Source organism: Antechinus flavipes, chromosome 3 (genome assembly GCF_016432865.1).
Source record: "Antechinus flavipes isolate AdamAnt ecotype Samford, QLD, Australia chromosome 3, AdamAnt_v2, whole genome shotgun sequence".
Classification (NCBI taxonomy): domain Eukaryota; kingdom Metazoa; phylum Chordata; class Mammalia; order Dasyuromorphia; family Dasyuridae; genus Antechinus; species Antechinus flavipes.
In genome coordinates this window covers 75,339,508-75,483,686 of record NC_067400.1, presented here as the reverse complement: position 1 = coordinate 75,483,686, position 144,179 = coordinate 75,339,508, and the positions used below count along the sequence as shown (strand labels likewise).

The 144,179-nt window shown below is 32.4% G+C and overlaps 1 protein-coding gene across 1 annotated transcript; it reads right to left on the bottom strand.

Moving 5' to 3' along the window:
• Positions 1-31,872: 31,872 nt before the first annotated feature.
• On the bottom strand, positions 31,873-117,291 carry PTH2R (parathyroid hormone 2 receptor). The gene is made up of 10 exons (XM_051983662.1): positions 117,170-117,291; positions 114,440-114,537; positions 112,283-112,469; positions 111,052-111,205; positions 83,086-83,145; positions 70,039-70,127; positions 45,755-45,849; positions 36,386-36,524; positions 35,120-35,161; positions 31,873-33,160 (listed from the first exon to the last, which is right to left on the bottom strand). Exons 1-10 carry the CDS (start codon positions 117,245-117,247, stop codon positions 32,765-32,767), a joined length of 1,338 nt encoding a protein of 445 aa, XP_051839622.1. The 5' UTR covers positions 117,248-117,291; the 3' UTR covers positions 31,873-32,764.
• Between the last annotated feature and the right edge of the window lie 26,888 nt (positions 117,292-144,179).

Below are 144,179 nucleotides of genomic sequence, written 5' to 3'. Positions count from 1 at the left end.
CTTTTTTATGATCCCTTTCAGTATAATGTAATTTCCCTGATTATCTCTTTTTATGTTGTGAATGTATGTTTTGGCTTTGCTAGCATGCTTGCAACTCTTGATATTTTGGATTCATCTGAAATATATTCCTCCTCCTACTGGTACTCCATGCAGCTAATGTTTATATAGTACTTACTATGTGCTAGGTACTGTGGTAAGAGCTTTATAAAACTATCTGATTTGATTCTTATAATAACCCTAAGAGGTAGATGCTATTATTATTTCCATTTATAGATGAAGAAACTGAAGAGATCAGAGGTTAAATGATTTGCCCAGGATCATATAACTAGTCAGTGACTGCATTTGGATTTGTTTGTTCATATCCTTTGTTCATTTATCAATTTGGAATGACTTGTATTCTTATAAATTTGACACAATCCTTTTTATATTTTAGAAATGAGATTTTTCTCAGAAACACTGGCTAAAGATTTTTCCCAGTTTTGTACTTCCCTTTTAATCATGTTTCTATTGGTTTTGTTGGTACAATTTTTTTTTAAAATTTATTGTAATCAAAGTTACCCATTTTGCTTTTCATAATATTCTCTAGTTCTTTGGTCATAAATTCCTCCCTTTTCCAAAGATCGGATAGGCAAATTATCCCTTGTTCTCCTAATTTGTTTATGGTGTTATCCTTTATGCCCAAATCATGTATCAAAATGGATGCATTTTGACCTCATTTTGGTATAGAGGTGTAAGATGTAGGTCTATGCCAAGTTTCTGACATATTATTTTTCAGTTTTCCCAGAAATTTTTGTCAAATAGTGAATTCTTATTCCAGAAGCTGGAGTTTGGGAGTTTATCAAATACTAGATTAGTATAGGCCTTGATTATTATGCCATGTATAGTTAATCTATTCCACTGATCCACCACTATTTCTTAGTACCAAATGCTTTTGATGACTGCTGCTTTATAATATAGTTTTAGGTTTGGTAATTTTAAATCACCATCCTTTCCCCTTGATTTTCCTCCTTGATATTCTTGTCATTTTTTAACCTCTTGATGAATTTTGTTATTTTTTTCTAGTTCTACAAAATACCTTTTTTGGCAGTTTGATTGATATAGCACTGAAAAATCAAAAAAGATCAATTTAGGCAAATTAATATTTTATTATATTAGTTTGGCCTACTCATAAGCAATTGATATTTTTTTCAGTTGTTTAGATCTGATTTTATTTGTGTGAAAAGTGTTTTGTAATTGTGTTTATATAATTCTTGGGTTAAAAGCAGTCTTCTGAGAAAAGGTTCTCAGTTTTATCAGAGTTCTAAAGAAGTCCATTCCCTAAAAACCCCAAACAAACAAAAATGTTAAGAATATCTCCCTAGAACTTCCCCTGGTAAATTAGAAATAGATAATAAGAAAAGATCAATTGTTTCATGAATCATTGGTTTGTTTTGTTGTTGAAATTCCCTTTAACTATATATATGGTTAAGACCTGTTGCGTTCACATATCAAGAACTTAAATACTTAATCTATACTTAATACTTAATCTACATAACATCAAATAAAATGATTAGCATCAAGTAAAGTTATCTGAAATTACTTCCTTAATTTGATTAAAATTAAGAAAACCAAGACATATGATTCAGGTAAAAAAAACCTAAGAGTTCTGATTTTCTTGAAGGGCTTAAATCTCAAAATATCTTGCTCCTCTTTAGATCATTATGTTGTAGACAAATACTGTAGGAACTGAATACCAGTTCCTTATTTGATTATGTATTTCCTCCCTTTGTCATTTTCTTTTTTTTTTCTCTTCTATTTTGAGGGAGAAGTTTTCATTTATTTCTCTTTTATATCACTCTATTTACTTTTGCTGGTAGCAACGGACAAGGAATAGTCTACAGGTTTCATCAGAAGTTTAAAAGAAATGATAGGTCAAAGGATATGAACAGACAATTCTCAGACGAAGAAATTGAAACTATTTATAGACATATGAAAATATGCTCCAAATCATTATTAATCAGAGAAATGCAAATTAAGACAACTCTGAGATACCACTACACACCTGTCAGATTGGCTAGAATGACAGGGAAAGATAATGGGGAATGTTGGAGGGAATGTGGGAAAACAGGGACACTGATACATTGTTGGTGGAATTGTGAACACATCCAGCCATTCTGGAGAGCAATTTGGAACTATGCTCAAAAAGTTATCAAACTGTGCATACCCTTTGATCCAGCAGTGTTTCTACTGGGCTTATACCCCAAAGAGATACTAAAGAAAGGAAAGGGACCTGTATGTGCCAAAATGTTTGTGGCAGCCCTGTATGTAGTGGCTAGAAGCTGGAAAATGAAAGGATGTCCATCAATTGGAGAATGGTTGAGTAAATTGTGGTATATGAATGTTATGGAATATTATTGTTCTGTAAGGAATGACCAACAGGATGAATACAGAGAGGACTGGCAAGACTTACATGAACTGATGCTGAGTGAAATGAGCAGAACCAGGAGATCATTATATACCTCAACAACGATACTGTTTGAGGATGTATTCTGATGGAAGTGGATCTCTTTGATAAAGAGAGCCTTAATTGATCAAAGATGGACAGAAGCAGCTACACCCAAAGAAAGAACATTGGGAAATGAATATAAACTGCTTGCATTTTTGTTTTTCTTCCCGGGTTATTTATACCTTCTGAATTCAATTCTCCCTGTGCAACAAGAAAACTGTTCGGTTCTGTACACATATATTGTATCTAGGATATACTGCAACCCATTCAACATGTAAAGGACTGCTTGCCATCTGGGGGAAAGGGTGGAGGGAGGGAGGGGAAAAATCAGAACAGAAGTGAATGCAAGGGATAATGCTGTAAAAAATTACCCTGGCATGTGTTCTATCAATAAAAAGTTATTTTTTAAAAAAATAAATAAATAAAAGAAATGATAGATTTTTTTAAATTTTCAATTAATAATTTTTTTCTGAATTTTCTATTACCAAAAAATTATTTCTACACAAAATGTAAAAGCAATCCTTTTTTATTCTACATGAAACCATAGATATATAAATATGTTATTCTTATTATATAAGAAATAAAACATTACATTTAAGCAGGACAGTTTCAAAAGTAATTTTCTCTGAATTGCCTTTTGTCCCTTCTTAGGCTGACTCAATGTCTATCTTATTTTTCTTCTCTTCTCCTCCTCCTCCTGCTGCCCCTCCTTATAAAAGGGAAAAACAAAGTCCTTGAAACAAATGAGCATAATTAGACAAATATGTCTATTTTATTTAGTCACTCGGGTTTGTCACTCCTCTAACAAAAGGTGCATAGCATAGTTTTTTATAAGGTATCAGTAGACATATTTGGTCATTGAATTAGTTAAAATTCTTAAGTCTTTGCAAAGAGTTTTTCTTTATGATACTGTTTCTGTTTAAATGACTCTCTGTTCTTTCTCCATTACTCTACATCATTTTATACAACTCTTCCTAGACTGTCTTGAAGCTGTGCCTTTCATTATTTCTTTCAGTGCTGTATTCCATGCTTATATCCATAGTTGTTCAGCTATTCCCTGCATCCCCTTAGCTTCCAGTTCTGTGCTATAACAAAATAAAACAAAAATATGATGTTATAAGTACTTTGTATTTAGAGATCATTTTCTTCATTCTTTCATCTCTTTGAGGATATAGATAACCCAGAAAATAAAGCAGAAAGTGCTTATTAAAGGGTAAGCAGCAATCAATGGATTTTTGATGCTCTGCCAGGGGACAAATAGTTTCAGGTTATAGCATTTGAAGTCCTAGGGGGACAGTAGTGGAAAGTTAAGTTTTATTATCAAATGGTTATTATGTGGCAATGACTATACTAAGGAATAGAGATATAGAGGAAGATAAAAGGTAATCCCTGCTTGAAGTGCATATAAGCAATACCCAAGAGAACTGGTTTAAATCCTGTATCTATTACTTACTGATGACTTAAATGAGCTTAAGCAAATGACTGTTGAGTCTCAGTTTTTTTACCTATAATCTAAAGGAGTGAAAAAGGTAACATTTTATGTTTATTTAGAGTCTAAACCAATTATCTGTCAGCAGCATTATCTGGGAAATATTTGCTTGCAATTCCTTTTCCACTGAGCAAAGTAGCTACTACTAACAGTGGGAATTACATGACCAAAAACAGCATATGTGGATAACATTCATATAAATAAACCCTGTTTCCTCAGCAACAAGGTACCTGACTAGGGAAATAGTACATGGAAATGAAATAACAAAATTACAAGCCAAAAAAATAGTCCCATGAAATTTGATTATTAGAAATATTACTTATATGGGGAAATGAGTAAATTTAATTTTTTAGATCAGAAATTTAGATAAACTCTAACAACCTCAGCATTGGAATTCCATTTTTGTAACATACTTTATGCATTTCTAAATTCTAAATGTGATGAGAGAGAATAAATATTTGTTATGTATTTTAAAAATTTTTTAAAAAGCTTTTTATTTTCAAAACATATGCAAAAATAATTTGACCACATTGATCCTTGAATAGCCTTGTGTTTCAGATTTTCCCCTCCTTCCACCCATCCTGTCCCTTAGATGGCAAGCAATCTAAAATATGTTAAACATGTTGAAATATATGTTAAATCCAATATGTATAAACATATTTATACAGTTCTCTTAAAGCAGAAGAAAAAATCAGATTAAAAAAGAAAGTAAATGAGTAAGAAAACAAATGTAAGTGAACAACAACAAAAAGAGTGATTATGTGTGTTATCCACATTCAGTTCCCACAGTTCTCTCTGGGTGTCGATGGCTCTCTTCATCACAAGATCATTGGAAGTGGCATCAATCATCTCATTGTTGGAGAGTCAAGTTCATCAGAATTGATTGTTGTATAATATTGCTATTGCTATGTACAATCATCTCCTGGTTCTGCTTATTTCATTTAGCACCAGTTCATGTAATCTCCCCAGGCCTCTCTAAAATCATCCTCCTGATCATTCTTATAGAACAATGACATTCCATAACATTCATATACCATAACTTATTCAGCCATTCTCCAACTGATGGGCATCGACTCAGTTTCCAGTTTCTTCCTATTACAAAAAGGGCTGCCACAAACCTTTTTGCACATGTAGGTCCCTTTCCTTCCTTTAAGATATCTTTGGGATATAGGCACAATAGAAACACTGATGGATCAAAGAGTATGCACAATGATAACTTTTTGAACATAGTTCCAAATTGCTCTCCATAATGGCTGGTTCCATTCACACTTCCACCAACAATGTATTAGTATCCCAGTTTTCCCACATTCCCTCCAACATTTGTCATTAGCTTTTCCTATCATCTTAGTCAATCTGAAAGGTGTGTTATTGTATCTCAGAGTTGTCTTAATTTGCATTTCTCTGATCAATAGTGATTTAGAGTACCTTCTCATATGATTAGAAATGGTTTTAATTTCTTCATCTGAAAATTGTCTGTTTACATCCTTTGACCATTTATCAATTGGAGAGTGGCTTGAATTCTTATAAATTTAAGTAAATTCTCTATATATTTTAGAAATGAGGCCTTTACCAAACCCTTAAATGCAAAAATGATTTCCCAATTTATTGCTTCCCTTCTGATCTACTCTGCATTAATTTTGTCTGTACAAAAACTTTCTAACTTAATATAATCAAAATTATGTATCTGGTGTTCAATTATGAGTTCCAGTTCTTCTTTGGACACAAATTCCTTTGTTCTTCATAGAACTCTCCAATGTTCCTCTAATTTGCTTATAATATCATTATAATATCACTCTTTATGTATAAATCATGAACCCATTTAAATCTTATCTTGGTATTTGGTATTAGGTGTGGGTTGAGCCATAATTTCTTCCATACTAGTTTTCAGTTTTCCCAGCAGTTTTTTGTCAAATAGTGAGTTTTCTCAAAAAGCTGGGGTCTTTGGGTTTGTCAAATACTAGATTGCTATAATTATTATCTATTTTGTCTTGTGATCCTAACATATTCCACTGATAGACTACTCTATTTCTTAGCCAGTACCAAATGGTTTTGATGACCACTGCTTTATAATATAGTTTAGATCAGGCACAGCTAGGCTACCTTCATTAGCATTTTTTTCATTAGTTCCCTTGAAATTCTTGCCCTTTTATTCTTCCAGATGAACTTTATTGCTATTTTTTCTAGATCTGTAAAATAATTTCTTGGGAGTTTGATTTGTATGGCACTAAATAAGTAAATTAATTTAGGTAGTATTGTCATTTTTATTATATTTGCTTGATCTATTATGAGCACTTGATATTTTTCCAACTGATTAGATCTGACTTTATTTGTTTAGAAAATGTTTTGTAGTTGTGTTTGTGTAGTTACTGACTTTCCCTTAGCGGATAGATTCCCAGATATTTTATACTATCAACAGTTATTCTGAATAGAATTTCTTTTTGTATCTCTTGCTGCTGGACTTTGTTGGTAATATATAAAAATGCTGATGATATATGTGGATTTATTATGTAAAGTCGTGAATTATTTCTAGTAGTTTTTTAGTTGATTCTCTTGGGTTCTCTAAGTATACCATCATATCTGCAAAGAGTAATAATTTGGTTTCCTCATGACCTACTCCTTTTAATCTCTTTTTCTTCTCTTATTGCCAAAGCTGGCATTTCCAATACAATATTAAATAGTAATGGTGATAGTGGGCAACCTTGTTTCACCTCTGTTCTTATTGGGAATGGTGCCAGTTTATTCCCATTAAATATGATGCTTGCTGATGGTTTTAAATAGATGCTATTGATCATTTTAAAGAAAAGTCCATTTATTCCTATACTTGCTAGTGTTTTTAATAGGAATGGGTATTGAATTTTATCAATTTTTTTCTGCACCTATTGAGATAATCATATGATCTTTATTAGTTTGGTTATTTATATAGTTGATTATACTGATAGTTTTTCTAATATCGAAAGAGCCCTGCATCCCAAGTATAAATCCTACTTGGTCATAGTGTATTACCCTTGGGATGACTAATATTTTATTTAAGATATTTACATCAATCTTTATTAGGGATATTGGTCTACAGATTTCTTTCTCCTATAAATTAATTTACTTCTTCATCCTACCTGGTTTGGCTATCAGCACCATATCTATGTCATAAAAGGAATTTGATAGGACTCCTTCTTTCCCTATTTTTTCCAAATAGTTTATATAGTATTGGAATTCATTGTTTTTTTGAATGTTTGGTAGAATTCACATGTAAATCTATCTGGGCCTGGAGATTTTTTTCTTAGGGAGTTGATTAATAGATTGTTCTATTTTTTTTTCTAAAATGGGACTATTTAAATGATTTATTTCCTCTTCTGTTAACCTAGGAAATCTATATTTTTGTAGATAGTCTTCCGTTTCATTTAGATTATCAAATTTATTTTCATATATAGTTGAGCAAAATAACTCCTAATTATTACTCTAATTTCATTTCATTGCTGGAAAGTTCTCCCTTTTCATTTTTGAGACTAACAATTTGATTTTCTTCTTTCCTTTTTCTAATCAAATTAACTAAAGGTTTATCTATTTTGTTTGTGTTTGTTTTTTTCAGAAAAACCAACTCTTTTTAGTTATTTATTTTATTAATTATTTATTAATTTAAAGTTTTCTTATTTTTGATTTTGTTAATTTCCCTTTTGATTTTCAGAATTTCAAATTTTGTATTTAACTGAGGGTTTTTAATTTGTTCTTTTTAAAAGCTTTTTTAGTTGTAAGCTCAATTCATTTCTCTTCTCTTCTCTATTTTATGCAAATAAGCATCTAGAGCTATAAAATTTCCCTTTATAACCACTTTTGCTGTACCCCCACAAATTTTGGTATGTTGTCTCATTATTGTCATTCTCTTGGATGAAATTATTTATTGTGATTTATGATTTGCTGTTTCATCCATTCATTCTTTGGGATTAAATTATTTAATTTCCTATTAACTTTTGATCTATTTTCTCCTGGCCTTATATTGCATGTGATTTTTATTACATCATGATCTGAAAAAAAGTGCATTAACTATTTCTGCCTTTCTGCATTTGATTTTGAGGTTTTATGCCCTAATACATGGTCAGTTTTTGGATAAGTTCCTTGAACTGCTGAGAAAAAAGTAAACTCTTTTTCTGTTCCCATTCAATTTTCTCCAAAGAGCTATCATACCTAACATTTCTAAAATTTTGTTTACCTCCTTAACTTGTTTCTTATTTATTTTGTGTTTGATTTATCTAGTTCTGAGAGAGCAGGATTGAGATCCTCCACCAATAAAGTTTTCCTGTCTATTTCTTCTTGAATCTCTCTTAATTTCTTCTCTAGGAATTTGGATGCTATACCACTTGATGAATTTATGTTTAGTATTGATATTGCTTCTTTATCTATGGTACCCTTTAGTAAAATATAGTTTCCTTCCTTTTCTCTTTTAATAAGATCTATCTTTGCTTTTACATGATCTGAGTTCAGGATGTCTACCCCTGCTTTTTTACTTCACCTGAAGCTTAATAGATTCTGCTCCAGCCCTTTATCTTCACTCTGTATGTATCACTACACTTTAAATCTGTTTCTTGTAAACAACATATTGTAGGATTCTGGTTTTTAATCCAGTCTGCTATCAGCTTCCATTTTATGGGAGAGTTCATCCCATTCACAATCAAAGTTAAAATAACTAATTCTATATTTCATGCCATCTCTTCTACCCTGGGTTATGCTTTTCTCTTTCCTATCCCTCTTTCTTCCTTCCCAGTATTTTGCTTTTGATGACCACCTCCCTCAAACAAAAAGCCCCTCCCTTTTCCACACCTTTCCCCAATACTTCTTTTTTCTCTTCTATTAGTCTTTCCCTTTTCCTCCCTTTCTCTCTCACTTCCCTATAAGACAAGATGAATTTCTCTGTGAAACCTAATATGTCTGATATTCTCTGTTAGAGTCAGATCTGATGAGAGTAAGCTCATTTCTCTCCCTTTTTTCCCCTCAATTATAATAGGTTTTCTTTGCCTCTTTGTGAGATGTAATTTCCCTTATCTTACCTCCTTTTCCCTTCTTTTCCAGTACTATCCTCTTTCTATCTCTAGTTTCTTTTCTAGATTATTATAATAAAATCAAATTATATCCATATTCTCTAAGTACATCCATAAAAGAAGTATAATTTTCAAGAGTTCTTTTCTTTTTACCTTTTTTATGCTTTTCTTGACTTCTGTGTTTGTTCAGTTCTGGTGTTTTCATTAGAAATAGGTGAAATTCACCTGTATCATTGAATGTCCTGCTTTTTCCCTGAAAGATAATGCTCATTTTAGTTGGATAGCTTATTATTGGCTATAATCCAAGTTCCTTTGCCTTTTGGAATATCAGATCCCAGGCTCTTTGAACTTTTAAGGGAGAAGCTGCTAGGTCCTGGGTAATCCTAATTGTGTCTCCTCAGTATTTAAATTATTTCTTTCTGGCTGCTTGCAGTATCTTTTCCTTGGTGTGATAGTTCTAAAATTTAGCCATGATATTCCTTGGGGATTTAAATTTGGGGTCTCTTCAGAAGGTGATTGTTGGATTCTTTCAATGGCTATTTTACCTTCTGATTCTATCAGGGCAGTTTTCCTTTATGATTTCCTGTAAGATAATACCTAGGTTCTTTTTTTAATCATGGCTTTCAGGAAGTCCAATAATCCTTAGATTGTTTCTTCTAGATCTATTTTCCAGGTCAGTTGCTTTTTCCAGGAGGTATTTTATATTTTCTTCTATTTTTTTCTTTTTTTGTTTGTTTGACAGATTCTTGAAGTCTTGTTGTCATTAACTTCCATTTGTTCAATTCTAATTTTTACTGTATTATTTTCTTTATTTACCTCTTAAAGCTCCTTTTGTATTTGCCAATTGAATTGTTTTGTTCACTTCTATTTCACAAATTTTGTTTTTCAGTGAATTGGTACCTTTTTCATATCTATTTTGTAGAGCTATGCTTTTTTCATTCCTTTTTGCAACGATCTCATTTCCTTTCCTCATTTTTCTTCTAACTCTCTTTTAATATCCTTTATGTAGTCTTACAAGAAAGCCTTGTGAAATGGGCAGCAGATCATATCTCTCTTTGGGGCTTCATCTGGAGTTCCTTGCCTTCAGGAACCTCAGCATTTGGAGTCTGTTCATCTTTCTCTCCATAAAAGCTCTCTGTGGTGAGAGTTCTTTTTGGTTATTTGCTCATTTTTTTTAAGGCTTGAGATCTGCTCAATGCAAAGGAGCAAGAGCTGCTTTAGATTGTGCTGGGACAATTCTGCTGATTGACTTCTGGTACTAGGTAATCACAGTTAGGTCTGGTGTTCTTTCAGGGCTCAGTGGTTTACAATTTTCCTTTTGTAGCAAATCTGCCAAACCACCTGCATGCAACTAGGACAGAGTAGCCTAAGAGGCTCACAGAATATTCCCAGGTGCATGGAAGTTTTAGTGCTCTGACTTTCAGCCCCAGCTCTTTTCCCTGGTCTCCCTATGTTGCAGTTTGGGCTTGGAAGACTGTCCCCTGCCCGTTTGAAACAGACTGGTTCTGAAGTTCTTCCAAGGTACCTTCTTCTTTCTGAGAATGTGTTGTACTCCAAATATTTGTGAATTATTTGACTTCCAAACCAGTTTAGAACCTTAATCTGCTTTTGGTTTGAGAGAAGGTCAGATGAGATCACAGAAAGTCATGTCTGCTCTCCGCATTTTGGCTCTGTCCTGTTATGTATTTTTGGATGATACTAAGGATGTGCCTAATGTCAGAAATCATTTGTGGTCTTCCTAAGTCTAGAAACATGAAGGATGAGATTTATGTGACTGCTAGTAAAAGTTCTTTCATCCTTCTAGACCTTATTTTTCTCATCTTTAGAGAGGTTATATTGCATCTATTATGCAAGAGGTACTTTGCTAAGTGCTTTACAGATATCATTTCATTTGATCCTCACAACAATTCCATGCTGTTATTGTCTCCCTTTTTTTCCTCAGTGTCACACAACTAGTAAGTGTCCAAGGCTATATTTGAATTTAGCTCTTCCTAACTCCAAGTCCTATGCCCTATCCACTATACAATCTGCCTCATTTTGTAACATGAGTCTTTGATCTACTAGATTAACTGTGAGTCAGTCTGTCAACATATATATATATATATATATATATATATATGTATATATATATATGTATATATATACACACACACATATATATATATATAATTACAGCTTTTTATTTTCAAAACATATGCATGGATAAATTTTCAACATTGACCCTTGCAAAACCTGGTGTTCTGAATTTTTCCCTTCCTTCTTCCCATCCCCTCCCTTAGATGGCAAGTAATCAAATATATGTTAAACATGTTAAAATATATTGTCAACAGGTATTTATAAGCATTTACTATTGTTAGGCATAGTGCTAAGTCCTCAGAATACAAAAAAAAAATCAAAGTAAATTTTAAAAGCTCCTGCCTTCAAGAAACATACAATCCAAGGACAAAATAAAAACGACTAGTAAGGAGATATAGAGTAGATATAAAGTAGTCTGAAGAGAGGAAGGCACTATTTTTTGTGGTACCTGGGAAGTCCTCTGGTAGCATGTGGATATGAGATGAATGATTCTTAAAGAAAGCCAGGGAAACTAAGAGGTGGAGATGAGAAGTGGAGTGGAGATAAGGGGATAGACATGTCAAAGGAACATGGTAAGTAGAATATTGTATTAGAGGAACTGTAAGTATATACCACTATTCTATACTCTCTACTTACTCACTCTCTCTCTCTCTCTCTCTCTCTCTCTCTCTCTCTCTCTCTCTCTATATATATATATATATATATATATATATACACACACACACACACTCTATACTATACTACTATATATTATATCTTGTTTATTCTAATTACATAGCATTCTGTTTAGAGTATGAGGGGGGTAGTAAGATATAAGATTAGAAATGTAGAGGTCAGGTTATGAAGAGCCTTAAATGTCAAATAGATGGTCTTTATATTTGGTGCAGGAAGTAAAAGGAACTCTTTGACATGGTTTCATGATATGGATTAGAAAAAAAAATTAGAAAAAAGTCCACTGAGTGCACTGAAGTAGGAAGAGACTTGAGGCAGGTTTGTTAGTTAAGACTTTTTGCAAAAATCTAGGCTAGAGATAATGAAGGCCTGAAATAGATTTGTGACTCTTATGAACTCAAAGGAGTGAACATGTACAAGAGATGTGAAAATAGCATGAATAAGATTTAGTAACCAATTATTTATGTGGGGTGAGTCAAGGATGACAACAAGGTTCTAGGCTTGGTTAAATGAATAGATGGTGGTATCCTTGACCACTAGTGGGGAAGTGTGAAAGAGAGAAAGATTAGGGGAAAAGGTAATGAGTTCTGCTTTTTGGACATATTGTGTTTGAAATATGGGTTTGACATATCAGTGAGGAAGTTGGACACATATGACTAAAGTTATGATCCTATGATTGCATAAGGTGATATCCTTTCACCTGATTATAAAGGTAGGCATTTCATTCTTTCTCATTCTTGAGAATTAAATTACCTTTCTTCTGGTTTTCATCTTTTCCTGCCTCTAATGAACCTACCTCTAACAAACTTCCATCTTTCCTTACTTCTAACAAACTTCCACTGAGAGTCTAATATAGGCTTGTAAAAGATAGAAAGTAAATTCCAGTTTTCTTTGCTTTGATGTTAAAATTGATCTAGAAAACATTAGAAATATACTTTTTTCAGTTCATCTACAAATGGATCTGGAAATGTAGTTTGATATTTTTCTTTATGTAGAAAACATTAATATATTGTTACAAATCTAAGACCTAATTTAATGACCTTTGGGTGGAATTCTATTCAAGCTTTGAAAAGGCAGAGAAGAAAGCTAAATCTTAATTGCATGATCTCTGGATGTTTACTATAGACTTTCCTTCTTTGGAAGGAAAACAATTTCATTGATATCCAAAAACATGGAAATACTGAATTGTTTAAATAATTATTTTAATGGCAAAGATGGGCCTGACCTCTGAAAATCTAGACTTTGTCTTCTAAAAGTATAATTGGAAGAAGACAAGCTCAGAAAAATTAAAATATGTATCAAAAAAAGACTTAATCAACTGTATCTCCATATTACTACCTGGTTAATAACTTAAAATAACTTATCTTTATTTACTTTAAAAATTTTTAAGCATCATCATCATGTATGAATATTTCTCTCCTCCCTCTCCAAATCAACAAGTCCATCATCCTTTGCAATCAGAAAAAAAAAATAGCAGTACAGTAAAAGCCAACCAACATGTCAATTCAATAGAACATATTCCTTGTTCTCCATCTCTGCAAAAAAAAAAAAATAAATAAAAGGGATCAGATGCATTCCTCTACTATATCTTGTTTATTCTAATTACATAGCATTCCATTTAACTTTTTTTTCATTTTCTATATAATAGTCATATGTGATGTTTTAAAAGTTCAAAACCCATAATTTCTGGGTAGTCATTTTAATAAAAAAGAGGTCAGTGGCATTCTCAAATGCCAATACCCATTACAGCAGCAGACTTGAGCCTTGGAAAAGTGACTGTTTCGGGCAATCAACTCTGGTCAACAAGAAGTGAGAGAGAATATTATAAGGAAGGGCTGAATCCATTCAAATAAACTTTAATTACTTCTAAATTACTCCCAGTCTTGGGCAATTTAATCAAGTAATTTATCTCCACTCAAGCTATGTAGACTATAATGGGCTTCTTCATCTTAGAGTCTGATTGAGACTATTGAGAAGAAAGTTAACTCAATCTTCTAGGACTGAGCTCAAAAATGAGAACTTTAGAAAAAAGGGGAACACTGGATCTACCCAAATCATTAGTTATTGATAATATTTTTTTCATATTGTATATATTTTTGCTTACTTTATTTTGCATTACTTAGCTCAATCATTACATCTGCTGTATTTAAAATGATTACCCCTTCATGCAATTTTCATATAAATTTAACCAAATGACCTTCAATCTTTTAAATTATGACATTGTATAAAAAGGAACCCATCTATTTCCTTTAAATCCTTGCCATTTTGAAACATCATATTTTATCCCCATATTATCTTTTAAGATTAAATGAATCTATTTTCCATAGTTTATTAAAAAATAGGTACATATATTTAGGCATATATATTTATCTATGTGTGTGTATTATTCATATACTTACATACTTCACACCTCTATTCATTTCACTCTTTCTTTTTTGAATTTCATTAGTAAAATTCTTCTTTAGTTAGCACTGTACATAATCTAGACGAGGCTGCTTTATTAGCCAGTATAATAGCATTGCAGCATATTCTCTTTAAGAAGATCAGGTGTCCTTTTTAACCTATATCAAAATTAAGAAACTTATTTTATTTCTCAAAGAATTGACAGGTATAACTGAAAATAGTAGTTTTTGAATGAATGAATGGATTAATGGATGAATGAAAGAATGAATGCTAAGAAACCTTTTTCTGTGTTTCTGTGGTACCTTTACTTAATGTTTTAAGTAAATATGTAGTATTTCATAATTTTTATCTCTTGGATGAAGAATATAAGAGTCAGAATATACGTTTATAACTTAGTTTTTCTTTCTGTTCTTATTTTTCCCTGTCTTCTACTAATGAAAAAAGAGAAAAAGGAAAAAAGAACAGTGAAAAAGCAGGAAAAACTAGATACATTATAAAAATAAATTGATTTGTTTGCTTAATTTATTTTTGGAATTGAGACCTTTATGGATTAAGAATCATACCTATATTTTCCCACATTACCCCATTGTCCAATGCACCTTGCTCAATTTTGATGAAGCAAATGGGTTCTACTATTGTGGTTGAATGAATGGCATTAATAATAGTTGCTTCTCCTGGGAATGAAGAACAGAAAATCTTCTTCTGTACTGTTTCTTTCTTTATTGTAATATCCACTAGACTTCTACTTTTTATATTAGAATTATTATCCTTCCATGGATGCATCTTGTAATTTCTAGTTTGAATTATGCATCCCTGATTAACTGCAGGAACCATCTAAGCCATTACAAATTGCTTTTCATTCTTGTTGGGGTCACTGAGTCTCTAACTTGCCACTAAATAATCCCTATTGAGACCAAAAAAAGAAAAGAAGATGAGAAAGGATAGATGCCTTGATTGTCATCTCTCATTGAAGAGTGTATGTGCGAGAAGAGACTGGAACTGAGACTAGTGCACAGAAATACAGAATTCTCATTTATTTTCTATAGTTGCAATTCTCTGCATCACTGACATTAGATTCCTCCTCTGTACTGTTTTATCATTTGCTATTTAAACAGTTCTTTGATATGTATGTCAGACATCCCTGGAAGCTAAGGATTTTAAATATGGCCTCATAGTTGCATTTTCCCATGTGAACGGTTGTCTGCTCTTGCACAAAAGTTATATCATTAAATGTATCAGTAATATTACAGTGGAATTGAGATGCTCCAGATATGCAAGGACTGAATAAACATGTCATCCTTTCATATCTATCAGGACTTGCAGGTCATGACAATTGCTTCTCTAATATTTGTCCCTCACTAAATTATAGGATCATAAGATTATAAAGTTGAAACTTGGCGATATCCTTTTTACTTTACAGAGGAGAAAATTGTGACACAAAGAGGTACATCAGGTGTTGACTGTCACCCAGATAGTTAACATCAAATCCAGTTGCATTATATATCCAGGTTACACTATATACTCATACATCTAATTCCATTCCAACTTTAATTGTGTCTCAAACCCTGATTCATGTATCTTCATTGATTCATCTTGATTACTTTGATCTCTCCTGTCCACAAATCCCTATCTTTTCTGAAGCCCCCATCCTGAATGGATATAAGCTTTGTACTATGCTGCATAATAATTGACATATATTATTTTGAATTGTTCTCCAGTTTTGTCATAAGTGAGTATCTCATCTTTCCTACCATGCTGTAAGCTCCTTCAAGGAAGGGAATGTTTCTTACACCCCTTATAAGTTCCCTCAGTACTTGGCATTGTTATTAGACACATGATAGGATATAAAGGCACTTTTTTGAATACTGAGATTTGCATTATTACATCCATTTTGGGACCCATATTGGTTGGTTGAGAATCAGTGACGAATAGCAGGTATGACTCAGCCTTATTAAAAAAAAGGAAGCCTATCTCTGATAAATTTTGGTTGTGTGATCCTGGATAAGTGACTTATCCTTTTGTCATATCCATACTTCTCTAAGAATAGAAAACTGTACTCCAGCCAATTGGTCTTTTCCCTACTCCTTACATATAATACCCATCTTCTATTTCTGTATTTGTATAGTAGCCATCCCCTATTCTTGAAATGCATTTCTTCCTCTCTTCTCTAAGATTTAATTCAAATACCACTAGTTATATGGAGCTTTGCATCATCTGCTTCAACTATATCACCCTATACCATCCCTTCCAAACTACTTTGTATTTAACTGCTTTGTATTTATTTTCTTTTCATTTACCAAGCATATTCTTATTCTGTACTTGTCTTCTTAGAGCCCCAGATTTGGAGTTAAAAGACCTGGATAGTCAAAATGACTGGGTAGCAGTAGATACCTACTGTACCTTTCTGTGTCAGTTTCCTTTTATGTAAAGTGAAAATATCTCCAAGGTCTTATCTGGTGAGTAGGAATTATTTCATTCTTGATATGGGTATCATAAGCACATAGCACAGTGCCTAATACATAGTAGGAAATTAATAAAATTTTATTGAGTGATATATTGAAGAATTCCTTTCTCCAGCTCATTTTATAAATGAGAAAACTGAGGCAGACAGAGTAAAGTGATTTGTCCATGGTCATACAGCTAATGTTTGAGGTCAGATTTAAATTCAGGAAGTTGAGTCTTCCTGACTGCAGGATAGGTACTTACTGTCTGTACTGTACTGACAGTACAGACACTGTACCACCTAGCTTCCCCTAATGTAATCATTAATTTGGTTTAAAAAAAAGTTAATGAATTTAACTTGTGAAAAGAACACCATGTTAGTTAGTTTTTTTTTTTTTTAACAGTTTGAAGTTTAAACTTTAGAAACTTTTAACTTTTGAGATGGAGAAGAGAATTATTTTTCTGCTTTTTGATTATTCTCCATCCCTTATAGTTAATGGCTTGAAAAAAATGGTTCCTGTCCCTTACTTCTATAGACAGTAGTTCCAGTTATTCATCATCATGGAGTAAGAACTCTCAAAAGCAAAAAAAAAAGCACTTAAGAGTCAAGTTCTTACTAGAAATTATATGGGAGTTTTGTATAGATTAAAGATATTTAAATCATTTATTAAAAATTCTTCCACAATTATTTCTTTTATTCTTTTCTTTCCTAAAAGTAGTAATGATAACTGAAAGTATAGTATATTTATTTGAGTCAGTAAGAATTTAGCAAAGCCAAATCAGAGGATTTGGAGTTGAGATTATCTATTGAAAATCTCTCATTTTGTAGATAAGAAAGCTGAGGCACAGAGAAGTCAGGTGATGTGCCCATAGTTTCTAATATAATTCTTTTGACCCCGCCCCTCAAAAGTTTCTGCAAACTAGAAGAAATCATTCTAAAAATAGTTCAGTCTTTAATGACCATACTTGCTTTCTAATATATGTTGTCTGACATACTTTGCCTTCCCTAGATTGGGATCTTCCAAATGAAGAACAACATAGTCCTTTTCCCTTTCCTATAGTTTCTCAATATGTTTTCCTTATTCTTTGCCCTATTCCTAATATTAAAAAGACCACTGAGCTCACTTACCTCACACTATAGTCCTTATTTGATAATGATAGTAACCACTATTTTCTGGCATACATCTCAAAGATTTTTTTTTATTAGTACATTAGAGGATAATGTAAAAGGACCTTCCACCTTCTAGAGAATGACTTTCTTATTTTTTTTTTCTTTACAGAATCTGTTTACAGTTTTCTGATATCAGCAAGTCATCTCAGCAGGCCTTATTTTCTTATGCCAGTGAATCTCAATGTTGTTCTGATCCAATGAGTTTTGAAATACTAAGATTATTATTCATAGTAAGAATAAAATAATATGCTGTTGCTCATCCAAGAATTATTGAGAGCTTTCTGGGCTTGCTGATAAGATGTAGGTGCAGATACAAACTAAAGTGCTGAGATGATTGGTTATATTGCTCAAAGACTTGTAGTCATTATGGTGCCTTGGAATAAATACTTCAAACAACAGCATTCAGATCCCTACTTCAACTACCCAATAATGCTTTTTATCCCTGGATCAGAGACAGCCAGATGACTTGATGGATAGAATACTAGACCTGGAGTCAGGAAAACATGAATGTCTGTGTGGCCACAGTCATTTACTAGCTGTGTAAGCTAGGTAAAGTCATTTTTATTTGCCTTATCCACTGGAGAAGGAAATAGCGAGCCACTCCAATATCTTTGCCAAGAAAATCTTATGAACATCATGTGTGCTAAAGTCTATGGGATCACAGAGTCGAACATATCAATATCAATATCAATTGATATCAATATCAATATCATATAACTATCAATAACAGAAAGCTAGGAATCAACTAAATTTGTTATTATGTGAATTAGATTCTGGGATACAGGGAGATAGGAGTCATAATATTCTGGCTTTAGGAATTTACTTCAAATTTAGGGAACTAAAGAAAGATTGATTGACTAGTTTTCTGCTTTTTCTTCTCTAAAACATATGGGCAGTCATTTTTAATAGAACAGTTTCAAATCAACTAGATAAAAGATTACTAGACATATGCATGCTTTTGAAACTTATCGATAATCTCAGACTACCTTTTGATTTCATTTCCTTTTCTCAACTACCAATTTAATAATTGCTAAATGTTGCCCCTTGATTTACTAGATTTTCATATTTCTCATTCCAGGCGCTTATATATGGTTATCCTTGTATCAATATTTGATGGCTTTATAGCTTTTTTCTAAATCATCTTAATGTTATCAGTATTTTCTAACACAGTCTTGAGAATGCAGTATAACTCTTTGAGGGCAAGGGTTTTTCTTCAAGTGCCTAGGGCTTAGCAGAGTGCTTGGTATATGGTAAATACTTAATAAATGCTTGATGATGTTGAAAATCATGATGATGATGGACATGAATACTGTCCTTTAATGGCAAGCTGTTTCCTGCTTTAGGCCTATGATATTCTGTCTTGATTAGTTTCCACTAGAGTCCTTCTCAGAAACCTCATGGTAGTACAGAAGAGTGGTTAGTTCCTCAAAAAGAAGGAATGAGGAACATAAGATCTGGCCTTAGTAGAAACAGATACCTCCATAATTTGAGGACCAGCTGAGCCAAGTGCAAAAAGGCATATCATTAAATTAAATTAATGAAATGAATATTTTCATATATGGAAACTCATTTAATAATGTGCATGGATGCATATTGTGAAAATGCTAAAGAAATTACAAATCCTTCAAGTGTTAGCAGTACTTTCCATCATCACATTTAGCAGTCATGTTCTAAGTATTTTTATAGTTATTTTGGAAAAAAAAAAACAACCTGGTTATTCAAGGTTTCATAAACTTATTTCTAACTGAAAAGTGTGCTTTGAACTTTATATACATATCCTCTTATTACAGTGCTTGATTACTTCCATCTCAAATTTGAAAGATAGAAACAAGAAAGAGGGCCAGATTTGGAGTCTGATAATATGACTTAAGATTCTAAGATAGTTACTTAGGCAGTTAATAAAATAATTTATTAAGTGCTCTTACGAGTCAGGAACTGTCAATACTTGGAATACACAAAAAGCAACTCCCCCCTTGCTTTTAAGTAATTCACAATCAAATGAGGAAGAAATGCCCATGTACAAACAAAATCTATATGACCTAAAGAGGAAATAAGTAATAGAGGAGAGGTGGCTTAGGGTAAGTGGCATCTTAATGTAAATAGCACAAAAAGATGAGAGGTCTTGAATCTGAAAAGGAGAAAAGTCTGTAAGCTTAGTGGGATAGGGAAGCTAGAGGTCAACTGTATGGGCTGAAAGAGAATTGTTATCACTATTTTGGGGGTGGATGACATCAGGAAGCAAGAAATCTGATAACCCTAAAGAGAGAAATTGGACAAAGTTCACATCTTTCTAGCTCCTGAAGTGGTTGGAGGTCACTGGGCCTTCATGTTCCCATCTGAACTTTTCTTTCCCAAGAGTATGTGGTTCTGATCCACTTTCTCCCTTCCATACTTCCAACAACTCTTTTGGATTTATTTTCTGTCTTTGTCTTGGACAAGTCACTTAACCTGTAATGGCCTCTATTTCCTCATTTTAAAAGATGAGGGGATTAAACTGGTCCAGGGATTCTTATTCTAGGAAACATGGACTTTTTAATATTTCTATAACTGTAATTTAAAATAATTAGTTTCTTCTGTCATCTGATGAATTCCATTTTATGTATTTAAAAATGCTAAAAGGGATTAATAGATTTTTTAAAGAACTTCTACCAAAGGGATACATTACACCAAAAAAAGTGAAGAATCCTAGAATTTGATAATTTCTAAGATTCTGCTAGTTCTAAATCTATGATTCTATAAAATACACATGTAATAGGGATCCCACACTCTTGCTTCTCCCCACCCCCCCTGCTTTTATGGAGCCAAAAGCATGTATAATTTAAAAGGAGCTAAGAAGATGAGCATGAGGAGCCAAATTAAGGACATTGTCTTCTTTTGAGAAAATGAACATTCCTTTTCTTCTCTTGCTTGGGTGGGACTGGGACTCAGGCTATTATTGTAGGGGAAAATCTCTCACAGTTGTTTAAGAAGGTAGAGATAATTTTAAAGGAGTGTAGCAGGAAAAATGTGCTAAACAGTACTTTTTTTGTAGTGGCAAGGATCTGGAACCTGAGTGGATGCCCAGCAATTGGGGAATGGCTGAATAAGTTATAGTAATATGAATATTATGTTCTACAAGAAATGTTCAGTGGGATGATTTCAGAAAGAATTGTAGAGACTTATATGACTGATGCTAAGTGTAATGAATAGAATCAGGAGGGATTCTCCTCCTGATTGTATACAGCAACAAGAGGATTATGCAGTGATCAACTGTAATGGATTTGGCTTTTTCAACAATGAGGTGATTCAAGCCAATTTCAATAGACTTGTAATGGAAAGAGCCATCTGTATCCAGAATGATAGACTGAGTGTGGATCACATCACAATATAGTATTTTCTCTTTTTTGTTATTGTTACTTTGATTGTTTTTCCTCTTTTTAATGTGATTTTTTTGAGCAACATGATAAATATGGGAAAATATTTAGAAGAATTGCACATGTTTAACCTATATTAGATTGCTTGCTGTCTAGAGGAGTGGGGAGATGAGAAGGGAGAAAAATTTGTAACAAGACTTTGCAGGAGTGAATGTTGAAAACTATCTATGCATATATTTTAAAAATAAAAAATAAAGTAATAAAAAATATGTGCTACAAATTGCAGAAGGTTACTGGGGATAGCTCCTGAGATGGAGCCCTTTTATAGTGGGACCAACATAGACAACCAGCATTTCTGAGTGTTTCTAAAACTCCATAGGTTGAAATTCCCAGGATGTTTTGCTTGGAAAGTTTCTTGGAGCAGATGCCTTGTTTCAGTTGGAGTGCTCAGAGAATCAATGATCTCTGAGGCTTGGAGGTTTGGGTTTCAGAAGATCACTTAGCACGTAGGGAGATGTCCTTCAGTGCAATAATGTTACCTGCTTCATTCAGTCCCAATATCCTTATTAAGTTTTAGAAACTATGAAACTGACTCAATAAGATTTAAAACTGGTGACTTAAGAGTAGAATATGACCTGATTGGGTAACACACATCACTTACAGTCTAACAGAAAGGATGTAGGTCAATATGCAGGGATCAGGAATCAAAGGTGGAGTGAGGGCAATCTCTGAAGTTTCTGAGATCCTGAGGGAAATCTGGAGGTTAAACTGAAGGTTCTGATTATATTCTGATGTTTAACAACATAGCTAATTGATGGCCATCTATTCAATTTCAAATTTTTTTGCTACCCACAAAAAGAGCTGCTACAGACATTTTACTCATGTGGGTCCTTTTCTCTTTTTTACTCTACTGGATCCCAGTAGAGACACTACTAGATTAAAGAGTATTCACAGTTTGATAGCCTTTGGGGCACATTTCCAAATTGTTCTCCATAATGTTTGATCAGTTTACAACTCCACCAACAATGTAATAGTGTCTCAGTTTTCCCACATCCCCTCCAACATCTATCATTATTTTTTTCCTGTCATCTCAGTCAATCTGAGAAGTATTAAGTGTAACCTCAGAGTTGTCTAAATTTGCATTTCTCTAATCAATAGTAATTTAGAACATTTTTTCATATGATTAGAAATGGCTTTAATGTCTTTATCTGAAAATTAAGGAGACTGCTTTCTTTTCCTTCCTTCCTTTCTCCCTCCTTCCCTGTCTCACTCCTTTGTGAGAGATTCCTGAGGATAACTGAACAATAATAATATTAATAGAAAAGAAGGCTAATTGGCCTATTCCACTAACTAAAATGAAAGACAGTGATATAAAGAAACATCTGTGGTTTCAAAAAGTACATATCTTAGAGTCAGATTTGTCTTATAGCAACTCCTAAGATTTTCAGGGTGGTAAAGCTAATATAATTCCTGCATTCAGATTTCTAAAACCTCCTTTTCCCTCCACACTCTTTCTTTGTCTCTCCTCATCTGTTCTGTTTCTGTTTTGTGTATGATGTATCACGGAACTGAAAATGCCAGTTGGGGCAAACTGATATTAATGAGGACAAAGATCTGGCAATTCCATGGAGGATTTAAAAATAAAAAAGTTTGTTTTTAATATGTAACAGAACTTGGTCAATCCAGAACACTCAGCAGCCTAAGCATAATCTAAAAAATGTAAATACATGATATATTACAAGAACACTTTGGACACTGGACACAAAGATCAAATGATGAATTACCTGAACAAAAGATTATTGGACCATGTACATAATGAGCATTTGATGTATTTGGTGTGATAATAGTTCTCATGTAAATTCTTATTTAAGTACCTACTGAAATTCTATTTAAGCATCTAACTTGTAACATACATTTCCTTTTAGACATCAGCATCTCGTAAGACTAAATTCAACCTACATGAAACTAAAACTAGGGATATTTTGTTGGAGATGGGGTCCCAGGCTTCCTAGGCCAACAGGATCTTTACAGATGAGGAGAAATTTGCTTATGTGATACTTCCACAATCATTGCCTGGGTCTCAAATGTTTATTTCTTCATTTGCATAGGTTAAGTATAAAAGAAAAACATGCAACAAATTGATAGCATAATTTTATCTCTTCAATCACAGGGAATCTTTTCCTTCAATCAGAAGTGATTTTATTAATATAGAGAACATCTTTGTAAGACAATTTCTTCTCCAATGCACCTTCCTCGTAATTGATAAATTTAGAAAGAGTAGTCTGAATAATTAAGAGGTTAGATGAATCACATAGGGTCGCAAATCAGTATTTGGCAGGGACAGGATATGATCCTAGATTTTTCTGACTCAGAGGAAGGCTGGTTATTCACCAGGTGCTACTGCCTCTTCCTTCACTATGAAAAAATATGAATTAATACTCCTCTATCAAATGGGATTAGACTTAAACCATTTTTAATTATATATCCTTTTGGTAACTCCCAGAAGGAATGAAGGTCACCTACAATTATTACAATGCTGTATCTGACACAAACTTCATGGCCCTTATTCAGGGATTAGAATTGTGTTATCCATATTTAACAATACAGATTTCCCAAGAATGTGTATAAAAATTTATAATGTATACTTTCGCAATGATAAAAGAAAAAAAATAATGAACTGCCCCCTCCCAATTAGGTAAGTTTTTTTTTTTTGTTTTTATGATAGCAGTACATGCATATTATATATACATTATATCTATTTATACATATACCTATATATTCCTGTGTCTAAATACATATATGTATATGTTATATAAAGTTATTCAAATACTATATATGTATATATATTATATATACACACACTAATGATGCTATGCTTACATATATATGTACATATGCATAGTACAATATGCATTATTAGGATACAGTTATAAATATACATATGTGTACATATATATAGCATGTAATATGTATATACACATTTAATCTAAATACATATGCTAAACATACATAAAGAGAAAGAAATTCTACATATACATATACATGTATATATGTGGATGAGCAATAGAATATGGAAATAAAAATTGAATAGCCATGCCAATAAACAACAACAAAAAATGTTTTCACAGTTTTTTCCTAACTCATTCTCCATTTGATATTGATCAGAATATACTGTTTAAAAAGTCACAATAATATATCAGTTACTCTTTTTGTAATAGGAGAATAGGGAGACAAAAAGAGGGAAAAAAGAGAATATGCTCTCCAATTTCTGTTGAAATGCATGCTCTTTCTGGCTGTGTAGGTCTGTCTATTCCATTGATTAGCTTGCTTACTAATCAATAGCTGAGCTGCTTTATTGCTAAACTGAATTATTCACAAAAGGCTTTCATTGGTTGATGTATTGGTATGGACCTTTTAATATTAAAATTAACTTCAAATCAATTTTATCATGCCATCTTGAAAGTAATGCAAGGAGATGGTATTCATTTTTTGATTCTTTCCGTGGACTTCTCCTTGGTAGTGGTGGGCTAAACTTAAGAAAATAATGAAGAAACTGTTCATATGAAGATGAATATCTGCTAATAATTGACTCTCAATGGTGCAAATTAAAAATGTTTTTTTTTTTCCAGAGAACTGGTTGTTAGATATTTATCAGAACTTAGTTTCATTGATAGCAGGATGAAGAAAATAAACATCCATATAACAACTACTACGTTCCAGGTGCTATGCTAAGCACTTTACAAATATTATCTCATTTGGTAGCATACATTAATTGTTCTGATCACAAAAATCTACTAATGAAGTTAAGGAAATTATCATTTTCATTTTGGGGAGTTGGTTCATAAGAGGTTCAGAGATGTCCTAGAATTTGTCCAATACTATACAACTTATAAAGGATAAAAATGTGACTAAAATATAGAGCCTTCTTTTTGTCTATGAACACTTTTTGTCTATGCTACTGCCATGATGAGTGCACTTACCAGAAGATATTTTTGGCAAGACATGACAAGAAACAGTCTAAGACTTTTGTCATAGGGATCTGTTGTCTAAACCAAGCAACCAATCAATAAGTAATTGTGTTTACCATGTGCCAGATATTTTGTAAAGAGCTGGGGATATGAAGGAAAAATAAATGATGTATATAAATCAATATATACAAGATATATGTAGAGGAGATGGAAAAATAATCTTAGTAGAATTGGCACTTGGCTTGGGGAACTGGGAAAGACTTCTTGGGGAAAATAATGCTTATCTACTGTGACATTTGAAGCCAACCTTTATGTAGATCTCCATATAATCAAAGACTATCTCACTTCTCCATTGCTGAAATGCACAAATAGCTGTTTCTAAGGATGCTTGAATGTCTATTCCATTGATTAGCTTGAAGAGATCATTCCTGTATTAACAAAACTGCTCTATGATGTTTAATTCAGATAGAAAAGGGGGCCACTAACACTCTATAAAGATTCCTGTAGACCATATATTGCATTAGAAAATCACATTATAATATTATCTATGTTCTATTGTATTTTTATTTATTTTATTAAATATTTTTCAATTAAATTTTCTTTGATTCACCAGTTCTTATAAAGTATTGTGGGGGATAGTGGGTGACACTTTTTCTCTAAAGAGTAAATCAGGTAAGGGATAACTCTGTTGTACACATACATATACATACACACAAACATATATTACATAGTTTCTGATATGTGAAATTCAGATGAAATCTTACCTTACAACACATTAATTCCCACACTGATTCCCTGATGGTCAATTATTAAAATAGATCTTTCCTCTAAAAGACAAATAAGGCTTTCTAATGTTAGTATAGCAGGTCTTTAAGGATCTATAATTTTGGTACAGTAGGTACTTGATAGATGCAAATCACAACTCTCTTTTATATCAGCTGATTTATCTCCCAGAGTTGCTATTCTAAGAACATTCAGTGTCTGTTGACCAACCTGGTGATGAGCCTTTATATTTATATAAATATAGGTTTATTCTCAGTTAAAAAAACATATAATCTAATGTTAGCACTATAGTTTAAACTCTCTCAGCTTGATATGGCCTGCCAATTCTTGTGCTTCATTGGTATAAATAATGAAATAACAGAATAAGATTTTAGTGAAGGAAGGTAGATACATCCTAAAAGATAACTGAGTTGTCTGAAAATAAGTCCCTTGAAAATTATGGTGCCTGTATTAAGTCTGCAATAGTTATATTTCATTAAATCAGGTAGAAGTTTTTATCTTTGGTTGCTACTCTTCTTTGGTAGTGATGAGAGTTACTGCAGTTGGTCAATTATTTATAGTGAGGTCAAAGCATGTTATTTTTTAGCACCCTATCATACTGTATGGGATAGATGTATGCCTCTAAAAAGATTTTGACCTAAATATTCACATGGGAAAAACAAGGTGATTGGTTTCATAAGAAAAAGTCACATATGTTTTTCACCTGAAAAATAGATGGTAAAAAGACCAGAAGGTCAGGTAGTTCATAGATTTAAACTATTAATGATAAATTAATAATGAGTCAGAGATCAAAAAATCTCACTGTGTTCTGGATTGTTAAGCATCCTTAGAAACAGCTATTTGTGCATTTCAGCAATAGAGAAGTGAGTCTTTGATTATATGGAGATCTACATAAAGGTTGGCTTCAAATGTCACAGTAGATAAGTAATCCAAAATTCATTAAAAGGTAGATCCTTTCAGAAACATCATTAACAAAATACTAGGGCAAATGGGAAAAAAATCTGGCTAGGCTGTCTGGCAATAACATTTGAAAATTTTTATTGGGGGTAGCAGATAGGAAAAAAAAAACCAAGGCAAAATTGCAGCAAAAAGTTATCGCAATAAAATGAGTTAATCCATTTAATGCATGGAAGGAATTTAAGATTCCTTTCTGCTCCAATCATCACTAATTTTCTGATGATTTAATGACATAGTAAAGTGTATATGTGTGCAATTTTAATAGCGCTTTATATAATCCATAATTTTACTAAGGTGTTAAGGAAGAATATAAAATAATTTATCACATCACATATGTCATATGAAAATGTTGGCTACCATTTAAAGATTTTGATTCAAGCAGTATGTCTTAACAAAAAAAATGCAAAAAAAGTTTAAGCTTTTTATTATTTTTTAAAAAATGTTTAGCAATTCTAATCATAAAGGAATAAAAATGAGAACTTTTGAAAATTAAAAGATGATATGGGTAATGAATGAGAAAGCTATCTCCTTTTACAATTTCTTTTTTAAAATAACATATTGATATCTTTTAAATTATGATATTGTCTAAATTTCTCTCAATATCCCTCTCTTTCCTCTCCCAGAGAGAAAGAATTTTAAGAATGAATATTTAAGAAAGAATATTTTAATGACAAAAAATTAAAAAGGAAAAAATTATCCAATTCATTATTATATCAAAAAAAAGCTTAAAAATAAATGCAATTTTCTATACCTCTTAACCTCTTACGTTTGCAAAAATGGGCAAGATGAGGTATCTCATATCTTTTCTTTAAGGTCAAGCTTTTTCTTTGGAATTATGCAACATTCATTTTCAATAATTTTGTAGTTCTTTCCATTTACATTGTTGTAGTCATATCTATCTATTTTTTGTTCTGTTTACTTAACTCTTCAACAGTTCACATCTTTATGTGTCTCTATGCTCATCATGATCATGTTTCTTACTACATAATAAATGCCCCATCCATTACAATCACATATTACCATCTGCTTAGATATTTTCCTACCAAAGGGTAACTATTTGTTACTATAAAAAAGTACTACTACATTAATTTTGTGTTCTATGAGAACTTTCTTCTTGTCAATTATCTTCTTGTTATATATGTTTAGTGGTAGAATCTATGGCTCAAAGGTTATGGATAATTTAATAACTATATATGTACAATTACAAATTGTGTATAAATATGTACAAATTTTACAAATATGTAAAAATTGTACATTACAAAGAGGCACACTGGTCCATTGTTATGGGGTAAAGATAAACCAACAACAATGGACCAGTGTGACTCTCTGTAATTCCTCCAACTTGACCTATTTTCATTTTTTTTTAAATATCTGCAATTTACTGGGAATGAGGTAAAAACTACGGAATAGTTTGAGTTGCAATGTATCTTATTATTACTGTTTTGAAGCATTAATATGGATGATGATTAATAATTTGCAGACATTTTGAGAACCATTCATTATCTTTTGACTATTTATTTTGGGAGTGACTATCAAATTCTCTCCCCCACTCTCCCTAACAATCTGTTAATTGTCTATATGTCCTAGACAGCAAATTTTTTTGGTGAGAAAATTTAATTACAGATATTTTTCCTATTCTCTGTCTTATTTTTTCCTGTCAAAGAATAGAACTGGGCTTTGGCAAAATCTTGTTAGGGATGATGTTAATTTGTGCTACTCTTCTTTTGTTTTGACCTTTTGTGATTCTTCTCATTTTTCCTAGCCTAGCTTACCAATTACCCAACCAAAATTTTTACCATAATGCAATAATAAATTGGTCAGTCAGAGCAGGGAACTATGTTTCAATTGGGGAGAAAGTAAGAAAAGGTTCTCCCCAATTGAAACATAGTTCCCTGCTCTGACTGACCAATTTATTATGAAGGCACTGGTTTTTGTTAAGTAATTTTTTAGTTGTATTTGACTTTCCACAATCTTCTTTAGAATTTTCTTGATAGAGATACTAGAATAGTTTGCAATTTCCTTGTCCAGTTCATTTTATAGATGAGAAACTGAGACAGGGTGAAGTGGCTTCCTCAGGGTCACACAGCTAATAAGTGTCTGAGTACCATGCCTGGTACTCTATACACTGTGCCATTGAGCTGTCCCCAAAGCACTGATGGGTCATCATTATTATAATCATTAGAATTAGTGGTAGAAAGGACCTTACATATTGTGTACAGCAGTAGTGTCAAATTCAAATAGAAATGATCCTTGTAAGTAGTATATTGTTTTGGAAAACCACAAATTAACTTCAGTGGCCAGAAATTAGGAGTTACTCTTTTTATCATAGATGTTCTCTATGCATTTCATTATTTAATGTCCCATCTCCCTACACTCTACTGGTATTTATGGTAGAATTTATGATAGTTTTTTTGGGGGAATGTTTTGAAGTAATTGTTCTTGTTTTGCCACCTTAAGAAACTAGCTTTTGATAGAAGTTTATTGAAGTCATATTTACATGAATTGTGAAACATATTAATGGAGGCTTGTGAGTGACTATCTAGAAACTCAGCTCCTCAGAGTTACCCCTGCAACTCTATCACAGTGGCAGTTACTTCCTGGGGACTCAGCCTGCCAATACTAATTGAAGTCAGAGATTATTAATTAGATAATTAATTATAAACAATAAGAAAAAAGAACCCCAGAGATAATTCTATAAAAGAAGGTAAGTGACTGTTAGATCCTTGATTAAACTATTTTATCTGCTCCTAGAAGTGAGCATTCTTTTCTGAAATATATTACTAGAAAACAATACTTTCTGGGAGGAATAAGGAGAATTTGTATAATTGACTCCCAATTTGGATCACCTCTACATCACACATATGCTTCAGAATAGCTGAGGGAAACTTACTGTCTAGGGAAGCAAATTAGCAAATCATTGATACAGCATTTAGCTATCTATGGTTATTAGAATTTTTCACATTGAAGAGCTACATACAAATCCCGAAGGGAAATCCTAGATAAATAGAATTCTATTTGAGCTATCATTCCTTAGATGAAATGATACATAGTTGTTTATCTGTATTATGGCTAATTTGTTTTGGAAAGGTATAGGAGATTCAGTGCTCTTAGGAAAATAGTCATGTCACAATAAGTCATGGACATCAAAGCCTGTGGAGTAAACATCATTGTTGCTTGCCAAGCTTTGTTGGTACTATCTCCAAAAGCAGAGCAAAATTAGAAAATAGAATATGTGTGTATCAGAGAAAGCAGTCTGACCCAGACAGACAATGGGAAATTATTTTATCAGTGATGCCAGTTATTAGACTGATGCAGAATTTCAGTGATAGAATGGAATATTCATGTAAGCAAGACTTATAAAGAAAACATTCATAGCTGGGCAGCTTTGATTTACCTAAGGCAGCACATTAAGTCATTAGTATTTAGCATCTATTGCATATCCCAAAGGCAGAAAATCTGCTGCTTTAGAAAGAAACATTTCAGAACATTTAATTGGAGCTGAAATCTGAAAATTGGATATAAAAACCATACATGATGTCTTCTTATTTTCCTTCAGTGTCAATTAGTTCAAATCTGCTCATTAGAGGTTTGGAGAAAATTCCTAAGTATAATTATTCCAGGTTCAAATTAAATATAACTACCTTCTCAAAAATACTTGTTATTAAGTGCTTAAAAAAAACTCAGGCAAAATGTGATGAGAATAGCACTTGTGAAGAATATTTGGAAAGATAAAAATAAACCAACACATCTGATTTTTTTTTGCTAAAACTGATAAAACATTGGAACCTATTGACATTTCTATATAAAATTATCTAGATTAGTAAAGTTCATTTTTCATTTCTTCTAAGAAAGTTAGGCAAAGTGGATGTAGGTATGGTGGAAGAACAGAAATGCTAGAGGAATTCTAAAATTAAATTAACCTTAGTATCTAGACCAGTTTTATAAACACAAATCAGATATATTAAATGTCTGAGGAATTCTTAAATTTGGGTGTCAATTTAGGCATAATTTTAGATTCTTGCTGTTTAACCAAGGCATTTATATTCTATAAATATGTGACACCCTTATAATAAAAAACCATAAAATTTTTGTTTAAAACAAAATGGCAAAAAAAACCCTCTATTTTACACTGTTTTCATTTTGTAAAATGTTTTTCTTGAGTGTTTCATTTATCTTTAAATATTTATGACATAGGCAGATGCTACCCCCATTTTATAGATGGAAAATCTGAGGTATTGAGGACAGATGAATGACTTCATGAGACTAGATATCTAGTTATTAATGAAGTTAAATTAGAATTCTAGTTATAATACTACAGTGCATCCCACACAAATGAAATAATGAGTGTGACTCTGTGTGTGTGTGTGTATGTGTGTGTGTGTGTGTGTGTGTGTGTGTGTTAAGGGGTAAATAATATAGAAATGGCAATGTTGCCTAGAACATAACCACATAGTCAAAGAAATGGTACTATATATTAGGGCAGTTTAGCTTTGCTTTTTTTGTATTTATAGATTACTTATTATAGAGAATTGAACATTTTACTTAAACTTCTTTATTTTATCTTTGACATGCTGATACTTCTTGAAAAAGACTTGCTGTAATGTCTGGAACATAGTGAAGTGCTTAGCAAATGCTTGCTGACTTTTAATTTCTGATAGATTTTAAGTCTTCAATATAAACTCTTTATATTGGGGTGAGGAGAATACTTTCTATTTAAAAAAATTTCTTTGTGAACATCATTTAATCTAACCCTAGAGCAGGCATTTGACTTTAGGATGAAAGCAGTAATTGTGGAGAAAAGAGGTCCTAAGGGTAAATTGAGGGGACCAGCTGGAGCCTACTTAAGTTCAAATAGGACCAAATAGTACTTATCAACAAATACCACAGTGTAGTTATGTCTTGAGTTGACTGGAAAGTAAGGGAAAGCACCCTGAAATTTAATGATGAATAAAATCATCCATGGGAAAAGTCAATGCCTAACAATCTCAAGAAGGAAAAATGGAATAAATGGTGGAGCTTCAATAAAGTTAAAGAAGACATCAGAAGGGAGAGAATAAGCTTTTAATTTCTCCACATGCCATTTTACAATATTCAGTAACAGAGCAGGTTCAGGAAACATCATTGAAATAGTGCAACTGAGTACAAAGATAAATGATCATTCCCAATATGAGCTTCTAAAGTTTCATTCATTATTTGACCCACCATGTAATGGTTTTGAGTGGAGCACGAGAAATAAAGCACTGGGCTCTTGCTAGTTTGCAGAAGTGTCATGCAATAAGAAGTTATATCCTGCACCAGGTTTGTAGCAATTTTCCTTATTCTTAGAAAGAAAAGAGCTCCAATTGGCCATTAGATTTTTTTTGTTGTTGTTGTTGTTGTTTCCCCAAATCTCAGCAAACTTATTTTCTTATTTGCTCTTCATAATCTCAGATCTTTCAAATTATCTTTCTGTCCTCTTAATAGTATTATTATATAGCTCAGATGAGGGCAATGGTCAAAGTTCACCAAAGGGGTTAGCAGGGGAGATACGACAACATTTTACTTTTAAGGGGCAAAAATCAGGCAGATGCCATCTGAAATCTTTACCTTCTTGGGGTCAGCTTCAATCTGTGAAAACACGAACTTTTGATGATCTTTTCTGCCTAGGGACTGACCCAATTCAGTGAAATATTATCATACTACAGTCATGTAAATTTACATATAGGTTAAATAGATACAACATTCTTATAAACCAAGGTACAAATCAAAGATCATTTCGTGTGAAAATAAACATTTATAATTTTCATTTAATGACTTTAATGATAATTGAATTACCCTCTTAATGGTGGATAACTCTTAGGATTAATACTTTACCATCAAACTGTGAACAAATTTGGCACAGGAAAAAAAAAGTTTCCCCCTCATAATAAAACCAAATGACCTCATTAATTTCAGACACTCAGACAGCATCCTCAATTTCACCTTTGTTTTCTTCAGCATTCTTGATAGTTCCCACTGGCTTCAAACACTCCTTCAATGATATGGCATCCACCTGCTTCTCTTCATTTTCATTGGGTTCTTCATGGTTCCACTGATGGAGACAGTCCTGTTCTGAGTTGCTCCTGACATAGCCTGGTAAATTCACATGGCTATCAGGCTGTCTGTTGATATTCCTAGGAGCTTTGCCAGAGATTAGCACCAGACGGGCACTTGCCATCATCTGAGATTGGCTACTAGTACTATGAGTCACGTTGGTGAGACCAGTGCCATACCTATAGTTACCACATGGAGTTGTCCTTTTCCAGTCAACAGACAGATTCCATCTGGTCCATGTTTTCTTGATTTCAGCTTGAACCTAAAGCAAAATAATTTTATTATTATATAATTAATATATATTAATTAATTGATATATATATATATATATATATATTATGTGAATAAAAATGCAGTTTTTCTAAAAGTATTTGACCACTTTCAAGTTCTTTGCTAAAAGTGTATATGGAACCAAATAGAAATTGCTTATTGATAAGGAGAAGAAAGCATCTTCTGAAAGCAGACACAATAAGGAGCAATCTAACAAGTAAGTAATATTTGTTCAATGCTCATTATGGATAGAAGTGATAGAAATGTGAAAAAAAATTCATCATTGTTTCCTCAGGATTACTGTAAGAGGGAAGAAATGTGGAAAGGAGGAAAGTATTAAGAGTATCAACCAATGAGAAATTGGTTTCATTGGGTTAGAACTTATCCTCAGATTTTTGTTTCATCATGTTCATTCTCCAAGGAAAGAGTGATGTGGCATTCTAGAAGAGGGATACAGGGTGTACCCCATTCTTAAAATGCTCATGAAACTCAAAGATATTTGAAATAACATTTGCCATGACTTTTTCCTCCTAGGGAAAAAATGAAAAAATGAAACAGTAAACAAACACACATATACAAAGATACATATCTCAAAGACATAAAATTTCTCCCTAAAAATTCAATGAGAGTCCTTTTAATTTAATTTAATTTAAGAAAGCATGAACTTGTTCATTTCAAAACCTTGTCCATGTCCAGAATAAATAGTCAGCATCAATAGGAGCCATAGTTATATTTATTTTTTCTCCACAATGTCTTTTTCAGGGCTTACATCAGATTTGTAACAGTTTAGATCATCAGCAGAACTACCTTAAAAAATTTAGGTCATAATTTGCCACCAGTTTTTATTACTTCTAGTCAACTAAAACTACCTAACTTTTGCCCATAACCAGTTTTTAACAGGAGCAGTTAATGTAATGGGGTTTTTGCTCATCCAATTTCTTGAAAATGTGGACTAAATTTAGGCTTAAATGCGTGGAATATCAAAAAGAAAAGGTCAGTATCCTTGAGGCTAAGTTATCTAACTTGTTCTGGGAGGTTTTAAATCACTGTTTGGCAAATTTAGACACTACTTGGTACCTCTTTAATGATTTTATATACATTATCATTATTTTTGTACTTAAAGCATATCTAAAAGACCCCATGAGCAATTAGATGGCAGAGTAGTAGTGTCAGAACTGGAATCAGAAAAACATTTTTCTGAGTTCAAATCCAACCTCAGACATTTGCTAGCTGTGTTATCTTGAGCAAGTTACTTGACCCTGTTTGCCTCAGTTTCTGCATCTGTAAAATAGGCTGGAGAAGAAAATGATAAACCACTCTAGTATCTTTGCCAAAGAATGTCAAATGGATTCACAAAGAGTTGGATACAGATGAAATGACTGAACATAAAACACAACTACTCTAGTTCCCAAGAGGAAAGGGATCAAATTCCATTTAGACAAGTATGTAGTGGGCACTTAACAAATGCTTGTTGACTGGTTTTCTTCAGTGCCTAGCACTGTGTGTTGTATGAAGCAGATGCTTAATAGTGCTTGCTGAATCAAAATATTATTGAATTATACTAGGAATTGAGAAGTTTTATGACATCAGTAGAGTAGAATCATAGTTTCATGAATTGAAAATTAGAAGGAATATTAGAGAATTATCTAGTCCAATCTCATCATATTATAGATGAAGAAAATAAAATCTAAGGAGGTAAACAGATCTTTTGGGGGTTAAGCAGGTAGTCAATGTTAGATCCAAGATTCGAATCCTGAATTTGACTTGAGTAGAATGCCATGAAGAAATCTTTTCTAACAAGTTTTGTTAATTTTTATTGGACTTTGGCTTACTGGTCAAGCAGAGGAAAATGACTTCTCTTTCTCCTGTCTCTTAGCATTGGAAAAACTGTCACCTTTATAAGGTGACTTGAATGGTATCACATCCTTAACAAATGCTATTTTCAAATTACCTCTCCATTGCAGTAACAATAGATGATAGAAACAAAGAAACCCTGTAGAATGAAAAATCAGGAAGTTAGTATACTTGAGTATTCAAAGAAAGGGACAAATTATCATCTCTTTGATATATAGATATAAAAAATGTTTCACAAATTTCCAGACCATAGGAGCATAGATTTAAAACCTAAAGGGATCTTACTGGATATTTAGTCCAATTCTTTCAAAGACCTAAAGTGTTTATAGAGAGTAAATGTGAGAATTGGAATTTGAACTCAGATCATTTGACTCAAGATTTAATAGTCTTTGCATTTTACCACTCTTATTTCATTGGGTATTTATTTCTTCCTCAGTCATCTAAGTAATACAAGTAGTAGAACTTATTTCATTTCTAAATTTGTTTCCACTAATTCTAGCTATGTTATCATTGAAAGTCTACACAATATCCTTTTGTTATTTTTAGCTACCTAAAAAAGTCTAATAATGGCATCAAGTATGGTATAATGACAGAGTACTGAATCAGGATCAGTGTTGAGAGTTTCAACATACTCAACACCAACATGGAATAATGAAAAAAAAAAAAACAACATTGAACTTAGAGTAAGAAGACTTGAGAAGGAATCACAATTCTGTCACATATTTTACTTTTCTAAGTCTGTTTCCTTATATGTAAAATGGGAATGATTATACTTGTTTGAATAAACAAAGCAGTCTACTGGATAGAAATGGATAGATCTTTGACACTAATATCTTAGTGCCTCAGACAAATCTCTGTCTAAGGTAGAGTAACATTGTCCAGTTGCATTATAGGAGAGTTTTCCTACACTTATGAAATCACAGTTCTGAATCCCAACTCAATGACAACAAAATCTTAATTTGCTTACCTACCTATTTCTCAGGATCACTATAGGAATCAAATCAGGAATCAAATCAGTTAATCTGTATGAAAACTTTTTAAAACCTTATGCAGATATAAGGAGCTGTTAATTTCTGCTCCATCTGAAAATCACATCTGATAATCACATCCAATTAATTCTCCACCAAACAGATCATTATATATCCTGAATTTGTGTTTTCATTTATGTGAAAGGGCTCTTAGAGGTGATGCTCTTATGAACAAAGAATAAGCCAGCCCTGAAATGGTCAGCATAAAAAGAATAGGATTATGCTCTTACATGGTTGTGGAGTATGTACATTAGTCAAAGAGAAACAAGAAACTAGGGAAACTGGTCAAAATAAGGGCAAAACTGAGAAATTTATCATCTTTTTGTCCTTTATACCTGAAAAGAGTTAAAGAAGAGTTCACAGTGCATCCGGATTTCCCATCCTAATCCAGTGAAAGTGTGGGGCAGACACACAAACACAATATAATGGACCCCAAAGACCAAGATCAGAACAAAAGTAGACTTTGCAAGTTTTCTGAAAGAGAAAGACAAGATTTTTCTTGGAATTAATTATTGTATTTTAAAGTAAACCCTGTTTGCAGAAGAAATAATGAATCTCTGGTTTTTGTTTATTTTTTTGTTTGCTTTTTGGTCTATCTTGACTTATCCCCTTTTCAACCCAGCTATCATTGTCTCTTATTCTCCTTCCTTTTACTTCCAAATCATAAAGTGTATTGCAGTTTCATTTCCTCTAATTATTATCATTGACTTTTCCTTAATCTTGTTTTATTCCTTTAACTTAGTAGACTTTTTTCCAAGCATTAAGGGCTTGCAGTAAAAAGATTAAAATTTGGGAATTTGGGCAAATCACTTCAACTCTCTAAATAAATTTCTTTATTTGCAAAATGACTATAATGAGAATTCCAATTCACTGAATTTTCTTGAGAAAAATTCTTCGATCACAATATGAATTTTTGTGGTAATAGTCATAAAAATGAATTACTTTACATTGTCCTAAACATCCCTGATTTCTGAACTTAGGGTTAAGTGTCAGGCCAAGTATAGTCATTATAATAACCCAGCTTTCATGTAAAATATTTTTCCATTTTCATATCATTATGATACACATATGTGTATGTTTCCTGTTTGTTTTACTTTTCATCAATTGCTAAATCTCCCCCATAATTCTATGAATTCCTCATAACTATTGTTTCTCTTGGCACAATAATATTCCATTATATTCATATTCAAATCTGGTTTCAAATATTTACTAGCTGTGTGACCATGGATGCATTTAACTTCTGTTTGCATCAGTTTCATCATTTGTAAAACCATATTAATAACATCTCCTAGAGTTCTCATTAGGTTAAAATGTGATAATATTTTTAAGTGCTTTGCAAAGGTGAAAGTGCTATATAAATGATAATTCTATTTCTCCAAAAAGCTTTTTTCCTGTATAGGGGACCCATATTTATTATTATTATTATGATTATAGCTTTTTATTTACAAGACATATGCATGGGTAATTTTTCATATTGACCCTTGCAAACCTTCTGTCTCAACTTTTCCCCTCCTTTCCCTTACCTCCTCCTCTAGATGGCAGTTAGACCAAAATATGTTAATTATGTTAAAGTATATGTTAAATACAATAACTATATACATATTTATACTGTTATCTTGCTGCACCAGAAAAATTGGATTTAGAAATAAGGTAAAAATAACCTGAGAAGGAAAGCAAAAATGCAAGCAGACAAAAACAGAAGGAGTGGAAATACTATATTATGGTCTACACTCATTTCCCATAGTTCTTTCACTGGGTGTAGCTGGTTCTCTTCATTATTGAACAATTAGAACTGATTTGGTTCATCTCATTGTTGAAGAAAGCCACGTTCATCAGAATTGATCATCATATAGCATTGTTGATGAGGTGTATAATGATCTCCTGGTTCTACTCATCTTACTCAGCATCAGTTCATATAAGTCTCTCCAGGCCTTTCTGAAATCATCTTGCTGGTCATTTCTTACAGAAGAACAATAATATTCCATAACATTCATATACCACAACTTATGCAACCATTCTCCAATTGATGGGCATTCATTTTCCAGTTTCTAGCCACTAAAAAAAGAGCTGTCACAAACATTTTTGCTTATATGAGTCCCTTTCCCTTTTTTAAGATCTCTTTGGGATATAAGCCCAGAAGTAACACTGATGGATCAAAGGGTATGGACACTTTGATAACTTTTTGAGCATAGCTCCAAATTGCTCTCCAGAATGGTTGGATGCATTCAAAATTCCACCAACAATGTATCAATGGGACGCATATATTTTTAACCTTCTTGGAGTATATGTCTAACTGGGAGAATACAGAGTGTGAAAGTTTACCAGCAATTTAGTGACAGTACAATTCTAAATTACTTTCCATACTATCCTATTGCTTCACATTTTTACTGATTCTGTTGGAATTTGCACAGCTCCATCCAACACTGGTAGTTTTTGTTATCTTTGCCAATGTGCTAGTTGTGAAGTGAATTTGAATTTGAATCACCCTCTCATACTTTTTAACTATTTAGAAATGTCATATAATTGATAGCTTTCAATTCTTTGAGAACTATTTATTCATATTGTTTGATCACTTATCCTTCTGGGGGAATGAGCTCTTGGTTTTCTATATTTATTTGTGTTAGTTAACTGTATATCTTAGCCATTAAAACTGTAATAGAAACATTTGGCATGATTTTCCCCTCAAAAACAATTGCGTTTCTTATCTTAGTTGTGTTGATTGTACAAAAATCTTAAATTTCATGTAGTCAAATTCTCCTATTTTTACTCTTTTAATCTATTCCTTGTTTGGTTAAAAATTCTACCTCTGCCACAAATGTAAAAGGGATCAATCAAATTTTTCTTCTATTAAAAATATTGTGACATTTAACATCCAAGTTATATATTTAGTTGGAACCTACTGTGTAAGGTGTTCATTTAAATCTAATTTCTGCCAAATAGCTCCCTAGAAATTCTTAGTAATTTTAATAATAATGTTGAAAATATGGAATTCTTCACCAAGTCATTTATGTTTTGGAGTTTTTTGAGCATTGGGTTATTGTATGTTTCTGATAGTGTATATAATATTTCACTGATCTACTTTTCTATTTTTATAACCAGCAAAACTAATTTTTATGATCACTGATGTAGAATATAATTTGACATTTTGGAGTGCTAGTCCACTGAATTTCTATCTTCTCCCTCCATTATATCTTGTTCTTTCAAATTAATTTTATAATTTTTTTCATATCCATTTAAGGTATCCACCTGATAGTTTGATATGTCTGACACTATATATTTATTAGATTATATGGTACTGTTAGTTTTATTACACCATAGTAATGTCCATAATTATTTTCTTTTATGCTTAGGTAGAATGACTTTCAGATTTTTAAATATATTTTGAAGTTATTTTCAAAGAAGTTTCCCTTTCTATTAGCTCCTTCTGGATTTTATAATTGCTTCATAGAATTGCTATGGTTTTTATAGGTTTATTTTATAATCTGCTACTTTATTGAATCTGTTGATAGCTTCAATTAGTTTCTTTGCTGATTCTTCAGGGTTTTCTGAATACATCATAACATCATCAGCAAATAAAGATATTGTCGTGTCTTCTTTGCCTTTGTTTATGTCTTTTATTTCTTATTCTAACTTGTTTGTTCTCCTTAGCATTTCTAACACCATTTAAAATTACAGTGAAGAAAGGCGAGCATCCTTTATTTACTATTGAATTTGGGGTGGTTTTCTATTGCCGATATACTTTTTTTAGATTGTATTTTTATCATATTATAAATAACTAATTTTTGTGTTTTGATCCCAGTGAGAAAAATTTACAAAGTAAAAATTAGTAGATTAGGGGAAAAGGAATTTGTAATATTTGCCTTTATAAGCATTTGACAGGCATTGCTCTAAATCCTACATGATATACTTATACCTCAAAAGATTTCTATATGAAAAGTCCTTTTGTGGTTGTACTTTAGAGAGCTTTTTAAAAAGTATAACCGTGTTTTGTCAAAGGCTTTTTGTGAATCTATTGATATCATGAATTTTGAAAAAAAAATTAACATGGCTGTGTTCCATTTTTTTCATTTTTTAAATCATTTTTCCATTAGTATAAATCCAATTTGTTCAGAGTGAATTTTTTTATAATTGATGTTGTCTTTTTGATAGAATTTTGAAAAAATTAATTGAATATATATTTACTAAAGATCATCCTAATTTTTCTTATGCATCCCTAGTTTTCTCATCTCATCCTCATCATCCTCTTCTATTCTCTGCAAAGTATATTTCTTCTATTATTCCAAGTTCATCTTTAGAACTCTTTTCTTCAAAAGGACTCTCTGGAATAAATGTGAATATTATTTGATATTTCCTATGCTAACTATTTGAAGCTTGTTATTTTATGTCTCATCTGTAAGAAGCTTTCAACCCTCTGAATCAGAGGCTTTACTCTCTCTGTGGGATATCACCTAATTGCTGCTTCTCTAGTGCCAACTATTTTGTGGGCACTCAGTACATTTTAATTGAATTGACTACAGCAGAGAGGAATCATATTAACTTTACCCTTAGTGCCTTAGAATGTTTTTATAATACCAGTTTGAAAGAAAAAAAATTGCATTTTATTACTCTGGGGCAAGGATTTTTAACCTGGGGCTCTCATGATCCTAAAGAGTTTGGGAAACACTTTTGCATGCCCAAGAAGATGATGGGAAAAATTAATGCTTTATTTTCAACTATTGCTAACAGAAATTTAACTTCCAGTTAAGTATTTAAAAATATTATTCTGTCTTCACTTTGCATCATTTCCTTTGTTTTCTCATACTTCTCTGAATTTTTCATAACTATTATTTATTATAATTTGAATATAAAATTTATATTCAACAAAAACAATATAAATTTATTGCATTCATGCATCTTGGTTTGTTTAATAATACTTTCCACTTTAGCCTCCAAATAAAAGTAAGGTGAAAATATTAATAATTTGTGTGTCTCAGACATATCACAATCAGTCATTCATCTTCATTCATTCCTAATGGATGTTACTAAGATGGAGCTTAATGATCAAATTTTCCAGGATTAACTTTGGATCTTACTTGTTTCTACAACATCTTGGAAACAGGATGCTGACTTACTTGGCAGGCCTATCGCTACACAAATACATAACATTTGCATAGCATCCATTATCAATATAGCCAGGCTTTATAGACAGCTTTTAACAAGAAGAAATTAACATCTATGAAATGATTATACAAAATAATCAGGGAAGGGCCTAAGAGAATCACAAAATGCATGAAGTTAAATTTATTGGGTTCCTTTTGACAATGTGGATATTGTCCAAGTAAAACTTAGAAAAGGACAATTTTGCTTTCTAATATTTGAATGATTTAATGCTTTAAAACTATTGAAAAATTTTAAGATTATTTTTCCATGGCAGTTTATAAATATAAAGATGAGGATTCCAATTTTCCATTGTCTTGCCAAAAGACTGACAAGATAATTAAAAAAAAAACTTTCAAATTTTATAAATTCCTCTGATCTTAGCATAGCAACTCTAGAATAGCTGTTAATTAATTCCATTTTAGAGTCAGTTTTAAAATAATATAGTACTGTTTAAAAGAAGGAAATATTTATTTTTAGGAGTGATAATTTGTGCATTGTGTATGGCTTCTTCTTAATTTTCATGCTTTCCCAGGAGACCAGATCAATGCTTATAAAATGAAAACAGTATTTAAGTGGGAAGTATTTATTAAAATAAATTTCATCTCATGATTTAATATCATAATTTCATAATCTTATTATCAATAGATTTAATGTCATGCATTATTATTTTTAACATAACTAAGTTATATGAGAATGTGAAAACATATTTTGAAATAAGTATAATATTTGATTGAAATTTAAATTTAACTAATGTTAGCACAAAACTATCTTTTTTATGCATTTATTTTCAAAGCAAGAATTGGATCAGAATTTCAGCCTTATTATTTATAGAATGAAACCTTTCTGAATACATGGTGATAAGATTGCAGAAAGCAATTAATAGATTTTCATAGTCAATATAGAGAAAAGGGTGGGAAAAAAATCAATCTCTTCTTCATAATTACTACTCATAAGTTCACTCATACCATCTAAACATAATTATAGCAAATTCCTTATTAGAAAAAAGAGAATCCCATTTTTCAGTGCCTTAGAATTCTCAATTCATTTTTATCTGACAGTATATGCTTTGTGGCTGGCTTGTGGAGGGAGGATCAGTCATTAAATTAAGTCACAAGAGAATAATGACTATATCAATGACCCAACACAAAACAATTTTTTAAAAGGGTCATCTCAAGGAAACCTTGAAAATAGAACAGAAGAAAAGGAAGATAGTAACTCAGAGTCAAGAATATTTGCTAATTAGAAAAATTCAATTAGAAGTTAAATGAAAATATAATCACATTATATATTTGTATCAAATTGGCTGCCCCTGCCAAACCTTTAATGATGTCCCTCCTTTTCACTTCTAAGGATATCTCTTTTTCTATAAGAATTAACTCAAGGATCACCTTTTGTATGAAGCTTTTACTGATTCCCTCTGAGTGCTAGTACCCTCCCTTCCAAACTATCTCATCTTTAAATATATTGCATGTATTTGTACTTATTCTCATTATAGTTTTTCTGTATACATTTATACATTTACTTCTTGCATTTTAAATAAATTTTTTTAGAATCCAGATTATTTTATTTTTTGTATTTGGATCCTGTTAAATTGTGAGCACAGACTATCTTTTCCCTCTTTCTGTATCCTTAGTGGTTATCACAATGTTTGGCTCATGAGTACTTGAAAAATATTTACTTATTAGTGTTTATTAAATGACAAGGAATAATTTGATTTTGAAATCAGGAGCTATTAGGATGCTTCTCTCTAAAGAGATGATGAAATAGTTGTTGTAGGTTCAAACAATCAATTAACAATCATTTGTTAAGTGATTATTTTGTTTCAGACACTGTACCAAGTTCCAGTAAAAAATGAAAGTCATCCTTGAACTAAAAGAGTCTAAATTCTAATGCAAGAGAACACATACATAAATAGGCATATAAAACATGTAGATTAGATGAAAATTAACTTTGAATGGATGGCAGTAGTAACTGGAAAAAGGAGAAGGGAAGACTAGGAAAGACCATCTATCTAAGATAATATTTGAGTTGTGTTTTGAAGAAAGCCAGAAATTTAGAGGTAGAAGGAATCTTGTAGATAATGTGGTCCAAAGAGGAGAATTCTTGGATTTATAAAGATGAAGTGATTTGCTCAAGATTCTAGTAAATTGCAAGGCCAGAATTCAAACTGAGGGGCGCTATAGAGTAGTAAATTTTATTTTAAAAAGGGTATCCATATGGTAGCAAATAGTTTCTGTTTAGGAAAAGAAAGTCTTGTTCTAGTCCTAGGTTCATATGTGGGAAGGGGTAATCAAATTCTCCCCAAAAACCAGCATCCAAAACCAAATATTAGATGTAAAATTCTTTGTTTCAGCTAAAATTACATGACTGAAACTTCATTTTTGTGAATGTAAGAGAAAAAGTGTTAGAGAAAGCAGAGAAGATTGGGCATAGGTGGGCATGAGAAGGAAGATGGCAGAGTAAGCGCTGAAAAGGCAGATGTGATGCTATATATTTGCTGTCCTCTTTCTTTTATGAGATTTGGGGTATATTAATAATTTTTTTTAAATTTCCAGTGATTTTTTTTATTGCCAATGGTGTTAGCATCATATCTAAAGGGTTAGTGAAGAACAGAAATCTATTACTCACTCTATATTAGCTACTATGTGACTATCATGAGGAGGGATGATTGGTATGAAAATATTTCATTTTTTCTTTGTATTTCAGAGATGTCATGATTTTACTACCAAACAAAACATTACTCAAAAGACTGATTTCAGATACTGACCTATCTAATGATGATTAAGGGAATTTTTTTCTTTTGTGTATTTGTCCATTTAAACATTTTTTGAAAAGCTTAATATGCTGATGTCATGAAAAACTCTGCTCTAACCCCACCTAAACAGTAGTCACTGCATGATCTTGACCCTTTCCTCATTATTAAATGATGTGATTAGATAATATTGTCTTCAAGGTCTCTTCAAGTTTCATTTAGTCTGTGGAAGGAGGATAGAATTTTCATGTTCTTCTAAAGGTTTTTCATTAAATTCTCCATTAATGTGAAGATGAATCTATAGCTTTTATTTGGCTTGAAAGCTTTGATTGTGGAAGTAAATATTCAAATCCACTTCATTATCTAAGAGAGAAGAGTATAATTAACACCTTTGAAGGTTTTTTTTAAAAAAACATTTTGTGGGACTAATTAAAATGAAAGAATGAATGTATTTGTTCTACTGGATTTCCTGACCACATTTTGTGGGAGAAGAGATATGAGAAGGAATAAGTGGTCAAAGTATTTTGGGGGACTCTGAAATCATCAAAAAGAGCTGATATTGAATTTGACAATATTTGAGAAAGACCCAAGTCCAGAAAATGAGTTAGAGTTGAAGAAAAAGACACACTGGAATAGTAGAAAGGAGAGAAGTAGGTGACTTAAGGAGATGGAGGGCTGTATTTCAATAATTGAGCCATGGACTAAAATTTATATACAAATACACAAAATTGATATAAAAACAAGATGAATTATAGACTCTAATGACAATAGACAAATTTGAATTCGTTCTTAGGTGTTACTAAGATATAAAGGAATGAAATCTCTAAGTAGCTATGACTTTAAAAGGATATATTTTAAAAATAGAAGATAAAAAGGGTGGACTTAGAATAATATTATATATTAAGAAGGCATATTTAGATAAGAAAATCCAGGAACTAGAAGAGGAATGCATAATGAAGGGCATTTATGTGAAAATCACAGAAGTGTGACTATCCAAGAACTGATATTATGGTATGTGCCATAAAGTAATGATAAAGTAAAAGGATTTAAGAAAAATACTGCTTAACTATTGCAAAGTAGAATGGGCTTCTTCTGGAAATAATTGGGATTCTTGTCACCTAAATAAAGGGTAGATGACCTTTGTATTAGTGCAGGGATTCTCATTCAGTAATTATATAGGGTATTCCGGTGACTAACAGTGACCCTTCTAACTAAGATTCTAGGTCTCTAAACAAAGCAAATCCATCATAATAATTTGGGGAATGCTCGTTGTTTCTGTATTTAAGATAATACACAATTTATCTGAAGTAGATCAGTTTAAAGCATATGAAGAGAAAGAAAAGGCGCCACCTGCCAGTGGCTGCTGGAGGTCTAACTCATACCTGTAGATTGAATCTCTTCATGTGAGAAGATGATGATGATACAAGGAGATTAAGAGGCAGTTGAGTTCTCTGACCTCTCTCCTCTTGCTTCCAATTTATTTCATTCCCAATCCACAAGGAATATCTGCAAAGGCTGCTTTACTCCTTCAAGTGTTATGATTCACAGCTGTGGAGGATCTTGGAGAATTGAACTGCCCCTTCACCTAGACATGGTCCTTAATAATATTCTATGCTAGCACCAAAAATGACAATTATGTTTGTAAACATCACTTATATTTTCATAAAATATATCCAAGCTTTTCTATCAATGAAATAAGAACAGGGTAATAAACTAAACATTTCTTATAAACGTTTGTTTCTTTGATTTCTGATTTTTTTCTTACATAGAGATATCAAGACAAACCTTTGATGGATTCCTATCCCACTATTACCTGTATTGTTTTCTTGTATCATATCCCACAGCATTGGTCTCCCATATTTTAGTGGCCAGGACCCTCACAGTGTTGAGGAATAAAATAAAGTTCAGCTGAAAAACAAAATATGAGAAAAAAATCAGCTATGCTTCAATTTGTTTTGTATAAATAAATATGAACCACACTTCTGGCTACATATCCTGGGGCTCAGTCTTGAAAATCATTCATCCTAGTTGAATAAAATATCTTAGAGGTATCCATGTAATCTATTTTCAATTGCAATCTATATAGCAGGACTTAGCACATGCTACATGTCACCTTAAACACTGCATTAGGTGAGAGAGATATTTTAAAAAGAGTGAAGAACAGTATTAGAAAATGAAATTGGCTGATTAACTTAAATACTAGTATTAACTTTATTCTGACAGATCATAAACACCTACAGGAGATATTTTAAATGGAATGTATCAAGGAATTTTATAGGCAAACTTTTTAACATTATCAATCATTTATTAAGACTGAATGGTGTACTGGATTAAAAAAAATATTTTTTGACTTGGGAAGGTGAGGCCTTTTGATATATAGTTTTTGTCTTATTGTCAGTGAATCATTTAACTGTTTTTCTTTTTTTCTTTCTTTAATTATAGAACAAATTTATTTTATTTTCAGTGTATGAAACAAAACAAGCACTTTCATAACACAGCAAAATAAAAGATACCTCCATAAGTTGTAGATTAGTCACCAAGTTCTATTGGTAAGAGCAGTTTTTTTCACTAGGAAGGCCCTATACCTTAGTGAAACACTATGCTAGATATTAGAGGTGAAATAATAAAACATTTTTTCCGCAAGCAGTTTTCTATCTACTAGAGAAAAAAAATTATATATATATATATGCAGATAAGTAAATACAAATATAAAATATATGCAACAAGAAATATACATAGATTCTCTTGGAAATCATGTACACTTCAGGGAAAGAGTTATAGTCATACATGGGGAGAAGGGAGTCAATGCCTACTGTACAAAAAATATTGTCTAGCTGGTCCACCCAGAATTTCCCATGTTCCACAAGCATCTTTAGTATTTTTGACATGAGAGAACAATATGGTATAGTGAAAAGAGTTTGTATCTGAATTCTGCTTATGGAAACTTTAATTCATGTAACCACAAACAAGTTGTTTCACCTCTGATTCTGGCTCCTATTGATAAACAGTTTACTTTAATACTGATGGGTGATAGGGTGGGAAGTGAAAGAGCTGTTTCAGTGCTAGGCCTGGGCTCTGTATCTTGCCCTTTCTTTTTTTTTTTCAAAACATAATTACAATGAACAATAATAAATACCTGAAAGAATAATAGATTTCACATCTTGCAAATTTAAAGACCAATTTATTCAAGTTCTTGTCTCATCCCACAGGCTTTGCACAAATCCTCTTATGCAGAAAAAATCAGAACTTGCTGAACAATCCAAAACTGTCCATTTCTTGGTGAATTCTAAATGGCTGGCTGTCTCCTGGGAATTTGGCTGTGTGGTTAACTCAAATGAAATATTTTTCTTAGAATAATTTTCAGCATGATGTGATTTTCATGACATTCAAACTTTATTTTCTAACAATTTTTGTAATTTCTTACAATAATTCATACAGGAATATCAATACAATAAATTATCTATGGGACAAGGGGAACAAATTCTTAGCTCAGATGCTAGTAGATTAGCTTACCATGTCCCTGTATACTGCAGAGCCATACTTGCTTATTGTTATTTATCTTTTAAAACAAAAACTTCATTGTCTTATATCATTCTAAAATCCTTTATAGGCACAGTATACATAAGCAAATTTTCTAATGGAGCTATCAGGATAGTCATGTCATACCACTAAAAAAAAAAAATGATTGATTGATGATCATATTGATTCAGTACTAGAAAACTAGATCATTCCAAGAAATTAGATTTACAAGAGTCAAAAGTTATTTTAAAAAATTACTCAAAGTTTAGCAAAACTCAAAACATCAATTATTTTAGGAAAAGATTCCATATTTGACAAAAATTACTGGGAAAAACAGTAATCATTTTGCCAGAAACTAGATGTTTAGATCAACATCTTATAGAATATATAATAATAATCCCAACCTGAATATAAAAGGTTATATAATTAAAAAGAACACTTTAAGAAGGTAACTCTTGTTAACCATAACAAGTAGGTAATTTCTAGCCAAACATGCAATGTATGTGATCATTAAAAAAAAAAAAAAGAAAAGAAATTACATAAAATTAAAAAAAAAACCTTTCACATGACAGAAGTTACAGCTAAAATAAGAAAAAAATGTAGAAAAGAATATTAACAATCATGATTTATACATTTGATATCTAAGATATATATGAAACCAATAGATAAGAGGTAAATGATGTAAAAATTTTAAAGTATAATGTCTTTTGTTGTTATATCACAGTCCTTTATAATTTTTACATATAAAATACAAATACACAATTATGAGTTTGTGTGCCTATATGAACAAACACAAACACACACATATATTACTCTTTTCAAAACATTTGAAATAATGTATGATTATGTTAATATTCATTAGAATTATATATATATGTGTGTGTATATATATATATATATATAAAATATAATCAGCAAAACCAAGCAACATATTATTTTTCCCATCTGTATAATAGTTTTCTATCTGTGTAATAAAGAAGATAAGGACTCAACTTTTTTCCATGGCCTATATAGATCATTTTAATTTCACAATAGTCAATTTCATTGTTATTTTCAATTACATTGTTGGAGTACTTAAGTGGAGGCTCACTCACCTAACTGAGCCAATAGAGCATTGGATCTGGAGTCAGGAAGAGCATGAGTTCAAATCCTGCCTCAGACACTTATTAGCTATGTACCTTGGGCAAGCTACTTTCATATAATTGTGTCTGCCTTAATCCACTGGAGAAGGAAATGGCAAACCATTTCACTATCTTTGCCAAGAGAATCCCATACACAGATTTGGTGTGTAATGGTCAATGAAAAAGCAGAAATAACTGAAGAACAAGTAATTATTTCCCTAGTGTCCTCTTCACTTTGCATTAATTCATATTAATTCTAATGCTTCTCTAAACAGTTTATTTTTATCATTTATCATGGTGAAGTACTAATATTCAATTACATCCATCCATGTGTCATCATTTTTTTTTGACCATTCTCCTTCCCCCATCCTGCCCAAGTATTCGTAGGTGATGATATCTTGGTTTGTACCACTATTTAATGAGGTGGGTAGGCCATGCTCACTTCAGGATTGACTAATTATTATCAAGGCATTTGTCTTCCTCCCCAGTAGCCTTGCCCTTGAGCTACTACCCTACCTATCACTTTCTCCACTATTCTGTTTTTTTTTTTTTTTTTAATCATTAAAACATAAATTCCTTTAGGTTAGGGCTTTTTTGTATTTTTTTTTTGCTTTTATTTTTGTACTTGGGTGTATAACAACAATATCTGGACATAAAAACACTGAAACAATGTTTTCTATATCACTAATGAGTATTTTTATTGTTGTTTGAGTTCTTTGCTTTCACAAAAGTGTTGCTATGACTATTTTGGTGTATAAATGGGCTCTATTATCTGCCTTTGGTTTACCCAGGGGAAAGTATACTTCTATCAGTGGAATATTTGGACCAAAGATTTTGAATATCATATTCACTAATGTAATATTATATTCCAAGCTCTCTGCAACTTTGTAGTGGTGGCTGCTACATCTTGTGTAATGGTGACTTTAGCTTCTCAGATCTTTAATTCTTTTTTTAAACCTAGTTATTAATTGTTAAATTTAATTTTAAACTAGGATATTTATTGATTTTTGCTACAAGGTTCCTGGGAATTTTAATTGTGGAATTTCTTTCATGAAGTGACTACTGGATTTCATTTCAATTTTTCTCTTCGATTCTATGAGATATAAGCATAATTTCATTATATAATTATACCCAGATTTTCAGGGAGTCTAATGATTCTTATATTCTCTCTTTTAGCTCTTTTGTAGATCAGCTGTTTCTATAAGAAATACCTTACATGTCCTATTTTTTAGTCCTTTGACATTGTTGAATGTTTTCTTGTTATTTCATGGAATTATTAACTTTCATTTGTTTTATTCAAAGTTTCAGAGAGTCTTTCTTCAGTAAGATTATTGTAATGGGCTGAGGCTTGAGTTGATGCACTGAGGTCCCAAGCACATGAGGCTAAATAGTAATTGGACCATACTCTATTAATATATAAGCTTGGAGAAAGAATGGCCCCAGCCCACTCTTTGTGCAAGTCCTGATGTGTTGTATAGGAAATGACAATTTTGGTGGGTGGAGGCAGGGGAGTGGAAAAGGAAGGGGAAGGAGAGACTTTTGGGATTGCTATTGCGACGGTTTGCTCAGTTCGGATAGCTCTCTGTTAGCTGGCTTCCTGTTGCAGCTGCCCATATTGCTATAGCAATCTTTCTTGCCCATATTGCTATCACAATCTTTATTCACCTCTTCACTTCAATAAATATTGAAGATTTTTCCCTTAACCTGAATTCCTGACTCCGGGTGATTTTAAATACGCGGTCATTACATTTGGCGGGTGGTTCTGTTGCTGATTGTGCTCACTATTGAAAGAGTGTGGCAGTTATGGCGTTTGACTCATGGACACAGAAAATCATTGGACTTCAAAACCCTTAGAAATCATTGGATTCTCTGAGACATTAGATTGTTGTAGGACTTTAAATCCCTCAGGAATCATTGGATTTTTTGAGACATAGGACTTGAAAGCCCTCAGGAATCATTGGATTTTCTGAGAAATGATAAGACTGTTACAGGACTTCAAAATCTGCTGGAATCATTGGATTCCCTAAGATATAAAAAAACTTTTGCTGGACTTCAAAAACTTGGGGGGATCATTGGATTCCCTGATATGTGAAGCAATGGGCAATAGATTGGTTTTGGACTATCTCTTGGCTGCTGAAGAGGTGTATGTGTGACTGCTGTTCACATACTCTCCTTCTAGGACTTCTGGCAATCATTTACATCATAATGTTGATTTATATTGTTTGTTATACCTTTACTTGGATGTATAATTCATGTTTGTTACACCACATCAAGCCTGCACTGACTGTGGGGAGAGTCATCACTAATAGCCTCTGCATTGTTGCTATGTGCTATGTGCTATGTGTTCCCATGCTGATGGGTTTGTGCATAATAAGACCCTTGAGCCCAGAAACCTGCTAGCAACCCCCACTTCCCTTTGGTGCTTTTCATCTCCCTTCCTGAGATGTCAGGGGGGTCGTGATCACCTCCTTTTTGGTGCTTTTACCTCCTTTCCTGAGAAGTCAGGGAGGGTGTGATCACTTCCCCTTGGGGGCTCTGACCTCCCTGAGGAGTCAGAGATGGCATGATCACCTGTGTTCTAAAACAAAAGAAAGCGGGAGATGTAATGGGCTGAGGCTTGAGTTGATGCACTGAGGTCCCAAGCACATGAAGCTAAATAGTAATTGGACCATACTCTATTAATATATAAGCTTGGATCTGCAAACATATATTGTATCTAGGATATACTGCAACATATCCAACATATAAAGGACTGCTTGCCATCTAGGGGAGGGGGTGGAGGGAGGGAGGGAAAAAAAAATCGGAACAGAAACGAGTGTCAATATAAAGTAATTACTAAATAAAAATAAAATTAAAAAAAATAAAATTAAACAAAAGAAAACAAAATATATATATATAAGCTTGGGGAAAGAATGGCCCCTGCCCACTCTTTGTGCAAGTCCTGATGTGTTGTATAGGAAATGACAATTTTGGTGAGTGGAGGCAGGGGAGTGGAAAAGGAAGGGGAAGGAGAGACTTTTGGGATTGCTATTGCGACGGTTTGCTCAGCTTGGATCGCTCTCTGTTAGCTGGCTTCCTGTCGCAGCTGCCCATATTGCTATAGCAATCTTTCTTGCCCATATTGCTATCACAATCTTTATTCACCTCTTCACTTCAATAAATATTGAAGATTTTTCCCTTAACCTGAATTCCTGACTCCGGCTGATTTTAAATACGCAGTCATTACAGATTATATACTTCTTGTGCTCTTTCTAAGTCTTAGGTCTATTTTTTCAGTTATTTCCCCTAGCATTCTTATTTCATCTATAAAATTATCAAAAATCCCTTTTTGATAATCTGAAAATTTGATATCATTTTGATAATGATTTGATAATATCTCGATGCATTTGTTTCAGTAATTCTGGTTGCACTTGTGAATCTGTGTTTTACTTTGAAGTTTATTCTTTAGATGCTTCGGAATTAATTTCTTCATTGATGTTTGTGACTTGGATGTTCCTGTCATCATAATAACTCTCATGGTGGGATCTGGATTTTTTTTTTTGTCATTCTCCCAGAATTATTTTCAAAATAAAAACTTTAGATAGGGACAAGTACCTCCCGCTTTTGGAAGGAAATTCTGGGGCTTTCTTGGTTTTGTATTCTCTTGGATCCTCTTGCTGCTCCTTTCTCCAGACATTAAGTACTATATAGGTCTGACAGAGAATACTCTGGGAACCTACAAACTTTCAATGAATCTAAAGTGATCAACCTAGCATGCAGTCTAATTGCTCTTCTATACTTGTTTGAATTTTGCAAATTCCTGAACCTGGTTTAAGTCCAGGCCTCGAAGTATGGACTTGTCTCTCATAGAGCTCCATTAGATAGCTGCTGGTTCTGACCAAAAACAGCTGGCAGGCTTGTAGATTCAGAAGTACAGAAATATAGTTTTCCTCTTATTTTGGGCTCTCTGTCTTGGAAAATCTCTACATGATTTTGCTTGAAATTGGCAGTATCTGAGGTGTTAATGCAGGCCCAGAATCATATGTCTACTGCTTGCTTCTGTTCTTGTTCCTTACTCACTGAATAGTTTCAGGCTCATGATTGCCTCTTACCCCATTCTTTCATATCTAGACACAGATCTTCTCATAAGTCCCCATTGGACCAAGTGAACATTGAGTAATTTAAGAATTAATAAAGAATCTAAAGAATAAAAAATTAAATGGTTATCTTTTTACTTTAAAAAAAATTATTGGATTACTTGAGTAGAAGTGGTCATAATGCTTCATTCTTTTTGTCATGTCTGGGATTAAAATATAGAAACTGGTGTGTGTGTGTGGGGGAGAATGCTTTCAGAAATATCTACAAAATTCAATTTTTATAACAAAAGGCATTGAGATAAATAATTATTCCTGTTAGAATTTTTTTAAAAAATGTTTTTATCAGTAAATATTTTGATATGAATGTAGAAAAACTAGATGGAGTTCAGAGAAGTATAACAGCATAATTATCTGGATATAATACATCTTTAATCAAAGGTTGTTGAAATGAGACAATGGACCAAGCAAAACTGAAGAAATATGAATTGTTTGGAAAAGCATAAAGAAAGATAAGGATATCTTTGATTATTGATTAATTTAAAGTTGGGAAAATTTGGCTAAATATATGGAAGAAAATCTTTTTTTTTTATTTTTTAGAGCACCATTATAGTAAGACTTATTGAATATGAAAATAATATTTTGAGGATGATTGTGGGGTAGTTACCTTGTAGATAGTTAAGGAAAAGATAACTAAATATTTGTGATAGGCTTATGGGATGAGATGGATACTTTAATAGTTGTTTGATCATTTTTACTCATGTCCAACTCTTTGTGATTTGTGGTTTTCTTGGCAAAGATTTTAAATGAGTATACCATTTTCTCCTTCAGGTTATTTTCTTTATGGGGAAACTGAGTCAAACAAGATGAAGTGACTTGCCCAAAGTCACACAGCTAGTAAGTGACCGGGGCCAGATTTGAACTTGGGAAGATAAGTCTTTCTGACTCAGGCCCAGCCCTCTATCCACTGCATTTCCTAGCTGCATTAAGGTTCTTTTCAGAAAGAAAATTATGTGACTAGCTGTCAAAAATGAGCTTTAATGATCATAACTTATGTGATGTTTTCCAAATCTCAAACTGAAAATGTCCAAAACAGAACCCCTCATCATTTATCCTAATCTTCCTCTACCAATTATTCTATGTATTATCAATTTCTGTTAAGTACCACGATCTTTCCAATTTCCATTGTTATTTTCAATTCATAATAATTTTTATTTCTTTTACACAGTCGGTTATTAAATCCTTCTGTCAAAACTTCTCATGCATCCACTTTTTCTCTTTTCCTATGCCTACCATCTTAATTCAGACCTCCATTAGCATTAGCTTCCTAATTCATCTTGTTTCTTTGAGTTTCTCATTTTTTCCAGTATATCTTCTGTATAGCTACTAAAATAATCTCAAACCAAAGATCTGATCATGACCCCTTAGTATTAAAATTTCTTTTCTAGTGGCTTCTTTTTTTTTTTTTTTAACATGTTGATACAGAGCTGGATTCAATGCCTTCTTATCTTATATAGATGCTTTTTTTAAGACACAAATATTCCTCAGTAAGTCATTTAAAAACCTTCATAATCTAACTAAAATCAATGTTCCTAGACATTTCACATTACTTCCCTCCACACACTCTACAACCCATAGCAAAAATGACCTATCTGCTATTGCTTGAACTCTTATTTTCTATGTTATTGCCTTTGCATTGTTCTTATATCTGAACACATCCTACTGACATCTAGCTCTTAGAATTTTTTTCAGGTTCAAATTCAGGTTGTATGTAACTTTTAATATGATATTCTTTCTGATTTTGCCTCATCCCATCCAAGTTTTTAATACGCTTGAGTCAACAACAAGCATTTATAAAGCACTTACTGTGTGCTGGGCACTATGCTAAGTTTTCCTATTTTTATTTGCCTATTACTTAAATAGAACCCTCCCTTGAGTGATTAATTATGGTATGTCTGTAATCCTGGGTTCTTAAAAATTATACCTATGAAGCACAGGCTTTATTAATTTTCACCATATTGGAAAGTTTTCAAATGTGATACCATATTATGTCTGACTTATAAAAGCCAGTCTAAATGCTGAGAAGTTTCTAAGTAGTCTGGAATTAAATGGTGACAAATTCTTTAGCCACGGCAAATCAGGCAATAAAGAAAACAATAGCCTTTCACATGTGTGCTCTCCTGAATTTGCAGTGGCAGAATGATAGAAAAGAAACTTTCTGAATAACATCTGTACAAGATAAGAAAGCATGGTTTGGTTGAGATTTAAACCATTGGAAAGAATACCTCCATCCATAAGATCATAGAGAAGTTAAAGTATCAAAGCACTTGTATCCATTGGCATACATATCTAATAGAAAAGTATGAGGTACTAGAAGATAGCCTGCTTTTTTCCTTTTCTATTTGTATTCCAGGAGATAATAGGAAACCACTTGCATTTATGGAACATAGTTATTGAACATCATCAAACCTGAGCTTTAGAAATACTACTTTGACAGCTGAGTGGAGGAGGGATTGGTAAAGGGCAGAGACCAAAAGCAGAAAGAAAAATTTGGAGGTTATTGCAATAGTCTAGGTTAAAGCCTATGAGGGCTTAAATTGGGTTGGGGGCCATGTGAGTGAAAAGAAGTGAACATAAGAGAGACTTACAGAGATAGAATCAATAGGAAATGATTATTTATGCAAAGAACTTTTTAAACTTTAAAGTTCTATATAAATAGTCATTATTATCGAGACTAAAAAGTATCATTTCTGATTAGAGGAAGTCTATAAAGTGGGTGGATTCTTCATTCCAGTAAGTGGGATCTAATTAAATAGTTGATTCATACACTGGGACAATTGACATGTGCTCATGCATGCCATATCCTATGATGGGTCCTTCCTTGACAGAACTAGCTCTTGCTGCTCTCCCACTTTTCTAGAATTAGGTTTTTTATGTTTTTTCTCTTTTGGACTATTATTTTTTTTTATTAATGTCTCATTTTCCCAATTAGACTTTAGCTTTTTAAAAATAACATCCTGATTTATGACTAAATCTTCCTGCTATTTTACCAAATGGCCTGGCATAATATTTAATTTATGGTGTATATTTGAAAATAGTGTGTGTATATTGAATGTTTTTATTGAACATTGATTTTACCTTTTATGTGATGGCATGCTAAAAAGCAGGAAAAGCTATGATATGGTTTGTATTTTTAAAGAAATGATAATCCTTCTCCATCTCAAAGTTATTAATAAAAAGCAATTGCAATTTGTACATATTTACATAATGAGTACACTGATATATAGTTTCCTAACATGATTAATAGAGATTTAATGAAACATGCATTCAGGATTTTGTGAATCCATAATTAACCCCTTGCTTGTAGATAATAGTAACTGGTCTCCATTACCACAAGCCCCGCCCCTGGCAGTCCCTGTCTTTTCATCTACCTGAAATATTGGCTATCACATCAGTTCTAAAGAGGAAAATTTTGGAAGGAAGAGTCAGACACAGAAAAAGATATTTGTAATTTCCTAAAGGAAGTTAGATTTAGTAAAAAAAAAAAAAAACAAAACAAAACAAAACAAAACAAACAAACAAAAAAGAAAGCCAGCACATACATATGGGATTTTTTTTTCATTCTGTCTCCTGCTCCTTGTCCTCCACCCATGAACACTGCAGGCATCTTACTAGAATATATGATTGTATTTTTGTTTATAAAATAATGCTATTTGATTTTTCCTCAAATGTTACTGCTTCTTTTCAGATGAAGAGCTACCCCATTCTGCCAACAAATTTGTATGGTGACTTGTTTAAGTGGAATTGTTATTGAATTGAATTACTCTCTGCAAAATTGAGTACATGGAAAGAATCTCACAGCAACTAATATCTCTGCAAAACAGGCTTCTATGCCCTGGGCAATGTCAGTGTTTATTTTGAGCAACAATGAACATAATCAAATTCAAAAAAAAAAAAAAGATTATAGACAGTCCCTTGAAATCAAATAGGATAGGATTTAATTAACTAAGGGCTAGTTAATACATGGTTAGTTTCTTACTTTCAAGAAAAAATAAGTCACCAACCTATCAAAAACAAGTCAAACCAAAATGTATTATTGGCTACTTTTGTGCCTCTAAATGTCATGACTTCCAACATTCAGATTCTGATTATGAAAAGTTCAAAGAACAAATAAAACCCATTTCTTTCAATGTACTGCATAGGAAAGGCCTTTGGTGTATAGTTGTGAAATTAATTCTATTAATATTGTTTTTAAAAACTTCAATCTGGAAAAAAAAAGAAGGCTGGTTAAAATGTGATAGAAAAGTTCTGACCACATCCGTGTACTGAAAGAATGTAGCTAAAGATGTATCCTCTGCATATTTGGAAAATAAGATAACTTCAGATGCTTCATTAACATTCATAATATTGTACAATAAGTCTTATGTTTGAGGATGGCTATTTTTAGTTCATTTTTTTTAAAGTTACACCAAAATGTACACAGACACACAGACACAGACACACACATCTTCAATTCCGGACACATTTAGTTCATCTAAAACACATTTAATTCAGTTGCATATTTAATATATCGAGCTTTGAATGAACAACCTTCTTAATTGACTGACAACAAAATCCTGGTATCTGGATAATAGCAAATAAAAATGAATACATTAATATTTCTAACATTTAATAAACCTTAGAAAATGAGATCTACCAGAAGTTTTCTATAGATGGGATTCTGAATATGGAGTCCATGCACTTCATTATTGCTGATATTACTTTTTTTAATCATCAAAATTCTATTTTAACATAATTAGTAGCATAGTGGGTAGAATGTTGGGCCTAGAGCCAAAATGACTTGAGTTCAAATTCAGTCACAGATACTTCCTAGTTATATGACCTTAATCATTTAAACTCTTCGCCTCAGATTCCTCATCTCTAAAGTGAGGATAATATCATATACCTCCCATGATGATTGTGAGGAACAAATGAAATAATAATTGTTAAATTATTATCATAGTTATTGACACATAGTAAGTGCTACATAAATATTATCTTCCGTTTTTGTTATTGCTAATGTTACTGCCATTGCTATTACTTTGTAATCCTATGTGTTTTAGTTTATGCTTTTAAAAACATTTTTGTTGGAAGATATCTACAGCTTCACTGGATTGATGTGAAAAGGGTCTAAGACAGGAAAGGCAAAGAACTGTTTTTCTATAGCTTTGTCACTTAAGAACCAGAATATCACCAAATTTCTTCAGTAAAGTTCTTTGAGAGTCAATAAAGAGAAATCTGACTGTAAACATTAGAAAAACAAAGTAAATGAAAAATATGACATATCCTAAACATTGATTTAAAGCTGGTGGGTAGTTTATTGAATTATTCTGTCAATATGCTTATTCTGGACATTCACAGAACAGCCATAACTAATGATTTCAGCACCCTTGGCAAGCAATGCAGATTGGACTCTCAAAAACTTTTGAAATAAACAGTAATTGAGACAAATTTAGTTGAACAGGAAGAAGTAGTTACTTAAGCATTTTAGAGATGGAAATTATTAACAAAGATCTAGTAGTTTCTCACTGTAATTTACACTTTATTAAATGTTTCCCTTTCTGAACTCTATTTCTTTCTCTTAAAACTTTTTCCTCCATTCTACTGCAGCATGAAGCAATTATGTTGGAAGTCTCTGATATCCTTACACTCAAAATATGTTCCAAGTCTTCCTCTGATTGATTAGCTCTTCTCAACCTCTCCATTAAAAAATGTTCCCAGATCATCCATTTCCTTATTCCTCTCAGAATTCTACTCCTTAATTCTTCAGACTCTCTCCATCAGGTCTAGATACCTTTGTTTCTCCCTCTCTTCCTCCTTTCAACTTCCTTTGTATTGCAAGCTCCTTCATGGTAGGATATGTCTTTCTTTTTCCTTGTATTTATACCCCTAGCATTTAGAATAATACTTTGTGCATAATAAGTGTCTAATAAATGCTCAAGAAGCTATGTGGCATAGTAGATAGAATGGTGGGACTAGAATAAAAAAGATTCATATTCATGAATTTAAATCTGGTCTCCAATACTTCCTGTGTGACCCTGGACAAGCCACTTAATTTTGTTTGCTCCAGTTCCTCATCTGTAAATGGAGCTGGGGAATAAAATGGCAAACACTTTAGTATCTTTGCCAAGAAAACTCCAAAAGAGCTGCACAAAAAATGAATGAATACCCAATGCTTGTTGACTTAATTTGACTTTTCTTGACCATTAGATTCTGATCTCAATTGATTCAAACTGAATAAGTAGTTAAATTTTTGTGTCCTCCAAGTCCCAATGTTTTGGGGCAAAGCTTAGGTTGCCCTACTTTAGTAACATTTCTAATAATGAGCTGAACACAGAATGGATGAAGAAAAAGAGATAGGACTGAATTGTATATATGTAATCATGCATTAATTGAAATGATTATATACTGGTTATAATGGCCAAAACCCAGCTCTTTAAAATCAATATCCTTCTCATGATACTAAATGTTTATAGTTCATACCACATCATATCCCAAAGGAATTCAATTACAAAAACAAAAACAAAGATTGAAGAGTAATGAAAACCATTCATGGTGGAGAAAATCAGGTTAAATGTTACCATGTGTGGTAATTTCTATTTAAAATATTACTATAGATATGTATGATTAGAAAAAAAAAGATTGGGAATTCATGTGGCAAAAATAAAGACAACAAATGGACATTCCAAATTCTACACTGGTATTCCCAAGAGAAGAAAGGTGAGAGGAAGGTCTTCTCTGGATCATTCTTCTATGGAACATTTATGCCAATGCATGTACAAAAACATATAGCAGGAAAAGCCTTGGAGATGATATGATTGAAATTTATAGGAAGGAATACTCATATCAATGATATCATAGGTCTATCAAAAAGTGTGTATCTTCAAAGACATGCTGGCCTATAAATATCCTACTGTGTTTCCAATATAGCTTGAATATCTAGTAATTTCCAAATACATGTAGCTCCTTTTCTCTAAAGTTAACCGATGGAAAAAAATGCTACTGTAGCATTCAGTCCTAGGGTCAACTCTTAATCCTTTTGGACAAATTTTATCTTGGCATCCCCTCTAATAATCACCACACTGAGATTTCTCTCTTCAAAAGAAAAGAAATTTGAATCAGAAAACTGACCAATATATCAATCAAGTATGACAGCATTTCCTCTCTTCTAGCATCTTAGGTTCTACTCACTGCAATGAAGGGAAGAAAGTATATTCTCTTCATCTCTTCTTGTAGGCCTATATTGGTTATTATAATGACAGTGTGTACTTGTTTTCCCTCATAGAATGCAATCTCTTTGAGGGCACAGAAATTTGTTTTGCTTGAATTTTATCCCTTGTGCTTAGCATATAGTAAATACTTAATAAATGCTTCTTTTTATGCTTAGTCTTTTTTCCCAACACTACATCTCCTTTTTGGCTCTATGTTCTACCTCTCACTCTGGATGATAGATGACCTCTTTTTCTCTTGGTATAGAAAATTATATGGATATATACCTATCTCTTGGAAAAGAGAAACTCTTTCAAACACAGTCTCCAATTTTTGCTATCACAAGGCCTTCATTTCCCATTACAAACTCAGATCTATTGATTTGAGCAAGTAGTGTGTCCCATGCGCATCTCTTCAACACCAAATGAGGCTGGCCAGATCCATTTCTTGTCCTTCCTGTCCTTGCCTAGGCTTTGCCTTCCTATGTCTCTACCTGGTTTGTCCATGTGAAATTTAGTCCATCCTGTGTTGACCCTCCAAACTCTGATTTTTCTCTTCTGATACTGATTTCTCTTTTAAAGGTCAAGGTCAGGATTTGAAGGTCAAGATTTGTAGCTCAAGTGTGGGAACTAATAAGCATTTATGTAATGCTTTAAGGTTTGCAAGTGCTTTACAAATATCACATTGTCTGATCCTGGCTACAAGTTTAAGAAGTAGTGCTATTATTATTTCCCTTTTTTACCGATGGGGAAACTTGGGTAGATGGAGATGAAAAGACTTGCCTAGGGTCATCTAGGAAGTAAGTGTTCTCCTGATTCTGACTCTCTGACTAAGCAATATGCAGGAATTAGTTTCAGGACAAAAAGGTACCAGGATCAGAAGAATTTTCCATCTTTAGTCATTGCTAAGGCAATGATAATCTTTCCAGTTCTATATAAGGATTAGTTGAAGGTCTTGGGGCTATTCAGCTTTGAACAGAGAATACTTCTAGTACATGCCATATGAAGAGATACCATGAAAAGAGAGAGTATACCTATTCTGCTTGCTTTTTACATGATGAATATGAATTATAGAAGTTAGGGAAGTTATAGGTGGTACAGATTTTAGTTCAGCCTAAGGATACACTAATAATCAGAGCTGTGGAAAGGGGCTGACTGGGAAGGTTGCAAGTTTCCTATCAGGGAAGCTCTTCAAAGCAACTTAATTTTAAATCTGAAGCTCCAAGTGAGAAAAAAAAAACTAGTATATAACTCTATGATTCTCTGGTATATGGTTATTTTTTAAAAGAAATAAAGCAAAAGGAACCTACCTGTCAAATACCTAATTAGCTTTTTAAAAAAAAGTAGGCCTGTTATTTTTTCAGTATATGGATCCTTCAGGAAAAAACTTCATCTCCTCTGCAACTTGCAGTCTGAAAGCTTTCTTTGGGGCACTGAGAGATTGAGTGACTTGTACAAGTCCTATAGACAGTATATATTTGGGACAGGATTGGTCTCCCAAACTGGCTTCTCAATCAACTATACCATGCCATTTAAGATTCTCCATCAAATGTATTTCAATGAGCACACAATTCCCAGATAACTTGGGATTCTAGAAAAGGAGCTTCAGTTGTCTAGACTAGTTTTATAGCTACCTGTACTATTTGTGACCCTTCAGAAAAATGGGCACATCTAGGTTATAGACATTAATGACACATTTTCTTCTAGAGAAGTCCAAATAAAATTATCCTAAAGATAAAAAGACTGTAATAGAAGAGGAAGAGTTTTGCTGTTTAAAGTGTTTTCACCGAAATAAACAAATTAAATAAAAGAATAGTACATCTGATTTAATAAAGATAAACATGTTATTCCTCCATCTACAAAACTAATATAATTATTTTTAAAAGGGTTGTCAAAATTGGAGAATTGGAACATAAGATTTTTGCCAACTAGTAATGCTTAACTCCTCCTTAGTCACTGACTTGTTGGGGCAGGAGGGCTTACAAGCTCAATGAAACTATAAGATATGCCATGTAGGGTAATCTAAAATGGACAGGCCTTGGTAGAGTCATGACAAAAGATGATCCACTGAAGAAAGAAAAGGCAAACCACTCCACTTTGCCAAGAAAGTCCTACAGACAGTATCAAAATGATCAAAGATATAACACTGGAAAATGGGCCCCTCAGGTTGGAACATGTCCTGTATACTATTGGTAAACAGCAGAGGACCCACGAATAGCTCCAGTTCTAATCAAATGGTTGCGACAAAGCCCACTTGAACTGAGTTAGAAGCTCAGTTCAGTGGATGTGCTTGATGACAACAAGAAAGTATGATGCTATAAAGATCAATAATACATAGGAACTTGCAATGTAAGATCTTTGAATCAAGGCAATCTGGATGTAGTCAAACAGAAGATGAAAAGATTAAGCATTGACATCTTAGATATCAGTAAACTTAAATGGACTAAGAAGAGCTGAATTTAATTTTAAATGATTACTACATGTGCTACCATGAGCAAGAATTCCTTAGAAGAAATGGAGAAGCTCTCATAGTTAATAAAAGGGTAAAAAAACAGTACTGGGGTATAATCTCAAAAAGAATAGAATGATAACTATTTGAATTCTAGGCAAACAGTTCAATCAGTACAAGTCTGTATTCTAACCCTTGATGCTGAAGAGGTCAAAGTTGATCTGTAGAAGAACTACAGCATCTTTTAAAAACAACATCAAACCTACTTCACATCTATCAGATTGCTTAATATGACAAGAAAAAGGACAAAGGACAAATGTTGGGGGAGATGTGAGAAAATTGGGACACAAATGCATTGCTGATAAGAGTTATGAACTGATTCGGTTATCATGGAGAATGATTTGGAACTATGACCCAAATGACTAAAAAAAATATGTGCACATTTTGATGTTACAATATATTTACTGGATCTGTATTCCAGAAAGGTCAAAGGAAAAGATCATATATGTAGAAAAATATTGCAGCTGTTTAATTAGAATTTAAGGGGATACCTATCAGTTTGGGAATGGTTGAACAAGTTGTGATATATGATTGTGATTGAATATTATTGTGATAAAAGAAATAGTGAGCAAAATGCTCTCAGAAAAACTTAGAAAGACTTAATGACCTTATACAAAATGAACAGAATCAGAAAATAGTATACGTATAAGAGTATTGTGTGATGATCATCTGTGAATTTCTTTGCTGTCCTCAGCAGTACAGAGATTCAAGATAATGCCAAAGAATTTATGATGAAAAAAATGTATTCACTTTCAGAGAAAGAACTGATAGTCTGAAGTCAAATTTAATCATATGAATCTTACTTTACTTTTTTCATATTTTGGGGAGGTTTGTATTTAAATTCACAACATGATTAATATGGAAATATATTTTGCATGACTGTACATATATAATCTATAGCAAATTACTGTCTTAGGAAGGAGAAAGGGAGAGGGAAGAGAGTATTTGGAACTCAAAATTTTATTTTATTTTTTTACAACATTCATCCCTGAAAAACCCTGTATTCCAATTTTTCTCCTTCCCTTCCCCATACCCCCTGTCCTAGATAGCAAACAATCTAATAAATACTAAGCATATGTAGTACTTCTATACATATTTGCACAATTATACAGCTCTTGAAAAATCAGATCAAAAATAGGGGAAAAACGAGAGAAAACAAAAAGCAAACAAAACAACAAAAAGGTAAAAATACTATTTGTGATCCACATTCAGTCCCAATAGTCCTCCTTCTGAATGCAGATGGCTCTCTTCATCACAGGTCTTTTGGAATTGGCCTGAATCACCTCATTGTTGAAAAGAGATACATCCATAAGAATTGATTATTGCATAATCTTGTTGTTCTTGTGTACAAAGTTCTCTTGGTTCTATTCACTTTACTTAGCATTATTTCATACAAGTCACTCCAGATTTTTCTGAAATCATCTTGCTGATTGTTTCTTATAGAAAAATAACATTCCGTAACATTCATATACCATAACTTATTCAGTCCATTCTCCAAATGATGGACATCCATTCAATTTCCAATTCCTTGCCACTACAAAAAGGACGGCTACAAACATTTTTGCACATATTTTGCACAGGGGGTCTTTCCCCCTTTTAATGACCTCTTTGAGATATAGGCCTAGTAAAGTCACTGCTGGATAAAAGACCTTTTGATAAGCCCTTTGGGCATAGGAACTCAAAATTAAAAAAAAAAATCTTAAAAATTGTTTTTCCAAGTAATTGGAAAAAAAAATATGAAAAGCCAAAATAAAAATGTATGCTATGAAGATAATGCGTGCTAAAAGAAATCAAAATAAAATTCACCTTAAAAAAGAAAAGAATTAGCACCCTAAAAGACATCACATTCTTCATAGAAAATTGGAATTCTAAAGTAGAAAATCAAAAGATAACTTAAATTACATTCAAGTTTGGCCTTGTAATACAAAATGAAATAGAGAAGAGTTTAAAAGAGTTTTGTTTAAATAACTCATGTGTTATAATACACTTAATACGCTTTTTCGACAATCCAAAAGGTACTCTACATGAAATCACTAGGTTTTATTAACATGAAATCAGATTGATAATATACTTTGCAGCCAAAGATGGAAAAACTCTTTGCAGTCAGTTAAAATGAGACTTGGAGCTTACTTGATTCAGATCATGAACTTGCTATTGCAAAATTTAGACTTAAATTGAAGAAAGTAGAAGAAAGCATCAGACTGTATAGGTATCATACAGGTATGAACATGAAATGGAAGTGATGAATAGATTTAAGATCTGGTAGATAGAATGTCTGAATATCTACGGACAGAGGTTTGTGATATTGTACAGAAGACAACAACAAAAAACATTGACAAAAAAGAAGAAGAGCAAGAAAGCAGAGTCTGATGAGGGTTTACAAATATAGCTAAGGAAAGAAAGAAAGTGAAAGATCAAGGAAAACGGGAAAGATAAAGCTAACTGAATATAGAATTCCAAAGAACAACAAGGAAGGATAAGATTTTCTTAAATGAACAATCTAAAGAAATAGAAGAAAATGTTGGAGTGGGAAAGTCAAAAGATCATTTCCAGAAAATTAAAGCTTTGAAACAAAAATTTCATGCAAAATGGGTATGATAAAAGACAAAAATTCTGGGGACTTAACAGAAGCAAGAATACACAGAAAAACTGTACATGAAAGATCTTAACATCACTAATAACCATGATGGTGTGGTTATTGATCTAGAACCATACATCCTGGATAAAAAGGTTAAGTGAGTCTTAGGAAACTTGCTAAGAATAAGATCACTGGAGGTGATAGAATTCCAGGTGAGATCATTTAAATTGCAAAAGATGATGCTGTCTAAATGGTGCACTCAACATACCACCAAAGTTGGAAAATTCAACAATGACCACCAGATTTGGAAGAGATCAGTTTATATTCCAATCCTAAATAAGAACAATGCCAAAGATTGTTCAAATTGCTGAAGGGATTTTTATTTTATTCATCTAGATAGTTTATACAAAATTTCCTTTGAAAATTTGTATAGACAAATGGCAGAGGCTATTTCATTTTTATCCTTGTATAAATGGAACCTAGTACAATGCCTGTTTATTTACAAATGGTCACTTAAAAACTCTTGGTTTTAGTTTCAAGACCATTCAAAAATTCAATTTTGTGAATTGTGAATAATAATATTTGGTTCATGTATTTCACATAGTTGTTATGAGAATCAAATGAAATTATTGCATTTTACTGTAATGTTCAGGCTAGCTTTCTGGAGGATCTGGGGACCAGCCTTGATCTTAGTGCAGGCGTGCAGGAGGCGGGAGAGCCACCAGGAAAAGGGTCAAAAATGGAATGTCTCATTTGTAGTCCTCTCAGCCCTTATATAACCTATTACAATCACATCATTACAGCACACTGAATATGTGTGAACTAGAGAACCATTATATCACCATACTAAATACTAAGTATATATGTGAACTAGAGAACCATCATCTCATCAATTCCACTTGTTTCAAGTATACTTCTCTCAGAGTTCCAGCTCTCTACTTTTCACAATGGTGCTTTATAAACAGTAAGGCACTTATATAAATGTAAACAAATGTTATCTGTTTTATGACTTTTATAGAAAGAAGCTTTTCTTTGTGTCAAATGAAAGTACATTGCATCCATTCTTCCCACTTTGTGTGTGCGCTCTCGTTCTCTCTCTCTCTCTCTTTCTCTTTCTCTTTCTCTCTTTTCTTCTCTCTCTCTTCCTCTCTCTCCCCCACCTTTAAGATTTTTGACTTATAGGTTTTCTCCCCTATTCTCGCCTACAATTAAGAAATCACATGTGAAGTTATGTGAAGCATTTTCATGAAAGTCAAGTTGTGAAGGAAAACATAGATCTTCCGACCTAATGAAAAGAAAAACTCCTAAGAAGAATTAAATTAAAAAAAGAGAGAGAGAGAGAAATAGAAAATGCCTTTATCTGTATTCAGACATAATCAGATTCTTCTCTGGATATGGATAGGATTTTTCATCATAAGTCTTCAGGGTAGTATTGTTCTACTGAGAATAGCAAAATCATTCATACCTGGACATCTTAGAACATTGCTGTTACTTTGCATATATGTTTCACTTTGTTCATGGAGCCTTTCCCAGGCTTTTTCCCCTGAGAGCATTCTACTCATCATTTTCCAGGGAATGATAATATTCCATCATAAACACATTCCACAATTTAGTGAGACATTTCCCAATTGATGGGCATCCCCTCAATTTTTCTATGTTTTTTTATCCAAAAAGAGTTCCAATGAATATTTTTGTACATATAGGTCATTTACCTTTTTTGGGCCGTTTTCCCCCTCCAAATCTCCAAATTCCCTCCAAATTCATGCTTAGTAGTGTTGGTGTTAAGTCAAAGGGTATGCATGAATTTGCAGCCCTTTGGGCACCAATCATATATTTTGATCATTTATCAATTGGGGCATGGCTCTTTTTTTTTTTTTAAATAAATTTGACTCAGTTCCATCTATATATGAGAAACGAGGTCTTATCAGAGAAACCTGCTTCAATTTTTTTTTTTTTACAATTACTATTGCTAATTGTATTGTCCCTCATTCATTCTCTCTTCTTTCACTCTGCCCCTCCTCAAAAGTGTTTTTGCTTCTGACCACTCCCTCCTCCAATATGCTCTTTCTTTCATCACTCTCCTCCTTCTCATATCACATTCCTCTCCTAATTTCCTACAGATTAAGATAGATTTCTATACTGCTATTGAGTAGGTATGTTATTTCCTATTTGAGCCAATTCTGATGAGAGTAAGGCTTACTCATTCCCTCTATCCTCTTCCTCTTCCCTTCCATTGTAAAAACTTTTAAACTTGCCTCTTTTTTATGGCAGATAATTTACACTATTCTTACACTTCTTCCTTTTCTTTTCTCCCAGTACATTCTTCTCTCACTCCTTAATTTCATCATTTAAAAAAAGATATTCCATGATAACTTTCAAAGAAAGCAATTGCTTTTAAACTAACTTGATACATTAAAAGCTATCAAGATACCAATTAAGTCCTGTTTGTGAAACAAGATGGCAGCCAATAGACATTTTCAAATTGGCATATCTTTTAAAATGAATTACTATTTGAAATATGAGAAGAGATAAAAAGGTTGTAAAAGTTTTAAGTTATACTCAGATTTTTGGGACATGCTAATAAATGTCCTAAGCGAGGTTTATGGCTGTTAAAAGACCTAATTATCTTTTCCTTCTGAGGGATTCTTACTTCTCTAAACATGATTCAAAAGATGAAATAACATTGAATGTATCTTTCTCTGTCCTGCCCTCTCAATTCTATGGCTATCCTTTATTTTCCTTTCCATTTCCTATATGACATCATTCAAAAGAAAATTTCTGAAATTGTCATTGTCTGCCCTCCTTAATTAGATAGTGAATGATACTCTAGATGCCTCTTAATTGAATTAGTGTTAATATTCTGCGTAGTCATTTTTAAAACTAAGCAGATTTTTATGGACTTAAGCAAAAATTAAAGCTTTTTGGTGAGATTAACTTTTCCCCAAAGATAATTTCTTTTAATTTTTTTCTTTTCACCATTCAACTTCTATTCCCAATTTTGCTTTATATCAGTTTTGCTTTACATAATATGTTGAGTTTATGCTTAATTTTAAACTGGGAACAAAATAAAAGAAATATCTTTAAAATAATTTTTAAAAATACAATTAAACAGAGAAATCATAACAAAGGAGTGAGCCGCAGCCAAAAAAAAAAAAAAAAGAATGAAGGAATACAAAAGTATATAGTGAAAGAATACAGAAATAGATAGGTGAGGCATATATAAAAAGACAGAATACAAAAATTTACTTTAAAAATTAAATGTTTGTATTAAAAATTTAGCTTTATTTTTAAGTTAGAATCAGTAATATTGTTTCAAGAAAGTGGAGTGAAGTATAAGCCCAGTTTATCACTGTAATAATGTATCATGTCATTAAAATACCAAATGTAAAATATATTGACGTTCATACCTTTTAGTTATCCATCCTCTTAACCAAAATCCATTCACTGAGATTTTCTTAGGAAGTCTGGTTTAGTCTGATAACACTCAATATGCCTCAGCAAACACACCGGCCTTATCACAAATGTGGTCCTTTTTGTGACTGTGTCTGTTAAACTAAAGAGCTTCAGAACCCTGGATTGACTTTTGGTCTCTTAGGATTTTATTTCTGATCTGAGTCTCTCCTGTGCATTTTTATCTTCCTTATAGAAAAGACCTTGCAGAACTTTGTGCTTAATAAATATATCTTAGTGAACACTAGAGAACAAAAGTAACAACAATGAAGTACAGAAAAGCTGGGCAGTTTTGAAAACAATGTGTAGCATTTATTAGTATTTATATTTACTATAGAATATATGTGTGTGTGTGTGTGTGTGTGTGTGTATAGTTTATAGTGTTTATATAATTTTATATATAAATAGCACATAAAGATTTTCTTGAAATGGAAAGTTATTTTTTATATTGCATCCTCTCTTATGGCTCCTGTGTATATGGCAATGTTTTTTCTTCTTTTTCTCATTTTATATTTAAGGTTAAAATAAAAAAAAAATACAAGAAAAATAAAATTATACACGTGTGTGTATATATACATATATATAATGTATTTTTCTTTTCTTCTTCTTTATCTTTGATCCTATGAGCTTTTCTACTGATAAATAAAATTATATGACTCTAAGTCTCGAGGAGAACCAAGCTAGAATTTTAAAAAAGAGAGGCCCAATGTGTAATGAAGGCATTCTGAAGTTAAATTCAAATAAATAAATAAGTAGCTCCATTTAGTATGTGCTAGAATTGGGCTGTGTTGTGGAGGGGGGTTGGGGGGCTAACAAAAATATAAAAAACCAACTCTTGCCCTTCAGCATCTTACAGAATAAGGACTGAATTTGTATCAAGAAGGAATTGGTTGAATCTCAATTCTACTGTTGGCTATTTTCTAAGATCTTGGACAAATGATTCAACCTTTTTCTGTCTTAGTTTTCTTATTTATACAATGATTAAATTTGACTAAATGACATCTAAGATTGGTCCAAGCTCTATATCAATGATATCTCTCATTTTCCTTTGTATTCCCAAGTAGTACAGAGCTTGGCACCTAGTAAGTATTTAATAAATGCTTGTAGACTTGCTTTTTATCCTTTTAACATTTAAGGGGAACTGATAACTTATCCAAGATATCATCTAGTGACTTGGATAGTAGTGCTTAGTAGGCTAAATATAGGTGATGAGGGGGAATGAAATGCAGGGAATGATGATGGAGCAATTTCAAAACATACTAATCTTACCATTATATAGATATTTAACACTATATAGGATTTAACATTAAGATAAACATTTTTAATCTCTTATTAAGCCTGGGGACTAGCCACAAGGAGCAGCAAACAAAACAATGAGAACTTGTTTCAGTTTTTTTATTTGATGTTTCAGGATACTCAGGGTCTTTTCTGTGCATATCATGGAAAATAGTCCTTGAATTGGATTCTTCTCATGTAACAATTTTTATGCTAATAATATGCTCTAGAATAAAATGATTATATATCAATTTATTCTCCACCATTTGTTTTTTTAAAGTTAATTTAACTTTGTTATTAAACATTTAAAATTCATTAAACTCACCCCAATTGCTGCTAAAATAGGTGCTTGATAAATCCATTTGAAATCCCCAGCACTAAGCTCCCAACACCTGTAAAGCCAAGAGAGATGTTCTGTGAATAAGATGGCAGAGGAATAGGAGCTATTAAGTAAACATTCAAGATCTTTTAACTCTTTTCAAGATATTTCATGAGATTAGTCCTTGATGACTGATCAAGGACCAGACAGATTAATATTTTAGCTGAAGGGAAAAGAAAGATATGAAGAAAGGAAAAGGTATTAATATAGTATCTATGACATATCAGACAATGTCCAAGGTATTATTCTTGTTTTACAAATAGTGTCTCATTTGATCCCTACAACAATCCTTTGAGGTGATGCTATTATCTTTATTTTATAGTTGAATAAATTGAGGCAAACAAAAGTTAAGTAATTTGCCCAGGGTCACACAGCCTAGAAGTATTTGAGGTCAAATTTGAATTCATGTCAAGTATTCTAGTCATTGTTCTACTGCCTTACACATTAGATTTTATGATGGATAGGATCATCTTATGTCTCTTTTTGTCTCTCTACTGCTTAGCACAATGCTGGCATATAATAGGTGCTTAATAAATGTTTATTGACTGATTTGACAAAGTAATTTAGTCTAATTTTTAAAAAAAATTAAATTAGTCATTTTTCTAATAAGAAGGTCAAGTGCCTTTCCCCTTCATATTTATTGAAAAATCGGCTTTTGTCTCAATAGTCAATCATAGGTTGAAAGGACACACATATTCTGAACATGAAGTAAATGGATTTTTTTCTTCATTGTATGACTTATCAAAACTTGTTGACAGAATAATTGCCTTTTTGTTAAAATGTTAACAAAAAATTTCATGGAGTTTTCTGTGTGAGATGTAAAAAGTACAACAAAAAATAAAAAGAGGCTTTCATCTTGGAACTTTTATAGTAGAAAACTATGGAATTTCTTGTTTATATCTAAGAAAAATAAAACAAAAACATTTCATTTAATCCCCAAAAATGATACAGGGGGAGAGCAATAAACTCCCCATTGTGAAATGTAGCCTAAAAAACCCCTTTGCCAGTATCTTCTTCCCATATTACTACATTCAATTTCTAATTGTACTAGCCTTCCTATGTATGAGTAAAAACCCTTAATGAGCACATCTTTAACAAGTCAAGCAAATAACTGACAAATGCTTCATTTGTGCAATTAGATATTTTGCACACTCTATCTATTTGAACTATCTTTCTTTTAAACATTAAGTGTATTATGTTTTGGAAGCAACTTCTGAAATCAGAGTTATTTTCCCTGCTGATCAGGGAATTTTTGAGTTGTCTGATCTCATTATTGGCTGTAGCACATACAAGCAAAAGCAGGCCCATTTTAGCATTACCTTTAGGATATGTGGTTAGAGGGATAATGCCTTTTTCTCTCCCCAGCTACACCAGTTCACCATTAGCCTTTAAGTTTATTGAAGGCAGGAATTGCCTCATTTTTCATCTTTATATCTCAGCATCTTCAACAGTTTCTATTCTACAAAAAATATTTAACAAATGTTTGTAGTTCACTGAAATACAGCTATATCACCTTCTCTAGGATCAGACCCTTGGCTTCATTCTTGACTTTTTCTTTCCCCTAATTGCCCACATATTACCAAAGACAGATTTCTCTGCCTATTCCCTGGCTCTTTCCAAATCACAGATGAATATGGACTCCTTAGGTTTATTTTGGCACATAATTCATACTGACATCTCAAAAAGTAAACTATTGCTTAATATAGTGACTTCAGATAAGGAAGTCTCTATTACCCTGCAAAAGTTTTGGAAGGTATTAGCTTTGCCTAGAGAACAAGACAGCTGATGAGTCTGATCATCAAGACATTCATCTCACTGTGTATATCACTGTCATTGCTGACCTAATACATAAGTTGTCTTTGTTTGCTCTTACATACTCAGGCAGAACTAGAAGCTTATTCAAGCCTATAATCAAGTCTACTATCTCTAACTGACTTTTTCAGGATTTTCCCATGCTCTTATTATATTGAAGTTGATTTTGAACTTTTATGTTAATACATGAATTTGTTTTGCTTGATTCTGTATATTTGCTACATAGGTTTTTTTTTGTTTTGTTTTGTTTTGTTTTTTTTTTGTTTTTTTAATTTTCTTCTTCCTCCCATCTCAGATGGAAATGGGACTGAGCAAATACAATGTTTTTGTTTAGACATTTTATTAATTTAAAAAATTAAATAAAAAGAATGCTTATATGCATAAACCATTGCTGCTTTTTCTTCCTTTCATTTTGACTAAGTTGTTAATACCTAACTTAACAAGGAAAAATCTGGCATTGATAAATCTGGAATAAGAAAAAAAGAAAAGGATCATAAATAAAAGTGAGAAGGTCACTAATACCTCAAAGGATTGTCAAATACTGGTCCTCAGATCTTTGTTTTTGAATATTTCTAATGATTAATAGGGAAAATTATAGAAATTTAGAAATGCAATTGTTCTAGATATTAATATTATGAACTTAAGATGGAAATGATCTTAGGATCATTTTATCAGAATGATTTTCCCAAAGCTTTGGTCTGACCACATCATTCCCCTATAGAAAATGCCCATATTTCCCTTTTACTTCTAAGGCTCACACAAAACTTCCTCTGCTTGGCATTTAATTATGTGGGCAACTTAACCGCAGCCTAATGTTCCAACCTTATTATACCTTAACCTTGCACATTAGAGTCCAGTCACATTGGAAGTGTTTTCATATCTAGCACTCCATCTCTCTTTCTTTATACATCTGCATTGGCTGTCCCCTATCTATGGAAACCTCCTTATTTGCACTTCTTAAAAAGCTCTAGTTTCTTTTAAGACTTCATTTAAGGGCCACTTTCTTTTGCCTGAATTGTTTTCTGATTTCTTGTGCTGCTTGTGTCTTTTCTCAACATGATCTTGAATCTATATATTACATATAACTATATATGTGCATGTTGTTTATCTCAACAGAATATAAACTTCTTGGGAAATAATCATTACATTTTTATCTTTATAATCTATTACAGTACCTGATGCATACTAGATGTTTTAAGAATGCTCAAGCTGACCTTTTTTTGTTTTGTTAAGACAATCAAGATTAAGTGACTTGCCCAGGGTCACACAGCTAGTAAGTGTCAAGTGTCTGAGAACTCAAAATTTCTTCTGATTCCAGGGTCAGTACTCTATCCACAATGTTACCTAACTACTCCTTTTGTTTTCAATGAATTGAATTCATAGATGACATTTTTCTATATTATTGTTTCTAAAAAGACAATCTACAAATTGAAATATGGATAAAAATCTCCATCTGTATACTGTCTCTTATTCAGAGAAATTGTTAAGAAAATGCTAATAACAAACTCTCAAAATTCAAAATGAAATATTAATACTAATTAATAAAAATAATATTTTGATTTAACACAATAATAATGTTTATTCATTAAAATTCCTGACACATGAACTGATAGGATGAAAATTTAATCACTGAGGAAGGAATAGAAATTCTTGTTCAGCTTATAGAGGGCAGGAATCTATACCTCATATTCTTTTTACTATCTTATTTAGACATAAATCACTGGTCAATAAATAGTTTTAAATAAATAAAAGTGAGTTTATTTCTTTGGGCCACCCTTAGGATGACATGAGAAAAAGAACCCATTCTCTAGCCTAGACTTAAGTTTAATCTTACTTGAGAGAGAGAATTGCTGAACTAAAACTAGTCATGTAGGTGGAGCCAAACAATTATTTAATCACAAATTCCCCACAAGAGACCCTCTTTCTCCAGACATTATGAACAGAGCCACATGATAAAGGCCAAAATTTATAGTGCTAATACAGGGATGAGAACACTGATCCCATGTTGAAAGGATATTGCAATTGCTATAAGCTAGAAATTTTAATGGATCTGTTGAAGGAAATTGAGATATTTTTGCCTGGCAAAGAGAATATTTGTACAGATTAGGAATAATATTCAAATATTTCAAGACCTTTCATGTGGTAAAGAGATTACATATGTTATTCCTGGCCCCAGAAACCACAGCTAGAAGCAATGAGTAGAAATTACCGAAGTAAAGATTCAGGCTTAATGGGGGAGGGAGGTGTGAGAGGGGTGTGTGTGTGTGTGTGTGTGTGTGTGTGTGTGTGTGTGTGTGTGTGTGAACTCCTGATTAAAGTTATCCAAAATTGGACTTTTCTTGGGTATGGTAGAGAAGGAATTCATGTATAGATATCATTTAGTCCCTGAGCTCTTTTCTAACCTAACATTTCTGCAATATAGTAGCTTGCTAAATGTTGAAATTGAATCTCCGAGGTGTTAAAATTTTATAAATAAAACTTAAGCCATATCAATTTTACCACATCCTACCTTATATAACCAAACTGTATAATCTTTTGAGGTTAAATCAAAACCAAAACAAAACAAATTTAAATTATAGGATAAATTCACTGAACTTGTAGCAGTACTTTGATAAATCCTAAGTTATAAGTCAGAGCTGGTGTATAATAGAGAGCTCCTGTACTTAAAGGCAAGAAAGACCCAAGTGCAAATCCTGTATCTGACACATACTGGCTGTGTGATCCTGTGTACATTACTTAAACTCTCAATACCCTAGACATTCTTAAGCTGTATTTCAATATAATTGGGTTATTTTGAAATTCTATGGATTTTATGCATATAAAAATATTATTCTTTAAAGGCCATAGGTTTGCCTGATTACTACAGGAATCGATGATGCAAAAAAAAATGTTAAGGAGCCCTCTTCTAAGATACACTCAGTGTGAGGTCTTTATTATGAAACAGAGTTCTAGTATAAAAAAGCAACAAAACAAAACAAAACAAAACAAATCCCTAAAACTACAATTAATAAAAAGTGGCACAGAAGTCTCTGATCTGTCTGACAATTGGAAGACTCTCTTGGAGAGTTCATAAAATTTGGCATTTTTAATTAGAAAAGTCAGTATCTGACCTGGAAAAGCTGAATATAATGGGTGATGTACAGGATAACTCTTTAGAGAACTCTGTGGGCATGCTTTAAATGATTTGTAGCTTAGATGACACATTGATGAAAATTTCTCTTAGAGTTGATGGACAGCCAAGTACAAAAGGATTCTTTAATTTGTCCTAATATTGATATATTACCAGCTGATTTATTATGATTACTACTTAAGAAATTGTCTCATTGTTGTTCTATTCAAGCTGTCTCTCATTACCAATTCAAAAGTAGCATGGTCTTATAATGATTGGGTCAGTAGATATAATAAAAGCAGTCAAACTATGAGGGGGAAATAACTGCTTCCGATTCCATCTGAGGATCCACCCTCCATTTTTAAATGACATGTTATAAAATGTTAACCTTCCAATTTTCAATTCAGTCAGCATCATGGTATAATGGGAAAAAAGGGACAGAATTTCTCTGTTCAAATCTCTCCTTTATTTTAACCAGGGAAAAGTTACTTTTAATCTTGTTATACCCAGTATAGTCATTACTAAAACAGGGGAATTAGAAAGTGATTTGTAAACTTAAGGCAGTATATGAATGCAGATTTTTTAAAAAAAAACAATAGTTATGTTATCAGGCTAGGAAATAAAGAATATGATAAAAAGAAAGACAGCACATGCATCTGTGATCCAACTTTGGACTGAAATGTGTTTAAACTTTTAGGAATTTGGGGAGACTTTAAATGAAATTTGTATCCCATTACAGAGAGCAATGATTCAATATCTTATAATAAAAATAATTTAATATTTTGATGATATATTATAATTTATAACATCTTTCTACAGATATGTTCTTATCTCATCTTCACAAGAATATCATGAGATTATTTACAGTTGAAGAAATAGAGACCCATAGAGATTAGATGACTTTTCTAAGATCACAGTTGGTAAAATCAAGATTAGAACTCAGAATTTCCAGCATTCAAAAGAAGCGTTCTTTATGCTACTATAAAGACCACTGATATTTAAAGCTCTTCATAACCTGATATTTTCCTATCTTACTAGTCTTTTTGCATTTTACTCCTTTCACAAATCTTATGATCTAACAACAAGGCTTGTTCTCTTTTGAAAACTCATCTCCTGTCCCTGTCATTTTGTTCTGGTTTTGCACTAATACTTGGAATAGTCTCCACTTTTCTCTTTGCTTTTTAACTTCCCTGGCTTCTGTCAATACTCATCTCAATGCCTGCTTTTTGTAAGAGATTTTTCATTTCAAGTTACCTTAAATTTCTCTGTGTATTTTGTTGACCAAGGCAGTAGCATTCTGGTGCAGCAAATTATCCTGTTGAATTCATGCTATTTATTTTCTGCCCAGGTAACAAGTTGAAATTAGTCCCTGAATTTCTCCCCACCAATAATGTCATTCATTGTGCAAATCAATCTATTCAGTGTGCTAAAATAATCATTTGAATTATCATTCTGAAAACATTTTCACACCTACTAGAAACATTCACAAGAATGAAACTGGAAAAAAAAAGATTTCCAAATCTTCTGAACAGTCTTTTAAAGTTGCTCAACAAATTTTGTTAAATTGTAGGAGACAGAGAACAATTCTGCTGATATCTGAATTGATTTGACTTTCCAGTGTAATATGCATGTGGCTATTTTTCAAATGATATAAGATTGATAAAGAAAAATAAAAGTATATCTGTCTGAAATGAACATAATTTACTACTCTATAAAAGCTGCCTTCCCTGGGGCTTATATAATTATATATATTATTATATGAAGGATGTAGAAAATATAGTTCAACAATTCATTAACCACAAAAACTGCTCGGTTCCTTCTGCTTTATGTTTTTCTTCTTTATAGCAATATTTCTGAATTTTACTTTTCCTCTAAAACATAATATGTATATTCCATTAATAGTATTTTATCATTCTGATCATGCTTTTTTTTAAAAAAAAAGACTGACATTTTAAAACACTGTCTTAGTGGAATAGCAAAAAAAAATTGTATTTGAAGAGAATAAGTAACAGCCTGAAATTTAAAGTACATACAACTATAATTACCCATACAATTATAATTGTCTTTTGGTTTTTTCATTGCATAAGCTTCCAATTGTTTAAGAAAATCGTTTAATAACAATTTAGATCATTAAGAGTCAGTCTGGGCTTAGTGGATAGTTAAGTTGAAAACCCTATATAAATTCATCTTTGACTTCTATTTCTGTGTGACCATAGACATTACTGAGCTTTTCTGTCCCCTAGTGTTCCTATGAGACTATAATTTCCAAATAAATTACTGGACTATATTAAATGGAAGGAGCTTTCATGTGGCGGGAGTTCTCCACAGCAATGAAATTATATATTTGGACCAAGAGCACAAACACAATAATAAAAATACAAAAGGAACTAATTGTGTATGAGATTGCAATATGCTATAGGGAAAAAGAACTACTTGGAAATGCAGATTATTTGGGTTCTATTTTGGGTACCATTACTAAGTCTCTGAGTGACCTTGGGCAAGTAGCATAATCTTTATTGACTTAATTTTCTTCTAAAATAAAGGAGTTGGATTCACTGATTTTTAAGGTAACATCCAGTTTTAAATTTCTGTCTCTCAACTTTGTGTCATCATTATTCACAATGATTTTTAGGGAGTGGAGTCTTGGTTTTACCAATACATCTGCCAGCAAACTGGTGCACTCCATGTTTATGACATGACCCTAAAGTAAGAATAAAAGCCAAAAAAGAATGCATATTGCATTCTGCTACCTTTTTATTTGTTATAAAGCATTTTCCTTAAACGTTTTCCACATATTGCCTTCTTCTTCTCCCAAAAGATCAATTCCTTATATTAAAGAGTAGATAAAAATTAGTTTGTTGTCAGCCATTCAGACATATCTGACTGTTCATGTTCCTAATGAGCATACTGTTCATTTGGTTTTCTTGATAGAGATACTGAAATGATTTGCCATTTTCTTCTTTTTCCTTATATTTAAATTAGAGATCAAATGATTTGCCAGGATCACATAGCTAATAAATGTCAGGTTGCATTTGAACTCAGGTCTTCCTGATTCCTGCCCCAGAGCTCTGTAGACTGAACCACCTACTAGGGAAACTCTGGGTGAAGTACAAGACCCATTACCCCAGAGGGAATCTGCTAACAATGTCTCCTTCGGCTCCCCATCTCCCCTAAGGGCTCTTGGTCTTCCTGAGAAATCAGGGGGTGGTTACAACCTGTGTTGTGATTGAAACAGAATGATACCAGGTGGAAGAGTGATACCGGGTGGCAAACTACATACAATAGCAAGTTGTTATCTGGTCCCATGTGTGCAGTATATACTGAGTGCATGCCCAGTGTTTTTCTTACATAAGGGTATAAGGGTATAAAAAGGGGAAAGTCCTTGAAATAAACAGACTCCATTTTTCCACCATCCTCAGGAGTCCTGCCTCATCACTTCTCCACAAGGAAGGTATATTTTAATCACCCCGGCATGGGGGATCTAGAAAACACAGTATGTTTTGTCACCCCAACTTGGGGGCTCTAGAAAGCAAGCTACAACAACCTACTTTCCTCCTTAAAAATTAATCATCTCACTCAGAGTGCTGTGTCTTACTAATTTTTACTCATTCAGTGCTACATGGAATTGATCATTGTTATTTTTTGGGGGGAGTGTGAAAATTCTGCAAGGTTTGTGCAGTAATTTTAGTTATATCATAATATGTTTTATATCTTTGACATTTAGTATGGATCCAATATATCTTTTTAATCCATTTTTATTCAATATTTTATCCAATATATATTAAAAATTGTACTCCCAATAACATATTTTTCTTCCTCTTCAATAGCTAAACTTAAAAACTTCATTTTTAATAAAGTTGCATTCCATCAATACATTTTAAGGGAGAAAAGAACACTAATTATTATTATTTTTTTGCCTTATATCTCCCTACATAAATTATAAGCTCTATTAGGGCAGGGCTTTTGCTTTTTATCTTCATATTTCCTTTAGCATTTACCACATAGTACTCAATAAATGTTTTTGGAATTGAACTAATACATTGAAGTTTGTGTTTTTATTTTATTCTTCCTTGCTCAGAGCATATTTTTAGCATATTTGATACATGCAGTTCCGGTCTACAAATGAAATTTTTTCCCAAGTGACACATTTTTGTCCATATTTGGGGTAATAATTCAGAATTCAAGAAAAAAAAATGACCAAGATAGTTTAGATTGAAATTGATCAAGAGCATTTGATGATCTCAAACATTAGATCAAGAAAGGAGTAAATTTTTCTGTAAGAACTGAAAGATACCTTTCTCCCCATTGGAAAGTTCTGGAGAAGACTTGGAGTTTTTAAAGAAAAGTCCCCATTGGATTTTTATTACATATCTGCAGAAAATGTATTATCTAAGAAAGCTCTCAGAATGTCTCTTTGCTACTGGGTGACTAAATTTCATTAGGAGAAGAGCAATTACTAGTGCCTCAATAAGAGCTACCTTTTCCTTCTTTAGAGAATTTTTATGCTGAACAAAAATTTACTTTAATGCAAGTAAAAGGTTGCATATCTTTTAAGCAATTGAAAGCATTAAGCTTTTGGGTACAAACATCACCGTAATTCAATATTTGCTATAGCTTTTATTACCCTATGGAAAACATGGGAAAATCAACCCTAAGTGAGGAATTTTAGTTACATTTCTTGTTTTGTTTTGTTTTTTCCCTGTGGAAGTTTATTTGAGGTTTTTCAACCTGATCCTTTTAGGTAAGTGTCTTCCAAGGTTCTTTCCTCTTCTTCCTTCTATATTCTCTTATCAATATTATATATTCCCAAGGTTTTCATCAAAATTTTTATAAATGATCTTTAAATCCTTATGTCATGTCTATATTTTCATTTATCAGATTTTTTTTTTATTTGTAGCTCCATTGGTATCTCAACTCCAAATTTCTGAAAGAAAATGAATCTTTTTGCCCCACCCCCACCCCGTGCCTCCTGACTTCCTTGCTTCTGTTAACAGTACCACCATTTATTCAGTCTCCCATATTGAAACCCCAGTTCTATCTTTAACCCTCTCTTGCTTCTCTCTATTACATACAGTTATCACTAAACCTTAGTGATTCTAACTCTGCAATTCCGCTCACATCTATGTTCTGTCTTCTATTGGACCTGATAAAGAAGAGACTGATGGATTTGGAGTTGAGATTCCTGAATTGAAACCCCACTTATGACAGCAGCTGTGGAAATTTGGGCAAATAACTTACTCTCCCTGACCTGGTTTTCCTCATTTAGAACTTGAGGATGATCTTAAATATTGTACTTATCTCAGAGAGTTGTTGTAAGGACCAAATGGGATGGCATATGAAAAGAACATCACTTTGTAGTTCTGGTGTGTTAACTTAAAGAGAAAGGGATCTTCCTTGACATGAACCAAGACATTTTAGAATATGTCTCCATTGAACACTGACCCTTAATCTGGAATATTACTACCATTTAATTAGTCTTTTAAATTCCATCCTTTACACTACTTCCACAATAATTTCATTGTGTCTAGAACTTCTTATGTCATTTCTCTATCAAAATATTTCATTTATTCAATAATAATAACAGTATGTATGTGTATACACACACATACACACACGTATAGTGCCCATTATGTGCCAGACACTGTGAAAAGCACTTTATAAATATAATCTCATTTAATCCTCATGAAAACTCTTAGAGGTAACTGTTGTTATTATTGCTATTATACAGCTGAAGAAACTGAGGCAGATAAAAGTTAATTGATTTAGTGCCCAAGATCATACAGCTAGTAAGTGTCTGAGATTGGAATTGAACTCAGAATGCCTATTTCTTAAGCCCAAGCTCCTTAGTCTGGTTATTAGGTATCCCACAAGCAATGTTCTTATAGATTGTCAACCTCATCTGATATAACTTCCCCAACCATTATCACCAATACTCTTCAATTAAGATGAACTATTTACAAAGGGTTTATGACTTCTTATGACTTATGAGTAGCTGTATGCCCTTATGAATACCTTTCCCTATAATTATAATGGATATTTAGGCTTTCTTTCAGATCATTTCTCCAACCTTTTCAAATCTTACCTATTTATTTATCATGATAACTTATCTTATTTTTTATTATGTTTATAAATTAGGTGCAAGACAAAATGATACAGTATAAAATTAATGATCTTATTAGTGACAATTTTATATAAAAAGAAAATGATAATATTTAGTAGCTTTTGAGTGAACTATGTCTTCATAATCTCCTTTGTAATCTTGACATTTTGAATGGAACTTAATGAGATCATTGATTCAAAGAATGGTCATTATGGCTACTACTGGAAATTTCAAACTCTTAACTTTACCTATAACTTAAACCTCAAATGTAAACTGTATGAAGCTTGCCCTAATCCCAACCAAAAGGCAATGGCTTTCTGCTTTTGCCTCACCTAATGCTTTGGTTGCACCACTTACATTGACTTACCATTCCCCCATTAGTTTAGTTACTTGAATATGTGTTATATCTTTCTATTCCTCCCTTAGTTTTTTTACTTCAGTATGTATTCTATCTTCCTATTGAAGAGTAAGGTCCATGAGGGTAGGAATCATCTCTTATTTTAACTCTATTTCTATATCTGCATCTTTCACAAATCTCTATGTACAACTAATAACTAATAATTGAATTTAAGTTAATTAAGAAATTAGAGTTTATTTCTGAATCTAAAATTTAAATATAATATAAACATATTATATTTATATTATTATATTGTTATCACTATAGTACTTATAATTATATAACAGTTGTATTGTATATTATAATATATTTATATAAATACACTATATTTATGTAATTAGATACAATATATAGAAATGTACAGGATGTACGGATGCTAATTATACTCTGCTTTTGACATGACACTTAATGTTAAATACATTAATAACCCATCCATCTCATTTAAAACTACCATCATAGATTCTGGTCTTTTCCCTAATGACTTAGACAAAAACAGCAAAGTGCATGTACCAGATACAATTTTCTTTTCTTCTTTGACTCATAATTGCTCAGCACAGAAATAAGATGAAAAATGAACAATTCAATTTCATCCATCATTCATCCCCTAGAGGGAAATATGCTCAAATAGGGATGTAGGGAGGCATGGAAGTGGGAAGAGAGGTGCTTCACAAAGTTACCTGAAGTCAATTAAAAGCATTTTACTAAGTGACTAGCAGTCTGGTAAAGGATAGCTGATAACAGTCACAAGTACAATGGATTTTTTACTGCTTCATTGTTACCACTATTTCCAATGGTATACAATTTAGGAGGAAGATTCTCAAACTTTTTTTTTTCACTTTAGCATGGAAAGATTTAGCTTCAACTATTGTAAATTCCCTGATTAATTATTGTTGCGTCCTTATAGATCAATGCTATTAAAGTTACAAAAAGGAGCATATAGACTGAATTATTTAGGAAAATGTGTATAGAAAGGGGATGTAGGAAAGTGGTTTCAAAATTGCATGCTATATTATTCTGGAATTTATTATTGAAACTTTCAGAATATTGTTTATTTTGTTAAATTTGTAATTTAAAACTTCATGATGTGCTTTTGTTTAAAAAAAGGAAGTTTTAGAGTTGAAAAAAAATTTCAAGCATTATCTTCTCCATGTATTATAAACCTGGGAACTTTGAACTTCAGAAAAATTAACAGTTAAAAACAATATAATTAGTTTCCTTTTGATGTTATATCTATGTATATATGTATATATGCATATGTATACACACACATACAGAGATGATCAGATATTATTTAAATGCTTCCAGTTTCTCTTTACTAGCTGAATGAACTGAGGCTCAGCAATATATATGTATATATATATATATATATATATATATGTTTCTTGTAACAAGACTTTCAAATAGATCCGGTGCATATTCTGTCAAACATTTAATAGACAAGAAACATTTATGTTTCTTGTATTCATGAAGTTAGTTCCCCCATTGACAAGATCCAGATACCCTTAAGTGTTAAAAGATATATTTTTTGACAAGATTACATTTCCCCCCTCCTCCCCCTTTCTTTTTATACTTAACTTTCATCTGCTACTATTGCTCGTACCACCGTCCAGGCCACAACAAACACTGCAGGAAATCCTATAAGTAAAAACAACAATAGCAACAAAGTTGTTTATGGTAATATTGATTTTTAGACTTTTTAACCATATACAATTACCATTCAAAATAATTACTGGACTCAAATTTAAAGATGTCAGTATGCTTATGCTTTAGAAGAGTTCCTTTGGTTCTCATTATATCACTCAGAAAATTATATTGAATCTACCCACTATATGCATATGACTTGCCAGTTTCTCTAGAATTTATGAGCAACATTTGCCTTTCTTATAACTGATAACCTAAGATTGGAGCTGGTTTAATTGAAGTATGACAAGTTATAGGATCAAACTATATCTGAAAATAACTAAGAGGACCAAGGGCAAAAACATGGTAAGGTCTCAACATTTTGCTTCTAATTTTATATGAATCGGTGCCATTATTTCAAAGAAGAGCAAATGATTAAAAGCATTACAGCTTTGCCTAATATAGCAATTCTTATTTTTTGTCATTTGAGGATATTAATAACTTCTTCATAGTCTGATTGTGTCTTATATTTATGCCCCTTCAGTCTCTATAGACTTAGTTTGTATTCTCATATCTACCTATTGGCGTGTTCCTTGTAAATACTTCCATTTTTCTTTTTCAATGTGCATCAACAGATATATATTAAATACCTACTATGTATCAGGTATTGTGTTAAGTTCTAGATAGTAAATATAAGAGCAAATAATTTACATGTAAATTGTCCCAAGACATTATTCTTTAAACTCACTAAATTGTTAGAAACTCTTCAAAAAAAAAGTACCATTTTCAATTTATATTCCTTTCTGAGCTCATATAATATTCTGTAAAACCATAATGCTTACAAATTATTAAATCAGTATAGTTTCTTTAATGGAGAACATGGCCAGTATTCAGCATTAAAGAAAATCTAAATATTATATTGGGTGCCTTGTTTTAATGAATTATTTCCATAATTATAGAGAAATCTTCTCTTCCCTCTTAGCAGCTACTATCTTTCTAAAACTTGCATATTTTAAAAAAGAAGCCAAAGTCATTGAAATTTTCAACAAGATAATTATTTAGGACATATCATTACACACATTAAAAACATATACACACAGATGAATAAAAAACACACATACAAATATCCAACAAAACTTAACTAAACTTGAAAATATGGTTTTAAGTTTAAATGCTATAAAATAATCTCTCTTTGGGTTAGCAATGTTGTATAGAGCAAAGCTTTTTAAATTGTAGGTTGTGGTGCCAGATGGGGTCATATAACTGAATGTAGGGGTCATGAAATTGTGATCTGTTATCAGTAACTGTCTGATTTGTATACCTATTTTATATACCCAATATTGTGTAAAAATTTATCAGAAGAAAAGAAATCATGAGTGGAAAAAGTTTAAGAAGTCCTAGTATAGAGGAAAACAATGACCAGGAAATGGGAGACTTGCTTTCTTGTCCCATCTTTGATACCAACTAGCAATGTGATCTTGAGGAAATTGTTTCATTTGTTTCAATTTCTTCTCTCCTTAATAAAATGAGTCCAAACTAAGGTCACATGATTTTATGATTCTAATATATTAATTTGAAGAGGGAAGAGTTTTTCTTAAAATATATTTAATTTACTTTTTAATGCTTATTTCTGATTTTCTATATAAAACACTTTTGAATATTTTGTAATAGCCAACATTTAAATACTGTCTTCTGTGTCCCAGGCAATATATGAAATACTTTAAAGTTATCTCACTTGATCTTCACAACAACTCTGGGAGATAGGCGCTATAATTATCCTCATTTTATAGTTGAGAAAATTGAGGTAGACAGAGGTTAAATTGATTTGCCCAGGATCACATGGAGATTGGATTTGAACTTAGGCTTTCCTGATTCCAGGCCCAGTATCACACCAAAGCGTATTTAGCATTCATTTTTATAAGATTTTGAGTTCCAAATTTTTCTCCCTCTTTCCCTTCCTTCCCTTTGTCTGAAAATCATAAGCAATTTGATATAAGTTACACAAATATTATCATGTAAATATTTTTGTATTAGTCATGGTTTTGAAAGAAGAAATGGATCAAAAGAGAAAAAACACAAAAAAAGAATAAAATAAGTGAAGAAAATGTGCTTCGTTCTGTATTCTGAGTTAATCAATTATTTATCTGGATGTGAATAGAATTTTCCTTCATGAGTCCTCTGTACTTGTCTTGAATCATTGTGTTTCTGAGAAGAGCTGAGTTACTTATTGTTATCATACAATCTTCCTGATACTATGTACAATCAAACTCCTCCTTTTATAGATAACACCTAAGATCTGGAGAAGTTTTATAACTTCCCAAATATCATATAGAAGCAAGATTAAAAGCCAGGTCTTCAGCTTCAGATTTAAAATCATGCATGTTGCTGCCACAATTGATACTTCAAAAGAAATCTCAGGAGCAACATTCTAAACTAAACTAAATGAAACAAAATGATATAAGATCTAAAGATCATAGATTTAAAGCTGGAAGGAATCTCAGAGAATCTTCTGGTCTAAACTTCTCACTACACATGAGACTCAGAATGGAATAAGAACACTTAAGGTCACAAAATATAAATATAAATATAAGGAAACTGAGGCCCAGAAAAGTTGTGATTTGTCCAAAGTTACAAAGGTTGAAAGTACCAGACCTATATTTGAACTTATATCCTATTGGCTCTATATCAACTACATAGTGTGTATCATATATTAAACAACAACAAGATCCCAAGGTGGAACCATACACATATACACATATACTAGAGTAGTTTGCTATTTCCTTCCACAGATCATTTTTATAGAAGAGGAACTTGGGCAAACAGGGGTAAGTGATTTGCCCAGGGTCACATAGCTGCTAGTAAGTATTTGAGACTGGAGCTGAATTTAGGAAGTATTTTCTTGGGTTTTTTTCCCCTTGCTCTATCTACTATGTCACCTAGATGCCCTATAATCATATATTTCATACATTTATATATACACATATATATAAACCATGTTGTAAAAACGATACATTACATATATATACACATACATATATTTTTATATAGAGAGAGAAACACTCATTATCAACTATTTGCTTTTATTTTATAATAATTTTATGTAAAGATAAAAATAAACAAAAGTTGAATGATGAAAAGAAGCTGATAATGAGTCTTATAATAACCATTTTCAGTATTTATCTTTAATTAGATCAAGACAACCCAAGGCAAAGATACTATCTATTTCTCTAAAAGGGCTGATTCTCTTTTTCTTCTATTTTTACCATTATGAATCAGCAAAATTGATGTAAGTAAAGTCACTTAACAAATCAACAGAAAGTGAACAATAAAATCCAAAATATTTCCCAGTCCAGTGAAATCTTAAAGAACTTTTAGATCCTCTTGAATAACAAATGCACACAAGGAATCTAAGCAAGTCTTTTTTTTTTCCTAATAAGGCCAATAAATCACACACTAAGAAAGTCTGGAATCAGCCTTTCTATGAATTATGGAGACAAAGAATTCTGCAAAGTAGCTAAAATTCTATTGATTGTTAGATTTTTCTAATGGAAGTTTTGAAGGAAGAGTCAAAAACAACAATAATATCTTTTCAATTTTCCAGCAAGACTGGGTATTATGCTTTATTTTAAGATTAAGGGAAAATAAGAATAAAGTATTATATATATGTGTGTATATATATGTATATATACATATGTATATATATACATATGTATATATACATATATATATATATATATCTCAAGAAGTTAACTTGATTAAATGGTCAGTGAAGTTTCATTTCAGCAGTATATTACTATAGCCAATGATCATGTGATAATAATAGCTAGCATTTATATAGTTTGAAGGTTTGTTCAATGCTTTATGTGATATCCGATAGGATCCTGAGAGGAGCCTTGTAAGTTAGATGCTATTATTATCCCCATTTTCAGATGAGGAAATTAGAGAAGATAGCAGTTAAGTGACTTGACTAAAACTGTTTTGTGTCTGAGGCAAGATTGGAACTTTGATCTGCCCAACTCCTAGTCCAATACTCACTCTATTGTGCCATGTAACTGTAACTTGCCTCCATGGTCATCTCAATTTTGATATCCTCCTCACATTTTGAGTCATTTCTATTTTTGTAAGTATTTCAGGAGAAGGTATAGCTAACCTGTTGGATTTCAAACTCAAGATACTTATAATGATAATAACAACAGCAGCTATAGCAATAACTAACATAACACTTTCAAGTTTACAAAGGGCTTTACAAATATCTCATTTTATTCTCACAACAATCGGGGGTAGAGGGGAATGTGATTCTTTCCCCATTTTACAGATCAGAAAACTAAGATACACAGAAATAACATGATTTGTTCAAGGTCACATACCTAGTAAATGTTTGAGGAAAAATTTGAACTTGTCTTCCTTACTCTAAACACAGTGCTCTATTCATTGTGTCACATTTAGAGGTCTAAAGTTCACAAAAACAATGAGTCCATCTTATAGTTATAAGATGAAATTTAAGAGCCACATGCAAAGTCCTAATAAAAAGTCAATCTCACAAGTGGAAGATCGAGAATATGTGGCTAACACAGTGCAAATGCAAAAGATCTGGGTATTTTGGTGAATTTGGAACTTAATACCTGCCATCAGTATGATCCAATGACCAAAAAAGCTATATAATTCAGAGGAAGTGTTGTAGAATAAGGAAAATGTTGTACTTTTATTGCCTTTTGGATTTTTAAAATGTATTTTTAGGATCAGAGCACATCTGGAATACTATAGTTCAGTGGGACATATTTGAGAATAGACATTAATAAATTAGAGAATGTCTGAAAGCTGGTGGCCTGTTTATCAGTCATTTAACATTTATTAAGAGTGTACTATGTGCCAGATGTGCTAACATGGTAAGAAAAATAAAAGACACTTTTATCTCAAGGAGTTCACAGTGTAATGGAACAGAGGGGAAGAACAACTGGCAAATAGCTAATACAATCCATAAACAGAGGAAATTTAAAATCAAGAGAGGAAGCACTATTATTGAGAAGGAACAGAAAAGGCTTCTTGCAAAGATGGGATTTTAGTTGGGACTTGAAGGAAGCTAGGAGGTAGAAATAAGAGAGGAGAGCATTTTTAGTATGGAGAACACTAGTGAAAATACTCCAAGGTAGTAAACAGAGAGTCTTGTTAGAGGAGCAGAGATAAGACCATGGAGTGAAGCATGTAAGATATAAGAAAACTAGAAAAATGGAGAGGAATAGGTTAGACTGCCAAACAAAGGATTTCCTATATGATCTGGAGGTTAGAATCAATGGCCTTTATTGAATAGGAAGATAATAAAGTCAGACCAGTACTTTAGAAAGATCACTTTACATCTGAATAGAGGATGAACTGGAGTGGGAAGAGACTTGAAACGGACAAATACACAGGTTACTGTAATAATGTAGGTATGAGATGATGAGAGCCTGTGCTGTTGTGGTAATAGTGACAGGGGAGAGAAGGGGGCGTATAGGAGATATTACAGAGCTAAAATTGACAATAGATTGGATATGGTGCAAGATGAGAGAGTGAGAGAAGAGAGACAGAAGTGAGGGAAGGAAGGAAGGAAGGGAGAGAGGGAGGGAAAGAGAGAAGGAAAGGGGAGAGAGAAAAAGGGGAGGGGAAGGAGGAGAGGAGAAAAGCAGAGGGAGAGAAGGAGCAAAAGTGAAGGAGAGAGAGGGAGGAAGAAAAGGAGAGGAAGGGGGAGAGAGGATAATGGGGAAGGAAAGGAGAAAGGGGAGAGGGAGAAACGGAGAGAGGGATGGGGAGGGGGGAAAGAAAGAGAAGGAGGGGAAGGGGGAGAAAAGGAGGAAAAGAATGAGAGGGGGAAAGGGGACAGGAAGAGAGGAGGAGAGGGAAAGAGGGAGGAACAAGAAAGGGGAGAGGAGAAGGGGGAGAGGAGATTGGGAAAAGAAGGAAAGGAGAAAGGGGGCAAAGAGGAAGGGGGAGTAGAGGGAGAAATGAGGAGAGGGAGAAAGGAGAGAGACAGAGCGGAAGGTGGAGAGGGGAGAGGGAGAGGGCAATACAAAGAGGAAGGAGAGGGAAAAGATAGTGTAATGCCGGAGAAACTGAGCAAGACAGAGATTAGAGACCAATTCAATAGTTTATTAAATGGAGAGAGATACTGGGACCAATGGATCCATGTTTGGTCCCAGGGCTGGACGAGACTATCATCTCAAAGAGTCCAGCCTTAAGTATCACAAAGCAAGCTTTTTTATAAGATAACAAGAACAATGACATAATGGGGCAGGTACCTGGGATGGCATAATGGAGGGAGGTACTGGAGAGGCTACTGATATTCTAATGACATCTAAAATGGATAAACCTTTATCCTGTCAAACATTAAGAAGGAATGTCTATAACCTAAATATATAAAACCTTTATCTCATCAACCATTTAAGAGGGAATGATTATAGCCTGGGGTTTAGGGGCAGAGCAACTGAGGTAGACCTTTATCTCATCAAACATTAAGAGAGAAAGGTTATAACCTGAGGCAGAGAAACTAAATAGGACAATTAGGGAAACTATGTCAGGGCATCAAAAGAGAACTGTGGCACAACAATAGGAGGGAGGGAGAAGAAGAAAGAGAGAGGAAGAGAAAGGGAGAGAGGGAAAGATAGAAAGGGGGAAGGGAGAAAGAGAAGGGGAGAAGGAGAGGAAAAGGGGAGTGAGAGAGAGAGGAGGGAAAAGAGAGTGAGGGAGAAACTGAGACAGAGAAATGGAGATAGAGAGAGAGAAATGAGAGAGAGAGAGAGAGAGAGAGAGAGAGACAGACAGACAGACAGACAGACACACACACATACACACACACACACATACGACAGGAAGAGAGGAGTTGAATATGATACCTAGATCTTGAATCAGACTTACTGAGAGGAGTAGTGCTTCTAAGTAAAAGGAATGGTAGGAACTGGGAAAATGTTTTTTTTTTTTTTTGGGGGGGGGAGAAGTGAATAATAAGTTCAGATGGGACATGCTGATTTTAAGATATCTATGGACCACCTAATTTGAGATATTCAATAAGAGGTGAAAGATGTATGAGACCTTAGAAGTCTGCAAAGAAGTTAGAGCCAGTTCTGAGATGATTTGAAAATCATCAGCAAGGAGACAATACATGGGAATTGATTAGATCCCCAAATTAAATAATATAGAGAAGAAAAAAATATCCAGGACACAATGCTGAGGGAACTCATTGGTTAGCAAGTATGTTCTGGATGAACACTCAGCAAGGGAAACTTAGGAGTAGTAAGAGAGTAGTAGAAAATAAAGAAAAAATAATGATAAAAACCTAGAGAGAAAAGGGTAAAATTGATGAGGGTGATTGATAGAGACTACATAAAGGTCAATATGGAAGAAGGCTGTGACATAAGGCATCTGAGTGATATAAGGAGGAAGGAAGGAGGGGCTCTCAGCAAATAGCCTTGGTTTTTCAGTAAAATATGAATCACGATTCTCAACTGAGAGGATGGAAGAAGGGAAAGTCATGAAATGTTTGAGGAGTGATGAAAAAGTTTGATGAAACTCTATAGTGAACAAAAAATGATTAGGTGACAGAAAAGTGGAAGGATTGGAAACTTTTGAATTGAGTTAGGAAGACGAGAAAAAATGCTATAAAAGTCCCAGAAGATTCAAATGGGAGCAAAAAATGAGCTTTCAGGGAGGCTGATCTCTACTCAATTTAAGTTATGCTTTCTTACAAGTTAGAGATGTTCAGGATTGAAACAATCTATCTCGGGAAGCAGGGATTTCTCCTTACTTGACACTTCCAAGAAAAAAGTTGTTGGGCAGGTTACAAAAAAAGGTTTTTATTCAGATATGGCTTGGACATCATATCCATTCCAACTTTATAATTATAAAGATGATGGTAGGAAAGAAGTTCTATGAAGTATAGACAGATAAGCTGGAGCAGGTCTGTATAGTTGCTATTTTCTTTTGTAGTGACCTGTGATATCATTTTTGTTAATGTAATTCCTTTCATCTAAATCAGCAGCTTCTCTGCAATTTCTAACATCAGTGAGTTGTCTAGGAGCACTAGAAGACTGACTTGCCCTGGATCTCAGAGCCATTACATATATGTGGTAGGAAAGGCTGGTTGTTTCCATGTTTATATGCATATATGCAAATATATATATACACACATACACACATATATATAATTGCCTCCAATTAATATGCAAATATGAAAATATGTGTGTGCATATATATACACATATATAAATATATAATTGCCTCCAATGATAAATGGAAAGAATAGCTTAATATTAAAACCACATTGTAAACAAATATAATTACTCAGATTGGCTATTATTATTTTTCTTATATAAATAGTATAGTGATTATATATCATTATAAATGATATAGTGCTTAATACAATACTTGATACATAGCAAATGCTTAATAAATTCTTGTTCCCTTTTCCCATTTTTATTCACCAAATTATTAATACTTAGCTCTCATTCTAATTTAAGAATATTTTAATTTCTTATATATGTAATTATCCAAATTGATTATATGGGATTTCCTCAAATTCAAAGAGCAGCTTGAAACTTTATTAGATTTTGGCAATCCTTTTATACACATGCATATGCTTATGCACACACACGTACACATACACATACAATTTTTCAGATAAAGGAAGAATGCTAGCTATTTTCTTTCACCACCACCCCCAACTTTTAAATAGAATTTTTTATTTTCCAAATACATGCAAAGGTAGTTTTCAAATTTCACTTTTGTCAAACCATGTGTTCCAAATTTTTCTTCCTTCTTTCTCTCCTTCCTTCTCCCTAGACAACAGGTAATCCAATATAGGTTAAACATGTGCAATTCTTCTAAATATATTTTCATATTTTTCATGTGTGAAAACAAAAGCAGATCAAAGGGGAAAAATCCAAGAAAGGACAAAAAATAAGCAAACAAACAATAACAAAAGCACAATGCTTTGATTCACATTGTCTCCATAATTCTCTCTCTGGATTTAAATGGCACTTTCCATCACAAGTTTATTGGAATTACCTTGAACTAACTCATTGTTAAAAGAGCCAAATCCATTATGGTTGATCCTCACACGTGTTACTATGTACAGTGTTCTTCTCTTGGTGTGTTCATTTCACTAAGCATCACTTCATGTCTTTCCAAACTGTGAAATCAGCCTACTCATGATTTCTTATAGAACAGTAATATTGTATTACATTCATATATCACAACTTATTCAGCCATTCCCTAAGTGAGGGGCATTCATTGAATTTCCAGTTCCTTGTCACAACAAAAAGGGATGCTATAAAGATGTTTGTACATTGGGATATGAACCCAGTAGAGAAACTACTGGTTCACAGTTTTATAGTCCTTTGGGCATAGTTCCAAATTGAATGCTTCAAATTACTCTCTAGAATGGTTGGACCATATACAACTCCATCAACAATGCATTAGCAGTGCCATACATTGCTGAGTAAAAGGTACATTCTTTTCTATCCTCATTCAAATTTCTCCAATTTCTATTGTTATACCAAAGTTCCCTTTTAATGTTGTGACCCAGTTTCTCCAATTGTCCTATTAGTTATTTAATTGTTGAGATAAAGGTTTTATAGACATTCCTTTTTAATGTTTGACAAGATAAAGGTTTATCCATTTTAGATTTCATTAGAATATCAGTAACCTCCCTCCATTAGGTTATCCCCACCTAGGTACCTCCATTATGTTATTCTATAAAATATTATTCTATAATATTCTATATTATTCTATAAAAAGCTTTCTGTCCCAGTACTCAGGGCTGGATTCTTTGAGATGATAGTCTCATCCAGCCCTGGGACCAAGATCCATCTGGTCCCAGTGTCTCTCTCCATTTAATAAACTATTGAATTGGTCTCTAACCTCTGTCTTGTTCAGTTTCTTTGGCATTACACTATCACACCTAACTTTTATAAATTTCTGTTACTTTGTTCTTCTTTATTTTGTATTTTGACCTATCTAGTTCTAATAGGGGGATGTTGAAAACCCCCAATAGTATAGTTTTGCTGTGTATTTCTTCTTGCATCTAACTTGGTGCATATGTTTGGTATTGATATTACTTTATTATCTATGGTACATTTTACCAAGATGTATTTTCCTTCATTATCTCTTTTAATTAGATCACTTTTTTGGTTTTTATTAATCTGAAATCAAAATTGCTACTCCTGCTTTTATTTTATTTTTTACTTCAACTGGAACCTAGTAGATTCTGCTTCAATTTTTTATCTTTTACTGTGCATGTACCTCTCTGTTTCAAATGTATTTCCTGTACACAACATAATGTAAGATTTTGGCTTTTAATCCACTCAGTTATCTGCTTGCATTTTATGGAAAAATTCATCCCATTCACATTCACAGTTAAAATGACTAATCCTGTCTTTTCCACCATCCTATTTTTCCCAAATTACAGTTTCACTCTCCTTCTAATTTTTCCCTCCTCACTAGTGTTTTGCTTCTGACCAGCATCTCTCTCAATCTGCTTTCCTTTGTTTCAGACCTTCCTTTCTTATCTCTTTTCCTTCTACTTCTGGCCTCTCTTCTATTATCCTCCTTCTTTCCTTTCCCTTTTCCTCTTCTACTTACATATAGCATGAGAAACATTTCTATACCCAATTAAGTATGTATGTTATTCCCTCTTTGAGCCAAATCTGTTGAGATTATAAAGTTCAAACAATGCTCCCTCCCTCCTTCTTTCCAATGACTGTAATAGTTCTTTTGTGCCTCTTCATATAATATAATTTATCTCATTTTACCTCTCCTTTCCTCTTCTCCCAATAAAATACTTTTTTCAACCCTAGTTTCTTTTTTATATAGTCCTATTAAAATCAACTTTTACTTACACCCTCAAAGTATGCCTCTTTTCAGTATCTTGATATAGAAACAATTCTCAAGTAGGGATGTAAACATTTTAAACTTCATAAAAGTTTTTCCCTTCTGTTTACGTTTTTATGCTTCTCTTAAGTCGTGCATTTGGAGATCAAATTTTCTGGTCAGTTCTGTTTTTTTTTTTTTTTTTTTTTCATCAGAAATGATTGAAAATTCCCTGTTTGCTTGAATGCCCATCCTTTCTCCTGAAAATTTTTCTGTGTAGTTGATTCTGAGTTATAGCCCAAGCTCTTTTACCTTCTAAAATATCACATTCCATGCCCTCCAATCTTTAATATGGAATCTGCTAGGTCTTGGATAATCCTGAGCATAGTTCCTCGATATTTGAATTGTTTCCTTCCAGAAGTTACAGTACTTTTTCTTTGATTGAAAATTATGGAATTTAGCTACTATATTTCATGGAGTTTTCATTTTGAGGTCTCTTTCAGGAGATGATTGGTGGATTCTTTCAATGACTATTTTACCCTCTGTTTCTATAATATCAGGGCAGATTTCCTTGATGATTTCTTGAAAGATGCTGTCTAGGCTCTTTTATTTTTCATTGTGGCTTTCAGGTAGTCTAATAATTCTTAGATTCTCTCTCCTGGATGCATTTTCCAGGTCAGCTGTTTTTCTAATGAGGTATTTTAAGTTTTCTTCTGTTTTTTAATTTTTTTAAAAAAAGTTTGTTTGACTGCTTTCTGATATGTCATTCCCCTCTATTTGTCTGATTCTAATTTTTAATGAATTATTTTCTTCAGTTAGCTTTTCTACCCTCTTTTGCATTTGGCCAATTGCTTTTCTAAAGAAGTTGTTTTGTTTAGTGGATTTTTTTCCCATTTGGCCAATTCTATTTTTTTTTTAAGGAATTGTTTTCTTTTTCCATTTCACCAAACTTATTTTTAAGAAGTTGTTTTCTTCTGTATATTTTTTCCCTTGTTTCACCAAATCTATTTTTAAGAAAGCTTTTTATTTATTTATTTTTAAGAAAGCTCTTTTTTCTTTTCTACATTTCACTTCTAATTCTCTTTTAACATCCTTTTTGAGTCCTATTCTTTTTGTACAGCAAAATAACTGTATGGACATGTATACATATATTGTATTTAACTTATATTTATTAATATATATATATATATATATATATATATTTAACTTATATTAACATGTATTGGTCAACCTACCATCTGGGGGAGGGGATGGGGGAAAGGAAGGGAAAAATTGGAACAAAGGCTTTTGCAGTTGTCAATGCTGAAAAATTACCCATGCATATATCTTGTAAATAAAATTTTTAAAAAGAACTATAATTTTAAAAAAAGATCCTTTTTGAACTCTTCTGAGAGAGCCTTTTGAACTGAAAAGCAATTTATATCCCCTTTTGAGACTTCACCTGAAAGCATTTTGCCTCTCTTGCCCTCTTCTGACTTTGTGTTTTGATCTTGTCTCTACAGTAGCTCTTTATTGTCAGAGCTCTTTTTGCCTTTTTGCTCATTTGTAAAGTTTGAGGTCCGCATCTGGGGCTCAGAGCAATTTGTCCTTTGCTTCCTTTGCAGGGTGTCAGGGTGTTAGAGGCTTCTCACTGACTGCATTGGAGGTGGTAATACTGCAGTCTTCCCCACTGCACTTAGCAAGCCTCACTATGCTGGGGGTTTGAAGGATCACAGTTTGCTTCCTATAGTGATGTGATGGTCTCACAGTTGTTTTGTCAATCCACTGGCTTGCTGAACCAGGACAGAGTAGCCAACACTGCTGCAAGTTGGCTAAGAGCCTCCTGCTAGATTCCCTTCACTAGGCCTCCCCACTGGGCTGCTGCCTCCACATTGGGTCATGTTCTTCTCTGCCCAGTTGAAACAGACGTTTCTTGAAGTCCTTCTGAGATATCTTAAGCTGGGAAATGATTATATTATGAATATTTGTGAGTTTTGACATTCCAAAATCTGTTCAGAGGCTTGATCTAATGTTGATTCTGAAGGAAGCTAGGGAAAGTTCAGGCAATGTCGTGTCTATTTTCCTCCATCTTGACTCTGTCCCTCTTCAAGTTCAGGTCTTTTCTTTAGAACTTGATATCAAGCATCTGATGAGGTATTCCATAAGCAAATTTCTCAAAGATTTCTGCTCCCAAAGAAAAGCCTCTTTACTTCCAAATGGCCTTTTTGTTTTTTAGATCATTTTAAGAAGTCTGATAACTTAGTAATTAAACAGTTATTTATTTATTAATTAGTAGACCTACTACTTTTTTGGGTAATTTTTTTAAAAATTAAAAAGTAAAATTAAGTTATTCTTCCCCATTCTAACAACTTTGGCTAAATCTATTTTGATCTTCAGCTTTTTAAAACAATTTCTTTTGCTTCTTTCTTCTTGAAGAAGCTTTCAAGCATATCATAAACAAGTGCCAAAAGTGTGATAAAGCTATACTTCTGTTCTTTAGCAACCTGGGACCTATGAAGCTAACATGCAGGTTCAAAAATTTGGCCAGTTTCCCAAGTTCAGTGTTCTTTTTTGGTCCCCAATAGAGATTCACATTTCCATTTACCCAGAGGTTTTCACTGAATCCAAAAGATAACCACATTAAATATTTCTTCATGGGAAAACATGAACTAGATGGTTTTTGAATTGTGACATAGAAAGATATTGAGTCTGTCAAGCAGAGGCAAAGTAGCAGTATATTACAAAAATATGAATGGTCTAGTTTCCATTTTTGCTCAATTGTTAGAGATACAAAAACCTCAGTTAATGTCGGGCAAGACACTGACTGAGCTCTTATTGATTCCCTACTATGTACTTCATATCAATTCTCCCCAACCTTTTTCTTCCCTTCTCGATTTCCTAGCCTTGATTCCCTAAATTCCCTAACTCCTCCTAATATTACTACCCTGGTTGGTGATTATATTTCCTACTTGCCCTGAATCTTGGAGAGTCTGTCTGTCTGTCTGTCTGTCTGTCTCTCTCTCTCTCTCTCTCTCTCTCTCTCTCTCTCTGTATATATATATATATATATATAGGCCAGAAACTGTGAAAGGCAACCAACATTATATAATGATAAAAATGATACATTTTCCCTTCTCTTCATAATATTCTTAAAAAAAATTTTAATGAAAATGTTATTTGTTTTATTTAAAGTTAATGTTTCTGCCACATCAGTTAAATATATTGTCAGACCCTATGCATTCCAGGAATACAGGTAAAAACAATGAAACATCTCTACACTTATACTCTAATGGGGAAGGGTAGAAATATGTTATGTTATGTTATATATATATATACATATATATATATATGTATATGTATATATATATATACACATACACACACACACACTTCATAAATTTAAATAAATAAATGCAAATGTATAAAAGTAGTTGATTAGAAGGTGGTTTGTGAAGGGGACTACTTACAAGGATGAGAGCAAAAAGGATTTCATGCAGTAAATGGTGCTTTTATTATGACTTTAAGGAAGAGATAAAGAGGGGATGTATTACAGGCATATGCAACAACCAATTCCATAAATGTTTAGAAACAAATGATAGAGCTCTCTATATGAAGAACAGAGAAAAAGTCAATCTGCCTGAATAACAACGTATAAAAAAGTAATGTCCAGCAAGCCTGGAAAGGCAGACTGGGACCAGATTTAAAAGCTAAATTTTTATTGTTCTGTTGTCTCTACCCTTTGTGATCCCATTTGGAATTTCTTGACAAAGGTACTGAAGTGATTTATTATTTCCTTCTCCAGATCATTTTACAGATGGGAAAACTGAGACAAATAAGGCTAGGGTCAAACAAATATTAAGTATGTGAAGCCAGATGAGGTTTCTTGACTCGACCTGGCTCTCTGTCCTCTATATCACCTAACTGCACAAAAGCTAAAATGAGGAATTTATTATGTTATCTAAAGGCAATAATCACAAATTTTAGAACTAGAGGAGTATTTAGTGCATTTAATGCATTTAATGCAAACTCTGCATTTTATATAAGAGAAAATAGATTCCATGCTGCTAAAAATGCCTTATAAAGTCATATAAGTTAGTGGCAGAACTCAAACTTTGATTTCTTTTTTTGTTTTGTTTTGTTTTGTTTTGTTTTGTTTTGTTTTTATTCAGTGGTGTTTTTTTTTTTGTTTGTTTGTTTGTTTTTTTTATAAAACAAAAATTTTTAATAGGCATATGTTAAAAATTAAGATAATACAAAATTGTTAATAGGCACACATTAAAATTAATATATAACATATAAAACAAAGATTGTTAATAGGCACATATTAAAATTAACACATAATATATAACATAAAAGTGTTAATAGGCACATATTAAAATAAACATATATAACACAAAGATTGCTAATAGGCATATTAATAAGGGCATTTTGGGTGGCACAGTGGCTAGAAGGCTGGTCCTGGCATCAGGAAAACTTCTCTCTGGTTGTTGCTCAGTTGTGACAGCCTTGTCCAGCCCTTGTTGTCCTCAAACTTTGATTTCTTTGAACTTTTTTCTTTCAAAAATTTGGTTTCTTCTTTAGTGATACTGATATAATAAATTAAAAACTAACTGGTAATTAAGTTATTCATTATTTTTAGATTCTCATATCTGTTTAATAGTGGTCTATATAACAGAAAGGGTGACATTTGACTTGGGAAGAAGCACACTGACTAACTTGGGTTATGTTAATAGGCCATTGAGTAGGTAGACTAATGAAACAAAAGAGAGATTAATAAATAGGGTGATAAAAAAAAAACCTCTGTTCCCAGTAATCATCAAAACCATTTGGTACCAGTTACAATAAAAAAGCAGAGCAGACTAAATGTGCAATTTCTTTTAAAAAATCAAACTCAATAATCTATTGGTCAATGAAAATAACTACTTTAGGGAAGAGAAGAACTGATAGAAAACAATTTGGCCAATGTTAAATTTACTCAAACATCTTACACCATGTACCTCAATAAAATTAAAATTTATTCACATTCTAAACATTAAAGATTATACATCTATACAGAAGAAAATTATAATAGATACTTTTCATACTATGGCTAAGTCTAAGTACTTAATCAAACAAGAGATAGAAGCAATATCAAAATAAAACAGATTATTTCAGTCACATGAAAATGAAGGGCCCTTGCTTTAAAAGAATCACTGGGGTTAGGATTTGAAAAGAAACCATTGATTGGGAATAAGTCCTTAAAGCAAATATTCAAGATATGTAGAAATCTAACAAAAATAATGAATGAATATCGATGAATATAGCATTTTCTAGTTATGAGCTATGTATAAAGCCATGTGCTAATTAGTCACTGGGGTTATTAATGAAAAAGTAAGCTAGTTCCTACTCATGGAGCTTCCTCTCTAATGGAATAGACAATGTATGTAGATGTATACAAATGAGAGCCAGTCCCCAACAGATAAGTGGTCAAAAAACATAAACAGTTTTCAAAAGAAAAGTTGCAAAGTATTACAATCATATGAAATATTCTCACTATATCTCTCACTATTAATAAAAGAACTGAATATTGAAATAATGAAATAGTTTCAATTCATATCCAAAAAATTGGCAAATATAACAAGAAGAAAAAATAATAATACTAAAGGGACTGTGAAGAAAAGAACATCAATTAACTGTTAATGGGAAGTAAATCATTTCAGTCATTTGGGTAAACAATTTAGAATTGTGCTTTAAAAATGACTAAAGTGTCAATACCCTCTGACCCAGAGAAACCTCTTAATTATGGGAAATAAGTCCTTGTTTTCCAAATAAGGATATTGAGGTTCAGAGAAGGTAAACAGCTTCTCTAGAGTCATACAGATAAGTATACAAGGGAGGATTTAAACTCATATTTGCCTGGCTCCAAGCTTAGGACTATATTCATTACATTAAATTGCTTCTAGGATACTATTGATTTACAAGAAGAATTTTTGTGAAGAATTTCATTAGGAATATAGGAAGCTTTTATGAACTGATACAACATGGAGTAAGCAGAACAGACTTCCAAAGGGAGCCAAAATGACAGAGTAAAGCCAGAAAGCTGCTGGAGTTCTCCCAGTTTCCCTTGAAAAAACACATGAAACCAAGTCTCTGAAATGGAACTCCCCAGCTCAAGATCAGCTGGAAAATATTCAAGAAAGGTCAGTCTCATTGTAGTGAAAATGGTGTTGAGTTTTTAGATAGATCTGGGAAAGCCAGTAAGAGATTCTTAATCAGCAAGTAAAACCTTCAATCCTATCTTGGTAGAAGAGCAAATCAGTGAGGCTGCTTCCACTTCCATATCAGAATGAAAACTCTGGGAAACTAAGTTATTTCCTGAATACAGCAGGCAAAGTTACCCTCTGCAAACTCAAGGGGTCCCTGCTCTCAAAGGCAAGACTCAGAGCTGCACAGTAAGCTTGGAACAGTGTCCCTTCTACCCCAGGAGCAGAGTTCGAGCATAAAAGTAAAAAAAAAAAAAAAAAAAAAAAAAAAGGAAATACCAAAAGAAAAGGAAAGGAAACCATAAACCATAAAAGAAATCATAAAAAGTAACTATGTTGACAGTGAAGATCAAAACACAAGCTCAGATGAGAACAAAATGTCCCCAGAAGAAATCCCAAAGAGTGATAGGAATTGGTCTCAAGCCAAAAAAGGCTTCTTAAAAGTGATCATAAAACATTAGGTAGGTAAGGTAGGTAAGAGAGGTATAAGAAAAAATGAGAAAGGAAATGAGAGGTATACACAAGAGTCAACAGCTTGAAAAAGGAAGGAAAAATTGAAGAAACCAACTCCTTTAAAAATAGAATTAATAAAATAGGAAAAAAATATAATAGCTAACTGAAGAAAATCACACCTAAAAACTATAAGAGGGCAAAGGGAAGGTAATAACACTGTGAGAGCAAAAATCAGGCAAACAAACTAAAACAAATAAAAAAAATGGAAGAAATTGTAAAATACCTCACTGAAAACTAGCTGACCTGGAAAGTAGATCCACAAGACTATTTCAAAAATTTTAGTCTACCTGAAGACCATGACCTAGGAAACAGCCTGGATAGCGTTCTTCAAAAGATCATTAAAGAAAACTGTCCCAATATTCCTGAAACAGAGGTTGGAAATACTCATTGAAATGACCCATTGGTCATCTTCAGAAAGAGATTCCAAAAGGAAAATCCCAAGGAATATTGTTACAAAACTCCAGAACTACAACCTCAAATTAAAAGCACTGCAAGCATGGGGTAGCTAGTTGGCACAATGGATAGAGCACCAGCCCTGAAGTCAGGAAGATCTGAGTTCAAATCTGGTCTCAAACACTTAACATTTACTAGCTGTGTGACCCTACAGAAGTTACATAACCCCAATTGCCTTAACAAACAGACAAACAAAATCACTGCAACCTGTTAGATAAAAATAATTCAAATATTAAGGAGCAGGACTTCTGGCCAAGATGGGGGAGAGGACACACACATGTACTTAATCTTCGTCTTTGCTCTCAGAACTTGTTTCATGACAAGTCTCGGAATTAGTGCTTGACTGGGAAAAAAAAACCCACAAATAATTACCAACAGAAGACATCCTTGAAATTTGCCAGAAAAGGTCTGTTTTTGCTTGAGAGCAGGGATGGTTAGATCAGGCATGGGCTGAGGGCAGGCAGTGGCAGTGAGAGCACAGCAGGCAGCTCACACTAAGCAGACTGGAGAGGGGTGGGGTGTGATCTCAGACATCCCACTGTTTCTGTAGAAAGAACTTTACCACAGTGTGGCTGCTTTGTCTTGGCAGCAAGCTGGTAGACCAGCAGAGAAGCTGTAAATACAGGAGATAAAGATTGTAACCTCAAAAAGCTAGGGTCTTTCAGGACCTGGCCATACCGACCTGGAGTGTCTCAGCACATTCTCAGAGTCTCAGAGCCCAGATGCAGCACAGCCATCACTGTCCTGCTAGTGCCTCACTGCTGCTGCCCCAAAGTCTGTAGAGAAAGCTCAGTAATACCATCCAGCCCCGCTCCCCCCCACCAAAAAAAAAAAAAAAAAAAAAAAAAACAGACTGTATTTGTTTTTTGTTTTTTTTTTTTTGCTAGTTTGTCTTCTTTGATTCTTCCCTGACAAAATGAGCAAAAAATTTAAACAGACTCTAACCATTGAAAGCTTCTAAGGGATAAAGAGTAGACTTTAAACCCTGAGGAGACTAAAAACAGACTATCTCCAGATATGTTCTGGATATGATCTGGTCCTTAATACACAAAACTCTAATAAGAAATTAAAAAGGCTCTCACAAGAGAGCTAGAAGAAAGATGGGAAAAGGAAAGGGAAGCTTGGCAAGAGAGTCTGGATAGTCATCCCACTAATTTAAAGATAGAGTGGATAAAGAAATCAAATCCTTGAAAAGCAGAATTAGTGAATTGGAAAAAGAAAATAGCTCTCTAAAAATAAAATTGGCAAAATGGAAAAAAAAATTGATAGAACAAAAGAACTCACTTAAAAACTCAATTGGAGAATTAGAAAAAGATATAAAAAAAGTGAGTGAAGAAAATACTTCATTAAAAATCAGAATCAAACAAATGGAATTGAATGACTTGAGGAGACACCAAGAATCAGTCAAGCAAAACCAAAAAAAAATGAAACAATGGAAAAAAATGTCAAATACCTTCTTGGGAAAACAACAGACCTGGAAAATAGATCTAGGAGAGATAATCTGAGAATTATTGGACTTCCTGAAAAAATGTGATGGAAAAAAAAGATCCTGGACACTATTTTTCAGGAAATTATCAAAGAGAACTACCCAGAAGTTATAGAAACAGAGGGTAAAATAGAAATCGAAAGAATTCATTGATCACCTACTGAAAGGGATCCTAAAATCAAAGCTCCAAGAAATATAATGGCTAAATTCAAATTACATATATATATATATATATATATATATATATATATATATATATATATATATGTGTTACAAACTGCTAGAAAAAAATCAATTCAAATATAGAGGAGCCACAATAAGGATTACCCAGGATCTAGCAGCATCCACATTAAAGGATCGAAGGGCCTGGAATGTGATATTCTGAAAAGTTAAAGAACTTGGTATGCAGCCAAAAATAGCTTACTCAGCCAAAATGAGCATCTTTTCCCAGGGAAAAAGATGGACATTCAATGAAATAAGTGAATTTCATCTATTTCTGATGAAAAAATCTGAACTAAACAAAAAGTTTGCTCTCTAAATATAGAACTCAAGAGATACTTAAAAAGATAAAAAGAAATCTTGGGAACTATATCTCTGCTATAAAGATATATAAAGAACACATGTATAATTTGTCCTAGAAACTAGAGGTGGAAAGGAAATTATACCAGAAAAAGGGTAAAGTGGGGGTCTATATCTCACAAAAAGGCAAAGGAAACCTATTATATCTGAGAGAAAGAATGGAGGGAGATGAACATAGTATATATCATATTCTCATCAGAATTGGCTTAAGGAAACCTATTATATCTAAGAGAAAGAATGGAGGGAGTTGAACATAGTGTGTATCATATTCTCATCAAAATTGGCTTAAAGAGAAAAATATTAGACATTCTATTTATGGTGAAACTTCTTCCACCTCACTGAAAAGTGGGAGGGGAAAAGTGAAAAGGGAAGTAGTAAGCTAAGTGGAAGAGAATACAGAAATTGTGAGGAAAAGAGGTAAGATGGGGAAGGAACTTTAAGGTGGGGGGAGGGATACTAAAAAGAGAGGGCTGTGAGAATCAAGTGGTGCTCACAACTTTAATACTGGGGTGGGAGGTAAGGGGGAAGGAAAGGAGAAAAATATAAACAAGGGTTAACAAGATGGCAAGTAATACAGAATTGGTAGTTTTAACCATAAATGTGAATGGGGTAAACTCTCCCGTAAAGAAGAAGAGATTAGCAGACTGGATTAAAAGCCAGAATCCTACAATATGTTGTTTATAGGAAACACACCTGAAGCACAGCGATACATACAGAGTAAAAGTAAAAGGTGGAAGCAGAATCTATGCTTCAGGTGAAGTAAAAAAAGCAGGGGTAGCCATCCAAATCTCAGATCAAGCAAAAGCAAAAATTGATCTAATTAAAAGAGATAAGGAAGGGCACTATATCTTGCTAAAGGGTAGCATGGGTAATGAAGCAATATCAATATTAAACATATATGCACCAAGTGGTGTAGCATCTAAATTCTTAAAAGAGAAACTAAGAGAGCTGCAAGAAGAAATAGATAATAAACTATAATAGTGGGAGATTTCAACTTTGCACTCTCAGAATTAGATAAATTGATACTGGGAGCCAAGATGGCAGAGCAGGCACACACAACTCTCTAAGCTCCTCTCATTACCCTCATAACCAACTATTTAATCCAGCATCAAAAATAACTCTTCACTGCTTAAATTCATGAAGATTAGAAGCACTACAATTTACCAGCCAAAGTCAATCTGGAAGATCGCCAGGAAAGGTTTGTCCTGAAGGGCCAGGAACAGACTAGCACAGGCAGCGAGAGGCTAGCGTCCTGAGCAGACCAGGGGCGGGGGTGATCTCTGTGGCTAGAGAAGTTATAGAGACAACTCTGCTATAGGCTAACTGCTCTGCCTTGATTACAAAGCAGTAAACTGGCAGAGAAATTAAAGCCTGAAACAGAGGGAACTCTAAAAAACTCCCGAACCTAACGAGATCTGGCTGTAACCCTCAAACCCGGAAGTGACTCAGGCAGACTTTACTGCAGCCCTGCGGCCACATCCAGCAGTTCGGGGCTTTTGCGGGGGCAGTTACTAATCTGCACGGCAGGGGGGCACAGCCTGGGCAGCCTCTAATCGGCAGAGTGGGGGGGCTCAGCCTGGGGCAATAGAACCTCCCCAGCTGACTGCACTTCCAGGCAGACACTTCCAGTCCCTGCAAATCCATTCACTACTCAGCTGCTAATACCCCATAGCCCCAGGGCAGGCTTTGGCTTGGGAAGTGAAACTCTCACTGCTCAGCGTCTAGCCCCAGGGCAATTGTTATCTCACACAGCCGGGGTTCTTTGAAGGGCACTTTCCCAGCTCAGCCCTGCAGGCCTGAGTTACTCCTGGGTGGGGAACTCTTTCCCAGAGCACTCCAGTACCTCACTGCTTTACTTGTCCTTATATCTTTCACTGCTCTGCAAAGGAAGCTGGTAACCTCCTGGCTCTGAAGGCAGACCCTACAGGCTTTAACAAAATGAGTAAAAAAATCAAAAGAACAATTGATAGTTTCTATACAGAAAGAGAACAGCTTTTCAACCCTGAAGAGACTAATAGCAGACAGTCTCCAGACAATTGTTGGTCTCCGATACAAAAGGCTCTCCTAGAAGAGACTATTAAAAATCTTAAAAGAGAGCTAGAAGAGAAATGGGGAAAGGAAAGAGAAGCTATGCAAGAGAGTACAGAAAAGGCACATAACTCACTAAAAGAAAAAAATTTTTAAATAACTTTTTATTGATAGAACTCATGCCAGGGTAATTTTTTTACAACATTATCCCTTGCATTCACTTCTGTTCCGATTTTTCCCCTCCCACCCTCCACCCCCTCCCCCAGACGGCAAGCAATCCTTTACATGTTGAATAGGTTACAGTATATCCTGGATACAATATACGTGTGCAGAACCGAACAGTTTTCTTGTTGCACAGGGAGAATTGAATTCAGAAGGTATAAATAATCCAGGAAGAAAAACAAAAATGCAAGCAGTTTATATTCATTTCCCAGTGTTCTTTCTTTGGGTGTAGCTGCTTCTGTCCATCTTTGATCAATTGAAACTGAATTAGCTCTCTTTATCGAAGAGATCCACTTCCATCAGAATACATCCTCAAATAGTATCATTGTTGAGGTAAATCTCCTGGTTCTGCTCATTTCACTTATCATCAGTTCATGCAAGTCTCGCCAGTCCTCTCTGTATTCATCCTGCTGGTCATTCCTAACAGAACAATAATATTCCATAACGTTCGTATACCACAATTTACTCAACCATTCTCCAATGGATGGGCATCCATTCATTTTCCAGCTTCTAGCCACTACAAATAGGGCCGCCACAAACATTTTGGCACATACAGGTCCCTTTCCCTTATTTAGTATCTCTTTAGGGTATAAGCCCAGTAGAAACACTGCTGGATCAAAGGGTATGCACAGTTTGTTAACTTTTTGATCATAGTTCCAAATTGCTCTCCAGAATGGCTGGATGTGTTCACAATTCCACCAACAATGTATCAGTGTCCCTGTTTTCCCACATCCCCTCTAACATTCCACATTGTCTTTCCCTGTCACTCTAGCCAATCTGACAGGTGTGTAGTGGTAAAAAAAAAATTTGATAAAGTGGAAAAAAAAAAAACAACTTCCTGAAATGTGAATTGGAAAAGGTAAAAAACTCCCAAGAAGTGCAGAGAAACAGAATTTGTGAATTGGAAAAAGAAAATAACTCACTAAAAAAAAAAAAAAAAAAAAAAAAAAAAAAAAAAAAATTAGTGAAATGGAAAAAAATTCCATAGAGCAAAACAACTCAATTGGACATATACAAAAAGAAGTAAAAAAAGGTAATGAAGAAAATAACTCACTAAAAATCAGAACTGAACAAATAGAAATGACTGATTCATTGAGACATCAAGAATCAATCAAGCAAAAACAAAAAAAGGAAAGATTGGAAAAAAATGTCAAATATTTACTTGGAAAAACAACAGACCTGGAAAATAGATCTAGGAGAGATAACCTGAGGATCATTGGACTACCAGAAAATTATGATGAAAAAAAGAGCCTAGATACTATTTTACAGGAAATCATCAAAGAGAACTGCCCAGAAGTAATAGAACCGGAAGGGAAAATAGGCATTAAAAGAATTCATCAAACACCTTCTGAAAAAGACCCCAAAATAAAGACTCCGAGGAATAATGTGGCCAAACTTCAGAATTTTCAGACTAAAGAAAAAATTTTACAAGCAGCCAGGAAAAAACAGTTCAAATACTGAGATGCCACAATAAGGGTCAGGCAAGATCTGGCTGCCTCAACATTAAAGGATCAAAGGGCCTGGAATCCAATATTCCAAAAGGCAAAAGAACTTGGAATGCAGCCAAGAATAAACTACATTTAACAGCTTTTAGCAAAGTTGCAGGATGTAAAATAAATCCATTCAAATCAACAACATTTGTATATCTTACTGACAAAGCCCATCATCAAGAGATACAGAAATTACATTTCAAATTACTGTAGACAAAATAAAACACTTGGGAGTTTACCTGCCAAGATAAACCCAAGAACTTAAGGAACATAATTACGAAACATTTCCACACAAATAAAGTCAGATCTAAACAATTGGAAATGTATCAATTGCTCATGGGTAGGCTGAGCTAATATAATAAAAATGACAATTCTGTCTAACTTGGTCTACTTGTTCACTAGAATCAAATAGAAATCATGATGAAGTTGATTTTAGAAAGGCCTGGAAAGATTTATAGGAACTGATGTGAACGAAACAAGTAGAACCAGGAATACATTGTATACAATAACAGCAAGAATGTATGATGACCAACTATGAAAGTGTTGGTTCTTCTCAGTGATTTGGTGATCCATAGCAATCCCATTAGATTTTGAATGGAAAATGCCAGGTGCAACCAGAAAAAGAACTAAGGAGACTGAATGTACATCAACACAAGCTATGTTCACTTTTTTTCTTTTGCTCTCTGATGGTTTTTTTTTCCCCTTTTGCTCTGACTTTTCTCTCCCAACATGATTAATAAAAAATGTGTTTTAAAAACAAATAAATTTGTTAGAGAAAAAAAGAGAATACTAATCTTGATACAATTATGAAAGAATAAAATGCTTTCTTCAAAATCAGAGAGAAATTTCCATTCTCACAGTGAAATGTTTGTAGCAGCTCTTTTTGGTAGCAAAGAATTAGAAGATAAGTATATGCCCACCAGTTGGGGAATGGCTGAAGAAATTGTGATACATGAAGGTAATGGAATATTATTGTTCTATAGAAATCATATTGAAGTTGATTTTAGAAAGACCTGGAAAGATTTACATGAACTGATGTGTATTTTGCATGAGTTTATGCTTCATTCAGTAAAAAGGAATCCAAAGATTTTCATGTAATTAGGGAAATTTTTATTACCAAGGAATATGTTTATCATCCCCCCCCCTTTATTTCTAAGTATGGAGAAATTTAAATAGAAATCATTGATGTTGACAAAATTATAAAAGGAAAAACACATTATCATTATATTCTGTAGCAATAAGTGCTCTATGTCTTGAAGGATTGTTCAGAATGCTGTAATTCCTTAAATAAAAAATGTGTTCATTTTTCAAAAAAAAAAAAAAGAATAAGCAAAACTGGGAAAGCAATATGAAATGTGACTTCAAAATATAAATAAAAGGAACAAAACCCAAAATTGAAGTTAAAGTAATTTTAATGACTAAAGTTGGCCCTAGTGAAAAGTTGAGAAAAATTTACTTTCTGCTGTTCTTGAAGAAATGGAGGACTAAGGATACAATATATGTTACAATATTCAAATTATATTGTTTTGCTTTGTTTTGTTGAAAAACATTTTTCAATTCTCTCTCTTTACTTTTTCTCACAAGGATAGGGTATAGATTGATTAAAAATTAATGGGACATAATAATCAAAAGATTTAAATGAAAATAAACATTTTAAAAACCAAGTTTAATTTACACAAAAATATTCCACAAGTAGACCCTTTGTTGCATTGTTTTTAATATTTCTATTGATGCCTTTAATTATCAAGCATATATCTTATTTCCAAACAATATTATCATGGGATTTTTCCAAGGAGCAAGTGGTGAGGATAATCATATAATACAGCTAATAGGCTGAACAGCAGGGAGGTCTTTAGACTATAGTGTCCTTTTATGTATTCATTTGTCTTTATAATTTACAAATATCATTTATAGCCCTTTGGAGTATATTTAATTTTTGAAATCTTTCTCAGAATGAAGACTTACTTTCTTAGAAAGTAACTTCAGGCAGTCTAGAACAAATTGACCACCAACAGACACAATACATATAACAAGAACAAAAAACAACAACAACAGGAAATCTATCCCAACCCTAAATTAATTAGAAATAAAATTGAGAACACAAAAAAAAATCTATCTCAAGTTTTAATGAAAACACATCATAGTAAGGCAGGTTGATTAACACAGTTCTTTACAAAGTCTACAAACTGAATGCATATTAAGTAAGAGACTGGAAGAGTTTGGGATAATTGTTTGAAAGAATTAAAGATATTACAAGAGGTTATATGGGTTTGGCTACAATAAAAATCAATATTCTTTGGTTTTATTACCTAGTAATGAAACTTATAAGGGTTTCTTACACAAAGAGAGGGTGCCTCTAGAACTATACTTTTATTTATATCATTATCATTTCTTCATGAGTGAAGTATCATAGCCAAATGAACCATGCAATTGATCTTATTTTATGGTATTGATTTTTAATTAGCAAGATTAGCAAGAAAATAGATGAGTTTATTTTGAGGATTCTTTAGAAGGTATTGACAGGCTCTAAGTCTTGAAGGATTTTTCTTTTTTTTTTAAGTTTTCTATTAAAATTAACATACAGCTAATTTCATTGTGAAAATTAATCAATCATGAAGAGGGTTTATGTTAATCCCTTTAAAAACCTTATCTAAGTATAAATAAATTTAACTATTTTTACCTGCTCATGAGTTTTAGAAATAGTGAAATATGTGATTTGTCTTTTCAAATCACATCATGTTGCAGTGTAGCTTAACCATCTACCTTTCCATTACATTACACTTACCTTATAATTTAGGGGAGGTGACAATAAGTTGTTCAGTTACTTTTTAGTCATATCTGACTCTTCATTACACTAATTGAGATTTTCTTGACAAAGATACTGAAGTGATCTGTCATTTCCTTTTCCAGCTTATTTTACAGATGGGGAAACTGAGACAAATAGGATTAAGTAATTTATCTAGGGTCACATAGCTACAAAGTGTCTGAGGCCAGATTTGAACTCATGAAGATGAATTGTCCTAACTTCAGACCTAGTGCTCTATCCACTGTATTATTTACCAATAATTTATATAATGTATTTTTATCACTTTATCACTTTTTTCTTTCTTCTTTCCTTCTTTCTTTTTCCTTTCCTTTATTTCTTTGTTTCTTCTCTCTCTTTCTCTGTTCCTCTTCCTCCCTTCCTTCCACTAAATTTTATTCTGTTCTTTCTCTTCAACAATGGATAAGTTTATATATTGTCTTCCTTGAATCTCTTCATATAATTTAAGGGACAAAATGACCCCATAATATAATTTCTGGAATTATGACTTAATAACCTAGGAATATGGAAATCTACTTGTTGGAGTCTACAAATGAAAGAGGGACTTCCTCAATAATCCCTCTAGATTTAATATACTAAACTGCTGAGATTCTGGAGTGGATGAATTTGATAACTGAAGAAATACCAGATTTACAGCTTGCAAATTTAGAAGTTGCAAACATTTTGGTCAAATATTCACTACAAAAAAGAAATTCTTGCTCAATGGCCTTGGATAGAAAAAAAATTCCTTCCTTTAGAAAGACTCAGTACTAATTAATCAGATTAGGGAGTAAAGGTATCAACATATTCACTGATTTAAAAGTGAAACACAAAAGTATTGTGTTATTTGTAAAGAAAGATTATGATCGACTCATTTTTCTTTGGTTTTTACATGTCTTTAAATATGACAAAAAAAGAGAGTTAAGAGGAGAAAGTTAAGGAAAGAAATAGACAAAGATAGAGATATAAAAATACATATTACATATATGTGGATACTTATGGTTTTATACACACACACACATATATATCCACACCTACATATAATATGTACATATAATATACATTACATATAATATATACATATATTATAATATAATATACATACAATATACACATATGTCTATATATCTATATTTACATACACACAGAAAGGGGGTGCAGAGATCACAGAGAGAAAGACGATGCAAGAACATATAGGTGATAAAGGAAAGGAGGGACAGGGAGAGAAAATGTGTGAGCAAAATTATTCAGTCTTAAAGATCAAATGAAAAAAGAAAGCTAAAACCTTACCCCAGCCTACCAAGGTGAAGCCCCAAAGATACTTGGTATCTGAAAAGAAAGCCACAAAGATGAGACTGTGTAGGTATAGGCCTTCCACTAGAATCCAATAGTAGTTTGTGGCCAAGAAGTAAATAAACATCACAACAGCAATCTTGCACCCCACCTGTTAAAAATAATGAAAAGCATTATTTTTTTCATGCCAGAACTCCCAGATGAGTTAAATGATAGCATGACACTGTTCAAAACTTCAAACTTCAGGGCTAGGTCTTCTTTTTATGCTTTTTGTACCATTTTACACAAACCAAAATTTTAAGCATATTTCCTCTAAGAAATTCAAAGATAATAGTTGTCATCAAGCATTTATTTATTAAGCTCCTACTCTATTCCTGACACTGTGATAAACAAGGGATATTTAAAAAAAAGTCTGCCTTGAAAGAGTTTACATTCTAATAGTTTAGTAATCCATCAGTAAAGAGAGAGAAAATCATTTCCCTAGGAAACTAACAAACAGGTGAATACATTCAGGTGTTGACTGAAAAAAGATCCCTTTTTGTCACTCTTTTTGCTTAAGGACCAGATTACTGGAATCCTCCTGGACACACTATTGCTTCAGAAGCCCAATAGTATGAATTCATGGGTGAGTGCTACTAATTGAGAAAATTCAGGCTCATTATTTGAGCAATACACCCAATTTATGTTAGCTAGAGAATGACTAGAGATTTTTTTTTCCCATTTAGGGAATAGATATAGAAACAATGGGATAGAGAGGGAAAGCACCTTTAGCAGAATAGGAACATGTTAATCAAGAGCAGTCACTATCAGCCCAGAAGTCCTATGATTTGATGACTAGCTCATAATAAAGGGCATAAAATGATAATGAATTTTCTATACATGTCATGAGAACCAAATTCAGTAATTCAATCTTTTTTTTTTGTTGTTGTTGTTTGTTTGTCTTGTTTTGTTATTGTCACCCCAGAGATTTTCTGAATGGAAAGTTCTATCCATTTTTTTTTACACAGGAAATGAGCAAGGAATGAATAAATCAAAGTAGAAATCTAAAGAGAATAAATGAAGCAATAAAATCAATGACAGAGAAAATGTGTTGGATGTTCTCTTTGTGTTCATGGAAGTATTTTCAAGCAGTCAAGACAAGCCAAGTAACAGCCTAATGGTGACATTCTTGTGTCTTTTTATGTATATGTTTAGAAAGTTGTTCTAATTAGGAACAGACAATACTTACATATTGTGATTTGTCCAATGGGGGTGATATCATTGGATTTTGTGGGTCAACCATCATAAATGATTCCAGCTCTTTCATGTCCACGTGATCATGGGCCACTTTATCCTTAATAAAGATGCTTGCAGCCCTCAGCATGAATGAAACAAATAAGTGCATGTGAATATAGTTCCTGGTACAATGCAGTCTTCTGCAAATAGAAAACCGAAAAGTGACAAATTTGGAAAGAATTACTGAGGGAACAACAAAGGAGAAAAGAAAATAAGACATAACTATGAATCTAAATAAAGATAGAATCTTTTTCAGCTCTTTTAGCCTATGATGCCAAATATAACTGCAGGGTCATTACTAAAATGAAGGTTATTTGAAATTTAATTATATGTTTTAAATTATTTATATCATCTACCCAATTCAAATATAGCAAGTGAATAAATTTCATATCATGTCCAATGAAAAATTATGTGGACTAAATGTTCCTGAATCTCTCATATTTATACCAACTATATATACCAACAAAATTTTGCTTTGAAGTCAATAAATTATGTACCTTGAAAAGGAGCCAATGTGAGTTGGTTTAATTATTTTGGAATTAAATTTGGAAACATGCTAAAACTTTAATAAAATGTCCATATCCTTTGACCCAGAGATCCCAATTAAAAGAATGGGTCTCAAGGAGGTCAAAGCTAGAAGGAAACATTCTATATATGCCAACTATAGGTTGGTTTTCTTTTTGTAACAACAAAGAACTGGAAACAAAGTAAATGTCCACTATTTAGCATGTAGACAAATGAATTGTAGTAGATGAATATAATGGAATATTAGTGAGCAATAAAAAATGATGGAAATTAAGAATATGGAGGAGCATGGTAAAAATTTTATTGACTCATGCTAAGTGAACTAGACATAAAATCAGGAAAAAGTCATATGTAATAATAATAATACAATATGTGTAAAGAACAAAACATAAAAAGAATATGATAATTAAATTTGTCCCCAAAGAAGATACACGAGAGAGTTCATCCCTCTCATCTTTGCAAAGATGTGAGCCTATGAATGTATAACACTTCAGAACCTGTTAGACAAGGTTGATGTATTGCTTTTGCTTCACTCATAGGAGATAATTAATAAATACTAGTTGGTTTGAACAAATTACTTTGTGTTTGTGAAAACTTGTTATTTTATACATGAAGGAAAATTACCTGATAGAAATACACAAGGAATTTAGCACTTATATTATGCCAAGCATTATGCTACATGGCAGGGATCCAAAATTTAAAATTTAAAAAGAGCCCTGTCTTCCAGACATCCTATGGACTACTTTGCATCCTATGGACTAGTTAAGGGAGTATTTAGGAGATTAATTAAAGAATCATTCTTTAAAAATAATTTTTTGGGGAAATAACATTTTCTCATTTCCATTACTCCAAAGTCCTTGAATTTAGTCTTCTAAGGGCTGAAGTCTTTCTCTGATGCTAATCAGAGGTGACACTGTGTTCTTGACATCTATACCAGTAGATCAAGGTATTTGAGAAGTCCTAAACCACAAAATATTCATGTTTGGGCCTGGTGATAGATGAGGGATCTGCAAATCATTGACAGACAGCTAAGTAAATTCAGAGGTTCATCCATTCCAAAGTTGGCAACAGTGATGAACTTTTGACCTTGGCAATTCTTAAAGATTACATACCAATTAGCAGAATAATTATGATCTTTTCACTAATGAAATCAAGTATTTTTCAAGTATTATGGTAACAAATATTAAATTCCTTATGTACTATTATCATGTGCTTTTACTTTATGTATGCCCAAGAAACAACTTTGTTCAGTGATATCAATAAGCCCCAGATACTCATTTTCATGACTCACACAGCTATCTTTGGCAGACAAATATGTTGCAATATTGATATTCTGATTTGTAGGTTTTATTTGCTTTGCTCCATTGTTAATTTTGAAAAATTCACCAACTTCCTTCTATGATAAGAGCTTTGCCAAAATTGAATAGAACCATGCAAGACTGAATACATAAAATAACATGTGAGATAAATGTATTTCAACATAGAATATCCTGAGATGTTTCTGTCTTCAGTGGATAGAAAATAGGCCCTCTGGCAGTGTATGAAGGAAAATGAGAAAAAAGGGAATCATGACTGATCTGCTCACCGGAAATAGCCAATGATGAAAATCGCTACAGCGAGGGAACTGAAGGAGATGGAATATCCAATAGTGTACATGATATAGAGACGTTCAAAGAATGCCTGCTGGAGGAGAAACAAACAAGCTTAAGTTATATAATTATTCCCTACTTATTTTCCTTCTCTCCTTTATAAATAAAAAAAATCCAGAAAATATGACACATTTTCTTTGGACATGAAAGCACAAAATGTAATTGTTAGTTATTTTCTGGTATGCTAAAAACAGGGTTGAACTTTGTCCTTTAAACAATTTTAATCACCTTGTGCCCAATCTAAAGAATCCTTTTTCTTTTTCATTTTAAAAAATCATTACTCCATTATTTTGTTTGCCCATAATTTGTGAATACTTGGAAATCTTTCAAAGGACAAAGGAAGATGCCAAACATTTTCTTACTAATCTTTCCCCAAATTTAAAAACAGATGTTTCCTAAACCTTCAAAATCTACATTGTTCTTTTTCTAAACTAATCACTTAAGGCAGTATCTTTTCTGCAACAACAAATAATAAATGATATTTATACCAGAATTTTCTTCAGACCATTTCAAAGCTTAAAGTTTTGCAGAGAAATAATTTTCTAATCTTTTTTGAGATTGTATTTTTAACCTTGAGAATATAGAAAACCTTAAAAATACAGGTGACCCAATAATTGTTTAGCACTCCAAATAATTTAATTCTTTAAAAAAATAATAAATACCATTGTGTATTTACTACTTCTTGTTACTAAGATATTTTTTGAGATTAATAAAAATGGTTTTGCAATGGATATATAATTTGTTATAAAGATATTTGTATAACATAAAATTCAAAATCATGGATTTAGTAAGAAAATTTCTTTTGAGGCACCTTATATTAATCTGAATATTACATTATTGTAGCTGTGAAAAAAATTCTGAGACTGACTAACTTTTTAAAAAGAGATATTTGCTAATGAAATATAGGTTCAAATATTTAGCAACTTTCCAAAGAATTTATGGAATAGAATCCCTTATTGTTGTGAAAGGGTGAGGTTAAAAAAAAAACAGGTTCTGGGTTTTTAAAAATTAAATATCAAAACAAATGTTTAAAATTGTCTTACATGTAAGTGGGAAAAAATGAAACATATTAAAAAATAAATGCCAATAATACAATAGTTTACACTTATATAACGCTTTAAGGTATTTCTTTAAATTTTTATTTAAATTTGTATTTTTCTCAGTTTCATGGTAAAAAAACAAGATTTGATTTTTGGTTATACATCTACGTGCTTTAAGGTTTTCAATGAGCTTTGCAAATATTGGCTCATTTGATCCTTCCATAATAGCATGAAGCAACCAAAATCAAGGAGAATTAAATGAATTTGTTAAGGTCAAAATGCATCTGAGTCATGATTTGTGAAAAGATTACCAATTAAATTGATTTCTTAATTGGCAAGAAATTTTAAATTTGTTCGCTATTCTTAAAAATATCATTTTTACCTTTTATTAATTCCATTCCATTTCTATGTTCCTTCTATATTATAGGTATTTATGATACTGAAGTCCATCACCTTTATATAAATAAATTAGGCACTACATGCATTTTTATTAAGTATGAGAAAATAATAAATTGCATTACAATATGCAAACCACTCTATATTATTTGAAGTGAAACATTCTGGAGGTCTTGCTAATCCTTTCTTTGTCATAACACTGGGCTGGAAGTCAAAAAGTCAAAGTTCACTCCTAACTCTGCCAATGACTAGCTATTTAACCACTTCATTTCTATGATCCTCAGTTTCCTTACCTGCAAGCTGAGATGGTTGGTGGGTAGGAATAGATGATCTTAAAGATTCTGAAGAAAGTTTTAACATTCTGTTTTCACAATTGTAACTTTTCAAAATCTGGCAATCAGAACTGTGATTTCATTGATTTAGAGAACTTTCAGTGAAATAACTCTATAAAAGCCAATCTATTTCTAAACCATACAGCTAGTATTTTTTTGAATAAAAGCCTTGAATCCAGCTATTCTTGACTTTTACGAGGGCTAATTCTCCATTATGCTAAAATGCCTCTAATATTTCAAATATTCACAAAATTAATAACTAGTCATTCTTTTTAAGATTTCAAAATCTGCCATGTCTCTAAAATCAAAAGGTACTCCCATTGTCTTCTGTGGATAGAAAATAGAACCTTGCTCAGTATATGAAGGAAAATGAGAAAAAAGCAAATCATGACTTATCTGCCAGGATAGGTAGAGGGGTAGCCAGAGATTAAAATATTGTAGGCTTCAAAGAATGACTATTCATGAGGAAGTAAGAAGCAAGCATAGGATAATAGAGTTAAAAGTTAGAAAAGGCCTTTAAAAAAAGACTATATAGTTCAATCTCTTCATTTGTCATTGTTTTTCCATTTGGTTGATATCTAGAAATAGCTCTGACCTGAGGAAGAAACAGAAATTTCCTGTTCTCTGAGATTGATACATGAAAGAGAAAATAAGCTCATACAGTATGAACAATATCAGAAAAGACCAGGATTTAGAAAAAACAGTGATTTTTATATTCATTAGGCTCTAAATGTCTGCTTAATTGAATAAAATGAATCTAATAATTTATTCTTGTTCTTTTTTTTTCCACATTTCAATGAAGGAAGAAGAAAAATGAGTTCCATATATAATTAGGTGATATCAAAAATAGTGAAAGGGTCAATACAATATGTATTTAAAAAACCCAACATTTAGATACCTTTCTTGTGTTGCTTTCTGGTTGGAAGTAGCTGAGACATTCTGAATAATTGACCCATGTTTTATTTAAACTGTGCATAAAATCCCAGGTTCCATTGGGGTTACAGTGCCTGAATGCAACTCCTGTAAAAATGCAATGAAACATATTTAGTCTGATCATCTCCTGTCAATTCTGTTACAAAAATAAAACAAATAGCTTTTTTTTTGTTTTTGATCAATCATTTATCGACAAGTTTAATACCTTTATGATTGAAGTCATAAATATAAGGAGGGCATGGAACAGCCAGCATTTTCCCCACTGTGCCTCTGGGCCAGCAAATTAGTCCATCCCATTCTGGAAAACAATTTCCCTCTGGAAGGAAGGTGAAAGAATAAGACAATGAAAACATTAGGCAATATAAACATAGGTCTTCAGTTTTTGCAGCCATCTATAGGACCACTTAAAAATCCAGGGAACTGTGAGGATGTAAGATAGTGGATATTAGGATGGGGCAGAAATCATACTAAGTAGTTACTTGATAAATTATTCCACAATTACCCTATCAACTAGGCAGAGCAAATGCTATTTTCTCTATTTTATGACAAAAGAAATTGAGTAAATGAGGTTAAAGAATTAGCCTAGGGTTATATATTATAAATACTGAAATGTAGTTCTCTTGTCCAAAAGGCTCTTGCTCTGAAATAGAGTTTTTCTTTTGCTTGTTCCTAAAACTACTTGATTTTTTGTTTAAAAGCATAACAACTGGTACCTTTGTATTGGCAGGAATGGAAAGTTGTGTGTATGAAATATCAAAGATGATATGATTATAGTTCCAGATGTGAAAAATGCCTGAATAACTTGCCTGATATCTATTATTGAGTTTAAACATGAGCAGCAGACCTCACTGTTTTCAAAATATCCTTTTGGCAAAGGAACTACAGCTACTGGAGTCCATTAGATATGTTTCCAAGCATTGCTCACTAACTTTGTAACCATGAGAACAAATCACTTAATCTCTCTGGCCTCAGTGTTCTCATCTAAGTGAGTAAACTGGATAAGATGACTTCTAAAATCCTTTCTATCTCTAAACTTGTAGTTCTATGATCTTAATTCTTTATTTTCCAGAGTACAAACAAAATGTTAGGAAATTTGGAGGTGGGACAGATTAACAATCCCATCTAAAATTTAAAATCTATTCTTAACTTCTTGCTGGGCATTTCAACAATCCGATGCAACATTTTATCTTAAAGATAGACTTTATACTTGTCTGAGCCCAGGATTCTTGCTGACATTTTGGGCTAATTTACAATAGGCTTAAACATCTGTTCACATATCACATCACCTTAGACATTGTCTACCCGCAATTTGCCTGAAATGATAACTCAATAATCAACTTTACTATAGTGTCTAATTTTCACTCTGTATGACAGATTCTATTCCATTAATAAATGAATTTTTTCAATTCATTTAAAATGAAGAAGCACACTACAATACTGTTTTGGGTAGTCAACACATTGGAGTTTTACTCTAACATTGTTTACTGGAAAGGACAATTAAGAAGGCACAACAACTTGGGCTTCAAAGTGAAGGGAACATTGTGTTTGCCTAGTAATTTAATGGGGGAGTGGAATGAAGAGAAATTTTAAAATTACAACTTAAATCTCATGTAAGAAATATCTTTTGATTTATCTTCTCATTAGGAAATGTGTCCTTGATATCTGTCATATTACTGATATAATTCATTCATCAATATACCTTGATTTCTCAGACAATAACTTAAGAATATGATTTGGTTTTATTTCTGGGAATTTATTCACAGTATTTTTTTTCCAAGAAAATAAAATTTTATTGAAGAAAACTTCATTTTAACCTAAGAAATAATGGTTGTGACATTACATGTCGCAAACTAAAATATGTTTCTTTAGCAAATTTCTGCACCTTGGTTCCTTCCTCCTTCTCTGTGCCCAAGCCCACCTACATCTATTTCCAGCTGTATGAAATGCTCTAATTTTTTCCACCCACTCTGGACTTTTTGCCTTCTTTCAAAATGCTTCTTATGAAGTAACAACTTCCATCCTCAATTTCTTCCTACACAAAATATTATATCCTTTCGCCTTTATTATTAGTAACTGACTTATCTCATAACACCCATGATTTAGCTAACATCTTTTCTACTATATCTGCATACATTCTACCTGTAATGATGATAATAATAATAACAATAATAGAAGTCATATTGCTTTTTGAAGTTTGCATAGCACTTGACATTTTTTTTTTGGCAAGATGAGTAAAGATTAAGTGGTTGCCTAGAGTGACACAACTTGTAAGTGTGAAGTATCTGAGACCAAATTTGAACTCAGTTTCTCTTGACTCCAGGGTTGGTGCTCTGTCCACTATGCAACCTACTTGCCTCAACATTCGTTTCAGTAGATCCTCTTAACGAGGGAGGTGCCATTATTTTCCCCCTTTCACAGATGAGAAACCTAAGATAGAAAGGTTAAATAACTTGACCAAAGTCATACAGATAATAAGTGTCTGAGATCTGATATGAACTCAGGTCTTTTTTAACTTGAATTCTAGTCTTCCACCTACTGTACACCTAATTTCTTTATGCTTGTCTCTTATCAGCTATTTTCCCTTCTAAAATTGTATGACTTGGTCATATTACATTTTTTGGCAGGGGCACTTTTCACAAGGTTAATTGTATATGAGTACTTAAAGCTTCAAATAAATATTAAATTAAGTTATTGGTTTATATTTGTTAATCACATGGTTATTACAATCAGTAGTTAATTTTAGTGATATTCAACATATTCAAAAGGACTTCGCTATAATTCCCTTCTAGACATTTGTCTATTTTCAAAAAATTATTCTTCTTTAATGAAAACAATTCAGACAGTCTTACTTAACGATACATTTTAAGGTTGACCTTTTAACGAAGACCAGATATTTCCATAATTGAGGATTCTGCTTCTCAGAGAGTTTATAGAAGATGCTCAACTAAGTGCAAATTTTAATTAGTATATTTTTCTGTCTTCATCATTTCATATACAATAAGAGCAAACTGTATTTCATTACTTATCACAAGAAAAAATGGATTGCTTGTTTTTTACAATCAGTTGCATAATGACTCACCATTCTTACTTCCTAAATTACATCATTAATTATCATATCCAAACCTTTATATGTGCCAGCACAAAAACTAATAGTTTAAGTTTTTAAGCTGTGGCATCAAAAGAAATATTCTAATGTTTTTGGAGTAGAACATCCATTCTTTTATTCCTTTAAGAAAAATTAGGATTGTGTTTGGAAGTTATTAGTAGTAATATAATTGCTGATCATCATAATGTGTAGTATAAATAGCGTAGAAGAAAGAGCTGTGACTTTGGAGTCAAAGATTCTGGATTCAAATCTTGGCTTTCTCACTATTGATGTGACTGTGGGCAAGTCACTTAGCTTTTTCTGTAGAATGACAGAATTAGATGTGAAAGCTATGATCAAAATTAAAGTTGTTTTTTAAAATCCTTGAAATGTCCATTCAGTTTCCTTGGCTTGAGATTTTTCTGTTTTCTTTTTAATTCTTGAGAGAAATTAAAAATGAAATGTTTTTCAGTTCCCTTGTATTTTTATTTTACTAATTCAGATTTTTTTTTCTCTCAATTTTCATCTGAATTTGTGAAAGTAGTCAAATAAAGAAACCTTTATTATTTGCTATGAGATAACGTGACCATAAACTTAAGACATATTATAGTTAAAAGGAAACTCAGAATTCATCTACTCAAAGACTTTAGATTTATTTTTTTTTTATTGTGATTTAATAAATAATGGCAGTGGAGCCAAGATGGTGGAGAGCACACACAACTTTCTGTGACCTCTTCTGACCTTCTCTCAAACCAACAGCAGATTAAGCCTCTAAAGTGGTTTTAGAGTCAAAGGATATTTGGAGAACAACACATTTCCATAAGATATCTTTGAAGAACTTCAGAACAGGTCTGTTTCAAATGGGCCAAGTCTAGATTGCAGCACATGGAGACTGGGGAAAGCACTGGAGAGTTGAGTCAGAGCTTTGTGACTACCATGCACCTGGGAATCTTCTGTGAGCCTCTTAGGCTACTCTGTCCTAGTTGCAAGCAGGTGGTTTGGCAGATTTGTTACAAAAGGCAAATTGTAAACCACTGAGCCCCGTGAAGAACTGTCCTAGGGCAAATTAAAGTAACTATCACTCCTTTGCATTGACCAGACCTCAAACCTTAAAAAATAAACAAAAACCCCAATAGAACTCTCATCAAAAGCAGCTTTTATTGAGAGAGAAAAGAACAGATCTCAAATCCTGAGGTTCCTAAAGGCAAAGCAACTCCAGATGAAGCCCCAAAGGGAGATATGAGCTAATTCCCTTTTCAAAAGGCTTTCTTAGAAGATTACATAAAGGATCTTAACAGAGAGCTAGGAAAAAAGTGGGGAAATGAAATAAGATCATTGTAAGAAGGAATGACATATAATGCTCTACAAAATAGATACGAAAAAGACACCACAGAAAAACAAAATTTGTGAAATGGAAAAAGAATGAAATGAACAAAATAATTCAATTGGTCAATAAAAAAAAAGCTAAAAAAGGTAACTGAAGAAAATAATGCACTAAAAATTAGTTGAACAAATGGAAGTGAATGACTCAATAAGATCTCAAGAATCAGCCAAACAAAAACAAAAACAAATGAAAAATGAAAGAAAATATGAAATACATATTAGGAAAAAGAACTGACCTGGAAAATAGATCTAGGAGAGACAATCTAAGGATTATTGGACTTCCTGAAACCCATGATGAATAAAAGAACCTAGATATTACAGGAAATCATAAAAGAAAACTGCCATGAAATTTTAGAATCAAAAGGTAAAATAGCCATTTAATGAATTCAATAATCACCTCCTGAAAGAGAGCCCCAGATTAAATGCTCAAGAAATATGGTGGCTAAATTTCAGAACTATCTCACCAAGGAAAAGATATTGCAAGCAATCAGAAAAAAAAAAAAAAAAAAAACAATTCAAATACTGAGAGGTCACAATTAGGATTACCCAGGATTTAACAGCTTTTACTTTAAAGCATTGAAGGGCCTGGAATCTGATATTTTAAAAGACAAAGGAACTTGGATTACAGTCAAGAATAAGCTACCCAGATAAAATGAGCATTATCTTTCAAGGAAGAAGATGGACATTCAGAAATAGGGATGAATTCTACCTATTTCTACTGAAAAGACCAGAATTGAATAAAAAATTGATCTCAACACAGAACTCAAGAGAAGCACACAAAGGTAAAAACTCTTGAGAACTATATTTTTGTTATGGGTATACTTAGAGAATGTGGATATAATTTTATTTTATTATGATAATATGAGAAAGAAACTAGAGATGGAAAAGGGATTGTACTGGAAAAAGAGGGAAAAGGAGGTAAAATAAGGCAAATTACATCTCATGAACAGGCAAAGAAAACCTACTATAATTGAGGGGGAAAAGGAGGGGGATGAACATTATGTCAATCTTACTCTCGTTAGATTTGACTCTAAGAGAGACTATCAGACATATTAGGTTTCACAGAGAAACATGTCTCACCTTACAGGGAAGTGTGAGGGAAAAGGGGAAAAGAAAGGGAAAGACTAATAAAAGGGAAAACAGAATTAATAGGGGAAAGGTGTAAAAAAAGGAGGAGGAGGGCTCTAAAGGGGGAGGACTGTTTGAGGGAGGTGGTCATCAAAAGCAAAATCCTGGGGAGGAGAGAAGCGGGGTAGGAAAGAGAAAAGTATAACCTAGGGTAAATAAGATGGCAGGAAATACAGAATTAGTTATTTTAACTTTGAATTTTAATGAGATGAACTCTCTCATAAAACAGAAGCTGATAACAGACTGGATTAAAAGCCATAATCCTACAATATGTTGTTTTCAAGAAACACATTTAAAGTATAGTGATAAATACAGAGTGAAGGTTAAGGGCTAGAACAGAATCTATTATGCTTCAAGTGAAGTAAAAAAAGCAGGGGTAGCAATCCTGTTCTCAGATCATATAAAAGGAAAGATAGATCTAATTAAAAGAGAAATGGAAGGAAACTATACTAAAGGGTACCATAGATAAAGAAACAATATCAGTATTAAACATATATGCACCAAGTGCTATTGCATCCAAATTCCTAGAGGAGAAATTAAGAGATATACAAGAAGAAATAGACAGCAAAACTATACTAGTGAGGGATCTCAACCTTGCTCTCTTAGAACTAGATAAATCAAAACACAATAAGGAGTTAAGAAAGTAAACAAAATGTTAGAAAAGTTAGGTATGATAGATCTTTGGAGAAAACTGAATGGAAACAGAAAGGAGTTTACTTTTTTCTCAGCAGTTCATGGAATTTATCCAAAAATTGACCATGTATTATGATATAAAAACCTCAAAATCAAATGTAGAAAGGCAGAAATAATAAATGTACTTTTTTCAGATCATAATGCAATAAAAATCACATGCAATATAAGGCCAGGAGAAAATAGACCAAAAAGTTAATTGGAAATTAAACAATCTAAACCCAAGAAATGAGTGGTTGAAACAGCAAATCACAGTCACAATCAAGAATTTCATCCAAGAGAATGACAATAATGAGACAATATATCAAAATTTGTGGGATACAGCAAAAGTGGTTATAAGAGGAAATTTTATAGCTCTAGATGCGTACTTGCATAAAATAGAGAAAGAGAAGATCAATGAATTGGGCTCACAACTAAAAAAGGTAGAAAAAGAACAAATTAAAAATCTTCAGTTAAATACAAAATTTGAAATTCTGAAAATAAAAGAGGAAATTAACAAAATCAAAAATAAAAAAAAAAACTATTGAATTAACAAATAAATAAATAAATAGAAGAGCTGTTTTTTTTTTCTGAAAAAGCAAACAAAAAAGATAAGCCTTTAGTTAATTTGATTAGAAAAAGGAAAGAAGAAAATCAAATTGTTACTCTCAAAAATGAAAAGGGAGAACTTTCTACCAATGAAGAAGAACAATAATTAGGAGTTTTGCTCAACTACATATGAAAATAAATTTGATATTCTAAATGAAATGGACGAAGATCTACAAAAATATAGGTTGCCCAGGTTAACAGAAGAGGAAATAAATCATTTAAATAGTCCTCTTTTAGAAAAAGTAATAGAACAAGCTATTAATTAACTCCCTAAGAAAAAAATCTTCTCAGCCAGATGGATTTATATGTGAATTCTACCAAACATTCAAAAAACAATTAATTCCAATACTATATAAACTATTTGAAAAAAAATGAAAAAGAGTCCTACCAAATTTCATTTATGACACAAATATGATGCTAATAGCCAAACCAGGTAGGGTGAAAACAGAGAAAGAAAACTATAGACCAATATTCCTAATGAATATTGATGTAAAAATGTTAAATAAAATATTAGCAGCAGGATTACAGAAAGTCATCCCCAGGATAATACAATATGACCAAATAGGATTTATACTAGAATGCAGGGCTGGTTCAATATTAGGAAAATGGTCAGCATAATCAACTATATCAATAACCAATCTAACAAAAATAATATAGTTATCTCAATAAACGCAGAAAAAAAATTTGATAAAATCCAATAGCCATTCCTATTAAAAACACTAGATAGTATAGGAAGGGACTTTTCTTTAAAATGATCAGTAGCATCTATTTAAAACCATCAGCAAACATTATATTTAATGGGGATAAACAAGGTTGCCCACTATTAGAAATGCAAGCTTTGGCAATAGGAGAAGAAAAAGAAATCAAAGGAATTAGAATAGGTCATATCATATGATGGTATATTTAGAGAACCCTAGAGAATCAACTAAAAAACTACTAGAAACAACTCACGACTTTAGCAAAGCTGCAGGATACAAAATAAATCCACATATATCATCAGCATATTTATATTTTACCAACCAAGTCCAGCAATAAGAGATACAAAAAGAAATTCCATTCAGAATAACTGTCGATAGTATAAAATATCTGGGAATCTCTCTGCCAAGGGAAAGTCAGTAACTATTTGAACACAACTACAAAACACTTTCCACACAAATAAAGTCAGATCTAATCACTTGGAAAAATATCAAGTGCTCATGGATATGCCAAGCAAATATAATGAAAATGACAATACTATCTAAATTAATCTACTTATTTAGTGCCCTACAAATCAAATTCCTGAGAAATTATTTTACAGATCTAGAAAAAACAAAGTTCATCTGGAAGAACAAAAGGTCAAGAATTTCAAGGGAATTAATGAAAAAAAAAAAAAAAAGCTAATGCAAGTGGCCTATCTGTGCCTGATCTAAACTATATTATAAAGCAGTGGCCATCAAAACCATCTGGTACTAGCTAAGAAATAGAGTAGTCTATCAGTGGAATATGTTAGGATCACAGGACAAAATAAGCAATAATACAGCAGTCTAGTGTTTGAGAAACCCAAAGGTGCCAGCTTTTGGAATAAGAACTCACTATTTGACAAAAACTGCTGAGAAAATTGAAACCTAGTATGGAAGAAATTAGGGTTCAACCCACACCTAACACCAAATACCAAGATAAGATTGAAATGAGTTCATGATTTAGACATAAAGAGTGATATTACAAGTAAATTAGAGAAACGTAGAATAGTTAACCTCTCAGATCTTTGAAGAACAAAGGAATTAGTGTCCAAAGAAGAACTGGAATTCATAATTGAACACCAGATAGATAAATTTGATTATATTAAATTAAAAAGTTTTTGTACAAACAAAACTAATGCAGATAAGATCAGAAGGGAAGCAATAAATTAGGAAATTATTTTTAAATTTAAGGGTTCAGATAAAGGACTCATTTCTAAAATATACAGAGAATTGCCTCAAATTTATAAGCATCTAAGTCATTCTCCAATTTACAAATGGTCAAAGGATATGAACAGACAATTTTCAGATGAAGAAATTAAAACTATTTCTAATCATATGAGAAGTTGTTCTAAATCACTGTTGTTCAGAGAAATGCAAATTAAGACAACTCTGAGATACCACTATGCACCTCTCAGGTTGGCTAAGATGACAGGAAAAGGCAAGGACATATGTTGGAGGGGATGTGGGAAAACTAATACATTGTTGGTGGAATTGTGAATGGATCCAGTCATTCTGGAAAGCAATTTGGAACTAAGTTAAAAAAAAGTTACCAAACTGTGAATACCCTTTGACCTAGCAGTATTTCTATTGGGCCTATATCCCAAAGAGATCTTAAAGGAAGGAAAGGGACCCACATGTGCAAAAGTGTTTGTGGTAGCCCTTTTTGTAGTAGGAAGAAACTGAAAACTAAGTGGATACCCATCAGTTGGAGAATAGCTGAATATGTTATGGTATATGAATGTTAGAGAATATTATTGTTCTATAAGGAATTATCAAGAGGATGACTTTAGAAAGGCCAGGAGAGACTTAGATGAACTGATGCTTAGTGAAATGAGAAGAACCAGGAGATCATTGTATATGACAACATCAATATTATACAATGATCAATTCTGATGAACATGACTCTTTTCAACAATGTGATGATTGATGCCAGTTCCAACAATATTGTGATGAGAGAGCCATTTAGGGAGAGGATTATAGGAACCAAATGTGGATCACAACATAACATTCTCACTCTTTTTGTTGTTGTTCGCTTACATTTTGTTTTCTTATTTATTTTCTTTTTTGATCCGATTTCTCTCGTGAAGCAGGAAAATTGTATAAACATATTTATATATATTCAACATATATTTTAACATGTTTAACATATATTGTTTTGCTTGTCATCTAGGGAGGGAGTGGGGGGAAGGAAAAAATCTGAAACACAAGTCTATGCAAGGGTCAATGTTGTCAAATTATCTGTGCATATGTTTTGAAAATAAAAAACTTTATTGAAAAAAAAATTAAAATAGTCTTTTCAGAGGTAAAAAAAATTAATAAATAACAAATGAAATGAGCCATTTTATGTACAAATTAGACTGGGAGAAGATCCTAAATAAAACTGTATATATAGCCTGTTTTTTTTTCTTATTAAATATATCATAAATTCAACATGTAACTTTTAATGCTATGCTGCTTAATTGACTTTTTCTGTTTAGTTCTGCACATTAATAATCCCTATCTTCCAATCCTCTCAAAAACCTCAATGACCCTCTTTTCTTTCTCGTTTTTTGAGGAAAAAGGAAACCCTATCACCATATCTTCTATTTTTTCTCACTTCTCTCCCAAAATTGAAAAAAAAAAAAAAGGAACCTCTTTTTCTAACATCTAGTCAACTAAAGCAAATTCCCATTTTTGTCTTGTCAGAAAATGTGTATCACATTCAGCATCTTAAATTCATCACTTTTCTGTCAGGAGGAAGAAAGAATGCTTCTTTATCACTTAGCTAATTATCAAATGAAATATTTGCAAAGTTTTTAGCATGGTGGTAGGTACTTGATAAAAGTTCCCTTTTGTTCTCTTCCCCACTGCACTGGCCCTTCCCTTCTCTTTCTTTTCCTCTCTTTTTCTTTACCTGATCTTAAGTCTTTTTCAAAATTAATTCCCCTTACAAGTTTGTTGTGTAATAAATTATTCTCCTCTTCACTCTGTATCACTTCATTGAGTATTATAAGACTTGTCTTAATTATTCCCTTTCATTATTTGTCATAGGCTAATAAAATTACATTACATTTAAATATCAAAACTGGTTTATTTATTCTTCATTTGGTACGGATTCCTTAATTTTTATTTCTTTGCTACAACAATTACATATATACATTTTATGGATAAAGAAACTGAGGCAAATGGATATAAAATAATTTGCCCAGGCTCCATACAGGTAGCCAGGTCTTCCTGATTTCAAACTGGTGGTCTATTCACTATGTTAACTAGTTAACCCTATCAAAATAGAACAGAGAATAAAGAATATCTCCATATACCAAGAAGAATAGGAAAGGAGAATTATATAGCTCGATTTTTATTCACCAATTCTTTAAGGTTATTTATTTAGTTTGCAATAAATTTTAATCCTTTCCTCAAAAGTTTTTAATTTGTCATTTTTTTTTAAATTGTGATCAGCAAAATATAAAGTTACTTTTAAAATTTCTTTGTAAAGTTTTTAGGTCCTAATAAATGACCAATTTTTTTTTAAGGTGCTATACACAACAAAGAAATCTATATTATCCTTTCTAATGCGTTCAGTAATTATCAGAAGTCCATCATATATAACTTTTCTAAAATTTTACTTGTATCTTTAACTTCTTTCCTGTCTGTCTTTTAGATTTTTCTGAACAGGGCACACAATGAGGTCCTCCTTTATAATTATATTACTGCAGGTACCTTTCTATATTTTGATTAACTTTTACATATATATTTAGATGTTATCTTAATGCACATAAACAAATTATTGATATTTATATTGATAGTGCTTTAAGCACCAGTCTCACTGTTTATTGTTTTTAATCATGTTTATTTTTATGATTCCCTCATCAAAACTTTCATAGCTATAACTTCTTTTTTGATTTCTTTGAAGTAAAATAGTTTTTCCTAGTTTCTCATTTTAATGTCATATGCATATTTTTGTTCTCACATTCATAGATTTTGCTTTGTATTCAACTTTGTTATTTCTTTATATTCAGTGAGTGAATTCATCTCATTCACAGTCATGGTTTTAAATGTTAAATTCTGTATTTGCCTTCAATCTTTCCTCTTATAGTTGTTCCTCTTTTGGTTTTCTATCCCATTATTTAAAAGGAAAAAGATGAGAAAATGGACTGCCTGCATACTGATTTGGTTCTATTTTGAAGGCTCTATTCATCTTCTCATTTTACAAAGGACTAAACTGAGGAAGGAATAAGGGGAGATTTTAAGTAACTTGCCCCACCTAATAACAAGAAAAATATCTGTTTAAAATCAGTGTAAAATTTTCCCATGTTCAACTATGTTCCTGTTTTTTAATTTTTAAGAAGATATCTTTTTTAAAAAGCATCTTTTCCAGAAATTTATATTTCACCATTAATAATTTTCTCTCATAAAGCACTGAATAATATAAAAAGTATTTTCATATACAATGTCAGTTTCATTTGTTCTTCACAACTCTTTGAGATAGACAGTTTCATTTCATTATCTCAATTTTGTAGATATAAAAGGGCAGCTAAGTGGTGCAGTGGATAAAGTACTCAGCCTGGAATCAGCAAGATCCAAATTCAAATCAAGTCTCAAATCAGCTGTAAGATCCTGAGAAAATCACTTAGCATTGTTTGCCTCTTTTTCCTCACTGGCAAAATGAGCTAGAGAAGGAAATGGCAAACCACTACAGAATCTTTGCCCCCCAAAAATCTATAAGGTATCCTGATTGAAAAATGACAAAATAACTACATAGATGTAAAAACAAAACAATAGAGAAAGTGATGATTTACCCAAAATCACGTAGCAATTAAGAAGCAGAGCTCAGGATTAATTCTAGATTTCTTGATTTTTAGTTTATATTGTATCTATAATATATAGATGCTTATCATTTCATATTTTCCTTTCATTCCCCCAAAAGTATGTGAAGTTATTTAGTTATTTTTAAATTCCTTATTTTAAAATATAAATTTTCCCAATCCTTCCTAAATCTGGTTTAATCATACCTACAATTTTTTTAAATAATTTTGTGCATTCTTGGTGGATTGAAATCTAAACTGTGTATATTATATATGAATGAGAATTTAACTTTAGAATTTTCATCTCCCACTTTAAAGAGACTGAAAAGAAGGCAGCAACTTATATGTATTCTAAGATTACACAGAAGTATTTTGAACTCCTTACCTCCCTCTTGTTGCTGAGCAGTGATATTCAGTTCACATTGCACCTTAGCCTTCAGCAGGAGGATAATTTGCTCCTCCATTGTAATCATACCATCGGAATCGATCTGCAAAAAGTAAATGAATGGAGAAAAAAATTAAGGACACATTTTCCCAGAGAAATAGCATTGTTTTTGTCTCAGTGTCAAAAAAGGGGAGGAGAATTATTAATAGTTTTTCAGTTTGGTGTTCAATGTATTCATTATCTTATGTAAAGTCAAAAAATGCCATAATATATAAAGATTCTATGCTTTTTTGATTTTTAGCTTCAAGTGGGAAAAAAAGTTCATACTGCAATATGTGGATAATGATAACATTGAAATCTTTATTAAAAACTAAGAATGTTTTTATTTATGAAGAGTAACATGAAATTTATGACTTTCAGACTTATGCTAGTATCTGTCAGTTAGAAAAGAATGCCTGATCAGGAATGTGTTTATAAGGGAGTAATTTCCATTGATTTCATCTATATGTTAGCCAAATAAATATTTATTCAGCTTATCCTATGTAGAGGCACTATCCCAGGTATTATGTATAATTCAAAGAAACAAGATAATTATTTAATGTAATATCAAATTAAAAAAACCTAAACTTATAATATATCTTCTATCTCAGGCAGGCCACATTGGCCACTCTTTTGAGATTGTCTGCATAAAAGAAAAGGAAGCCATGGAAAATAATTGCTCAACACATTCAAAATCAAGACTTCCATTTCAGAAGAAAAAAAAATTGTCAATGTTGAAATTGCTTTTGGAATACAGGCATACTAATGCATGCTTAGCACAGTGCCTGGCACATAAATACTTGTTCATTTGATCTGTGTGTTTTCATCCAACCACTCTTGAAATCAGTTTGATACTAAGTAAGAAAAGTTATTAAATTAATATTCTTTGATTCATCTAAACCAGCAATAGACATATATTCTTCAAAGTTCAGTATCAGAAAGAAAATGCACGACCATATCAAAATATTCCTAGCAGCATTTTTGTTGCTGGAAAACCAAACTCTTATGCAAAGTAGATGACCATCAACTAGGAAATGACAAAATACATTGTAGGGAAATTAGGTAGCACTGTGAATAGAGCACTGGACTTGGAATCAGTAACACTCATCTTCATGAGTTCAAATTCAGTATCAGACACTTACTTGTTGTATGATCCTGAACAAGTCTTTGTTTCCTTGTCTATAAAATCAGCCAGAGAAGGAAATGGAAAACAACTAGTATCTTTGCCAAGAAAACTTCAGAATGAGGTCACAAAGAGATGAATATGCCTGAAACAACCCAGCACAACAAATTCATAATAGACTATGAAGGTAGTAGATTATTATTATGCTGTGAAAAGTGACAGATATGGGGAATTCAGATAAATATGGAAATCAATTTGTTATTAAGAATTATGTATCCTTAAGAATTATAGTTCCTAGGAATATAAAAACAAAAATGAAGTAGTTGCTTTCTTCAAGAAACTTAAATTATATGACAGAGACAACATGGTATATGTGAAATAAATTTAAAGAAAATTTTGGAGAAAGGAAAACTGAAAATATTATCAGGAAAAGCTTCATGTAGAAAGTGTTGTTTTAATGGTTTTGAAGGAAATAGGAGGAAATGAAATGGACTATATTATAGGCAAAAGAGACAGCCCATGCAAAAACACAAGTGCAGCATGTGCTACATGAGGCAACATACAAAGGCCAACTTGGCCTAGCCACAAATTATGGTCAAGAGAATAAAGAAAAAAAAAACCATAGTTTTAAAAGTTAAATTTCTATAGAGTGAGGCAGAGTGAAGAAAACAGAAGTTATATGTACAATTGCTATAATAAGATATAAGAAGATAACACCAAAAAAAACCAGAATTTAATATTGATCTAGTGATTTATATCAGTTCCAAATTTCAGATACTAGAACAAACATCCCTCCTTTGATTAGAGAGGTAAAAGGTTAAAGTATGAAATATTACATGTTTTGTCAGTCATGGTTTTCACATTGTTAAGAAGGATGGTGATATATATACACACACACACATACACATATATATATATATAAACACACACACACACACACACACATATATACACAGAGTGAGATTTTGAGGAAATAGTTGTGTATATTGTATAATAATAAAGTTGATTAGTTTTGTTATATATTAAAGTTATACTGAAAGGACAAAATATATTGAATAGATCTGAAATTGGAAATATGGGTAGAGAAAGAAGAAATTACAAAATTCAGTTTTGGAAAAAGAAAATTTTGTGCCTTGCTGAATATTAAACTCATATACTTTTAAATATGCAAGGACCTAGAAGTTCAGCTAATTCCAATCTCCTCGTTTTACAGTTTATGAAAGCACTTTATTAGAATAAAAGTTCTTTACAGAATGTGTGTGAGACTAATTGACTCAGTGAATAGACAAACGCCTACTTATTTAATACACTTTTTCTGAACCAGACTCTACTTTTAACATTTCATAAAAATGTTTGATTAAAAAAGTCCAGAAAGTGAACTCAATTATGGATTCTAAGTGTGTTTAAATACCTAACATGTTTAGCTTTCAAATAAGGACACCAACCTACACTGTTACATAGAGATGGAGAAGTGTCAGTCTAATCATGTCAAAGAATGCCCCAAATTTCACATGTCAAGTGGAAAGAAGAAAATGAAACATTATTGACAACATTTCAAGAGATTATGGCAAGGAAATTGTTCTTCCTATGCATTTTCCAGAACTAAATTCCCAAAAGCCTATTTAAAAAAATTATTTGCTTTAATAAACAATGATTTCTTTTTACTAGCATTTTGGAAAACACTGGGTTATCTTTGAGTGTATTGAAACTCAAGAATAATCAAAGACTACATGATAAAAATGTTATAATAGCAATAATGATAATAAATTCTCAGCAAGACATTTTACCAAAATTTAAGTGTTTGTGTAACTAACTCATAAACAGAATTCATAGTCTGTATCACTAAAATTTCTAGGAACACTTAAAATAATATATTGCCCGAGGAGAAAAAAAAAGGGCATGGTAAAAAAAAAAAATGAGGGTTTGAGTAGGAAAGGGAAGAGGAATTTAGTGATTCAGTAAATACTGAGCAAAATACCCCAAAAGTTGGTGTTACTTATATAAAGTCTTTCAATCTGTTCCATGCCCATGACTTATTTGTATGCTACAAATATATACAATAAACATAGCTATACTGATTGTTAGAATTTTGGTATGTACATAGAAAACTGTTCTTTATTTGGAACATGCTACCAATATAATAATAAGAATATAACATGATTTAAGTGTGCCTAGTCTTTAAATTCATGATTACTTTTCCTAAAAAAGAATTGAATATGGCTTGCAAATTAAAGAGAGAATCAAAATATCATAGGAAGAATTTAATTGATTATATGATCATATCAAGCTATATGTGTCTACAGAAAAAAATATGTTAATAGCTTCTTTAACACATGGAATCCTTTAATGAAATAAAAATAGAATTTCTGCTTAATAAGTGCAGAATCTTTAATGGCCAAGGAATACTAGAGATTGAAGGCACTATGTGTGAATCTTGAGGCTATACTGAGCAGATAGATAAAGGTAATATTTATAAATATCTTGTTCTAATCCAGGAAAGACACCAAAAGCATAAAAGTATTAAAAAGAAGGTTGTGGTTGAATACAGGTAGATAATTACTGGCATTCTGAAGTCAAAACTGAATAAGAACACATTTAAAGCAATTAAAAGCTATGCATTACCAGAATTTAATATAAACTTTGATACTGTAAATTAGACTTTAACAGAATTAGAAACTCTCCTAGCAAACACTTGTACAATATTCACCAATCTCAGTATCCATCATAGTAAGATAGCTATTGAAAGACTGCCATTCTTTCACTTAAAAACAGGAAGATTGATAGACATTCTTAGGACAAATGAGAAATTGGAGAAAAAATTACCCTATATAAATATTTTTGGGAAAAAAATTCCAATTGCTCAGCCAATGTTGATAAGGGGTACATGCCACTGGCTTCATCAAATATGATTGAAAATAGCTGACTACTGGATAGAGTTGATAAGAGAATTATGATCCAAGAAGGCAGTCATATGAGCCTTCTCTACGGGTAGCATGAACTCAACCAGTATGTTACCAATGTTACCAAACATCAAGGTTTAATCTACCCTCTTCCCCATCCTTTACCTGTAAATAATAGCATTAGTTTTTTCTCTTTGATTTGTTCAAAATTTCAGGTTTTCATGACAAATTATTTTTAAAAATCAAACTAATGTCTTTCATGCAGTTTTGCTTGGGGAAATAGAAGGATTTTGGATGTTGCATTAGTACCAGAAATTATCCATAAGCTATCTAGATTTTATGATCGATGTAGATTATTCTAAGAAACAGCAAAATGTATAACACATCACTGCACACTATAAAAATTTAGTATCTACTAAATATCCAAAACATGACTCAACCTCAAAATATCTTAGCATATCTAACTTGTGTTCTGTATTAGAATCAGACTCTCATCATGTATCAAAGTATTGATCTTACCTAATTGGACACAACACATTCATCAAAAGCTTATAAAAACATTTTAATGAATGTCACCTTATCAAATATTCATAATATTCAACTTCATAGAATGAAAAGTTTTCAAAATAATGAATTCTAGCAGATTATGTACAATTATGTAGAGAAAGAAGGTGTGTGTGTCTTTGTTTTGTCAATTTGCCATTGAAGTGTACTGAAGAGGTTTAGCTAGCCTAATGAGCTTGTCCTAATGCATTTTTGAACTACAAAACCCAATAATTTTATTTTCCTGTTCAATATTCCAAGAATGTTAAGTGTGTGTGTGTGTGTGTGTGTGTGTGTGTGTGTGTGCGTGTGTGTATGTGTGTGTGTAGTAGTAGTAGTAGTGGTGGTGGTGGTAGTAGTAGTAGTAGTAGTAATGTGAGAATTGATCCAAGAATCATTTATCATTATACTTTATAGAAAGAAATAGGAATGAATAAGCAATAACAGTAAGTATGATGTTTTTATAGTGTTTTAAAGTTTGCAAAGAACATAACATCATGTTTAATGTCTTAGGCAGCTGGTAGTACAGTGTTAAAGCACTGAGCCCGGGGTCAGAAAAACCTGAGTTCAAATTTGACCTTAATTACTTATAAATCTGGGTAAGTAAGGACCTTTTTTGTTTCAGTTTCATCAACAGAAAAATGGGGATAATGCCAGGATTGATCTTGCAGGAATTTTGTGAGGATCAAATAAGATGACATTTGTAATGTGCTTAAAACAATGCCAGATACACAGTAGGCACTCTGTAAATGCTTATTCTCTACCCCTTCATTTGATATTTGCAACAAACATGTGAAATAATCTGTATTGTAATTGTAATCTCCATTTTATAAGTGAGGAAGATAAAGACAAGATAGAGTAAGTGACTTACACATTGGTAATATCAGAAGCAAGATTTAGCCTTTTTTCTAAAGCCAATCCTCTATCTATTGAGTGAGCATGCTTCCCCTATTTCAAGTTAATTAATCGACCAGCATTTATTTTTAAATCTTATTTTTCTTCAATTATATGTCAAAGCAATTTTTAACATATTTTTTAAAAGTTTTGAATTCCAAATTTTATACCTCCTTCCCCTTCCCCATCTCTAAGACATTAAGCAATCTGGTACAGATTATACATGTGCAATCATGTAAAACATTTCCGAATTAATAATTTTGTATAGGAATATATGAAAGAAAGGAAAGAAGGAAAGTGTGAAGAAAGAGAGAGATGAGAAGAGAGAAAGTGAAAAAAGTATACTTCAACCTGTATTCAGACAATATTAGTTCTTTCTCTGGGAACTGTTCGAAGGTTTATCATTAGTCCTTTGGGATTGTTTGGGATCACTATATTGCTGAGAAGAGTTAAGTCATTCAAAATTCTTATTGTACACTATTGCTATTACTGTATTCAGTATTCTCCTGGTTTTGCTCACTTCACTTTGCATCAGGTCATTTAAGAATTTCCAGGTTTATCTGAAATCATCCTGCTTGTAATTTCTTATAATCCAATAATATTTCATTACAATCCAATAATATTTCATTACAATCATATACCATAACTTGTTCAGCCATTCCCCAATTGATGGGTTTTTGCATTAACTAACATTTATTAAACATGAATGGCATACCAGGAACTGTGGTAAGCACTTGGGACACAAAGAAAGACAAAAGACAATTCCTGCTTTTTAAAAAAAAGACACATTTATATATTATTTATTTATGTATTTATTTTATAATAACTTTTTATTGACAGAACCCATACCAGGGTAATTTTTTTTTACAACATTATCCCTTGCATTCACTTCTGTTCCAATTTTTCCCCTTCCTCCCTCCGCCCCCTCCCCTAGATGGCAAGTAGTCCTATATATGTTAGATATGTTGCAGTATATCCTAGATACAATATATGTTTGCAGAACCGAACAGTTCTCTTGTTGCACAGGGAGAATTGTATTCAGAAGGTAAAAATAACCCGGGAAGAAAAACAAAAATGCAAATAGTTTACATTCATTTCCCAGTGTTCTTTCTTTGGGTGTAGCTGCTTCTGTCCATCATTTATCAATTGAGATGGAGTTAGGTCTCTTTGTCAAAGAAATCCACTTCCATCAGAATACATCCTGTATAATGATCTCCTGGTTCTGCTCATTTCACTTAACATCAGTTCATATAATTCTCTCCAAGCCTCTCTATATTCATCCTGCTGGTCATTTCTTACAGAACAATAATATTCCATAACATTCATATACCACAATTTACCCAGCCATTCTCCAATTGATGGGCATCCATTCAATTTCTAGTTTCTAGCCAAAAGACACATTTTAATGAACTACAGGCTAGCATTTGAACTCATACCTGCACAAAGATCACTTCTGTAACATACTCAACTAGGAGGTTGTCAATATGTCCTCTGTTTGTAGAATCTTATGAAAGTAGGATTCATTACTACCAAAAACACCTCATTGTTCATGTGGATATTTCTTACATTTCATTAACACTATATTTGGAATGCTCAGATTTATAAGGTGGGTTAACTTATTATTTCATTTATTGGATTATCTCTTAATTATATAGCAACCATGGCTATGTCATTCATCTCCAAATAGAGTTCACTATTTTAGTCTCTCACTAAATCTTTCTGAATCATAACTCCATCTACGAGTTTAGAAATTCAATATTTGAGTCATTTGAAAATCTCTTTGTTTTATTCCCCAGAGTTTAAGTTTAAAAAGAATCAAATTACTTATATTTACTTAACATGGCAGAAAACATTAGTTAAAATTTGCATTAAGTGCAATGAGTCCAAACAGGTTTTGTTTGTTTACTCTAAATAAAATACAGAAACATCATAATTATCTTAATGATTTTGAATAAGTGAAATCAGATTAGTTTAGAAAAGTTTAAATTAAAAAAGAAAATCAAAACACAAGGAATTATAAAAAATGTTGGTCTTATGTAAAGTAGCTTCATATTCATCTTTACTCAATAGTGTGGTATGACCTCCCTACCCTTACCTCCATTCTCAGAGGCTTTTCCAATATAACAGAAATCCTGACAGCTGGAAACATTTTAAGTATAATCACCAATATTCAGCAACAATCCAACAACCTCTTTTATGCAAGTTACACTTCTGTTTTGAAGGTGCTCTTAATCAGGTTGGCCACAGGGCAAAACTTAAAAGACAATCTATTAAATTAGAAATGATAATTAGCATTTGCTGTTTGGAGGCTCCACTTCACAAAATTTACAGATTTTTGAAATGTTGAAGTATACAAACACTATTGAAATCTCTGCCAAATAAGAACACTTTTAAAAACTACACACAGAAGAAATTTTTTGAACTTTTAAAAGAAGTGACATCTCTGCAATTAATAGAAATATATTAATTTAGCTGTCTCTTTGGAAACACTTCAAAATGGAAGTGTTAAGACTAACTCTCTGATTATTCAGTAGGGCAGTAGAGGAAAAGAGATGACTTTTAATATTAGCATGGTTAGGAAGTGGTGTTTGTTAAAGACTATTAAAAGCATATACTTGGATTTTTCTAAGGAGGCCAACAAAAATTTTGTATTGCTCATTGTGATGGCATAGAAAGTGCAAGAACTCCCTAACTATAATCCAAAATGATTGCTTGTATTTTGCCATATTATAAATATGGTGATATATTTTTATAAGACTATCTCCTGACTTGACTTTCAATGTTTTGCTTATAGGCAAACAAATGGATTTTAAGGGAATGGGAATGCTGTAAATATATATTTTAAAAAGCATTGATCTCCTAGAAATGTAAACATAATAATACTATATTTAAGGGAAATCAAAGAGTCTAATATACACATATCCATATAAACAGAGGGTAAATAATGGCTAAAAAATAATTGGCTTCATGTAAGCCATTATTTGGGGGAAGAGGAGGGAGCTTTCCTTCTTTTTATTTTATTTTTAATAATATTTTAATTTTCCCAAATACATGCAAAGATAGTTTTCAACATTTATTTTTGTAAAATTTTGCATTCTAAATTTTTATTTCCCACTCCCTTTATATCTCCACCAACCAAGACAGCAAATAATCCATTATAGGCTAAATATGTGCAATCCTTTTAAACATATTTTCATATTTGTCATGTTCAAGAAAAAATCATACCTAAAGAGAGAAAAAACACAAGAAAGGAAGAAAAAAAGAAACAAAAGGTGAAAATACTATGCTTCAATATACACCCAGTCTCCATAGTTCTCTCTTTGGTTGTGATTGACATTTTCTAAGTCAAGTTTACTGGAATTGCCTTGCTGAAAAGAGCCAAGACCATTACAGTTGATCACAATCTAGTTACCATATATAATGTTCTTCTGTTTTAACTCACTTCATTAAGCACCACTTCATGTAGGTCTTTCCAGGCTTTTCTAGAAGTAGCCTGCTCATCATTTCTTGTAAAATAATAATATTCTATTAGATTCATTGAGTCCTTTCCCCTTTTTTAAATCTACTTGTTGTAAGATGTAATAATCTTAGTTTCTGAATAGGAGCTTGGGGAGTGTAGGTGGACTAAGAAGTATACGGTAACACTATTGAATGTAAGTGAGAACGTACATATTTTGGTTGTTTTTAGATATAATGATTCAACACTTTTGAAAAGTTAATTCTAAAAGAATGATGATATAGAGCTATCAGCCTTTATATAATAATTTTATTTTTTCAGAGTTATTAACTTCACTTCTAATACATTAGTACATTAATCTTCATAATATCGTTACTCAAATGATATAGAGTGAGGAGAAGGGGACAAAGTAATATGTCATATTTAATGAGAAGGTGAATCCTGAACCCATGTCTCTTGACACACAACCTAGTTTTACTTCAAGAAAAAATGACAACTTAATAAATACCCAATTCGCTTTAAAATAAAATGGAGAAAATCTCCATGGATATTTACAAAAGCACAACTTCTTAATCATATAAATAGAAGAGATGAGAACTATTAAACAACTCAAGAGTTCATCAGGTTCATATTTCTGTTTTTGAAGATTTAAAAAAATGAAAAAATTAAAGAGGAGTTAACTTTCCTATGGCTGAGATGGAGAGCAAAAAAGCAGAGATAATGCTAAAATTTCATAGTACGGTGTTGTATCTGTTATATATGTTGAAAATTATACATTACTTACTAGTAAAATCATATAAGAGAAAACATGAAATTGCTTAAGTACTATATATTACTTACAAAAGTTAGTTCCAGCTAAAATCTTTCAGGAAAAAATTTATGGTTTAGCACAATACTTTGGTAGAATGGCAGGCAACTTTCCCTAAATATATACTTTATTCAGTTCAGCCATTCTAATGCAATTAATCTCCTTTGTTAAATGACAAAAATTATATGATATTAGACTTCAATCATTATCATAATGAGTTCCCTTCATGCATTTTAAGTTTTTTCCCCTTTTCTCTACTTTTCCATCATATATATGTGTATGTGTGTATAACATAGATGTATACATATATAACATATGTATATGTCATAAATATTATATATAACATATTTGTTATAAAAATATAATTATATACATATAATTACTATAGTATTAGAGCAAATGCTGGGGGGTTCCATCTTTTTTCTGATTAATAAATTGCCTAGAAATAGAAATTATCTCATGTGAATAATATTTGGAACAAATTAAAAGAGATTGATCAAATTCCTTCTTTATCTTGCCTGGAATTGTGACTGATGCTATATAAAGAAGAAAATGAAGCCATTTTTGATGATCCTAATACCAGCTTACTCATCCTCCATTCTATTCTCTCCCTCTCTCCCTCTTCCTCTTCCTCTCCTTCTTACTCTTCCACTCCCTCTTCTTCTCTCCCTCTCTCCCTCTTTTTTTCTTTCCTTCTCTCCCTACCAAATTTTGGAGTTTTACCAGTTTCAAATGCCTAAGTCTTACAGTGATATATATTTTTTTTAAAAATGGAAATTTGAGGGAATTCACATTGGAATTCAGGAACCAAAAAAATTAATACATTTCAAAATGTGCCAAATAACAGGATAGTAAAATAATACTTCTCTGCTCTAGAAGCATTTGCTTACAAAATGAGAGCCACGACTAGAGAGGAATGAGAAAAAATGTTCATTTTAGAACATTGTATTAAACTACTACTGAGCTATAATTATCAAGCCATAATTATAGAAAAATGTTCAGAATTAAGCAATGTGTACAGCTCCTACTGTAGAAACAGAATGTGCAAGATAATTGGACAGAGCACACCAATAACAATTTTGATCATTCACACTGTAGCATCATCATTTGGGAATGAAAAGAGTCTATGTCACACATCTAGTACTATTCAGCTATCTACCTAGCCTTTTAACCTTCCAACTTTGTTTTTTACGATAAAGCCATCTCTATTTCTTTTGTTTTTTTTTTTTTTTGGATAGATTTTTATTGAACATTTATTTATTCTTCATAGCACAGCTTGTGCTTTCTAAAGCTAAGAATATAAAGCTTATAAATTTTAATTAATGATCTGGTTTAGTAATTCCCATTATGTGACATAGGGAGAATACTTGTGATCCTTCCAGATATTTCAAGGGATCCTAGGAAAAGATTCTTGGTATGCAAATATTTTCATTATTCAGAAGCTATAGTTTTATTTTCAGCATGAAAAGATACTTTGCTTATGACATTTGATATTTTAAAATATTACTGCAGCATCTCATCAAAGGACATACCATTCCTCCAGTGAATTTACTTAGACTTTTTGTCTTTTTTTTATGATGATGATGAGAACATGTGAGTCAGTGAGGATGACATGTAGCTAACCTTTGGAGGTGGTCCACTGAACTACTGGTAGAATTTTTTAATGAAGAATCAAACTCAGAGAAATGGACAACCTTGTTCAAAGTCTTCAGGAATTTCCATTATCAATAATGTAGGGATCAAAGTACCATCCATTTGGTTCCTTGTCCAGTGTTCATTGAAGAAATCAAGGCACTATACCAAAATCCTCCATTAATTCACTGTGAATGAAGTTACATATTTGAACATTTTTGTGTTCTGAGTCTTACAGATCAGTGCAGAAGTAGGAAGGTAATTCTTGCTCCACAGAGTAAAGTTAGGGTGAATGCGAATAGAGTATATAGAGGGAAAAATAGGGAGATAGTTTATAAGATCTCATAAAACAATGCTTTTAGAATTCTTTAGATATGTTGAAAGAAAGGCAGCATAAAAGTACCATTTTTAAAGGTGGAGATATGACTCATAATATTCTCTAATTTGGATTTCTACAGACTCTAAAGTAAATAGAAAAATGGCTTGAAAAAATATTAAAGATATATTTTTTGTACATTGCTGATTACTAAAATAACAAACATGTAAAGCTACTTTTAGAAAGGAGAAAAGAAATTTTATAATGATGTTTTCTCCCATCATCATCTATATTTGTACAAAAAAAAAAAAAAAGAAAAAATGTCAGTTCAAAAATGTCACCCAAAGGACCCATATGTGCAAAAATGTTTGTAGCAGTCCTTTATATAAAGGAACTGGAAAGTGAGTGGATATCCATCAGTTGGAGAATGGCTGAAGAAGTTGTGAAATATTATTGCTATATAAGAAACAATCAGTAGATTAATTTCATAAAGGCCTGTGATTATTTATATAAACTGATGCTAAGTGAAGTGAATAGAATCAAGAGAACATTATACACAACAATAAGATTATATAATGATCAATTCTGATAGAAGTGACTCTTTTCAAGAGTGAGGTGATTCAGGCCAGTTCCGATGGAGAGAACTATCTGTACTCAAAAAGAGGACTGTTGGGATTGAGTGTGGAACACAATATAGTATTTTCACTTTTTTTGTTACTTGTTTGCATTTTGTTTTCTTTCTCATTTCCTTTTATTTTTGATCTGATTTTTCTCGTGTAACATGATAATTGAGAAAATATGTATAGAATGATTACACACGTTTGACATATATTGGATTGCTTGCCATCTATGGGAGAGGTGAGGAAAAGGGAAGAAGAAAAAGATTGAAACAAAAAGTTTTGCAAGGTTGAATGTTGAAAATTATCTGTGTATATGTTTTGAAAATAAAAAGCTTTAAAAATGTCATCCAGTTCACAAACAACAGGAAAAAAATTCTTAAAGTCAAAGCTTAAATCATTTAAAATGAAAATTATACTCATTAACATTAATATCAGTATGTAATATTAATATTACATTAATATTGCAATTAATTGTTATGACTATAATTAATATAACAATTATAATTAATAATTACAATACTATAGTTAGTAATATTAATGTTATTAATAATTAATGTTAATATTAATATCAATTATATCTGATAGGTATAACAGATTTCTAGTCATAAGTCAAGAAATGGTTAATTAACATTTATTCTTAATACTTCAGTTAATTAAAAACTGATTCAAAATATGACACATTCCTGAAATGAATGTCACATTAACACAGTGACTCATGTATACAAAGAGTCATCTTACTATGTCAGTAATATGTACAAAACTTGTTTCTCAGGCAGATTAGTAAAGGAATCCATGGGCAAATCAGAAAAGGCTATGTTTCTATGGCAGTAAAGAGGTGGAGGCAAATATAATTGTCATTAATACTACCATTTTTGTCATTCTCATTTCATGTTTTCTGAAGCATAGAAACATGTAGGTATTATTTTTTTTTTTGCAAGTTCATGAGGATAGTCTGAACTCATGCAAATGTGTAGGGTACACTTCAACAGTACTTCATAGCTATAGATTTTTCATATCTAGTCCTATTCAGTAGTTATTATAATTCTTATAATTCTTAAGGCAAGCATTTGCAATTATAGTGTTCTCTTCAATGCATAATTATTTATATGAGTTTGTTTTATTAGCTGTCATCTAAAATTTGAAATGGTATAGCTGTTAACTCTATAGACAAAACAAATTATAGGAGGAATGGTCAGCACACTTGTACTTTCAGCAAGTCAGAGACATAATATCATGACTCAAACTTGGTTAACTTGATTCTTTTCTCCATGTATAAATCAACTCTAAAAAGTTGATATGAACTTTCCGCTTGACAGAAAGAATACTACCTAAATGGAGGACATGAAAGAAGATTAAAATGAATCTGAAGTTATATGAGAGAAAATTGAAGACAAATGTATGAATCATTGTTCATAAAGTAAAGGTTCTAGGTGATTGCTTTTCATAATTCATGCAATTTGTAATGTTGCTGAATAACAGAGGGAAGGGCCCTTAGCCTTTATGCAGATCAATCTAATCCAATCCAATAAACATTAATTAATTGTTTATGACATGCCAGGCACTGTGCTAAGTGCTGAGGATACAATAAATAAAAACAGTCCTTGTCCTCAACGAGGTTACAGTAAAAAGTATTCAAATCAAACCACTCAATGTGCAGATAATGAAAGCAAATCTTCATTTGAAATAGATTATCTTAGCCATGACTGCATAGTTGCATAGACAAGTTAGCATGAAAGTCTTTTAAACCTATCAATATAAAAATGGGACTTTCAATATTTAGATTCCCAAGTTAAACCTTTCTATTATATCTCTCCTGAATTTTAAAATTCACATGTAATACATACAGTTTCTGATAAGTGTGACTAATAAATCCTGTGAAGT

Coding starts and splice junctions, on each gene's coding strand:
- PTH2R (XM_051983662.1), bottom strand. CDS start 117,247: ATGCACAGTTTAAATAAAACATGGGTCAATTATTCAGAATGTCTCAGC. Junction 83,146..111,051: donor CTTCACCTTGGTAGGCTGGG/GTAAGGTTTTAG, acceptor TTTTACTTATAG/GATTTCCTGCAGTGTTTGTT. Junction 35,162..36,385: donor TCTTCTTTAACTCTTTTCAG/GTATAAAGGACA, acceptor TTCATTCTACAG/GGTTTCTTTGTTTCTATCAT.